Here is a 144,179-nt window from a genome sequence, read left to right on the forward strand (position 1 = left end):
ATGACTTACTCTGGATGAAGGTAGTTCACTTCAATCGATTTAATAATAGCTTTATTCGCATTATTAATATTGGAAAGGGAAGAAACTTCGACTGAGTGAATCTTCCCCAATTGCTGAAATGAAGTAAGGAGAAAAGTGTTGACTTGCTCTGGGATCGATAGATCTATTCTAAAATATAAAAAAAAAAAACCATAGAAAAATTATTAATGAAAAAGAAAACCATATCATGAAATATAAAATAGAGTAAGCCTAGATTTATCCCTATATTCATTCATATTATGAATATAAAATCAGTAATATTTATAGAAATATTATTACAGAAAATCCGAACGGTTTTGAGATTTACCAAGTTGATGTCGGATGACGAGGCTTTTTTTCACAAATAGAAATCAGAAATACGCAAGCAAGCAGCAAATATCTATTTAATTACAGTACAGTGCAGTAGTCTTAAATTGTAAATAGAGAACTCACTCCTAGATCTCACTTCAAAAAGAGAATTCTACTGGCAATTTCAATCATTTTTTAATTAATTCTTTTTCTTACTACTTAAATTCAAACTTTAAAAGCACTTAAATTACTGAGTTGTTTATTTTTATTTTTCCTATGCCTTTCAAAGATATATATCTGTAACTAAATGCTTGAATCTACATTGTTATATCATTTAAAAATTGCAAGTCTAAAATATTAATCCAGCTTTTTTAAGGTGGAAAGACTCCATAACATGTAAAAAAAGAAAGCGTTTTCAAGATCTTTTTTTCTGAATTTGATGTTGGTGATGGTATGTTATTGAAAAATCGTCTAAAAGAAACAGACTATTGCCTAATTATGAGGACAAAAAATAATGAAAGGATTGTTAAAAAAAATTCTCTTCTCAGCTGCTGATTAATAGCTACGCCTGTGAAATATCCAGTCAGCATATTTAAAAAAAAAGACTCCACTTGCACGCATGAAAGAACGCGCTCTAAGATATCTTTTCTATCTTTGGTGGTTAGTGGTGATAGTACGTTACTCAAATACCTCATTATGACTATCCAACAGAGTCCATAATCCTGAAAAATCGTCTAAAGGATAAAAATTGTTGCCTGATGGTGAAGTCAAAAAATAATGAAGAAATTGTTGACCGCAATTCTCTCCTGCGCTACTGATTAACAACTAGCATCGCATATTAACAAATTCCATGTATCCATTGTTTTGTAATTCCATGTATTCTCCATCTCTTAAAATCGATTATTTTCCTAATCGCTCATTTCAAATCTAAAAGGCGCTTGTATTTCAAATAATGAGTTGTACGGACTTCTAATTGTCCCTGTCTTTGCCAAGTTCTTACTTCTGAGGGTTTATCCATAATGCTAGCTCAGTTTTCTTGCGATTAAATCCCAACTTGAACATACAATACACTCCCGATTATCCGCGGAATTGGGTGGCGCGGCCGCCGCGGATAACAAAAATCGCGGATAATCCGAAAAAAGCTAAAAACGGGTATAGCAAAAGAGAAAACAGTCATTCCAACTTTGAAAAATCGTTTTATGTACAATAAAACGTAAAATAAACAGCAGGAAATGCTTAACTAACGCTTAATATTTTAGTATATCACTCAAAACTAACTTAAAATGCATTTTGTTAATGAAAACAGAAAAGTGCTTTGTACTTACGAGAGGCGTCAAGGATACACAGAAAAATTAATACATATGTACTGTTTTAATACTGTAATGTATTATGTAATTACAAAAGCATAACTGTAAAATTGCACCTTTTTGAAGAAATCAGTCATTTGTGTTTGCTTCTTGCTTTGGAAGCATTTTCCCTTTGCTTGGAAGCAAAAAAGAAAACTTAGTGCGGCAGGCGCGGATAATCCGCACCGCGGATAACCCGCCCGCGGATAATCGGGAGTCTACTGTATAAGCAATTCGGAAGTTTTTATTCTCTCTATTTTTTCTCTCATGGCAACGATACTGTGAGAATGACACTCCAATTCACAATCATGGCACGAACAAAGAAATTTAAATCGATTTCAAAGATGCAAAATTTAGGTCGATGAAACAGCTAAGTAATAAAACCGAGGTTAAAAGAAATTCTCTCTTCCCACTCTTACTTAAGTTTGGAGTGTAAAGTAAAGAGTAAGGAGTAACTAGCAAAAGAGATAAAAATAAATCATCCCCAGCAGTGCTAAATATATAATATATACTATATTGTATTTAGATAACAAAAGTATATATAATATACTTTCAGCATAGAATGTATATTTTTAAAATATACAGTAAAAGTATATACTTTATAGTAGACATAAAATATATATTATAGTATATAGTATGTACAGGGTGCAAAAAGTTCGTAAAAACTTTAAAAATTCATAAAACCAGAAAAAATAACCAAAATAAAAAACGGTTTGCAGGTTTAGCACTGATATGTCACGAGATTTTTTTCAAGAAAAACAAATTTAAAAAACTGCCTACAGATGGCGCTGGTATGAACGACTTAGGTTGGATGTATACTAATGAGACAGGCGAATATAGATACTTACGCTCTTGATCCAGAACCAGTCTTCCGTTGCATGCCATCATGTATATGAACAAGGATGCTGAGTGGAAAAGATACAGCTTTGCTCGCGAAGCTGTTTTACCTGAACCAGGAATCAGCGACCGTTGCATTGCATAAATTCTGACTTCAGAAAAATGAGAAGACTGGAAAAGGGCCTTTAACAGTGGCAGACCTCATAAAGCTTGTTCAGCGATTTGAGGTAACTGGATCGCTAAGGTCCGGACGACCAAGTCTAAGGCAGACGCGTTCATAGCGCGTTGCAGCCGAAATGGAAACATTAGAGTCAGAATCTAAATGTGAGAATGTCGCCTAAATTTGGAATACACATTGCTGTGATAAATGCTTTGTGACATTATTTTTGTTATTTGCCTGTCTTTTCTTTCACTTATGTATAAAACACTACCTATTGTTTTGTTTTTTTACCTTAAAAAAAAGTCCCGTGACTTATCGATGCGAACCGTTTTTTATTCTGCTTACTTTTCTGGGTTTTATAAATTTTTTACGTTTTTACGGATTTTTTGTCTATTCTGTGTAATATATATACTATAAACTATAGTATATTTCTAAAGAACTAGTTAATTTCATTGTTGAAAACAAATTAGTTCACAAAAAGCATAATATCTATATCTATAAAATAAAATGCTACAAGAATGTTGGAACATTTACTTCAAAGACAATTCTTTCTGTAATAGATTCTTTTCTCCGAACATAGTAAAACTTGTTTTCCTTTCTATTGTATTTGTAACATTGCCCTCGGTTTTTAAGAAAACAACTATTTGGTACTGATGCACTGAAAAGAAAATAATTCATTAATAAAATTATTATTAAAATATATTTATTTCTTCAATAAAACTGTAATTTTGATACGTGTAAACTATTTTTTAAATAATGCTTATTATATGAACATATCATTCAAAGAACTAATGCCATAAAATTCAATTGTTTTTTGAAACATACTCAAATTATATTTATAGTTTAAAAAGTAGAAATGTAGTAAAATAAAGTATTTGTGTAGTTAAAAGCAGAAACTATTTTATTAAATCAGAATCATAGATGCAAAAAAATTTTTTTTAAGAGTGTGAGATGTTGATAATAGCATTAAACAAATTGAAATTATAATCTCATTTATAATTCTGAGGTAAGTGCAAATTAATAATCAGGTTCTGAGATGATATAACTTTAAAAGTATGAATTACACTTTTCTTTGATCGCGGAAGTAGAAAGAAAGAGATTTCAAATTTTTTTTCGCACACGTTCCATTTCCTACATTCCCTTCCAATGCATCACAAAGCAGTAAAAATGAATTTTCTATGCCTCTCATGTCTCAAATGACAACAAACGAACATAAGGTCTCTGGAAGATGGAAAAGTTTCATCTCTTGTTTCAATTCAGAGCAACGAAAGATTCCGAAGAAAACATCTGACAAATGAAACAAGTTGTCAGAATATTCTGAGTTTAACAAAAGGTACTTTTGTAAGATGCACGAAAGTGTTTTGTAACAAAGAACAAATGTTTTACAAAATTCAGCAGATTATTCTATCACTAACTTACAGAAGTTAATATTTTTGGCAGTGGCGCATTGTTTGGAATATTTCTACCAAATTACATCTGAAAATTCACAGTATACAGTTGAAGAAACGGTTGTGGGATATTTGGAAGCCGAAAATTGCAAATTCGGCGTAATTATTTATTGGACACCACACCGATAGCAACAATCCTCAATGTCTCTTAGAAAAATTATACTATTCTATAAGAGATATAACTTGACGAATTACATCTAATACTTACAGCAATAAGGTCTTTCAGCTGCCACTTGCAAATAATATCTGCGTCTTGGCGGCGGTTTTGGTGTGGCAAACATTCCCATTACAGCACATTTATTTCCATCAGGACCGCAATTACATTTTCCTTGAACAAAATCACTCCAACTGGTGCATTCGACACCAACGTATAAGCAGTCCATCTGATTGAAGGAATAAATGAAAAATTCAAAGGCCCGCTGATGCCGACAATTGAATGAAGTCTCAACTGAAAAAGAAGACAAATTATAAACAGCTTATGTTCATAACTTAATTTATGTGTCTTTTCTTTGCAATATTTAATTAATCTCATGTAAATGTAATGCAACTTTTCTATAATTGTCTTTTTTTTTTCTTTTCTTTTTTTAACATTTTTGCTTCTTGACTTTTGAAATTAACCATCGATTCTTACTAATTGTTAATCATTGTTTTTTTTTTATTTCTTCGGTAAGCTTTTAATAAAAAACTATACAATAAGCCTGATCTAAGAATTCATTGAAAGTTGCCGACAGTATGATTCTTTCTTTAATTTCGAAGGAATACAGATATACAGAAAGAACTCGGAACCGCAGGATGGTGCTTATACTTATAGTCGCGATTTGGAAACATTGGTATTGTCACGAATCTGTGATGCGGCTTCCCAGCATAGTTGGTTCCATAGGAGGTCCCCAGAGCTTGGCGACGAATTTGGCGACTTTGGCGCCAAAATGGATTATACCCGAAACGTCGAGAATTTTCCCGATCCGTCCAGTAGGAACCGAGAACGTTCCTGATTGGTCGAGAGGCTTTTAGCCCCGCCTCCTAAGACCTATAAAAGTAGGCAGCCGCAGCTTCCAGAGGGGGGTAGTCGTAGTCGGAAGCGACAGAGAAAAGTAGTCGGAATCGACGGTGAAGAGTGGTCGGAATCGACGGTGGAGAGTAGTCGGAATCAACTGGCCTTCCAGAGATAAGCGGAGCAGCGACGGAGTCAAGCTAGTGCTGAACTAAGCTGTGCGCTACTGTCTGCAGTAGAGTCTTGTTGTATGCTGCCTCTGCTGAAGATAATCGTCTTCTGTGCTGTAAATAGTTGTCGTCTTTGTGCTGTCCTGTGTGTCTTCGTGTAAATAAACGTCGTTGTTTTTTTCTACTGCCGCCTGCTGATTGAGCGTTATCCACACCATATAACTTCCACTATCGAAACGAACCCGGAAATTTCGTAACAGTATTTAAAAATAGTAAAGATGACGCTTGTAAGGTGTAAACTAGTAACGCAATTTAGCTCGTTGTTATATAACAAGTAAAACTACATACCGTTACTATTGTTAATTTACCTGGTGCCATTTTATTCAAAATGTATGCAGGACAGAAGATTTATTTGCGACAGTGCGGTAAATATTTTTTATATTATATTTTATTTTATAAAATATGCTATATGACATATAACGTTTGATTATAAAAGCTAAAGAACAAATTTGGGAATATATTCAGCTTTTATTTGCTTAAATATAAACATAAATTGATAAAATTACATTTTTGATTTCAATGTTTCAAATTGCCAATTATTAGTTTAAATGCCTCTAATCCTTTTAATGCAGTAAAGTTTTGAGAAAATGGTATCTGTTTGGAATAATATAATAAATGAAAATTGGAAAAATCATTCTTACGGTTAAACGGAAACGGTTCGTCAAATAAGACTCTTAGAAGGCTGAGGGCACATCCTCGTTGTATCCCTCCATTTGGCCAGAAATTTATGTGGCCTCCGTCAACAAGAGTTCCTAAACCTAGAAAAAAGGAAAAACTGTAAGTGAAAAGCATTCTTGGATAGGTAATTTCTTGAAATTTTTCGATCTAGAACTTATCACATGAATAACTTAAGTTGGTCATTTACGATCCTTCATTTCAATGTTATGACATTGAAGTGTTTCTCAGCCCAACTTCTATTTCTTGGAACATCTATATAGGCCTTTTATTAAAATCAGACCGAAAGAATGGTGATACTCTACACCATTTCATTGCTTAGTTCGTCTATTTAGACCTATTATTCACAATGAGTTCAGTGCATGTTAATGGAGTGGTGATAATCCTCATCATTCATTTAAGCCACTCCATTTGAGCCGTTCCTTCACCATTGATTCATACCATACTATTAGAGTGTGATAATCTACGCCAATCAATTTCTATTTGAGTCGCTCATTTCTAATTAGTTTGTGCCATAACATTAGTGTGGTGGCATGTACACCACTCCATTTCTTATTCCATATCTTTAGGCTTATAATTCACAATTCCTCCACGCCATATCAACGCATATGTTATACTCCTCGTTGCTCATTATCTAGTTCTTCTATATAAAGCGCTCATTCATTATTAATTAGTCCATGTTATGTCAATGAAATAGTGATAATCAAAGCTATTCAATTTCTATCTCATCTATTTAAGCCACTCATTCCCAATTAGTTCGTGACATAAAATGGGAGTGGCGGCAGTCCACAATACTTCATTACATATTCCATCTCTTAAGGCGGATTATTTTGATTACTCCAAGCCATAGAAATGGAGTGGTTATATTTCACCCCATTCTCTTTTATAGCCCATCAATTTAGACCATTCATACTTATCTTCTCCATAAACATCTAGTCAAAATAATGTATGGTAAGCTTTCCACTCTCCCATTGAAGTACCTAAAGCCTCTTTCACTTCACCCGCATTCACTGAGTGTCCATTCAAAATGGCTCAGCCCAGATGCTTATGGAGATGAGGAGGGGTTGGTTACCCAACTTCCAGCTCATGGCATTTCATTTCTGTCCAGTTTTTAAAATATGTGAATGACAACTCCATTAGAATGGCTTAAAGTGATTGAGATATACGGCACTATTTATTCAACCAAATCTCCTTCCTTTTTTTCAAGTGTCCAAGCTTCTCCCTCGCTTTCATGTACCCAAAGACTTTCCATCAGCTCCAAGTAGGGATTGCAATACCGGGCCAAAATTTCAATACCGGTATTCGGTATTTTTTAGATCTTAATACCGGGATGCCGGTTTTAATACCGGTATTAGAAATTTTAGAAAAAGAAAGAAAACAAGGTGTTTCTTTGTTTTATTTGCCAGTTTTATAAGAGAGTGTAAATATCACAAAAAATAATATGTAACTTATAAATTATAACAGTATATAAAGAATCACAAAAAAGTAAAGGAGCATCTTATTTATTTAAATCACAAAAAAAGGATAAATATCACTATTCAGTCAGTGGTACTATTACAAATTTTTGAAATGTGATCTTAAAAAAAATAATGCATCAATCGCACTATCATTAAGCCTGTAAAGTAATTTTGGGTAAAAGTTACCAGCTGTCGAAAACACTCTTTCGATATCTACGCTAGTTGGTGATACTGTCAGCAATACGCGATATACTTTTTTCAAGTATTTACCTCTAAATCCCTCATCTTCAAATAAATCGATTTCTCGTCGGGGGGTTTTGGATTCAGCTGGTTTCTGTATTGTATTTTGGTTCGTTGATTTTTTTTTTTTATTTATTGCTAATTCTAATTTTTGTTCATGACACAATTCCTTTTCACTATCGACATTAGTGTCATCATAATCTTCGATAACTGAATCGATTTCTTCTGAATGTGGATAGGTTTGTGGGTAAAAAATTGTAAGAAAATTTACTATAAAAATCAGATTTGAATTGATTTTTTTTTCTTCTTTTTCCTTTTCATTTTTAAAATCATTATAATTATGTGAATACCGTAAGACATTTTCTATTTCGGTATGCCTTTCTTCTGTGCGATTTCTCAATGTAATATATAATTCTTCAGATAGTGATGTGTGCTGTTCTTTCATGATTGCAACATGAAATTTATTGTTGCTTTAGCTGTTAATAAATTAAAATCTCTCCGACATAATGCCTCAATAGTCAGTTTTATTGGAAGTAGAGCTGATATAGTTCTGGTAATTAAGTCAAATTCACTATCTGAAAAATTAATTTACAAGTTTATGTCGATTATTGCTTTTTGGATTGCATTTCTAAATTTCAAAAACCGTTCCATCATTAGGAATAAACTGTTCCGATGTGTCTTAGAATCTGTTATTAACATATATTCTGTTTTATTTTCAGTTAGTATATATTTTTGTAATATGGCATTTTTTGTAGGGGAAAGTTTAAATATCTTAACAATTTTTCGAACTTTATAAATTATAGGAAGCAATTCTTGATGGGTAAATATTTCATCCTAATTAGCAATATCTTCTTCCACAATTACATTGGCATTATCTTCATTGTCAATATCACTCTCACTCTCACTCTTACTCTTTTCAAAGTTGGAATCCGAAGTTTCTATATTCACAATATTTGGATTCTCCTGTTCTTTATTTTTTTGGTATAACACATCTATTACTCCTAATTGAATTCCATGTGCATAGCACAACTGCTGATTTGCACCAATCAACTTTCCAACTTTTTTCATAACTGTTGCTCCATCAGTCGTTATGGATACAATATCTTCTTTCAGGAATAATCCATGTTTCGCTAATTTAGATTTAAGCAATTAATTAGTTAATTAATTTCTCCCGTTAAGGAGACATGAAAACAAAAACGTATACTATTTACTATGTTGGCGATCCCTGAACATATAGTGGAGACAATTTAAAAAATTTCTAGTAAATACCGAAAAACCGGTATTTAAACGTGAATACCGGTATTACAAAATTGTAAAACGGCCCAAAATACCGGTATTCGGTATCCCGGTATACCGGTATTGCAATCCCTAGCTCCAAGTAACCCAAAATTCCCTTTTTCTCCGCGTACCCTAATACTTTCCTTTCCTAACTGCATTCATTGAGTTCCCATTAAAAATGAGAAAATGTAAATGTACTGAAGGAAATTAGGACGGATAGGGACTCTCAACTTTCTTTTTTTCCCTATGTCATTACTGACCAGTTATGTCATTACTGACCACTGATGATGAAATTTGTAATATCATCATTACATTTGGAATGACATGAAGTGATTGTCACCATCTTGCTTTTGGTTTAGAAACAACTACATTCGTAATAATTACATTCTACATTTCATTCCAATCCTAATAATTCCATTCTACATTCTTACATCGTAATTCGTAATAAGTTGAGAAAATATCAAATCACAGAAATTGCAAGGGTGAGTAGAAAGAACTTTTCTGATAAATCAATTATTATAAATTTAAATTTCCATACTTTTATCTTTTTCAGTATTATTTCCTGTAACAGGCTATTGAATATTATTTCATTTTTTCATCTATGAATCAAAATGATTGATGGTATAACATTCTAATTTCTCCTTTAAATGAATTCTACAACATCTAAGTTCTGAGGATTTTGATGGTGAAGCAGTAGTTCAGAAAAAAAATAATTAAACAAAAATAATTATTGGCAGAACAGAAAATGATTGTAAATATAACACGTTTTCATAAGCTCGCTTTCTTGTCAGTTCGATGCAGATGTTGCAATCGATTTTAAATTAGCTTCCCGATGACTTTAGAGATTTGGAACTTGAAACATAGTTTCAGAATTGGATGATCATACAATATTAATTCCCTTTACTTGTGTGTTTGCTTGTTCAATATATATTTTGCAATCAATTAAAAATCTCATTACCGACAGATGGCGCCATGCCATAGCTCATCGGAAATTTAGTTTAAAACCGATTGCAATATTTCGCACACGGAGATTAAAAGTAAAAAAAAAATACTGCTTTTATATTTTCTGTTTCATTTGTTTACGCTTCAGAGACCAAAGATTATAGACAAAGAGTATTACCCAACAGCAGGTTTGGTGCTGGATTTGAATGAATAACGTCCACAAATTTTGCGTCAGTTTCGTCCAACTGGACATTTCTAGGCACGTTTCTGTAGTAAGGACCTGCCGGATCAAGTCCTGAAAAAAAAAAGATATCATAGAATGTAGGCGTTACACTCCAAATTCAAATTCGTTTATAGGAAGAGATATTTTTTATATTTATTTACATATGTTTTCGTTTATAATATATATAAATAAATATAATGTATAACAATGTATATAGCTTAGTGTATGTGTGCGTATCTATGTGTTAGAGAATGTTTTGCAAGATGTATTATTATACTGTATAATATATTACTGTTGTATTTTATATTATTTATTCTTAATTATTAGTATTATAATTATTAATTATTAGTATTAATTAGTATTATTTATTCTTAAAAGAGTTAATATGCAACTCATGCAATTTTTTATATTCTTCAAAAATTAAAACTTTTTCCATCCTTATAAATTTTTCTATAATGCCTAAGGTTATTAATTAATCGCTGTATATCCATGTAGTGTATACTGAAAGTGCAAAATGTTTGAGAACAGGGTAAAAAAACATATACAAGGTTTAAAACATAAACTTATGTACATAAACAATATATATGTATATAAATACAGGTGTGTGTGTGTTGTGTGTGTGTGTGTGTGTGTGTGTGTGTGTGTGTGTGTGTGTGTGTGTGTGTGTGTGTGTGTGTGTGTGTGTGTGTGTGTGTGTGTGTGTGTGTGTGTGTGTGTGTGTGTGTGTGTGTTATAATTAACTTTTAGTGAAGGGGTTGTCATCCAGTTGGAGTTCCTAAATCTAATAATGAACCTCAAACATTACTATTAACAATACAGAACACGGACAAAAATAATAATAAAATTTTCATTATTGTTTCCAGTCCCTAGAAAGTAAATTGAATAGAAACTCTTTGATTCAGTTATTTAACGTATAAAATAATTAGTTTTAGATAAAAGTTTTTGAAAGTAAGGGCCCATAATAATTTATATCTATACCTTATCATGACATATACGCGTGATTGAATAAATGATTTTTTTTTTCTTAAATTTAACTCAGTTAACTGTTGCAACTTATTTACACTATTTTGCCTTATTGTGTTTCAAATTTTGAAAAGTAATATAGCTCGTACAAAAAGACGAAAATAGACATAGCAAATAAAATTAAAATATATTTCTTAAAAATTAATATCTAGAATCTATTGATTAATTTCACAAAAATTGCTATCGTTGGTGTAAAGTTTTAACCTATTATATGGAATCTTAAAAAGCTCAATTTTTCATTAGTTATTTGTCATATTGTAATTAAAGTATTGGTAAAAGTTTTTTAATCAAAGAAAAATATACAACTTCGATACTTTTCCGATACCTTTGACAGCATTATACAGAAAGTAAAAGAATTCATGTATAATATTTCTGAATGTTATTCAAACATAATCTTTCATTTAAATATTTTCTGGACGCACCTGTTATTCTCCCTATCCCTGGTACAAGTTCTCCAGCATGTCCGGCCGTGTGTGCTCCTAAACTGTGACCAATCACATGAACTTTATTCAAATCAACCCCCAATTTTTCCTAAGATGAGAAAAATAAAACATACATAAACTAACTAGTAATTAGAAAACCTATTCATAAACTAACATAAAACATTGAAGATAGAAAACAAAAGTTGTGATGTTATTACCTAATAATGTCATTAATGTAACCACACTACAATCATTACTGTTACTATAAATTTAGATATAAATACCGTTACTAATGATATATGTAACATATAGTGTTAGTTTCACTAGATGTCATTACTGTTAATATAACATTTGCTAGAAATTTTGCTTAATTATTAGAAAAATTCGTACATATTTTGATAAACTACGTAATCCTGAACACATATATAATTACAAACACATAATCATGAATGTCTTTTTATAAAAGTTCTTAGCTCTTTTATTTCTAGTAATGAATAGTAATGTCGGCGTCCTTGCATGGGGTAGCGCATCTTCCCAGTGATCTGGGCGTACCGGGTTCGAATCCCGGTTCGGGCACGGTTGTTCTTCATATGTGTTCTATCTGTGAGGTGTGTGAATGTCCCCCCCCCCCTGTATAAAGGGGTTGTGCCAGCGAATCTGTGAGTTTCATCTTTATATGAGCTGGAAGTCAGACCTCTGCTCTCGGGTGCTCAGGGGTCTTCACCCTCAGAAGCTACTGCACCCCCTTTCCGTGATAACGTGGACACGACATCATCACCAATAAACAATAATTCTAAAATCTTTTATTGCCAGTTAAAATCCACTTTCTAGAAACCAAAAAATAACAGATAATAAAAGAAGCATTTTTCCCGTAACAAATATGTTGTGGATTCATTTTTAAATTAACTTCGTTCTCACAGGGTAATTACATCTAATATTCCCTTTAAAATGTGGACTTAACGAATTAATTTAACCTCTTGATTAGATTAAAGAATTTGATATTTATTGCTAACTAAATCAATTTAAGAATGCAAAGGGTACCTGAGAAAATTTAGAGTATTCAGTTAATTTTTTTTCTATAATTCACATTAACAGAATTAAGAATGCAAAGGGCATGTGAGTTATCTAAATGCATTCAAATAATACTGCTTTATTATTTCAATCCATGTAAGAGTATAAAGCACATATCTGAAATAGTTAAGCTTGTTCAAGTAATTTTTGTCTAGTTATTTGAATTCATATGAAAATGTAACGGTTTGTTATGAGCGAGGATAGAACCTGGGACCTTGTGGTTCGCAACCGAGTAACAAGACCACAATACAAAAACAATTGTCCGTGTTTCATAGCTGTTATGTGGCTTATAAGCTTTCACCACAGGAATGTGTATTTAGGAGCTATTTTTTTTATTTAAAATTAATAACGTTAATGTATAATTTCTTTTATTTTTAATTAAGATTTAAAATAAACATTTTAAGCATATTTTATAATATATTTCAATGTGCAAGTGAAATTCAGATCATTTTCCTTGTTTCTACTACCATTTCATCATAACTATTTTTTTAAATTTTTGATAATTAAAGTATGAAGATTCAGCTTATTATTATTTTATTTATTTATTTCGTTTCTATCTAAAGTGCATTTTCCATAAAATTTTGTAATTTTGAAGTACTTACAATCAAGATTTAATTTCAGAACTAAGCCATTGTGAAAAATATTAAACGTGTGGCCATTTATAAACACTGTTAACCTTTCTTGTGATATAATTAAATGTAACAATATACAGAAAATATTAGGGGAATTGCTAATAGAATGAATAAATCGGCGCAAAGATTCCAAATTACATTCAAATTGTATCTGCAATTTCTACAGAATTTTCAAAAAATTGAAAAATTTTAAACACATTTTAGATAGAAACTTCAATGTAGAAAAATAAACCGTACTTTCCTATCATAATCATCAATCATGAAAGTAAAATCCAAGCTGAAACATTTCCGCAACAAAGAATGGAATTTGAATTTTCTTACAAAGATGAGAGTAATGCCATAAAATAAAATTAAAAGAACCTTTAAAATTAACTGAAGAAGTTGCACAAAAGAATAAGGGCAACTGAACTGACATCATTTAAAAAATTATTTTCTACTTTTAAAATCGTACCAAAAAAACAACATTTTTGAGCTATATTTTTGGAAGTTATAGCGCAAAAATGCCTTGAATATAAAAATATAATAAAGTAAGTTATTTTAATTTATTGGATAGTCACCTTGAGAAAAGTGACAACATTTGCTAACTGCACTCCAATCAATCTGGTATCTGCCACCGATTGTTGATACAGAATTCGAGGAGGTAGGTACGTCGTGGAATCATCTAGTATTATCACATTATCGTCTGCTAACCTTAGAATCTCGTCTTTGGCATTCTGAAACAGAAAACGACATCAGAAATAAAATTCCAAGTAGCTTCAAGTATTATGTCTCTAGAATTATGCTATGCATGATACATTTCCACTCAATGAATTTCCATTTAACGAAGTTTTCTATTTAACGAATTTTTCTACAAATCTTTGACTTTAAATGACATTTACATATTGTTAAATATTCATATTATGAAAGGTAATTTCTATTTAGCTGAGTTATTGTAATCTTCCTTTTTCGATTAGGTATGTCGAAGTGCCAAAAAAACTTTTATATCGACAACCGTAACTATATGTACCCTTGCTGCGTTTAAATTTGTAGAATGGTTTAGTTTTTTTCAAACGTTTATGGGTTACATGAAATGTGATGAGGGTACTACAGTGAATAATGGCAATGGTAATAAAGAGATTATTGAAAATTCCTTCATAAAATAGGCTAACAGTATTTAATTCAATAATGTGATTACTATTCTTCACTATTCTGTTCCGTTTGCTGTTCTAATGCCATATCTAATTCCTGTGTATCTCTGGTAGGTTGCATTTAAAACTGCATTCATATGTCAGAATTACTTTAGCCTTAGTAAACACAATTTTCAAGTAAATTATTGAATTGTTGTATTAAATCTCCACATTCGCACAAAAAGGTTTTGAGAATACCATCTTGATAAACATCTGCTTGTCATCCAGTTATCTATAAAAAAATCGAATTTAAGAATTTTTACATAGAAATGAATGTAAAACTGACAAATCTTAGAATTGGTAAGTGTATCAAAACCATGAGTCCTTACAGAAAGCAGAGTCACAGGCACCTGTTCCCAATAACGCAACTCAACTCAGCCTTACACATTTTGAGAAATATTAATTACTCTGCTTATTCAATTCATCAATTCTCTATCAACTGCTGAGTTTAAGAGCTTCTCGTCAATAGTTATTAAGAATTGCATTTAATATCCTCCTTTAAATTTTTCTACTGCTTGAAGAGCAACTTCATGCATCTGTACCATCGTTCTTCCACACTTTTTTCCCTTATTTGTAATAAGTTATACAAGTAATAGTTACATAATTATTACGAATTATTCCAGCCCAGGATAGCGTGGTTGGTAGGGCGTCTGACTCGCATCCCTTAGGATGGGAGTTCGAACCCCGCCGGTCGGAAAGTGTCCATGTGTATAGTGGCTAGAGTACGTATAAACCTGTCGTGGTCACAAAGTTCTCCATTACGAGAATGATACCTCTGGGGATATTGGTTCAGATGTAATCGTTCTTTAGTTTCGGTCTAAATAACGATCTGTGAATGAAGTCCACCCTGTAAAAAGGGATATGACGCATCTTGGCGCCTACTTGGCGCTACTGAAATAACAAGAGGTGCTTACGTCTTAAATTGCTGACAAAAAACTGACAACAACTAACACAGCAACGAAAAATTCCGATTTATTAGTAGAAAGGTAACTACTAAGTTAATCATTTTTCTTTCTATACACAAACACTTACGAAGTAGCTTCATTAACATGCCATTAACCTATTTACTTCTTATGTCTGGACGTTATGAACCTAGAGTTCAAAAACTCCGTGATATTCACCTCAAATTGGCAAATTACAAGAAATATTTAATTAATTATTACTAGTAACATTCATTTTTAATCCCTTTCCCTGATTATGAATGAAGTATTTTCCTATGCTATATGGTAAGTATTGTCTGCTTTGTTGCCTACTATGCTTTTCTTCTGTAAGTATAAGAATTCTTGAGCATCTTGCAAACAATTATAATTCAAAAAGAATTGCTTTTACATGAAAATAATTCAAATAATAAAACCATAGACTTACAAATAGCCAATTTGTACTGTAAGATCCATCCACATATCCATGTATTAGTATTCTTGTCCATGCAGTGGAATTGAATTCTGATTTAAGGATCAACTCAGGCTTTTCAGGCGGAAACACCACTGGGTTGTTCTTGTTCCTGCGGGTGAAGAGTAGGAAAATGGTCCTTATGACGTCTGGTGGAAGTGGAGGAAGGCTGAGTAAGCGAAAAGGAATTTGAAAGAAAGGTGGGCCCGTGTAGAAACAGCCTAGTCCATGATAACAGACTGTTTTGAAAAGACCTATTTAAAACAAACAAATTCTTCATATGCGAATTTTCATAGTGCCATTTGGCATTATGACGATATTTTTAGTGACATGAAATTTTAACAAATGACAGAAAACTATATTGGATTATATATTTTGGAAAACATTAGTAATTGGGTATTAATATGAAATAAATATTTGTTTAATATTATACAATATAAAATTTAAAGGTTTCATGCAGAGCAAGGAAATATATTCCATCTTATATAATTTTTTTTTATCCAGGCTATGAAAGATTTAACCAGCTGGAGCGGTCACCCCAAAACTTTCTCGCATATTCTCTGATAAACTAGTCTTGTGAGAGAACGAGTTCAATAGTTGCGAAAAATTAACTTTTGGCATGAGTATTACCCTTTTTACTGAATTTGTCGAATGATCCTTGACGAGATTTAGCGATTAATGCTTGGCATGCGTTAATAGCATCCATAATTCGAATTTCTGCTTTAGATGTGTTTCTATAAATCGATTGAAACAAAAATTCAACACAAAAATACACTTGTAGTCAGAAAATCACATAGCAAATTTGATAAATTTAGGTTACTGCGTTTTTGAATTATAGCATTTATGTGTTTCTGAAAGTGCAGGCAGGCAGTCAATTCTTTGTTAGATTTGATTCAAGTTTAGACAGGTGTCTACACTGTAGATGTTAAATCTGTGTACTGAATCTTATTTATCTAGCTCTCTCGTTTTGTAGTTATCATTTTAACTTATATTCGAACAAAACTTTCTTTTTACTCAAAATTTGACAAAAATCTGCAAATTTGGTGTAAAGACCGTATACCAAATTTTAAATGTCTGGCTCAAAGCGTCTTGAAGTTATCTTTGCCACAGACAGATAAGCAGAAAGAAGGGCATTTTTCAAAAATGTGTTTTTCGAACTTATTGATTTCTAAAATATGGAGATTCGTCAAAATTTCGAGTTCGAATTTTTGGCAATTACTATACTTTCTCTATATTACGAAAACAAGAAAGTAAAAATGCAGTTTGACTACTCTTCTCCTAGAATCAGAAATTAATTTGTATTGAGCATTTATTTAAGAAAAATATTAGAAAAAATGAAATTATTAATTTATAAAATTAATTATGTACATTTCTGAAATGCTTATGTCTTTTTATCCCTGGTCATTTTTATTCTGCGTCTCGTCACGGCCACAGGAACAAGGAATCCTTTGGCTCTTTAAAGGATTTCCCAAGATTGATACTTTACCGGAATTTGCATAATTATTTTTTAAATTTAAGGATGTGATATAAGAAAAATAAATATCCCGGGGCAAAATATGGTTTTTCGTTCCCCGCCATTCATAGCTTACTGGGGGTTGTGGGTTAGGCTTATCATGCACTCGAGGGTGATAGTCTGCATTCCAAGTAGCACAGCTTGTAGTACAATACTGAGTGATATCATATATAATTCTACATTCAACACTACTTTACATTGCTAATATTACAAGAGGTGTTCAAATGAAAAGGTACGAAATATCGTAACAATGTAATAGTTAACATATTTGCCTATGCCGCTAGGGGAAGACTTAGCAAGACATTTAGGGATGCGATTGGGGACATCTAGGGATGCGCAGAAGAGAACAGAGACTCTTATAAAGAGCACCGTCCAAATATGGCTAATTGTTGAATTCATCGAGCACAGAGGAACCATTAACTCCGATGTCTACTGTGGGACACTCCGAAGACTATGCAGGTCCATTAAGAACAAAAGACCGGGGCTACTCAAGGCGGGTGTCGATTTGCTCTATGATAACGCAAGTCCATACGTCTCCAGGGACACACACGCGGAACTGGCCAAGTTCAAGTGGGAGCAGCTGGACCATCTGTCCTACAGCCCGGACATGTCTCCCTGTAATTTTCATGTGTCTGGTCCCCTGAAAAAACATCTAAAAAGGAAACGCTTCAACACGGATGGCGAACTCAAGACGCAGTGAAGGACTGGGTCTAGTCACGGCCACAGGAATTCTGGGAACAAGGAATCCTTCGGCTCATTAATCGATGGAATCATTGTGCTCAGGCGAATGGTGTACACTTTGAATAAAGTCTTCATTTACACTCACAATGACGTTTCGTACCTTTTCGTTTGAACGCCCCTTCAGTTTAATATCATACAACATTGTTCAATATATGTATACTATTTGGAATCAAGTGGTTTGTCTCCAAAGCACCTCTAAAATCAGCACTCAAGTTTCTAGTTCTCCATCACATCCTTAACTTATGAGTGCTTATTGATACTACCGCATTTTTTTCAAATGGAATGTTTTTTTTTTAATTTTATTCGGTTGCTATAACATGCCGAACACAATCATCGAATGTCGCTAATCTGCCCTCTCTCCTCAATAAAGTAAGATAAAATCAATTATAGGATGCCAAAAGACGTATCTATCAATTGACTTAACCACTTGTCTTCAACTTAAATTTCTTACTTCAAAGAGAATTTCAATTTACTCTCACATGTGCTTTTTTTTTTTATGTGACAGACTTAAGAACTGTATAGCAAAGATATTAAAATTTGCAATAATAAGGTGTTTCCGTCATGTAATTCATTTTATATAATAAATACACAAACCAAAATCATAATACGAAGTGAAAAATATTGTAATACAATTTAACAAAATAGTGATAAGACAGCATAAAAAGATGAAATCAAAAATATGGGAATAGAATAAACCCGATAAATTAAAAAACAACTAAGTAATAAAACAAAGTAACAAAAAAGTAAGTATCCTATTTTCAATACATATTTATAAAAACACATGAAATATTTTAATTGTTATAATTTATAACCAAACATTAGCATAATTTTAAATAATTCTTAATGGATCATGGGACAAGTAATTCGAAATTTTGTAACAAAACAGACAGATATTCTAGGCTTCAGGAATTGCGTCAAACGTTCCTTTGATATTTTCTTAATTTATAAAATTTTTAAAATATTAATAATATTTTAGGCGAGAGCATTTATACATATTTATATTATTAATAAAAATTATTTGTGGTACATTATTAGACATATTTACTTTATTTTTAAAAATTGCTTTTAATTTTTTTAGTAGAAATAGAGAGTAGAAGAAAAAAATGTCTAATAAAAACAGCGCTGTAGCAACATGTATGGTTACAAATGCAGTAACTAAAACAAAAGAAATATCGTTATGAAATATAGTTGAAGCTACTTTTATGAATTAAAAATGCAATTTAAAATACAATGAAAATTTTACGGAACTATAACTGATATCACTGAAATGTTAGTTATTTTTAATTGTAAAAATAGCTTTAGTGTAAAACTATGCACTGAAGCTATTTGGAGAAATTTTTTGTTTCCGATTAAATTTTAACTAAAAATATAACTAAAATTTTGAAAAAATACTTTCTTAAATAGGTAGTTTTAGATCCAGTAGTTATCCCTGAATTTGACAGTTAATATTTTAATCACACATGTAACATTATCTAGTAATTTATAAATAACGTAGCAGCCTATAAACATAATTACATTTGGCGGCATACAATTTTATGTTTATGTTTTCTACATATCTTCTTGCTACTATTTTTTTTTAATAAAAAGGATCTATTGTAATGATTTTTATGAAACATTTTAATTGTTTTTTGTTTTTTTTGCAAATACCACTTTTTATGTGGAATTAAATTTAATTAAGATAATTATATTAATCGGTAAATATTTTATGGTAATTATATTATTACAGTATTATATTTATTCGTAAATATTTATTTTATTAATCATAATACTTTATTTTGTTACTTTATTATTGGTGAATATTTTATTTTAAAATATTTTATTACTCTCGGTATACACCAGTATGAAATATTTCATAATTCCATTAGATCAAGAAGTGGGAGAAAATTCGATTGCATTTTTATTAACTCGAAAAAAAATTAATAAAAGATGATGAAGAAAAAATTAAAATTTGTTACTTACCCAAACCTCTCCGCCTTCGTCTTAAAAGGTAAGTTCCATTATTTTCTAATACTACGAAATTAACGAATAATCCAAATACAAGCATAAGACGATAAAAATTTGAAAATCTCATCGTTGCCACAGAATGTAGTGAATATGATGAACTAATACTTAAATTAAAATTGTATTCATATATATAATCTTTTCTTTTTTTGTATCTACAAATAAATATTCAAAACATGCAAAATCTAAATAGATTTGCAAATATTTACATATTATGTTTTCCAGTCTTAGAATACAACAATAACTTTTTGATGTTTCTAAAAATCGAAAATTTTCACATATTTTGATTACAAGTTTCTGCAGCTGAAATAATGTTTTGAAAAGTATTCGATCAGAATGAAAAATCGTCTGCTACGCTTCAGTTCACAGTGGAATTCATTTACAACACCATTGGCCAGAAGCGTTTGCTGAAAATAATGTCCTTTGTAATTTTTTGATAATCAACTAATCCAACAAACTTTTTTGAAGTATAATGCTTTATAAGTTTTAAGGAAAACAGGGGTGAAATGTGTTTCCGTATTTGCGAACAAAATAATCCATATCAACTCTCGCTCTCATTCTCTCCATTTTTGTCCATTTCCTTGAAACACAGAATTATAATTTTTTGTATAAAAAATTACATTCGGAAGTAGTAATTTTTTACATCTTAAAAGAAGATTAATGATTACACTTCAGAAATGCAGTGTATTTCCTATATTTTCATGCATGGACATAAAAGGAAAGACCTGTTTGTAGATAAACTGCATAACATTTTGATCAGATGTGAAAAGTAATGTAACAATGTTTATGAACTAGCATACTATTTGTGACTTGCATCATGCGACATTCATGAAGATGAAGTCTCGTAAAATGTTTTATTTAATAGACTGGTTATAAAATGCCATAAAATTTTGCAGGTACTTACGTCTTAGGTAGTAGATTCTTCGCAATAGTAGGAATTTTTCCAATTTAAATTAGATTCTTAATCAGAAATGAGACGAAATTATTCCTTAATAACTTCGAAGCATATTATTGCCCGAAAATTATTTTTACACTACTTCAAAATTAAAAAATCAGCGTTGCAGTGACTTTACAATTTACTTTTCTTAATTCTAATAAATTCTAATTCTTTTCATTTTAATAAATCTTTTTAAGAATAATTACTTTTTTAGGAATTAGTCAATCTATCAGTTGAAAACTTTGAACAATACTTTTCATACGTTTAATAACTGCGTTTCTGCAATGATATTAAATTGCTTTTTTTTTATGTGCGTAAGATTTATTCTTGTTACAATTAAAGAGTGAATATTAAATCTAGTATAAATATAAACGAATTAATTCTAATTCATTATCAAGTTGATAACTAGATGGATGAAATTTGGTATATTATCTCAAATTCATAGATTTCTATAAGATTTTGCACGAAATACATTCGTAATCTCGTACAATTCGAAATCTGTTTGTCCTGCAAATCAAGATGCTATATCTTGCGAACGCCTTGTATTGGCGTACAGTAGTTACGAAATATTAATCTTCGGCGTTTTTACTGCATCTATCGCATGATCGTTGGCGAGTATTTTGGCGATTACGCTCTCCCATGCCTTTAATGGGCCACGGTGGCCTGGTGGTAAGGTCTCGGCTTCGGAACTGGATGGTTTCCGGTTCGTGACCCGATTCCACAGAAGAACCGTCGTGTAAGGGGGTCTGTTGCACGTTAAATTTGTCATGACCAAACGTCCTCCCGCTGGTGTGGCGTGATGTGGAGAGGGGGGTGCCAGCTCAGGTGTCGTCCTCGTCATCTGACCGCGGCTCAAAATTACGAGGTCAATCCCAAAATAGCCCTAGTGTTGCTTTAAACGAGACGTTAATATAACTAAACTAAAACTAAACCCATGCCGTTAATATCCAAAAATCGGACTCATTCTTCCCAACCGATTGAAAGAAAATCTGACATGAATCTACACTTAGTCACAAAATCACGTACAAATTTGATGTATTTAAGTCACTGCGTTTCTGTATTAATGTGTTTACGTGTTTCTGAAAGTACAGACCGACTGATAATCAACCCGTTGCTAGGATTTCGCTGGAAATTTGACAAATGTCTACACTATAGAAGTTAAATCTGTTAAATAATATAAGTTAATATAATAACTACAAAATGAAAAAAGTTTAGAATAATAAAATTTCGTACAGATTTGGCATTTAAACTGTAAATACGTATCAAGTTTGGAGCTAAATTCTTTAAGTAGTTAATCGTCTTTTAGTCTGTATTTATATAGGCATGCAAATGCGATGTCTTAATAACTTAAATATATAAAATTAGTTGTGTGAACTTGTGATTGCAGTTACAGTTTTGTATCAAATGTTGACGTCACTAGATCGAGAAAAAGTTCAAAATTTACATTCAATTTTCTGGTTCTTCTGTAATAATCGCTAAAGAATGCAATTAAAATAACATTTTAACATGTTCTTAAATTATTATCGTTTGGAAATACCGGACAATTAATAATACACAAATGCACTCACTAGAGTACTTGGGAAAATTTCGAGGGGGGGGGTTAATCTCACTAGTTTGTGTTAGATTTGAGCTCAAAGTCTTTTAATTTCTTTCACGTTAATACCATTTTAGAAATCTATATATATATGTGCATGTTAAAATATTGTTATAAGAAATATATTGTTTTTAACAGGCTTAAGTTTCTTTTATCAATCGCTGATAATATGCGCTACGAATAGGTTTTGTTATAATATATCAATGAGAAGGAATGAAATAAACATATCAAAAATCATAAAAAAAATTCAACATCATCATTGGTATCTAAAATTCTTTATTTTGACTAGAGACACAGTAGCTTGATAAAAACGTAGTAATTGTCTTGGATTTTTGTTCTTGAGTTGAAGATGGTCGACAGTATGTAACCTCAGAAATATTTCTTGGCCTAGAAAGGAAACCTTTAATCTTAATCACAGTTAGTGGAAATACGCATAAAATAGGAATTTAATAGATTTTAAGTTACGGATATTTTTAAATAACAACCTTGAATCAAATCCTGAAAAGGACAGATTCAGTAAATATAAACAGTAATCATTTTCTTATCAAAGTTTATATTTATGAATAACGTTCCAAAATAATAATATTATGTAGTATGTACCTTCAAAATGGACTTCAATTGTAAATAAATTAAATCTTGCTCACCTGAGCATATTTTTTAGAAAGGAAAAAATTGCAGTTGGTATTTTATTATTGATCAGAGAGTATTCAACCCAACTCAATTCTGATAGATATTTCGTGATTTGAAAGAACTTCAAAAATAGATTCTGTTAACTTAAGTTATCTGCTAAACAGTTATCTACAAGAAACAATTTTCTACCTCTGATGGACCATAAGAAAGGCAAAATTAGAAAAGCAATATGAGTATGTACAAGGGGTGTTGAAATGAAAAGGTACGAAACGTCGTAACAACGTAATCATTAACATACTTGCCTATGCCGCTAGGGGAGGACGTAGCGAGACATCTAGGGAAGCGATTGGGGACATCTAGGGATGCGCAGAAGAGAGCAGAGGCTCTTATAAAGAACGCCGTCCAAGTATGGCTACTTGTTGAATTCCTCGAGCACAGAAGAATCATTAACTCCGATGTATACTGTGAGACAATCCGAAGACTACGCAGGTCCATTAAGAACAAAAGACCGGGTTTACTCATGGAGCGTGTGGTTCTGCTCCGTGATAACACGCGTCCACACGTCTCCAGGGTCACACACGCGGAACTGACCAAGTTCAAGTAGAAGCAGCTCGACCATCCGCCGTACAGCTTGGACATGTCGCCCTGTGATTTTCATGTGTTTGGTCTCCTGATTAAACATCTGAAAAGGAAGCGCTTCAACTCGGACGGCGAACTCAAGGACGCTGTGAAGGACTGGGTCTCGTCACGGCCACAGAAATTCTGGAAACAAGGAATCCTTCGACTCGTTAATCAATGGGATCGTTGTGGTAAGGATTATGGTGTATACTTTGAATAAAATCGTCATTTATACCAAAGTGTCATTTCGCATCTTTTCGTTTGAACACCCCTTGTATCTTGTATGGAATTGGAGAACGATAGTTCCGAAATAAACATTAGACCTATTATAAATATTAGAACGATTGTTTTCTTGTATCGGATTTTTACCATGAAATTGACACTGAAATTCTACACAAAACCGCATTTGTAGTCACAAAATACCCACAGTGTCGTTTCGTACCTTTTTATTTGAACACCCCTTGTAAAAATATGGTTACTTTTCACCAAAATCGTCAAGAAGATTCGTGCATTTGTCGCATTTGCGAATCAGGTTTTCAATCCCCTCTCTGAAGAACTTTTCCACTAGTAACGGGAAATGGATATTAATACTCCTTTTAAGGTCCTGAATGAACTGTAAATTTTTACTTCTTAAATATTTCTTGAATTCAGGGAATAGATGAAAATCACTTACTCTATGTAGTAGAACAAAAATGGAAATTTATTTCCACAGAAGTTATATTTAATAAATTTACCACGTACCTCAAAAGAAATGAAGGATGCTGGTATATCAAGCAATGAGCTAGCTGACCAGAATATCAAAATTGCAACTTAAAAAAGTTTTTGAATTTTGACATTTTTTTGTTCTGTATTCTTTCCTGAACAGAAAACTCAAAAAACTTTCTAGCTAACAAATGCTTCAAAGAAACGCTAAGGCCCATCCCATATCATTGATGGCGACGTTCTTAGAGAGGGGTATCAGAAACCTAATTCACTGACGTAACAAATGCCTGAACATTTTCGACGTTTATGTTAAAACCGTCGTGAAGGTTTGTACATAAATTTTGGTGATAATTACATTTTGTTTCTGCCTTTGTTTTATGATCCATCGGAAGTTGAAGAAAAATGTCCTATGGCAATTATTAAGATATTTTTTTTGTTAAGCAGTTACAAAGATTAAATGTAGGGTGCCCATAAGTCTTTATCGCAAATCCATAAAACTTTTAAAAATGATTAGTCATGTTGTTCGATGTACTTAGTTGCTCTCAAAACTTATTGTCATATATCGTCACAGGTGCATTGAATGAACCATATTGGCTCAAAAATTATGGTCATATATCAAGTCATAGGTGCTTTGAATGAACCGTATTGACTCAAAAATTATGGTCATATATCAAGTCATAGGTGCTTTGAATGAACCATATTGGCTCAAATATTATATTCATATGTCAAGTCATAGGTGCTTTGAATGAACCATATTGGCTCAAATATTATATTCATATGTCAAGTCATAGGTGCTTTGAATGAACCGTATTGACTCAAAAATTATGGTCATATATCAAGTCATAGGTGCTTTGAATGAACCGTATTGACTCAAAAATTATGGTCATATGTCAAGTCATAGGTGCTTTGAATGAACCATATTGACTCAAAAATTATGGTCATATGTCAAGACACAGGTGCTTTGAATGCACCATATTGATCAAATATTATGGTCGTATGACTGATAAAAGCAGGTCAACTTTTTAAAAACGCATCTGCTTTCAAAGAAGCATACATAATAATAATGCAATACTGGTAAAAGCAAGTAAAAAAATATATGCGATTAAAAGATGATGAAAATTGCCATTTATGCTTTATTCATTGCTTACGCGATTTCGAACTTCAAAACCTCCTAACCGAAACAACATCATGTTCTCACATGATAATAAATCAATTACAATATCATCACTGATGTGGTGATTCAAAATGACCAGATCAAGGAAAAATTAGATATTAGTGATTCATAAAAATATGTTTAATGTAATATTATATCTAAATAGTTTTCTCGGAACTGAAAAAAAATTATCTTACATTGGATATAGGTAATTGATTTCTATGGCTTCCAAGGCTATCGTTGCTCTTTCATTACCTTCAGGAACAGAAACTTCAACAGAATGAATCCTCCCCACTGGTTGATAAGAAAAGACTAGAAATGTGTTGATCTGCTTCGATGCGGATAAATCAACGCTAAAATGAAAAAAAAAACTATCTGATATTAAAATGTTTATTCCAACGATAAAAGAAAATATCAGTCGGTGTGTTATAAAACAAAACGTATTAATTTAATGGTCAATGTTTATTGCATCTTCTTCCAAGTAACTGATTTTTCCCAGCTGTAATGCACCTTTGCTAAGGGTTTTTTTTTAATCCTCAAAATATGCTTTAAAAGATTTTCGTGAAACCTGTTTAGAGTTCGTAATGATTTTTTACTGCATCAATGCACTCAAAATAAAGACAATGAAGGCGCAGAATCAAGACCAGAAGAAGCAAAAAAAGTAAGAAAATGTCATATGGTACTATACCAAATGAATACGGATTTTGTGACGCCATATTTATTGAATTGTTGAGAAAATTCATGATTAGTGATGGCACTGAAAGAAAGCACATTATAGTGAGGCAAAATAGGTGAAATATCTCGTTGCAAAGCAGATAATTTTAGATTAGTAGATTTATGTAAATGATGCAAAATGATAGAATGATATTCATTTGATGGAAAAAAATTCGCAATATACAACTCCAAGATAATCACAGACAATAGACAAAGACGCCATGAATATGGAATGCCAAAATAGCATTTGTTTTTCTTTTAATGTTCATTTCCAAATTTAACATTTTTACACAATTACATTTTTTCTTAATAAGTATTCGCTTCAAAGCGACTTACAATAAATTTAACTGCTTTTGAAACAGAAATTGTAGTGAGAAGAAAATTTAATGCATGAGGTGACCAAAAAAGAACTTTCACTATTTTAAAGCATTGTACCAAATATTAACCAGCTGGAGTGGGCTTACAAAATTGCTCGCATATCCTCTATAAATATCGTTGCTTTTGTTGGCACTTATCATAGACAAACCCGTTGACTAACTGTTAGCGAATAAGCCGAAATTTTGAGCCTCTTACTTTTCAGTAGCGCCATCTAGGGCCAAGAGTGCGACTTTGGTACTCACTCGTCACATCCCTTTTTACGAGGCGGACTTCATTCATGCATTTCATTCATTCAACCACAGATCGTAATTTAGACCTGAACCAGAGAACGATCATCTCTGATCCAGTATCCCCAGTAATATTACTCTCTATATGGAGGACTTTGGGACCACGACAGATTCATACGTGCGCCAGCCACCACCACACACGGAGAGTCTTAGCTGGTGGGTTAGAACTCATAATCCAAGGGATGCGAATCCAACGCCCTACCAACAATGCTATCCCAACCTGTTGTAGATAAACTTTTGTATTACTAACCGTACGTTATTAGGGAACCAATAGATACGAAAGAGCCTATTAGAGTTCAATCTTTGGAGATTAATCGATGGAGTGGTTAATGCATAATTAACAGGAAGTCAAATCTTTATTTTGAGTACCTTTTTTTCTGGATGATTAATGCCAAAATTTGACAAAGAATTACAACATTAGTTACAAAATATCACATACCAAATTTTATAAACTTAAGTCACTAGGATTTTTTAAGTCATCGTGTTTACATGCTTCTAAAAGGATAGACCAACAAATGTTCATGCCCATGAGATATTCTAAATTTAATTAATCTAAATTTAATTGTATCTACACTAAAGATGATGAACCTTTGTTTCAAATTTTATCCATTTCACTCTCTTCGTTTTGCAATTGTAGTGTTAAAGTTTTTGGACAGTCGGACAGGCAAGCCTTTTCTCTGAATGGTTTACCTCTGCAGATTTACAAATGTGGTGCAAAGACCATACACCAAATTTCATTTCATTAGCTGTAAGAGTTTTAATTTATCAAATTCACAGATAGATAGATAGTCCGGCAAATATAATTCCATAAACATGTGTGTGTGTGTGTGTGTGTGTGTGTGTGTGTGTGTGTGTGTGTGTGTGTGTGTGTTTTACTCTTATGTTCGGGGCATCTGAAGATTCGTCAAAATCTCGAGTAGAAATTTTTTAATAGTTGCAATGCTCTCTTCTTGAATATACATATATGAGAAAGAAAAAAAAACTGAATTAAGCCATATTTCATATACAAGCTGTGAGAAAAAATAAATCTGTAATAAGAAGAAAAATACTAGAAACCACTGATAAAAGAGATTTTGTAGCTGCAAAGTACCGAAAATAAATCGATAATTACAATGAACACACGGAAATGTATTATACAAAATGTTGTTAATGCTCAAGTATTAAGAAATTATAAGCAGAAATGATTGACATATACAGTGCGCGAAAAAAGTATAAGGACAGCATATAATTGCATGAAAATATGCTTTATTCCCATTTCACCTAAATGAACTTTTTATATTTCTTACTTCTGCTGCATAATTTTGTGATAACAATTATACCACATAAAAAACATAATTTAGCTTCAAAATATTGATTTTACAAAATTTAACATTAAAGGAAATACGGAAAAAATTATAAGGACATGTTCTAAAATACTTAAAAAATGCTTCAATAATCAAGAAAACTACCTTTTTTTTCAATCACTTGAATAAGCCGAGAGGTCATAGATCCTGAAAGATCTTTTAAAATGTCCACAGATATTTTTTCCCAAGCGTCTTTGATAGCGACGACAAGATCTTGTGTACATTGATACTGTGTGCCGTTTTTTATAAACTTCTCGGGCTAGAAGTCCCCATAAGTTTTCGATTGGATTAAGATCGGGACTTCTCACCGGCCAATCAAGTAAATTTACAGAATTAGCTTCAAACCAGAGTTTTGCACTCGTAGAAACGTGTATCGAAGCATTATCCTGCTGAAAAATATAGTCCCCTGAAGTAATTAGTGGCGCTTCATGTATCAAACTTTCTCCTAACATATCAACATAGCTGTCCGAATTCATTTTACGGTTGATAAATACAATTGGAGTGGTTCCATTTGCCGCAAAAGCGTCCCATACAATAACCGAGCCACCACCATATTGACGCCTGGAAAACACTTCATTGGTCTTTCGCAGATCATACCAAAAATAACGAAAACCATTAGGTGCATCAAAATTAAACATTTTTGATCATCATTGAATTGAACATCAGCCCATTTTTGACCGAGAGACATGTATTTTTGGGCAAATTAAACTCTTCTTTTCTTATGATGATTTGTAAGAGGGGGGCGCGACATTAATTTCCAATAAGAAACTTGATGATGTTCACTCAAAACATTTTGAACAGTCCTTGTTGAGCATAGTAAACTCAAATTTTGTCTAACTTCATTTGCGGTTTCTCTTTTCTCGCAAGCTCTGGTTACAATCATTCTTTTTTGTCGATGAGTGAGAATTTCTGGTCTCCAAGTTCGCTTTTTCATACCATACATCCCAGGATTTTTTAGAAAATTATAAACCACTGTTTTAGAGCTCTTGATTCTTTTTGAAATTTCCCATCCACTTAATCCACATTCTCGAAAAGCAACAATTTTTCCTTTTTCAGAGTCAGAAAGTTGAGTTCCTTTGGGCATCGTTTAAAAATTCACATTGAAAGTCGCAGAGTGGGAAATTCTTTTCTCAAATGAATCTTTTAATTCGAAATTGTCATTTTATGCTTTCAAATATGCAAATTTTTAAATAATTACTGGAGAAAAAGCAATGTCCTTATACTTTTTTCCGTTTTCATTTAGGTTTAAAAATCAAAATTTAAATTTTAGCAGATTTAAAATTGAAAATTTTAATTACTTTACGCATAAAATATTTTAGTTTTACTTCTATTTTTGCTGCAAAAATTTGCATACGATTCTGTAAACAAAGCTTCTAGATTTGGCGATTTTTCGCGTGTCCTTATAATTTTTTCGGGCACTGTAGTATGTCATCCACAACAAATGATATTTTGTTAATCAACATCACGGTCCTCTTGGTCACGTGCAACATTTTATTAGAATTTTTCCTATGTGCGAGATATAGCTTACAGTGTATGTCAGTAACTATTTCTGCTCTTATACTGTCAATTTAAATGTTCGTAAAAACTTCTGTTTTCCATCATATAAGATAACTTTTCTTCGTCTGCTGGCTTTAACTTTTAGCGAATCCTTTTCCGGGAATTTTTTTAATTATAACTTTCAGCACTACACCAAATATGGAACCTTTATGTAATTCATGGAGCCTTTCAAATTAGCAGCATTTTACACTTTAAATTGTAAAATAGTTTTATGAATAACATACACTCATATAAATAGAATGTATCAACCTCAAACCACAGATCAATCAAAGAGCTATTTTCAAAATGTAAACTGCTGAATTTTGTAACTTAACAAATTAAAAATATTTCGTTATCGTGACTAGTGCTAAAATTGATTTCTTATCAAAACAAAAATCTTTGAAGAGCTCTACTTTTTTGACCTCTTATAAGGGCAAAAGTATCACTCTCATTTGATATGTAGTACTGATGGCGCATGAGTTTTACAAAGGGATTAATTAAACTGAAAGTGGAATTGGATCACGAAATAAGAGAATATTTTAGAATATATATATATATATATATATATATATATATATATATATATATATATATATATATATATATATATATATATATATATATATATATATATATATATATATATATATATATATATATATATATATATATATATATATATATATATATATATAGCTTTTTTCCATAAAAAGAACTTGAAAATAAAATTATTTTATGAAACAAGAAACTTACTTTAAAGACATCTTTTCCTGCAATAGATGGTATTCTCCAAAGGCAGTTACGTGTATAGAAGTTGTCAAAGACTTGGAGATATTACTCCTTGTTTCTATATATACAACTATTTGATACTGGTGAACTGTAAGTTAAAGAACAGCCAATCATTAAAGCATATCCCTCCTCAATGATTTATTATTTTTGTTTACAAAGAATTAAAATCGTCAGATAATTATAATAAAAGAGCCGTCTCAACGAATTTTCACAAAATAGAAACAAATGCCATTTCAAGAATTACGCGATTGTTATATCGTTACGAAAATTTCCGAAATCAGTTCATGTGTTGTATAGTGAAAATTCTAACAGGCTCAGCAACAAATAACAGCGCTTTATTATACACGAAAACACGAACAGCACTTGAAAAAATAACAAGACCCACGCCAGCATACAGGAAATAAATAACAACACCAACACTTTTATAACAATACTTTTTATTATTGTAATTTCATCATTTATACTCATCCGGGTCGAGACGATATTAAATATATCTTTTGTCTGCACGTTATCGTTAACATATAATTCAGAGTATACTTTGATTGTAAATTCGCGGATCATGATAAACTATATAGTAGCCAATGTACTACAACTCTTAGCTGCTGAAAGGGAACAAGTCATGCATAGAATTGATACTTTTATATATTTCGGTCAATTTTTTGTTTAGTTTAGTTATAATGTTCCGCTTTGAAGTAATACTATAGCCATGTCATCTCAATGAATTGCTACTAAAGAAAATGATCTGCCAATGTTAGCAAACTATTTTTGGAATGCCTAGAGTAAAATACCTATAGATTCATAAAAAGAGGATAGCAAAGAAACGCTTTTTGTGTAAATAACTGTCCAGAGTATAATATGCCATAGTGTTTTTACGTGTTTATTTTTTATATTTACGTGAAAAATATATTGGCAGTTACTAACTTTAAGCAGTAATGCATCATATGTACTACTGAACAGGAATATTTTTTACTCAGGAAAAGAGACATAAATGATGATTCTTTGGGTGAAGATTGTTCAGTTTAAAATTTAAAAAAAAATACTCAAATAAGTGGAGAAATGTGCGTGTATAACTCAAAGCGCAAGAGCAACAGAACAAGGACTAAAATTATATAATAGCAAGAATTGCAGAAATAATTTTAAAAAAAATCGTTAGACTTAGTCGTAGTTTTTCTATTAAATCTCAAACTAAATTTCAGCGCAGAAAATCATTTTCAGTAGTTTTGAAAAGAGAAGAATGCAGTTTCCTAGAAATTGCCCAGTGTTTCCAGAACCAAACATTGCCAAGCCTCACTCTCTAAGCAAGCATATGGTATCAGTATAACGAAAATTCGTCAGAATTGTTGCCGTGTCAAAATTTCTGCAATAGTATATTTTATGTTTCAACAATAATGCATCTCGGCTAATCAGAGGTTTTTAGTGTTTCTTTTTTTTATTGCCATACATCCTCTCTAAAATAAGCAAAACGTTGGTATTTGTTGAGATATGTATGATTTCATTTTATCTTTGCAATTTGAATATAAAAAGACTAACCGTAGTTAGTTAGTATTAATCATAACACTATTAGAAACACGCAATTTGGGTTCTGATAGTGAAATAATATAAAAGTGATTAGGAATTAAATATCACAAAAAAATGATACTCACGACAGAATGGTACATCTAGTGTCACTTGTAAATAATACCTCCGCCTCGGGGGTGGTTGAGGAGTAGCAAAAGCACCCATGAAAGAACATCTTTCTCCATTATCTCCGCAGTTGCATTTCCCTTGTAAAAAATCCTTCCAGCTTGTGCATTCGACGCCAACAAACATGCAGTTGCTTTGATTGAAAGAATGCATAAACATGTCCACTACTTTTTGATGCTTGCAAAAGATGACATGCATCACTAAAAAAATGACCAAGGATTATTTGCAAATTTATGATAGAAAAGAATGAATTCAGATTTGGAGTAAAACAGATTTATTTCATGTACTTAAAGTCTGTGTATTTTCTGTAGGTGGTTCAAGGTCACATTTTCTACCTCGTTATTGGTTGTCTGGTACCAGTAATGCGTACCAGTATAGTGCAAGTTAATTCTGATAATTAGAGTGAAACGTTCGTTTACTGGTATGATGAAAAATTAATTATAAAATCGCCCACTTTTGATTTCTCCAAGTCAACATGAACATCATGCCATGTCGAAAATTAAGATATTTAACTCTGAGCAACTCGTAAATTATTTAACTTTTTTAAATTCCACCATTCGATTCCAAATGGTATAGACCGTCTAAATAGTTTTGGAAGAAGAGAATGGGTTGTGACGTAGAGCTATATCTATTTAATTTTTTCATTAATTCTAATGGTTATGGAAGTAGTAAAGAGCAGTTATTAGTAGTTAAGAGGAAGTAGTTAAGAGCCTATGAGCATGGTCCTTTAAAGAGCAAACTATTTAGACAGATGAAATTTGATACAGGGTCTTCCACAACAAAATTATAGATCTTTATCAAATTGTATGCATATCTGAACAAAGGAAAATCCATCTTTATGCATATGAGTGCAATTATTTTAAAACGCAGTCAGCTAGCTGTATGATATTAACTATATGTTTTAATCACAAGAAATCTAAATGTGTATCAAATTTGATCAAATTCGTCAACTAATTGAACTCTCAGCCAATCTGTTTTAAGTACGATAGTGAAAGAGCAATAAATAAAATGCATTAAGTCCTTCCACACTTAAGATGCTGGCGCGTCTTCCCCCTGATCTGGGCGTCCTGGGTTCGAGTCCCGGTTTGGACATGGTTGTTCTTCCGTTATTCTATCTGTGAGATATGTATATGTGTTCTGTAAAAAGGGGTTGTGCAAGCGAATGAGTGATACGTGAGTAGCAAATTCGTACTCTTGGCCCTAGTTGGCACTCCTAAAAAAACAAGAGACGCTCCTCCACCTGCTTAAAATCGCTGTCTTCGTAACAGCGGGCTTGTTCATGGCAAGTGCCATAAGAAACAAAAGTTTGATTCTCTTCAATAAACGACAAAATCAAGCACAAAACAAGTCCATATTGCATTGAAAGCTTCACTTTGCATCCATATATATACAAATTGCGTCCTATATTATAGAAAAAAGAGAAAATATACGAGGACCGTTTTTTTTTTTTTTTCAAACTCCGATGAATCATAAGAAGTGTTAAGCATCGAGAACAAAAAAAAATTATAACCAAAAGTTATGTATAAGCATGCTTATTTTTCGATGTAATCACCATGAAGTTTCGAGCAATGGTCACATCTGTGGACAAGGTTTTCAGATCCCTTTTCTGAACAAAATTGCTTCTGGGATGTGAGATGATCAACCTTCCTTTCAAGATTTTCAATAATGTGCTGTTGTTGTTGTTGTCGTGTCTATGCATACAGTGCTAGTACAAAAGATTAGAGTCCTCCAAAAGCCTTGGTGACAAGATCTGCAAGTTCTGGAGCACGATGGCTATGGAGGATTTCGATTGGGGGTGCTCCAAGATGAAAGAGGGAACCGATAATGGCCTGGCAGTCAAAAACATGATCTGGAGTGAGTTGCGAATGGGTCAGTACTTGCAGATGGGTTAGGATTTTATATTGGTTCATGAGATCTTCATGCCTTTTTCAATAATGTAAAAACTGTTTTTAGTTTGCTTTCAAACAAAGCATACTATATAGAATCCCACGACAGTAGGTCAGCTCCTTACCTGGGATTCTAGCATCCTCCCTTCCATTCAAATGTCTTGATAGACTTGTTGAATAAAATCTTCAGAAGCGACATTTTTATTCTATTGTCCCCCTTTCATGGAGAATGCGGCTCAGTTTTGAATGATTTTCTTCCCTTCTATAAATTTAAGAACTAGATAGAGTCCTCAAGTAATAATTCCAAATTAATCAGGAGCTTCAAATAAATGTTAAGATCCACCTCAAATCACTGAATAACGTTTTTCGATGCTGGAATCAAATGCTTGTTCTGGGGTTATGACAAATCCCTGACCTTCAAGGCAATTATGCCGAAAAGTGATAAATCCTTTGACGATAAACTCATTTTATTTCCTACACTTGAAATTTCCATTTTTTCCTAGTTTGAGAAAAAAATACTCCACGCACCTTTGAAATTTCTTTTCTTATTTTAGAATCTTGGAAATCTGATAATGAAGCAGTTAATTTTCTTACATTTACTCTTTTTACTTTACTTCATTTTCTGCGAATAATAAACTCGTAACAAAAATAGATACTTGCTTACTTTTATGTCAAAATGCGATATATCTCAAAAAATGCAAGCTGCTTCCAACGTGGAGATTGGATAGTGGCAACTCAGAATCAAAGTACTGGTAAAAATCTGAAAATCACCAAGTAAATCAGAGAACGCAACCATGTTGATATCATCATCATAAACCATGGCAAATTCTTGACGTCTTATATATAATAAATCTTATGGATTTTTGAATAATCTGAAAATAATCAAGTAAATCCTTTATTCTAGTGTTTGTGGCGTAATTTAAAACTCGACAAGCAAACTATGGGCCATAAAAATAAACAAGTACCCTAGAATCATTTAACAATATCCAATACATAACAGAAAGTACATAGTGCGTTGGGGAAAATTCCGCTGAAAGTATGCCTCACAATAGGTAAAAGACACCCTCGTGGCTTTCCATTAGCTGGCCAAAAGTTTGTGTGTCCAATGTCTTGATCCGAGCCAAGTCCTAAAACCAAATGAAAACATACAGTTATTTCCAAAAAACAAAAAAACTCGGACATTACATCATAGAATAGAAGTTAATTAATTTCTTTTTAATTTTTGTTTATTTCTTTTTGTCTACCTCTTCAATTATAATATATTTTGTAATGTATCTTTTAGGTATTGTTCTTTGGCTTTTTTACAATACCAAGCAAAAGATATGCTATTTTAGAATTGTTTAAGCAAGGAAAACGTCAGTACGAAGTCGTTTATTTGCTTAATATGCCTCGGAAAATAGTGTCTGATTCATTCTATCGTTTCAAAGATCTTGGCAATGATGTTCAAAGTTCAGGAAGTGAACAAAAACGTATGATGAACAATTTCGTCGTTAGGTTATCAAAACGCGAGTACAATGAAATTCGAGGGTTTAAATGAGAAAGATTGCTCGTGCACTGGAAATAAGGGACCGATCAGTGCAATGAATGGCAAAAACAGAGCCTTACAAGTTCCAAAAATGTCAGCTTCTCATTAAAGAAAACAAACTCGTGCGGTTCCAAAGTCGCTGAAAACTTTTGAAACGGGCTGCAAGTCAGCGCTGAGAGAGAGATCCCTTTACACTCATGAGAAGCTCTTTAAAGTTCAAAAGCTCATAACTCCTAGAACTACAGGATATAGTCTGTAAAGCTCTAAGCATTTCAACAATTGTTGAACATCGCAGAAATCTAAAGTGGGTCATGGTCTGGGACGGAATTTGAGCAAGCGGCAAAACATCTCTGGTTTTTGTGGATTAGGGCGTTAAAATAAATCAAAAAGTGTACCAACGGGACATTCTAGAAGCTGTTGTATTTCCGTGGTCCAAAACGCACTTCGGCAACGTAAAGCGAGAGTTTCAACAAGACTCTGCCTCAGCTCACAAGGCTAAAAAGACAGAGGAGTGGGGCAAGGAACCTTTTCCTGACCTGGTATCATTTGGAGAATGGGCACAATACTCGCCGAATCTCAATCTCATGATTACAGTGTATAGTCAATTTTGGTGTCAAGGGCTTGTGCTAAACGACATAAAAGTTTGGACTCTCTGAATCAATGGCTTCGGCGGGAATGTGATAGATTAAAGGTAGAAGACTTGCGGCCCATTGCTGAAAATTTCAATAAGCGTTTGCGCCTCTGCATCGCTTCAAAAGGCAGCCACTTTGCCACAAATTAAATTTATTTATTATTAAAAGTCCACTCTTATTATTATTTGTTATATTTTTTAATTTATTTATTTTTATTCAAGTTATATTAAAAATTGTTTGTCCGGGTTTTTCTGCCGCAGTAAAACAGTATTGTATATGTGTTGGTATTTTACATATGTATATCACACCTTTAAAGCTATAACTATCAATTTTTGAGCATATATACTTTGAAAAATAGTAACATGTTCCTCTAGGTGATTTTTAAAAAAATTCATTAACATATTAATTAATTAAGAAAACATTAAGCAAACATTTGACATTGATTCAAAATTTAGTGATGAATCGGCTGGTTCGGTGGGAATATTATTTATATTATTACCAAATTAATCTCTTATATATAACTTAACTTGCCAACAATTAATTGCCTTAATTTTTTATTCATTAACATTTAAAAAAAAGAGTTCTTTTTGATATATTATCAAAGATATATATTTTAATCGCCTAAAGTATATATATCTGTGAAGAATTTCTTAGATCTAAGTTTAATGTTTTATCCAGTAGAAAGCCAACACATGCATAGCTTCATTTTATAATTATAAATACGTTAAATAATATAATATTATAGATATTGTAAACAACATAAGAGCTTAAATAATGCAAACACTGTTACCTAATAGGGTTATAGGCCCCGCATCCGTATGAATAGCATCCATGAATGTAGCATCCGAATCATCAATTTGGACTTTTCTATCTGTGTATCGGAATAAAGGACCAGCTGGCTCTAGAGCTTTAAAAATAGTATTAATAGAATCTCTTAATGATATAAAAATAACATTAATAAAATCTCTTAAAGAATTATTATGCAATGATGCCAATGTATGCTTTTGGCATATCATGACATTCATAAATCAAAGTAAGAAATGGGACATGACATCGCAGCACCAGTATAGTCATGTCTAATATATAAATTAATAATTTTGACCTTTAACAAGATAACTTTGATAAATTTTTTACCTTTTCGTCCAAACGATTTTTTTCTATTTTTATTCGTTACCGGAATTTAGATTTATAAATTGTATATTATACCGAACTTCTGAGTCACCTTGCATAAATACTATCATATGGTTACGAAAAATCATCTGGTAGATGTACGGCGCTAGAAGTTCAACAAAAAAAAATGACATTTTATTCCATGAAAAAATACAAAACACATATAATAAAATCATAGCCGAGATGTTCACAAAACACAGGACTTACAGAAATCAACAAGACACACAAACACCAAATCTTTAATTAAATTACATCTACAGCACAAGGAACAGCGCCCGGCGTCAGCAACTCGCAATTTGATCGCAAAAGGAAATTGACGCGTCGTGTGAGTACTTCATTTTTTATAATCTCCCAACAGAGAATGGAATTTTTCAAAAGGATTTTAAGATGCCCGCTCTATATTAGAGAAAATTCGCCAAATTACTCACCAAATCGCCAAAAAATCATCAAGTTTGTCACCATGGACGGAAATCACTTATCTGCCATCATCGAACAATTAGTGACAATCGTTGCAAATCTGTGTTTTAGAGATGATATTAACATTACAGGAAAGCAACATTATGTTAACATTATTATCAACAATATGTTAAGAAATCTACATCTAACGAAAAACTATGTTTTCTTTTGGATTTTCTATACACGAGGTGCTTCTGTATGGAGATTTGTGAAAAACGTAAATTTGCACGTAAATTTGTGAAAAATTTGAAAAGAACAATCGTACATACCAGTTATTCTTCCTAAATTTGATAATCTTTCTCCTGCATAGCCAGCAACTTCTGTTCCTAAACTGTGACCGACAATATGTACTTTCTTCAAATCAACTCCTAAATTTTTCTACACAAAAAAAATGTCCAATGTCAGTTTCACATGGAATTAACTTAAATATTTTCCATGCATCCCACCTGCAAATAGCAAGTCATGTATTACGAAATGCCAATTATGAGTAAATGAAAGAACAGACATGGCTATAATATGCATAAATTTATTCCTCCCAACAGGTCATATTACTGCAGTTAATGCGACTGGATTTTTTTTTCTTATCCTTTCACTAGCCGCCGATGTGGACAGATTTGTCAGAAAGTTTTTGTTAACACTTCAATTTATCCATTATTTATCATTTGTAATTAACTTGTAGGTATTCCATTCAGAAAGTACATGTTCCATCAGGTTAGCAAAAGGCCAAAGGACCGTGTGTCATGTAAGCAAATAGCTAAGGATTATGCTAGGAAATCTTTGGTTTATTCTTTTCGAATCGATCAAATTATTGCAGTTATAAAGTCTGAAAATGTTTTTTTATTTCTCTCTTCAAGAAAGGAATCCTACGAGAATAGATGTCTTAAAAGATATGAATTTCGATAAGAGCAAGCAAACAATGGGTTTAAACTACCCAACCGATAAAATTATTGCAGCTATAATGTTTAAATATGCTTCCTCTTATACTTTCTTCCGCCAATTACAAGGATAGTCTATCATAAACTTTGTGAATTTGGACCAGGTAACACAAGTAAATTCACACTCGACGACCGATCAAATTATTGCTGTTGTAGTGACTAATTATGTTTTCTAAGTATGTAAGTTTGTTTGTTTCTTATGGCACTTGCCACTGACAAGCCCGCTGTTACGAAGACAGCGATTTAAGCCTGAGGGGGACGTCTCTTATTTTTTATAGCAGCGCCAACTAGGGCCAAGAGTACGACTTTGCCACTCACGCATCATTCATTCGCTTGCACAACCCCTTTTTACAGGAGGTCACATTCACACATCTCACAGATAGAACAACAGAAGAACAACCATGCCCAAACCGGGACTCGAACCCGGGACGCCCAGATCACGGGGAAGACGCGCTGCCCCTATGCCAGGACGCCGGCAAGTATGTAAATAAACTGTTGGAGAGAGAAGAACTAAGTCTATAATGAATTTCCTGAATTTGTTCTAGTAATTATGAACAACCATTTAGCATTATTAAATATGCAGAGATCATCAAAATATCCATGATCAGCCGTCGCTGATTAATGATAACCAAACAGAGTTGATGAATCAGTATATTGTAAAGAGTTTAGTTTAGTTTAGTTATATTAACGCTCCATTGTAAAGCAACACTAGGGCTATTTTGGGACGGACCTCGTCATTTTGAACCGCGGTCAGATGACGAGGACGACACCTGAGCTGGCACCCCTCTCTCCACGCCACACCACACCAGCGGGAGGAAGTTTATATTGTAAAGAGCAGCCACAGCACACGCAAATCTCATTATTTTCACCTATAATGTCATTCCTGCATCCTTTTATATCATCTAACTTATCCGGCTTTCATTTTTGTCACACATGTCTGAATGATTCTGACTTTTTTATGAGCATTCTACGTCCCCTATCAATTTGTGAGTTGAATTTTGAATCATCCTGTAGAAAAATTTGAAACTGTATCTGTCTCAGCGGCTAATATTTTTCACTCTTATTTTCTTATTCTATAACCAATTACAAAAAACATTTCGTACAAAATTGGAGAAAAAGATTAGATTTTTAGACACATTTATCCATTTCGAAAATGGGATTGGAAATCCTAGAGTATATAAGATTCTACACAAGGGAACGAAGGATTAATTTATATAAACTGAAATGTTGAAAGATTTTCACAGAGATTTATGAGAAATTTTATTGAAACACTTACATGAAGAAACGTGATGAGGTTTGCTACTTGAGCTCCAATTACTCTTGTGTCTGTGGAAGCTTGGATGTATGAAACTCGATAAAGTAGAAAAAGAGAGAGAGAGCTGGAGTCTACAACTATCACATTATCATCAGCTGAACGCAAAAATTCATCTTTTAAATCCTAAAAAATGCATGTACAGTTTAGTATAATAAGTTACAGCCTATTATAATTTTATTAAAATATTTCGAAGAGAAGGTTAAAAGAATTTGTATTAATATTATTATTATTATTATGGTTCAAAAGTTGTGCAGATCGTACCACAAACAGTTGGCCGAATTTACTGCTCAAATCAAAAAGATTATTATCTCGAACTAAGGAATAGTCAAGAATTGAGTTACAGTCATCGATGATCCTATTACAATGATTAAAAGCAAATTAGCACAATAATGAGCCTTTAAAGATATCAAATATGATTTTAAAAAACTGTGTGGTTTTGTATCACAATTTTCAGTTAGTTTCATTGTAAGGAAAAGAGTATGTCAACCATTTAAATAGATTATAAATAGATATCACGTCAAAGACCCGACGTTGGCAAAAATCTTGACGAGAACTGTTGACTTGGCGATGAATTTGGCGCTTTTAGTGACAAAAACGAAGGTTATTGAAAGTACAGGAATTGTGACAGTATCTGTAATAGAATCCACGATGAGAACTATTTCTAGAAATTTCATATCCTTTCACGGAAGGTATATAAGCGGAGGAGCACATACGGAAAGTAGTAATTGACATTATCCTCTCTTCGGAAAATTGATCTCTAGAGAATTCTCTCTGGACTCTACGTACTATTGTTGTTTTTTATTAACGATTTGCTGCTTATCATTTTCCCGTTTACAACGTATAGAAGAAGTAAAATTTTGAATCGAGATTTTGACGTATCTTCAAGTTTCATACCTCCTTGTGTCCAAAAAATATATTTATAGCATTATATCTATCTGTCTCTTTGTCTGTCAACATGATATCTCAAAACCACTTTGAGTAAGACTAATGAAATTTGACAAATGGACTTACAACCAAATTTTTAGATATGTATTAAATTTTAGAAATCCCTTCACAAGAAGTCTACAAAACGCAAAAAAATGGGTATACAAGATTTTAAAAAAATACAAAGTATGCAATAAGAAGTATACGGTGAGGAAATATTGTAATCACCAAAAAAAGTTGATTCTCCTCAAGATTTTTTAAAATTAATTTATTCCAGAAGCTTCCTAAGTTTTAAAAAAAAACACACATTTTTGGTATAAACTCTCTAGCAGTGAAAATGAAAAATCAAAATTAGATGTATTAAATTTGGATATTAACATTAAAGCACATTTGTAGAATGTTTTCAAAATTTAAACAAAATCCATTCACAGGAAGTCCATCTTTCCTAGCCGGAACACAATAACCATAAAACCTAAAGAACTAAAAGAATAAATTTCGGCACACAGATTTAACATCTAAAATGTTCATTTTGTGTTCATATCAAAATATGAGACAATTCTCAACCAATTTTGTCAAACGAGTGATCTTCAGTTGGTCTGTAGTTTCGTATACATATAAACATAAGTAATAGTAATTCATAAACACACTGACTTAAATAATGAAACTATGTAAAATATGTTATTTTGTGACTACAAATGCGGTTTTGTGTAGAATTTCAGTGTCAATTGCCTGGTAAAAATCTGATACAAAAAAAAACCATCGTTCTAATATTTATAATAGGTCTAATGTTTATTTCGCAACAATCGTTCTCCAATTCCATACAAGATACAAGGGGTGCTCAAACGAAAAGGTACGAAACGACATTTTGGTATAAATGAAGACTTTATTCAAAGTATACACCATAGGCCTTACCAAAACGATCCCATTGATTAACGAGCCGAAGGATTCCTTATTCCCAGAATTCATATGGCCGTGACGATCCTTCACAGCATCCTTGAGTTCGCCGTCCAAGTTGAAGCGTTTCCTTTTTAGATGTTTTTCAGGGGACCAAACACATGAAAATTGCAGAGCGACATGTCCGAACTGTACGGCGGATGGTCTAGCTGCTCCCACTTGAACTTGGTCAGCTCCGCGTATGTGATCCTGGAGACGAGGGGACGCTCGTTATCATGGAGCAGAACCACACGCTCCGTCTTTTATTCAGTAGCTCCATTCTTTTATTCTTGATGAACTTGCGTAGCCTTCCGAGTGTCTCACAGTACACATCGGAGTTAATGTTTCTTCTGTGCTCGAGGAATTCCAGAATTAGCGGATCTTGGACAACTCAAGGACGCTGTCTAGTCATGGCCACAGAAATTCTGGGAACAAGGAATCCTTCGACTCGTTAATCAATGGGATCCTTGTGCTCAGGTCTATGGTGCATACTTTGAATAAAGTCTTCATTTATACCCACAGTGTTGTTTCGTACCTTCTCATTTGAACACCCCTTGTATTTGTATCTTCACTCGAACGCCACAATTTTATACCTGGTGAAGGGCTAAAAACTTTATTGGAGAAGATATTAAAAATGTTCAAAGGAACCATCCCCGCTATTGTGTTGTTGATTTTTGCAAATGCTGTTTTTGAATGCACTGTGGTTTCTTGCCTAGGTTTCTGTGTTTTCTTGTGGAATAATTCATTTTCCGTAACCGTATATTAGAATATGCATCAAGTGTTATAATCATAAAGTGCATAAAGTTTCATATTTGATTTTTATTCCATTTGAATGATGGAGTGAATTTAAGAGCCAAATCAAGTACTTTTAATTTAATTCTTCTTAGAGAAACAGATGGATTAATATGAGAATTCAATCTAATTCAGGAAAAAAACATATCTTAATTGTATTGAGAATATTATGATAAATAGAAAAAAAATTTACTGCCTTAAAATAAATTTCTTATAAAGTCAATTCCATTATTTTAAAAAGCAGCAAAAATTTAACAAAACTTCAGATGATCTAAAATCTGAAATCTCCGTTCTTAATAAGAAAATTATCTGGATATTCAGTACATACAAACATCCAGGTCACCGAGTATGATCCATCCAGGTAACCATGTATAATAATCCTAGTCCACGCCTCTGGATTCAGGTGTGACTTAAAAACAAATGCGGGCTTCTCGGGAGCAATTACCATTGGATTGTGCTTATTCTTACGTGTGAAATGTAAGAAGGTGGCCCTGATCATTTCTGGAGGGGATGGTGCCCGGTTGATGGGACGGTATGGAATTTGGAAAAAGGGTGGGCCAGTGTAAAAGCAACCGACATCAGGATAACAGACGGTTTTAAAAAGACCACCTGTAGAGAGAAAAAATATCAAAATATTAATAATAAAACTTTAAGTTTGTATTCATTTTCAAAGATTGAAAACAGAAAGCAATAATACGATAGTAGAATCTCAGCAATCCGGCACATATCAAAATAGGGGACTGTTGGATGAATGAAAGCATTGAATCACTAAATTCTATTAAAAAACATTTCATAGGAAATTTTTGTTTGTTGCACAAAAGGCAGAAAATTATCCAATCTTTATATCTTCAATAATATAGGAGAATATGTATTGGCGTTCTACAAGTCAAACAACAAATTTCCCATAAATATACTTTGAAAGGCAAAAAAGTGAGCTTGGAGCTCTTTTTTTTTAAGTTACATAGAATTTAAAATTTAAAATTAAGCGAGATTTTTGCAATTTTTCAAACTACTAAAAATATTGTTGCAAAAAATTTATTTTTCCACTATTTGAAAATTATATTTCATTCAAAAAAATTATGTTTTATTTTATTTTAATGTTATCACTTAATTTTTTTATTTTTTTTTTTTGAATTTGTGGCATTTTTTTTTTCTTTTCACATTTTTTCTTTTATTATTATTTTCTTTGCTTAGTTTCTAAAACAGATTTCCATGAAATTCAAACCTTTTTTCATTTGTTCATCAATTATGCGATTTTTTTTCATTGTTGTAAAAGAGCAAGAAATTAAGGTAGAAATGGTAAGAAATTAAGTAAGAAACCAAAATACTTCCTCAATTTTCATGAGAAGTCAGAAAGTGAAATCACATTACAACAAAGCACAACTTTCAGTTTGAATCAAGCTTGTAATGGCATTATGAAGAAATTTAAGCTTGTAATGGCATTATGGTGTCTTAGAACTTGACTGCATTAAGGATTTTTGCATAAATTGGATAAACACAAGAGATTTAAGACTAATTTAATGAGTAGTATTTATCAGTAACTTAAAACTGATTCTTTGTGAGAATCACTGACATCAAATAATAAATAAGAAATCAAACTGAAGCAGAATAAGTACTCAAGGAAAACCAACTGGTTGCCAAGACGATTATATAAGTACTAGTAATCTACTAGTAATGAAGATGAATGCGTATGTGCGTATGTGTAGCGATGTTTTTAAATTTTTATTTAAAATTTTAATTTATTAAAAATTAAATGGAATGACTGTGCTTTTAGGCAATAACTTGCGAAAATATAACGGTAGAAAAATAGTTTTTACGACATCGTAAAATTCAGAAAATTATCTTTTCAAGTATACTAGATTTTTTGGCCATATAATTTTTTTCTATTTTTAATTAGCTTTGTTAAATGTTTTAAGCATATTTTATAACAATGCATTTCATTGATAAAGTGGAACTCGAACCGTTCATATTATTGTCGCTAACATTTCATCTTGGCTTTTTATCCAATGTTGTGATCAAGATATGAAGATTCGACTTATTTTTCCATCAGTAGATATGATTTCAATAATTATTGCTTAAATTTAATGTGTGATTAGTTAAATTTTGTACTTAAACTAATAATTTATCTTCTACCTCAGATTGTACTTTTGCTGTATAGAATCTTAAAGGACCTCTCTTTTAAATTAACTACTGCTTTTTTCTGTGATGCAATCGGATGTAAAAAGACTTAGACAACTGAATTTTTTAGCAACTCAATAATCCCGATGAACTAAATGATCACCAACGATGGCTAATAGCAAAATATAAATCAAAATCCTATTGTTACATTAATCCAAAATCATGGAAGTCATACGATTATTTTTCCCTTTTAACATTTCCCACTCGTCTTTAGAAAACGATGAACTATAAGAGTCCAGACTAGCACAATGCCGGATTACAGACAACCTACTGCAATTAAAATTTCATGTTTTTAATTCATGCTTTTTATTAGTATTCTAAAAAGTAGAAAGTATTTTTATCAAATATAGAAAGGGAAAACAAATTTAAAAAGGTGATAGAGATACTCAACGTCAATTGATATTTTAATAATATATATAATAAATTTTTAACTTATATGACAGACATTGCTTGGTTTGCTCTTTTTTTTTTCAACATTTTAACTTTTACTATTTTGTTTTAACCTCCGTATTTATAATACAAAAGATTAAAGTTATTTTATTGACATAAATATAGACAGACTAGCAAAATGAATTACCGTTTATGGATTTCATCCAAAATTTTATGCATCCTCAATTTGGATTCAAATTTCATAACAAATTTCATTTGTCAAGCTCATTTTTTTACTTTCTTGTATACGTAATGCAGAGAAATGATAATAATCGCCAAAAAATTCGAACTCTAGCATTTGGCGAATCTCAACGCTTTACATCTTCCTGAGTTCGAAAAATACATTTTTGGAAAATGTCGCTCTGTCTGTCTGTGACAAAGCTAACTCAAAAATGCTTTGATCGAGACGGATGAAATTTGGTACATAGTCTTTATAATTGTTCGGTAAATATCATAATCTAAATCTGTTAATAGACATTTAGCAGACGATTCCTTTTCAGACATTTTATAACTGCTACCATTTTTATTTTGTTAAAATATTATTAAAAAGTAAAAGCAAACGATTTTTTCTTTGATAAGCCTATTTTGTTAATATTATTTCGTTTATTTTTAGTATAATAGGTGATAATCAATTGTAAACCTTCTGGAATCTGGCAATGTTTGTAAGATACGCTGTTATGTTGAAAGAATAAACAAGCCGATGGAATTCTAAATTTCTTGGAGTATTATTTTAGTTTTAAGAATTTAAGATGCTCTGCAAACTATAGTTTGAAGCTTAAGAAAACGGGTAGTTTTCTAGAAAGCATGCAAATAATAAATTGGTAAATTTCTATCAAATTTTCATCAAAATCCTCTCAGAAGACATCTGTCCATCCGGCTGTTTCAACACAATTTAAGACGATAGCTACAAACCGAAGACAGCAAAATAAATAAAATTCGATATGTTACCGTTAAAGTATGAAATCCGTTATTTTATAGAATACCTAGTTATTCCATGAAATAACTGATCGTGTCCGTTAAAGTGTAAAACTCTCTTGTATTTCATGGTTTAACTAGTTATTTCATAGAATAACGATCTGCAGCCCGTTAAAGTGTAAAATAATCTATATCATACTTTGACTGCAATGAATGTTTCTTCTCACCCTGATAATGAAAAAGTAGTTAAACAAACAGTATTAAATAATCCCATTACGAAAGTGTGTGTTGTCTGTTTAAAAGAATGCAGTGAAGATATAGTTTGTTTCAAATGTATGGAGCCTGTCCATATATCATGTTCGGAAGATTATGTTTCAGAAGATGAAGTTGAGCAGAAAATCTGCAAATTGTGTTTTAATGAACTTAATGTTCAAAGAGAAAGAGAAAAGTCTAAAAAATGTTTAGAAATTAAAGCGAAAAAGATGAAATTAATGTCGGATAAATCTCATTCTGATGCCTCTGTGGGTTTTACCGTCCTTATCCCAGTGCCTGAAGTTGACAGAGGAAAAGGTGATGCCAAATCTATTTTAGCTATCATCATAAAAATGACCGAAGAAGGACTTTTCCAATTGGGCACAAGAAACGGCTGCATAAAACAATTATATTCCCGATCCCAGTTCAGCGTCTGAGAACAAAAATTAATTGAAATCGAAGTACCACCGGATGTAGAAATATCGCTCCGGTCGGTTGCTACAGCTCAAAGTTTAGGTACTGGTCAGGGATTTAAAAAATGTTCATGTAAAACCCAGTGTGTCAACAAAAAAAATTTTTTGTTTTAGAAATAATGTTCTTTGTAATTCCAAGTGTCATTTTAGTAATCCTTGTTGTAACAAATGATTTTATGGCACGTTTCCATAAATACCATTTATACGCTGCATAAATTAGATAAATTGCTTCTTTTCCATTTTAATTGTCTATCATTAGTTTAATTTCATTTTAGATAAATTGTTTATTTTACATTCTAACTGTCTCTCATTAGTTCATTTATAGAATACCTAGTTATTTCATAGAATAACTAGTTAAAGTGTCAAATTAAAACCATATTACACACTTTAACGGACACGATCAGTTATTTCATGGAATAACTAGGTATTCTATGAAATAACTGCATTATATACTTTAACGATAATAGATACGCAGAATTACCATCGTTAGTCTATGCACATTTAAAATTTTGAGCCAAATCCAACAAGGGATTGCCCGTCTGTCGGTCTGTACTTTCAAAAGCATGAAAACATGTTAATTCTAGGACGCAATCACTTAAATATATCAAATCTGGAATTGAATTTTGTGACTACAGTTGTATTTCTGTGTCAAACTTTTATTTGAATCAATTGGGAAATTCATTCATTCAGTTCCCAAATCTGATTTTTAGATACTATTAAACACATGGGATTAATCGCTTAATGACTCGCTCAGGATTACACGATAGATACAGTAAAAACGCTGAATTCACGCCGAAGGTTAATATTCCGTAACTGTTGTGCGCCATTACCATGCAAGGCGTTCTTTGGAATAACACCTTTATTAGAGAGAATGCGAAGCAATTTTGGGAAGACACTCCAGCTGGTTTTTTTAATTATATTCAGAGACAAACGAACAGGAATAATTCAAAAACAGATTTTTTTAACTCAGGCCATCTTTAAAAATAAAATTTATATCAAAATCTTGAAATCGAATTCTTTGAAGATTATTATATTTTTTCTATGCATATGTTACCGTTAAAGTATATAATGCAGTTATTTCATAGAATACCTAGTTATTCCATGAAATAACTGATCGTGTCAGTTAAAGTGTGTAATATGTTATTAATTTGACACTTTAACTAGTTATTCTATGAAATAACTAGGTATTCTATAAATTAACTAATGAGAGACAGTTAAAATGTAAAATAAACAATTTATCTAAAATGAAATTAAACTAATGATAGACAATTAAAATGAAAATGAAGCAATTTATCTAATTTATGCAGCGTATAAATGGTATTTATGGAAACGTGCCATAAAATCATTTGTTACAACAAGGATTACTAAAATGACGCTTGGAATTACAAAGAACATTATTTCTAAAACAAACACATTTCTTATTTCTAAAACAAACAAACAAAAATATAAATGCAGTAGGGGTGGAAGGTAAATGTATTTGTCGTGCGAGATATATGATATAGATTATTTTACACTTTAACGGGCTGCAGATCGTTATTCTATGAAATAACTAGTTAAATCATGAAATACAAGAGAGTTTTACACTTTAACGGACACGATCAGTTATTTCATGGAATAACTAGATATTCTATAAAATAACGGATTTCATACTTTAACGGTAACACATACATGAAAATAGCGACAAGTCGAGACGCCTAAAGGTTCGCACTATGAAATAGTAGAATAAACACAAATACCAAATTAATATCGCAACATTTGCTTATTGATTTCCAATTTTTTTGTAAAAAAAAAATATGTCATTACCTGTCAATGTCAAGAACTCAGCAAGAATAGACAGAAGAAACAGAAGCAAAGTTCTCATTTTGAGGGTTTAAAGAAAATGAGTAGAAATCTTCACTGCTTCTTTATGTTAAGCCACACGAAAAATATTAACTTGATTTGTAACCAATCCAAGCTTATAAATTATGCATTTCTTTTTTTACTTCCTATTTATAAAAAAAAGGAAAATTTGAATGAACAAATTATTGATGAAAAGTAGAAGTACATTAAATGTTATTTTGCTTAGTACAAAACGAAACAGAACACTCAATAGGCGGAAAACTCGATACAAATAAATCGATACCTACAAAAAAAAAATGTAAATTCAAAAGTTAAAGAAAATAGTGATGAAATGATTTATGACTTTCGGCAACATTAAGGGTAAGAGCCATAGAAACCGCGTTTTCTTGTGGGAAATACTGAACAGAATCTTCGAAAAATTAATCCTTTATTTTCCTTGTCGATGTATGTGGAAGAAAAAAATTCTCAAGAAAATTGATACAGTAATACCGAAAAAAAAAATGATTTTCCCTCAGTATATGTTGAAGAATATCATCAAACCAGTAAATAGTGATTTTGTTGCCAGTAAAAAATGAAATATCTAGCTATTTGGAAGATTTATTGATGTTATTTGAAGTTCACGCACTTTAAAAATCATTAGTTATGGAAGACTTGTTTTCGTATATTAAAGATGAATGTGACATTATTTGTTCACATGTAACAGTACACAAAAAAAGGTGATTCTATCAATTTTTGGCATCAATCATTTTAAATTCTTTTTATTTGTAATATTTTAGTATTTTCTTTAACATTTTCGATGCTATTCCCAGAAACGCAATGTGCGTAAGGATGTGACATGGCTTAGAGAAATTAAGATAATAGATGTTCTTATAATACGTTTACTATATTCCTTTTTGATACATAATTGCTTCGGGCGAGCAAAGTTAGGGTTAAAAACATAAATTTGGATAAAAATTCACTTTTTGTTTTATAGTTTCAAAACGTAGATACGTTTCAATTCCCAGTGATATCTTTATTCTGTCTCTATTAGTCAATTTGAAGCCAAGTTATAGCAAACTATTGACGTATAAGTGATACTTATTTATAAGCATTTAAAAAGCTTTAAATGCCTTTTTTTTTTTGAAGAACGAGTTTTTTATAATCCTACTTCACGAGTATCGTCATATCTCAAAAAATAATCAAGATATCTTAATGAAATTTATAATTAGTGCTCGTTATGTTATGCAGATTGTATTGAACTATAGATTTGATGCTGAATGCTCTAGAAGTGGATTTATGATTGTATAAAGTAAATATTAATGAAAAAAATTCCAATATTTCGTAGATAATTTCATATAACACGCTCAAAAATTATATTTTTTGAATATAATTCTTATATAACAGTTAATTTCACTTCAAAATAATAATTAAATTTGTAATGTCACAAATAAAAATTGAATGTAACAATTTTTTCTTTAGAATAATTCTCAGTTTTTGTAAATAAATGCTAAAATTTATTCCAAAATAAGCTTTTTCTTCAAATGTTGCATATATATTTAAATAATTTCACTTTTATTCTTTATTTTATCCTTATATTAATAAAAAATATAATATAAACATTAAAATATTTGTGTATTTTTCTCCGAATCCAGTCGATGACCTTAAACATATTTGTTATTATTGGTGACAGCTGCATGAATATACCATGACTCCTTTTCCAACACTATGTTTTGCTTCGCTATTTTCAAGTACCAATGAATAAAGGTAATCTTTTAGTGAAAACATTTATGCAAAACTGAATATTTTGATATTCCGAACATAGAACAAAATACAAAAGTCAAATTCTAAGACTGAAACGAACTTTTAAAAAAAAACACCTTCTTTGCCACATGATATTCGAAACAAATCTCAGATGTATTTACTGCATTGCTTGTTTGTTGTTCGGCATTCCATAGAATACAAGAGAAATGAATGAAATTTTAATAGTTTCATAAATGACCAGCTTTTTTTTTTTTTTTTCATTTTGCAACAGCCAAGGTATCCTGTAGAATACCGGCTTTCATACACTGGCTGTAACACATATATAAGCGTTCACATATTGTTGAGACTCTACCTGAATTTCATTTCATTCAGTCGTTTCTCCGCTAATAAGATTCAAAAATGTGGGATCGTAATGTGAAATAATCCACTCGTTATTAATCTGACTCCATTTTATTATCTCTCTCTATCTATACTACAATCCTATTTACATGCTATATATATATATATATATATATATATTTAGTTGCTTGCATTTCATAGTTGCCATATACAAAAACATACATTGGTTTCGCGCGCAGTTAATTCTGATTTTAGAGTTCTAAAAATAAATTATAGCTCTAGTATGATTAAAGTTAAAATTAGTTTTTAGCCAAAGGCGCTCGTAACACATATATTATATGATGAATAATAGCAAAAAGATTGAAATATTAATCACAAAATATTTTCTTATGTATAGTAGGTTGTGGTTGGGCAAGAAAATTCTAAATTTATATTTAATAGTATAGCCATTTTTTACAGATTTTAAGGAACTAGAAAAAGAGTGCTGTAAATGACAGGAAACATCTAAAAAAATATTCAGGAAATAAATTCATAAGTCGACCATCTAACTCTCCGACCCGCCACGAAGTCACACGGATTTAAACCATAAAAACTGAATGACATGACCGCCGCAACAGCAACATTGACGGGAACTGTGCTTGAGTCCTAAGGGCCGTCACCGGCCACGGTACAACCCTCCCAGTAGGAAGTACGTCCTCTCATCGATGGGAGGAGTCAGATCCCCCACCTATTAGTGTACTCTCCAAGCTGGCGAGATCCAACCACCATGCCGGAAGCATCTCATCCTCATTTCGAGGTGCCCCCCCCGGGGGTTGAAATATATTCATAAATAAAATATCGAGTTTCTAAATAAAGATATTCAGGGGAAAAAAGGAGGTGGGCGTTTCTATAATGCTCATTATTTATATTATAAAGCATTCTTATTGTATTCGTAATACTTATAAAATAATTATAGTATAATCCTATTACAGTCGATGCCGCTTTATGTGAATGCGGTTAATGCTATCATTCGCTTACTATTGTCTAATGTCGGCGTCCTGGCATAGGGGTAGCGTCTTCCACGCGGTCTGAGCGCCCCGGGTTCGATTCCCGGTTTGGGCATGGCTGTTCTTCCGGTGTTATATCTGTGAGATGTGTGAATGTGCCCCCCCCCCCTTGTAAAAAGGGGTTGTGCAAGCGAATGAGTGATGAGTGAGTAGCAAAGTCATACTCTTGGCCCTAGTTGGCTCTACGATAAAAACAAGAGGCACTCCCTCTTAGGCTTAAATTGGCCGTCTTCGAACAGCGGGATTGTCCGTGGCGAGTGCCATAAGAAACAACAACAACTATTGTCTAATATTCTGATGCCAAGCTGGCGTATTCAAAATTCAAAGCATTCGTTTAATGTTCTCGCTTTGAAGCAAATAACATGCCGATTCTTTATTTTCACCTAACTTTAACAATCGATATTTGTGAAATTTTTCTTGTAAAGAAGCATCTGGGAACAATTTTCCCCTTCGAATAACATCCATTTAATATACAGAATACGAAGATAATACGATAAATAATAATACTATAATAATAATTATATTTATTCTAGGCGGAAAATACAATTTATTAGAATTCTAGGTACATAATTATCATCAAAACTTTAGCAATCAATATTTACAATATTAACAAATAATTATTCCAGATTAAAAATACAGTATCTGCTTCGTACTGAAATATGGAATCCAAAATGTAAGATGAAAGTTATAAGGCATAATCTTTCTCTTGTTTTATAAGCTTTTGGGATTTATATGCAATCATTGCAGTAATAATAAGTTGAAAATTTGGTGAGAAAATGGTGCCATTTTACATAACATCAGAGTAACATGCCAAATTTAATTGCGCTTGGGATTTTACATCTAACCTCACATTATGTCACACCGTACTGTGACTTGCATCTGCTAGACATAGAATGTATTCCTTTATTGAACAAGAAAATTAAATTACCACTAGTTGTTTTGTGTCATATGAATACGAATTGATATACTATAGAAAAGCAAATGAAATTATGATGTTTCAAAACATTACAGGCAAATGAAGAAAAATAAAATACAAAAAAAACACTAAATTTATTTTTATTGCTTCATTCTTTATTCCAATTACAATAATCTGATGAAAAAACCTGAAGTTTTCCCTGTTGCGTTGGAGAAGATGGACAAAATTTGACTTCTGAATCTCTTCTGGGCCTAAAGAAAATATAAAAAATTAACTAGGCCGTATCCAACAGTTTCATTTCATTTTTCGTATCTACTTTAAAAGAAATACCATAAATAAACATAATATACCTAACATGTGTGTGTGTGTCTGTTTGAAGCATCTTTACAAATTTTAAATTAAAAACAATTTCATTGGTCTTTTCTAATCATTTTTTTCCAAAATATCATCTATTTTTGAAAAATTTTAAATTTTTTAAGTAATACCGATATTAAGACCTTTTTTCATATTTTGATTAAATAGCATTCGTAATTCTATTGTATGCCTAAGTATTATATCCAATGCCTAGAGAAAGCATTTCATATATTGCCGGAAAACACTCGGAATTCAATAAAATACATAAACATTTTATATATTTGCAGCAACATAGGAAAAATAAGTCAAACAATTATGACTTAAAATCGTTTGACTTATTTTGAAGTATAAAAGCAGAAAACATTTATCTATAAATTGATCAGAAATATTAATATCAATTACAAAATACAAATTACAAAGATAATAAAAAAAGAATTCTTTTTCATCTTTAATTAAAGAAATGAAGAAAATAATAAGAAATCAACCAAGATATTTTTAAATAACTCTGCTGCGATCACAAAATTACTCTAATTGTAATTTAGCGTTTTAGTTTGTTTACGTGATATGCATTTTGCTGTCAAAGTGTTTGGGTTTTTCATATTTAAACTATTTATGACACATTTTTTTGTATCGTCTGTTATGTTTTGAAGAGTTAATACATACTTACTCAGGAAAGAGATAATTAACTTCTACTGCTTCTATGAAAGCTTTGCTTGAAATTACTATATCTTCGATTGAATCAACTTCGACTGAACGAATTCTTCCCAGTCTCTGAAGAGAAGTGGCGAAAAAAGTGTTGGTCTGCCTTGGTATCGATAAATCAATGCTGAAATCAATAAATAAAATATTAAAGGTAATTCGAATCTTTAATTTGAAACATCGCAGTATGATACTATTTTAGGTTTAATTCTACTTCCTTTATTCTATTTTTTTTTTCATTTATCGTTTATCTTCTTCATTTACATTCATCTATCTTTATTTATATTAAGTTTCCTCTTGCTGACTACTATTACTAAAACACTGTCAATGCTGAAAGGCTCTACACATCCATTCAACAAAACTGCGGCATGACCTCGAAAAGCCTGGAAATTACTAAACTTCTTATCCTTAAATATGAATGATTGAATACCCTAGGCGTGTGCTTTGTCCATTAGAGACGCTCATCCAGATGGATTTAGGAGAGTGGAAAGTTTTCTAAGAACTCTCTAAGGATGTCCGAATATAGATGTTTAATGTGCTTAAGCCATTAACTAAATGGAAGCTCTATTTTGTACATAGATTCCTTAAGAATACTAGATGCCATTTTTGAGGGCGAGTAAGGAATTTTTCTTATCTTTAGAAAAGAAACTCACCGTTTCAGAATTTTGGGGCATTTGAACTCGAATGATTTAAGGAATGAGGTAGTTAATTATATAGAAGCGATAACATTGATATTAATTAAAAAATATTCAAACACTTAAAAACACTTTGAAAAATTCACATATAATATGACAGCTTATAAGCACCAACATGTTATCATGTTAAGATTAATTATTAACTACAGTTGTTGTAATCAGGAAAGTAGCAAAAATAACTAAGGCAGAACAATTTTACAGATCATTTCATCATATTTGATCGTATGAAGGGAAAAAAATAGTTACACTTTTTGTCTCCTCAATGAATTCTCATTGGCAGAGAGAAAAATATCTATACTCCCAACAACTCGTCCCTCCATCGGTGATTTTTATAAACAAATTCCAAAAAAAGAACAAATAAATTTTGAAATTGTGATTTTCTATGTGCATTTATTGTGATAAAAAAGGAAAATTCTTCGATGTAACTAACTATTCCGATAAATAAGAAAGGCTAGCTACGACATATTACGAAATTGAGTTTTAGAGCGGCCTCAAAATTTCTGAGGGTCTTATGGAACAGACCATTTGTGTGTGGTGGAGGAGAGGGGTGTCTATTTTTTTTTCCTACTTTAAAAAAAATATCCAAAATCAAAAAAAAAAAAAAAAATTGTCCACAGGTCTGGAACGAAAAGATTCGACGAAATCTCGAGCCTGAATTTTTTGACAATTGCAATACTCTCCCTTTGTATACTTCACACACGAGAAAATAAAAAGCAAGCATAAATACAATTTCTGGATATTTATGCATATTTTTAATACACAATCGATAATTAATTTACAATGTGAGCAACAAAACAACAAAAAATTCTATTTAAACTAACAAAAAGGGCTTACTTTAAAGGCAGATCTTTCTGTAATAGCTGATTTTCTCCCAAAATAATAGTATGTATCAACGCTCTAACAGACTTCGTTACATTTCTGGCATTTTGAAGATATACTACAATTTGATATTGATGTACTGAAATGAAATGAAAAAAGTAGCATTTTCAGAGGCAAATACTAAATAATTAGGTGCTTAGTTCGCCTTCTTTTTGGATATGAAGTGAGACACCATTATAAGCCTAACCATTAGATATTTTAAAAACTACAGAACAAGAAATCCATGATTCAATAAGGGCCATTCCATTCGAATTTTTCTCTGGAAATTATCTTCCATTAACCAGTATGAAAAAATGTATGGAATGACTAGAGAATTTCGAGTTCTTTGTTTCTTCGATTGAGAAGTATATCTGAGTATAAATTAACGCCTTTAATGAAGAAAGATAAACTAACAAAGTAACTAAATATTGCATTTTTTGGCATATTTCGTACTATAACTCTATAACTATTTGTCATTGTAAACAACACTTTCTTCTGATATTTTACCATCATAGCAAATATTTTACTCCTAATTGGTCCTCCTGTATCGCTAGAAAGTACACGTACATTGTTTGGAAACTTATCCTGCTTTATAATAATTAATTATTTATTAAATGTATTTAAAACCAATATTTTCTATCCTTTTTATTATATTTTTTAGTCCATAATGTATTGTTTCCGTCGTGAAGTAAATAGAAAAATAGATACAAGATTGCGTAAATAGGTCGCATAATTATATCTGTCCAAAATAAATATTACGTTTAAAATAATATTAAGTGAATAACGGTTAATATTCTAATCTATAATTTTCATTTAAATTTTAGAAATTTGAAAAGTTAGAAAAAAAGTTCAAAAGTCTCGTAGAATCATTAAAATTTGCTGACTTAAGTAATAAAATAAAATTGTATTTGTATCACGTATTCCTTCATATTTTCTTGAATTTTTTTAGTATACGATAATATTATAATCTTTAAAAAAATCCGAATTCGAAATTTTGACGAATCTTTACATTTTAAAACTCTTTGAGTTCAAAATATGCGTTTTGGACATTATGTCTGAATGTGTGAAATAGGATAATTCGAAAACGCTTCGAACTAGGCATATGAAATTTGGTATATGATATTTAAGCCAAATTTATAGATTTCTATCAAACTTTTGAACGTACATAGGAAATTTGGTGTTGTACAATTATATTCTATGCCAGTTTCGGTTTCGTTCGATTGGAAATAACGTTCAAAATACAGATTATCAGTTAATATTAACCGCATACTAAAAATTAATCTTTAAAAAAATCACCAAGAAACACAAGATAGATTTAGTAAAAATGCTAAATTCACACCAAAATTCAGTATTTCATATTTATTGTTTCAGTGTCATGTAAGGTATTTCTGCCCTTACCCAAAATTCATAGTTTTGCGAAAGGGGCAGTGGTCTTTATTATAGAGTATTCTAGAAGGTTTTTTCGACAAGAATCTTGCTGGTTATCAAATAATGTGAAGCAGAAAAAAAATATTTTGTAAAACGTGATTTATAAATTTTCAATTATCTATACTTATAATAAAGCTCAATGTGTGTGTGTGTGTGTGTGTGTGTGTGTGTGTGTGTGTGTGTGTGTGTGTGTGTGTGTGTGTGTGTGTGTGTGTGTGTGTGTGTGTGTTGGCGCTCTACAGGTCAGGTCATTAGACATACAGCTATCAAATTTGGTACATGTATACCTTAGAGGTCGGGAATGTGCACCTGGGGTCCCTTTTTTGAAATTTTAATTAGAATTTTAATTATTAGTTAAAAACTAACTTTCCCGCCAAAAAAGTCTTCCATTTTCCCCACCGCCAACTTTCAGTTATTTTTTTCTCCCAACAGAATTGAGGCTAGGGTTAACATTTTTCGGTGGATTATTTCAAACGATTCTGTTTATTTTCTTAATGTTTTATGCATTTAAAATTAAACATTGTTAATTAATCCATGTTTCACATTCTTTCTGAAGTACTTTTGAATTAAAATAACACAGAATAAAGGAAATTAAAAATGTATAATCTGCATAGCGTTACCCCAACTGGCGTAGAAAAATTCACGCATTTGCGTTAACGTAACTGGCGAAGAAAATTCAGTAATGCGCATTGTTTTCTGACTGTTGACATGGCAACCAACGGATGATTTAAATTATTTTTAGGTTAGTTGCATGCTTTTTTAAGTAAATTGTATTTATGTTAGTTATATATTTTTTGTATATCCTTATAGTTTTAAGTACATCGTTTTTTAAGTAGTTTTTTTTAACCTATTTTCAATGATTTAAATTATTTTTAGGTTAATTGGATGCTTTTGTAATTAAATTGTATTTATGTTAGTTATATACTTTTGTGTATATGCTTATAGTTTTAAGTACATCGTTTTTTAAGTATTTTTTTAAACCTGTTTTCGACCGATTATTTTGAACGATTCATTTTATTTTTTTAGTGTTTGATGCATTTAAAATTAAACATTGTTAATGAATCGATTTGTTCATGATGAATCTGAGAAATTTTTGTTGACAAATTCTTGAGATATTACATAAATTAAGAAAGATATTCTTTAGTGCCCATAAAGTGTAAACGCTCAGTGACTCTATTATCAGTAATCATAGTATTAAAAAAATGCTTTGTTTCAGTAAAAAATATTATTATATTAATTGCATATTAATCATTTACAGTTTAATTTAAAGCATAATTTCTACGAGGGGTAACAGAAAATTAGAGAGATACATATCAGGCTATGACTGAAAATTAGTATTACTTATAATATTATGAGTGAATTATATGACTATCAAAATTTGAAGTTTTAAAATATTTTGCCGAAGAATCTATTAAAGTTGGAATTGCGTAAAATATTTAATGGTACGACCGGAGTTTACCTCCTGCTTGGAGCAATTTTTAAAAATCGCCAACAACGACCTTGCGAAATGTTCAAAAGCAAAGGAGCAGATGTTCAATTATAGTGCATAATAAAGATTGCCAGCTTTGGAGAGTTATCGCAACTTGGCGAAGAAGGGGGTTAAACTCCGGTTCAACCTATTTAATTATTAAAATTTAAACGAACATTAAGATTGGCGAACCGGCTGGTCGCCAAAGACGGCTAGTATTTTATAAAAATGTCTGCCATTTAACCTGTCATACTAAGCTTTAAGAAAATAACGAAAATTAATAATTGCATAAATTTGAATAGCATAATTATTGGATAGCTTGTTTATTTTCTTTTGGCATCCAATTCAATATAAATCACTTTTCTATTTCTTGCATCGCCTGTCGCATGGTAACACTTAAAGAATCTTTTTTAATTAATTTTTCAAAACCATCATCCATAAATTCTTCTTCTTTCTATTCTTTCCTATTTCCTCGTCATTTGACAGTGGTTCAAAATTACGAGGTCCGTCCCAAAATAGCCCTAATAGTCAAAAAACAGGACGTTAATATAACTAAACTAAACTAAACTTTCCTATTTCCTGAATTAACTAACAAATAAAAGTTTTCATAAACCAAAAACGTCATTTCTTTTTTTTAATACAATTATTTATAAATAGTTATCGTAACTATCTTTTGTCATCGAACGTTAGTTTAAGGAAATCATTTAACTACGAAAGAATGCTTAGTTAAGAAATACTGTAAATAGAATAGCGCATGAAAACAGACGACATAAACCTTCATTCGTATGCCAGGAAATTATTTCTTCTACCATTCATCATTACAAATCAGCCTGGAACAGTAAGCTTTTGAATTATTCATATGAAGATTAAATGTTAGTGATTGTTAGTTAAAGGAAACATAACAGTTTGGCAACTTATCAGATACAGCTCAATGATTTATTCTTAAGTCAACTTTCAACAAGGGAAAATGTGCGTCCTTTTTTTAAAGAAATAATAAAAGCTATGTTGAATTCATTACTAAAAAAAGGATTTGAAAAAACTATTCTACAGTATTCAGAAAATGGAATAAAAAAATGTGAGTACAGTTATAAATATTTAGAATAAGTTATAAATATTTTAGAGCTTATGATACCCTGTTTTTCTTTTTTAAATAGGACTGACATAAAAACCATTATTTTAGAAAAGACAAGAAAAAGGAATTCATAAATTATTTTTATTTAATAAAAAAATGTGTAGCTAAGTATTTAAATTATTATTTAATTATTACTTTAAATTACTACTTCAATTACGCTACGTTTCTTTCCTTTACTTCAAATATGCTTTACATTTTAAATTCATATAGAAAAAGATTAATTTTGAATCTTTAGATCTTCCTTCCTTTCTGCTTGCATTTAAAAAAATTTATATCTGGTTATTTTATCAGACATTATTTATATATTCTTACAGTAAATATAAGTTAATTGCTGGAGAAGTCAGATAAATTTTATTAATTTTATTAAATAAATTTATAATTATTTACCATTTGTTTTATTTTTACTAAGGAATATAAGGCGATACGATTTACAAGTTAGAACAAAATCAGAGAATTATACTGCTGTGCTTTCTTTCCTGGATAAATTCACTTAAAACTATCAGTTAAATAGTGTAAATAAAATATTTTTATTCCAGCAGTTTTTTCTAATTCTATAATTTGATTGTAATTAATAATCATTTTAAAAGGAATTAAAAATAGCTTGTTGAGAAATATTTATCGTTTGCAAATGTATTTAAATATTTATTTTATTTTATTGAGCACAATACGATTTTAATACTTATTATCATTATTATTTTCATATTTAAAAAAAATCGTTTGGTAAAAATCTTTTTATAGTTAATCGTAATTTCATCTTTTGACATTCTCATTGCTATGTAGAGCAACTTATATAATTTTATTAACAGCTTGTTTCATCGCATAAAAAATTAATTTAAATTCCTCTCTTTCTTAAGGATGAATTAATAAATTTTTTAGGGAGTTCCACTGGATTCTCATGAACGATCTTCTTGGTAGAATAGGACTAAAAAAATATTTTTTCGTTAATCTGTATTCAATTTTAGATACTCTAATTGCCGAAAGAATTACAGAAAATTGAAATCCGAAGATTATTTGCATATCTTGCCTGCAATAAAAATGTCTTATTTTAGAAAAAATAATCTGAATCATAACCTGTTGTTAATATCGCTAGTTAAAGAAAAAAAATCTAACCAATGAAGGTATTTATATATTTATATTTATATTAGTTATATAATTTATAAAAGCATTTATGTTTATATTTGTCTTTAAGGATAACATTCATGTTTCTACAAAAATTTGTTATTTTTTTTCTTCTCTCCTCCTGTTTCGTATTGAAATGGGTTATTTTTTTATTTTTAATTTTTCATGGTGCAGTTAATTTGCATAATTCCAGTGTCAATAACGTAAAAAATTGTATTAAAATTATTGATTATTTTCCTTAAGAATTTATCATGTATTTATAAAGCTTTCTGAATTCCTCAAATTTTATTATTCTTTGGCATTAGGGTTATTTTGCAATTAAATTTTAAATATTCCAAAAATTGATCATATCCAGTTTTATTTAAACGATGTCATGCAAATTCACAGATTCAAAGTTTAACTTTTAATAAGAAAAATATTATTACCGTTTATTTAACTGCAAATTGTAATAAATAATTATTTCACAGCCTCCTTTCTGTCAGTTAATTAAATATATATATATATTAATCAGATTTCATTATTTTGAAAGAATAAAGTAATAGATAATCAGATTATGCAGGTTATATAATCGATATTCGAATGTTTTTCTCGAAAAAAATATCCATATGCATTTAATTAAATGTCCCTGAATTTTCCATTTCTCATTTTTCAATAAACGTGGCATTTTAAAGATTTAAAATGTAACCTGGTGAGAAATTCTACTTCCTAATTTGTTCCATAAAGAATCTGATGACCTTAATACTATGGCCAACTAGATGGTATTAATGGGCCTGGGATATAAATATTTCATATCTTTGTGTAACTACTTTTAGATTTTTTTATATATTTTTTTTTACTACTTCCATATATTTTTTACTTCAGTGTGTTAACTTTTGTATAGAATGTGTTAACGTATGAAACCATTTTATGTTTGAAACGTTTTTAGTAAAAAATAGAATATCAGTGAAGCCAGACGATTTTAAAAAGACGCCAATAACTGATTTTTTTCCATGAGTTACTGGTATGTGATGTCTATGAGAAATTCGAATTTTATTTACAGGTACTAAAGTATATGAAAAGTTTCAATAAACGGATTTATGCAATTAATTGAATAATTAATTTATTAAAAGCTTACTTTTCGCTCATTCATGACATTTTGGCTTAATCTCTCACAACTTGAAACTGCTGGTACCATCAAACGTCTGTTTTATTTGCTCATAAAGACTTTATTTTCTTTGCTTTTGTTTAAATTTGAGCAATGAAGATGTGTTTTTTTTTAAATTTTATTATTAAATAGCTATTGAAAATTTCTTATTATTCTAAGTTTCAAAACACTCTTGTTTTCTTTACTAATATTTTTCTATTTTACAAAATTATAGTATTATTTATTTATTATTCCATAGAAGACGTAGGTGCACATAACTAGAATTAAATGATAATATTTTTTAATATAGTTAATTTAATTAAATTAATTTTAGTATTCTTTTGAAACCAATAGGAAGCGTTTCTAAAAGTATTTTTGAAAATAAAACATTATTATCAAAAAATAAAAATAGAATTGTTCCAATTTTCATCATTATGTTGCAACTGATAATCTATAAAATTTTATCTCAAAATCTTTTATACATTTCCATTATTTATTCAATTTTGAAAAACCTATAAAAATTAAAAGAAAAAACTTGTATGCGTATGAAATTGGTATCATTGAAAAGATGAAAAAAATTAATTGAATTTTCAGACGGCAGTAAAATATTAATTGTGAAATATTTTTTCCCAGCATTATTGTGTAAAATAGCAATGGTTTGATATTGATTTTTAATTAGTGAATATTTAATTGATTTTTGCACTTGTTGTTGAAAGTTGGCAATATTCTTTTTCTTGAGTTAAATAATAAGTGTGCTTAGTTGAATTAGACACATTTTGTTTAGGAGGGATGTGGAACATAAATACATAGATACAATCATTTATTTTGAAATGTGGATGAAACCTCCTAGCTGAAAAATTGATGAAAGCAATAGCAAAATATATTATAAATAGTTTTTATCTCTTTGTGGATTTTTTTAAAAATTTTAAATGCCAAATAATATTTTTGATTCTTTTACGATATTTACCATTAATCAGAAATTAAATTCTTAAATATATGAAAGAAAACATAATTTATCCTATAAATAATACTTACGGCAATACGGCCTCTCACGTGCAACTTGCAGATAATATCTCCGTTTTGGAGGTGGTTTTAAAGTGGCAAACATTCCCATAAAGGAACATCTTTCTCCATTAAGGCCACAATTGCATTGCCCCTGTAGGAAGTCACTCCAACTTGTGCATTCCACGCCAACAGGCAGACAGTTACTTTGATTGAAGGAATAAAGAAAGAATTCAGTAGCTCTCACGTGTGCCCAGTTGACTGGGTTTGCAAAGGCTAAATAGAATATATAGATGATCGATTATTACTTTTGTAAACTTATTATTCTGCATTTGATGATATATTTTTTAAGGAGGTAATAAAATCTTATTTCGTGAAGAACATCTTTATTATTATTTTGAAAAAATTTTCTATTCGGATTTTATCCCGGAATACATGAAAATATATAAGTCGTCTTATTTTGAAATCTTACAGCATCTGTAGAATTCCAACTCCAGAAACTGCAACACTGATAGATTATCTATAAAACTATTTATCATTGCATAAATACCTAAATGAATATTTGTCGCATCTCTCCATATAAATTATTATCTTTATTTTCATTAAATTTAATTCAACATCAGTCGTGGATGACTTTGAAAAGCTACTGCACCTGCCTAGAAATAGATTTGTTATCTTTTAATGTTGCATCAAATCATCAAACGATTTCGGCAATGCTATAGCATCTCTTTATATATTATTGTCTTTGTTTTAGGCAAATGTTATTTTCCAAAATGGCAATAAAAAAGTACGGTAATTGTAAAAGAAATCAGAGATGAAAAAGTCAGATGAAATAAAGAATTTAAGAAAATAATGACTGTTTGATCCTTTATGCCTTTAATGGATTAAAATGTCCTTTAATGGATTTAATCATAACAATGACTTAGAAATTAGCATACAATCTTCAAATATAAAAATTCCTTAAAGATAATTAATGTAATTAAACCTGTAAAATTAAAATTCAAAAAAATTAAAATCTGTATTTTATTATTTAATTAAAATCCTCTTCGAGACATAGTGTACAAATGTTTCATTAAAACTGAAATTCAAATATATTTATTTAAAAGACTTACATTCAGTTGGAAAGATTCCATTGGAAAACACTCTTAGAAGTGTTAAGAAGTACCCTCGTTGTATTCCACCTGAAGGCCAAAAATTTATGTGCCCTCTGTCTTCGTCAGTGCCAAATCCTAAAGCAGAATTTAAAAATTTAGGACATCCTCGCATTCAGTAGAATTAAAATAAATAGCACAGAAAATTAAAAGATCTATCTTAAAAGAAAAATTTTAATAATCACTATTCTCGAGTTAAAGTAAGCATAACCACATGATAAATTTAGAGATTTGTACCATTTCAGAATTTGAATTTTTTGCTTACAATGCAACTGCTGTAGCTATAATAAGAAATATATTTAATATATGTTTTCTTTTTTTAATACAATTTTAGTTCATACATTAGAAATTTGACTGTTTTTTCTTCGTTGATGATTTCATTAGTTTTATTAGAAGTAATTTAATCACTCTAAGCGATTAAATTTTTTTTTTAATTCTTTTAAATTTTGGAAGTCTTTTTCCATTTACTTTATGATCATCAGCATTCCCTACCATAATTTAAATTGTGTTAACTTTTTGAATGTATAATATGTTTAATTTTCTTTTACTTAAATTATTTGCTAGGTTATTTTTCTATTTTTTATTTCAGTAAATATGCACATTAATTTATTAGAAAAAAAAATTTAGGTCTAAAAAGTATACATCATATGATGTAGGTGTAAAAGGCTCTCTTCTAATTTTCAAATTCTGAACAAGCTTCTTCAATTTTGTATAGTAAATTTCTTTTTTATATATTTTGCAGCTAGAAATTGAACACTAATTAATTTTAGTCACATTGCTGGTTCATGAGCATTTTGTAGTGCAATATAATATTTAGCACATTATTTATTACACAGACACCCACGATAATTTATTATTTTGCATTCATTATCGCCTGTCCACCAAGGAAACACTGTGAGGATCACAATGGGAAAATTTAACGATTCAGTGATCAGTTACTGTTCTCAAAGTGGCGTAACGTAATAGAACACTAGTTATCAGTAAATATTCTCGATTACTAGATAATAGAATCCTATACCAGAAGAGTTGACTTTCTTTTAAGTGTAAAGAAGTCATAGAATCCTAACTTACGAGCCACTTACTTAATTCGGTCTTTCACTGTTTTTAGAGTGAGATCGAAATAAATCGAAAGTTTGCTTACATTTCCACTCTCCTTCACAAAGTAAAATATTTTTCATTTTCTTACCAAGCCTGTTTGGACTAGATTTCTATTTAGCCGCTATATCCAATTTCAACGATATATCGGAGTCTAGATACTGTCAGTCAATACTGACTGTTGAAATTTATACTTCAGGCATTACTGACAGACAAAATGTATATTGTCAGTCATACAAATTGACAAAAAAATGTGTTGTTATGTGTTGTTGAAAATTAATTATCGATGATTGGTGCGGTAATTAATGAGTAAAAAATCTTCCCTCATTGCTTCATTTTCTAAAAAATATATGACTGGATTTACCAAATAGTACAAATGGAGCTGGATTGGAATGTATTACATCAACGAATGTTGCATCTGTGTCATCTAATTCAACATTTTTTGGTACTTTTCGATACCAAGGTCCTGCAGGATCGAGTCCTGAAAGAAAAAAATAAAAGCAACCGACATGAATTATTTTCATAATCAAATACTAAAGAGTTGAAAAAATTACGCATTTTGAAAGAAATAATATAAAAAAATTATTAGGTAAAATAAGCATTATTTATTTACATAATAATAGCTGATATATTTTTCTGTAAAATAGTTATGTACTGTGTGATATATCATTAAACAATTTATTTCTGAGTCTAAAATCGAGCTTGGAAAAAGCAGGAATTTTCAGCTTATGTTAAACGCAATAAGAAGATTTTAATCTGAAATGATATTCGACCATTTTGTAAGCAATATGTATGTTCTTACTTTGCGTACATCGTTTTCCGTATATAATTTTTAAACAATCGATGTTTTTTTAACCTATATATAAATTATTACTTTTTTTCCGATTATCAACATATGTAAAGTAAGAAAGAAAAAAAGAACCAACTATAAGGAATAATTTGTCCAATTTTGTTAAATATTTATTCCATATGTATATAATTTAGGCTTGAAAGCTCCATCTGATTATCCTCCATTTACGATAAAAATCTCAGAAACGCTATTTCATTTTACATTCTCTACGAGAAAAAAAAACATGTTAGAGCTTTCAAGCATGAATTACTCTATCAATTTCGTCGATTTTCATGTTTTCTTTATCAATAGTCGTCTGGCACTCACCAGTCCTAGTTTGGAAAGAAATCTCAAAATCCTTATTTTATTAAATATTCTCAACAAGTGCAAATATCACGACACTTTTTCCAATTTCATTCTTTGTACCTATTTTGGCATTCTTTTTCATTTGAAAGCTCCTGACATCTAGATATTTTATAAATAAACGCTTGTCTTCGACCGCTTCTTATTTTCGAGAGAAATCGCAAAATCTTGAAAAAAAACCTCCAGCCTCAACATCTGAATCTTTTTCGCCAATTTATTTCTCCACTTTGAGTGCATAGCTAACAAGTGTAATTTAAAACAGTACGTCATTTGGAGAAATAGATCTAGCTCATCTAAGTTGGTTGACATTATTAAATTAATTCTATTGATATTTTGTATAAAAAGTTGGCCGCCAGAAAAGGTTAGTAATTCAAATATTAAAACGTTGTTTGGATGGGATTTTAAGACTGATTAATCATTTTCAAACTACCCTTAGATTTTTACGGATTTCCTTATTCTATATGAGATCAATAATTCTTAACTTTATTTTGATCACAGCAACTTATCTGGGAACCAGTTTTACCCGCTTTAAATTCACTTCAAAGTAAGAAGATTTGGCTCTTATCATTATATTAAGCACATCGGGGGGAGGGGATCAGGATTTCGAACTTCATAACACTCATTCCAAAAAAGTCAATACTGTCCCACATCGGTTCAAATTTGTTTATACATCAGTCATGGTGTTTTTTAAGCTTTCTTATTATTTTTATTCTAGTTTCCTTATTTTTATAATACCAGTCTTCCTTCTTTTCTCTTTAATAAAGATGTTTTTAATAATAAAACTCAAAAATGTGAATAAACTTAGGTTAATAAACTTTTCAAGCCCTAGAGAACATGGATAACTTTTTAAAAAATTGAGACTAAAGACACTCGTAGTATTCTGCTATTCAATTTAGATAAGATATAGACATTTAGTCCAAAACAAATGGAATGTAATATTTACATTTTAGTAGAAAAAAATACGAATTTTTTAATGAATCTCAGCATAGTAAAAATGGCGAACATGTTCTGTAATAAGCTGATAACTCAACATGAAATTTTGTAAACCTTCATGTTCGATTCTAATCAATACTTTTGAACAATTTTATAATGAAGTAAACGATTATATTTGGTAAGTGTTGCTGTAATAAACAATTCTATCCTTTTATCTTAACCACAACCTCTATACTAAGCTGAACTCCCAATTTTTGACTAAAGCGGTTTTAACCCTTTCTTTTCCATGCTGAAATCTATTCAATAGTCAACTGTTGTAATGATTTAATCATTGCTACTTCGACGTTTTTTGCTATTTATCCCTAAATATAAAATAGAATTGACCTTAAATTAATATGGAAAGATTAAATTATTAATTGTCTTTTCATGACACAAAAACCAATACCACTCAAGCTAATATAGAATGAAATCCTAGAAAAAGGCATACTAGCAAAGGTGTAATTGTTCCTACAAAGAGTATAAAACATGATAAGTTAAATCAAATTATGGGATTTACAATAATTTTTTTGCACATTTTCTCGAAATCGTCTTTTATTTAGGCTATAATGTGATCAATTCATGAAATCAAGCATAACGATGCATCAAGCGCTTCGTGCCAATTTAGAAAACAAAATGTGTCGCTTGTAGCTGTTCACGTGATAGCAGAGAACAACATGCAACTGCGTCACTTGCACTTAATGACAAACATGGGCGAAATAGCACAGTTATGCGAATTTATTCCATCATTTAGTAATTTTTAATTATTTAAATCATTTCGAAAGAGAATCCATTCGGTTGAACCATAATCACACAACGGGAAAACATGTCCTCTAACTGCAATTGTTTTTGCCTTTGATGTATTACGAGGTCCTATTCTTCTTCCTGTAAGATCATATTGAGCTCCGAAATTAAATTGATGAGATACATTTGGCGTAGATGATATCAACAAGTCTAATAAAGACAGTATCTATCTATTTACTGATTAGTGTTAAAAACGTATATGCCATTAATCCTTTGAAAATATTAATATGAAAAGCGGCAAGCGCCATCTTTAATTTTAAAACTATTAATTTATCAGTTGAATTTCTTGCTTTTGATCCATAGATCTACATTAACCAGTGTAAATGTTTCTCCCAAAACTTTCTCGCATACTCTCTCTAATAAAGGTGTTACACCAGATGTTAATGCTTTACATGGCACTGGGGTACAATAGTTACGAAATATTAACCTTTGGCGTGAATTAAGTATTTTTACTGAATTTATCATTTCATCCTTTTTTATTAAACTTTAAAGGTTTCATACAGAAAAAGGACATTTATTTCATTTTAGATAACATAATAACCATACTTAGAAAGCAAAATTTAAAGCATACTTAGAAACGCATCATAAATTTTACATTATTGATGCGCATTTCTGAAACATACATCAATTTCTCAGATCAACATTACTTATGAAAAGGATTTCCAGTCATATATACCACGATTTTTTGAGTATCTTCGAAAGTATGAAAGCGAAATAATACTATAGTTTTGAATTTATTTACAGTATCTGTTCAGTGCAATTATCACTATACGTGTAACCTATATGAACATATTAAAATAAAATAATAAATGTTACTCTGTGATTTTGAAAGTTTTTTTAATATTAAAAGTAATGCCTTGCCTTCCAAGCAAACGTTCCTTTCTTTTAATCGAGTGCTTTAGGGCATTGAATTTTGCTCATAGTTTTTCCGAAGAATTCATTCATTTTATCTTCATTGACTTATTTTCTTTATCCTTATTTTTTTTTTCTACTTTACTACTCAACCGCGAAATCTTTCTCGATATCGTGTTTTGAGAAATAAATATAGATAATCAAAACTGAAAAATAAATTAAAAGCAGTTATTTTATTTCCTAGGATTAAGAGAATAATACTTTTGCAGAAGGAAAATCAGATAAATATTTTTTTTTATTTATCCATAAGCTGAATGAAATTCAAAATATAATTCTCATTTGTTTGTTTGTTTTTTGTCTGTTTGTTTGTTTTAATTTTGATACAAATTCCTTTCAGTTGCAACTAATAAAAAATTTGTTTATTTAAAATTATTAAAAAATTTGTAATATATACTAACAAATTCAATTAAAAATTTGAATAAAAAAATGCCTTTTATCTAAAAAAAATTGCTTGAGCTATTTATAAACTGGTATATTTTAGAGTCGGTAGTTGAAATGCATTTCTGTCATTAAAATAAAGTCCTATGTTCCATGCAATACCAACGCTCATGCTGGCAATTCTCTAATATATCTGAACTTTTTCGATCTGAAACAAAAATATATTTTGATTCTGCAAAATATTGCTCCTCCGAACTTTAAAAACTGGTCAGAAATACTACCTCGTTGAAACTCAAACACATAGAATAAAAATTTAAGGTAAAGATTTTTTAACATTTTCCCAGTGGAAATGGAGAAAAAAAAATCAATTGCTTTTGTTTGGAAACCTCTGCTGATCCGATGGTAAAATAAGGTTTTAGAATCCATTAGCTAGAATTCTTATCTACTTCCTGAGCGATCTTTCTTTCTGTGATTCTCCTCTGTTAATTCGCTCTATTCATTTCTTGTTTGTGTTTTCTTATCATAATTCAAGATTATGGTGTTTACCTCTGGTCGCTATGGCACAGTGATGAGATTTTGGCTTTGAGACCGAAGGGCTCCAGATTCGATGTCAGATTCCATCAAAAATTCAAGATATTTCTAGTCCTGGTATACTCTATCGATACTACTTCTTTCTGTGATGCCGGGGTGGTCAGCTATACACTGGAAGAAGAAGTTACGGTATACGCTGAATCTTTCTAGAGTCAAATATACGTCTTTCCCCTGCTGCTGCAGTTAGAAGTGTGGAGAACGGATTCACTGCTCATAATAACTACTGAGTTCATAATTACAAAATCCGACTCAAAATAGCAATTGTGTTCGTGAACAGTGATATATGCATTTATGGTCCAACGGAGTTGTCTATGCACCGTCAGAGCAAAATATAATGCGAGAACTGATTATGGAGCATTGTGATTATGAAGAACATTTTCTGGAACATTGTTTGCGTAACAATTAAAGCTTTTAACACAACATTTTTCATTTCGTCAGTAATAAATTCATATGCCACTTCACGGTATATTGTCACAGGTAGCCAGGTCCGCGCAACATGGTAATTACGCAACTGGAGCTGTTAACGCAAGTGACATATAACCAGCCATCAAAAGATAATAAATATCATGATCAGTACCTGCGATGTATAGTTTCCTAATCATTTACATTAAGGCAAAGGATCTCGATGGTTTCATTTATATTTATATACCTCTTCTGATTATAGAAAAGTTTTAAGAAAATACTCTACTTTCGTTTCAAACCTAAAGATTAATTACATAGAACATTTGATTTCTTGATTTTGAAATAAAATATAATTCAAATTTTAAAAAATCCCACTGTTACATTCATAACTATTTAATATGAAGTAGTTAGTAGTTCATGAAACTTCGGGAAACTGATTACAGAATAATAAAATTACTCATGTGGCGAGTGATACTAGATTTTATCAGTAGTGTTGGTCAATATTTCTTAATATTTCAAGAAAGCAATTATATCTTTGGAGAAAAGTAATAAATACTGTATTCAAAGCATGCACTATCACATTTTGTTCATTTGTCTTCAAATAGTGAATGCATTCCTCGAAAAATTTACATTTGGGGATGGTCCAGTCAGCAATCTATTTTTCGACATCTTAATTTTTGAAGTGTTTCAGGAAAAGTATGAGATGCAGCGATGAAAACAAGTGATAGTCCGAAGGAGGCAGGTCTGTGAGTACGGCGATTGAGCTGAAAATTCCCAGTTATGTGTAGAAATAGTGCCTGAAGTCTTTTGCTGCTTGAGCTGCGACATTGCCTTGCTACAAAATCACTTTTCTATGTCTTGCAACCAAATCTAGCATCAAATAGTGCATAGCTTAAGTCGATCAGTGGTTGGCGATAGTGAACGATATTTATTGTTTCACCTGACATTAAAAGCCCATGGTACACCATACTTTTCTGTTCCTCTCAAATACAAATGTGTGGAATCTTCACTTTTTGATCTTTTAAATGAAAACACATATTCTTCTTTTGATTGAACAAGAAAAGCAGTACATGCAGCACATGCTCATTATTTTGTTTGAAACTAGACAGGTTTATCACTCTAACTTGAACTTGGCTGCACCTTTAGTGGTGTTTCAGCAGAAACTGTCCATGCAACAAACAGACTGTGAACCAACCGTTGCTCCCTGCGATTTCAAGCGAAACAATTAAGAATTGTTAGTAGGCACAATTAGTAATGTTTTATTATAAGAGTGCAAAATAAATAAGCAAAATTACTTGATTGGAAGTATTTTTTGTGTATTTTGCGATTCTATTTTATGACAATACGAAAAAATTATTTTCCTGAAAATGGTTTTACATACACGATGTGCAATTCCTTATTTTAATATAAGATTTTTGTCGATTTGAGGGATGTGCTATTGAATTCTTAAAATCTAAGTCCTTAACCTCCTGATTGAATAGTTGATAAAGTTACTAACAATGCAATGAGATTACTTAGCAAGTGGTCGTGTTTTATGAAGGTGAATATTTTTCATGCAGCAATAAATAAACTGATTATAACTAATATTTCATAAGTAGTTATAAGAATACAAAATAAATATACAAAATTATTTGCTTAGTAGAGTTTTAATATGCATGATGTATAATTATAGATTTCAATATTTGATTGTAAGAGTACAAAATAAATGATCAAAATTATCTGCCTGGAAATGTTTTTTTACGTACCAGTAATTCTACCTAATTTTGGCAATCTCTCTCCTGCGTAGCCGCCTATATGAGCTCCTAAACTGTGACCAATAATGTGGATCTTCCCCATGTCGACACCTAAATTTTCCTGCGCACGAAAACGCTTTATGAAACATTCTTCAATAAGAAATGATATGAAAATATTAAGGTCAATGAATTTTTATCAGTTTAGAACAGTAGCATGTGAAAATACAAAAAATTTAATTTTTTTTAGAGCGAAAGGCAGAATGCATTCGTCGTAGAATTTTACACATACACATTGTCTTGAAAAACTACATAAAGTGTTAAAATGGTGTGCAGCTTATTTACGTTGCCACAAAAGAAATATCGTGAATGACGCGTAATGTTACCTCGATTAATGTTATCATTTGCTTTATATTATCAAAATTCTCTAGTCCAGAACCGACATATTCAAATGCATACACAAATGTTTATCTAGTGTGATTTCTACATAGTTTAATGTTAACTGTTTGGAAGGAGATAATTAATCGATCCTTCATTTTTAACCAGCATTAACGATTGATTTTCTAGAAATTATTTGATTCTCTTTTAAACGGACAGTAAAGCTGTCAGATCTGGCTTTAAGGTGTACGTACACACTTGAAACTTCGAAAATCATTCAAAATATAGAATATTTTTTATTGCTTCAAAATGTTCTCTGATCCTTTATCTTTCAAACGATAACAAGATGTTGTCAATATTCGGAATATTTCTCGAGTTATAATTATTTTTCTTGAGATGATTTCATTAAAAACTCTAGTTACGGTGTTTTTAAAACTCATTTTATGAAGAATGATATTTTTCTACTATGTTGCTTCATTCAAACAATCATAACTCAACAAGAAATTAATCAAATAGAATTATTTATATATCAAAATAATCTGTATGAAACAACGGATGTTTTGTGCCAAAGTTATATTTATAGAAATAAATTTTTAATAGCTATTTAAAAGTTAAAATTACAGAAAAAAACATCGCTTTTTCTATTCATAGTTGATGAAAAAATTGGTAAAAAAAACTATATATTTTTATAACTTGATTGAGGCAGACAACATGAAAAATAATATTAGGCATCATTTCCAACTAGAATTGTGTGTCTGTAAAAATTAGAATTTAAGATATCATGATTCAAAAAATATGCTAATTAGCTCATTAAATCTTATTTAGTTAATTAATAATTAGAGTAATATGGTTTTCTTCTCAGTGAAATGAGTTTAAACATATATTAATGACCTACTGTAAAAAAACAGGATTTTTAAAGTTAAATTTTTTTTTAAAATTCTAGTGTGTACGTACACTTTAAATCCATTGTCTGCTACTGAAAACGGATAAAAAAAATGAGTGGTTTGAATTTCAGTTACAAAATTGATAAGGCTTTAATGACAAAATTGATTTGAAAGTTCACCTAAGATTAATTAGCTCAAAGCTGTTAGCTCACAGGTTCTTCTTGCAAAAATTTTAAAAAGTCGTGAGTTTCTTGTAAGAAAAATTAAAACGTCGCTCATTTATGATTCATTTCTGTTCATTGAATGTTATAAAACGGTTTTTAAAGTACCATAAGAATTCGATAATCCATCGTCTATTACAAATATCTAATACATCAGTTTTCCGTTATAAGCTCAAACAAAAAAAAAACTATATATATATTTTTTTCGCACAATTTAACAAGTCAAAGGGCGGGTTCTTATTATCCTAATCTTTATTCCAATCAGGTTTTACCGATCTTGTATGGACTGGTTAACAATACACTACAACCAGAATTCATGCATAGACGATCAATATCGTTATAAGTACATACGTGTAGAAATGTAATAAGCTGTGCGACTTGGACTCCTACAGCCCTCGAATCTGCTACTGTCTGGGGATATATGATTCTAGGAACTAGAAGAAGGGATAGAGAGCTGGTATCGACAACTATAACATTCTCATCAGCAGACAATAAAAACTGATCCTTTAAATCCTGAAATAAGATAAAAGTAATGAAATAAATTGATATTCAAGATTATGTACTATTCATATGCAAGATGTGTTCAGATAGTTAGACTGTTAAGTAATGTAATTTAAAATTATTTTTTACATGAAGTAATTTTTAAAGATTGGCGTTTAGAAGGAAGGAAATAATTGTTTGCAAATATTTATCAACAGATAGAATTTTGTTTGCAAGTAGTGACCAATTCAATTCTTTTTGCAAGACTCTTTTCCTTTTCAGATTAATTTCCTTTTTTCCAATACAAAACTTTTTTTCTGTATCTGATATTTTGAAATTTAATGTAATTTGATATATTTTTCAATATTACAACAGTGGTTTGTTTTTATTACCTAGTTTGGAATGGGGATTTTTTTTATTATTATTTTTATTTAATATAGTGAAGACAATATATTTACTAACTCGTTCAGTGATGAAATTGCTCCACTACCTAATCATGAAATAATTTTATACACTTACTTGCATTTACTGAGTATTTAATGTTAAATGTTTAAAATTTTAAATCTGATAGCTACCCCAATGATAAAATGCCAAGTTTCATTGAGGAAGTACTCATTTAGCTTGTTAGCTAGCTAATAAACTAGTAGCAATATTTCATAACGTTACTTTGAAAGCCATGATTATTTGGAGGCAAGGAGAATTTTTACTTTGTAATCAGCATCTCGTGCTTCAAATACATTTCTATGTATAAAATGTAAACATGGTGTACGTTAAATGTTTCGCTTAATGTTTTTCAAATATGCGTTAAATGTATTTTCAAAGACCGACACTTTATCACAAAAACTGTACATTAAATCAATAATATTCCAACATGGTAAGAACTCTTTATTTATAACTTTTATGCTACTAATCTTTGTCACAACATGCCTTTTTCAACTTACCTACAGCACACACTAAAGTCTTTTCCTGCTTCATTCATATTTTGAATGGTCAAAATCTTTAAACTTGCGCCACTTTTTGCATAATTGATAGAAAGAAAAATGTATAATCGACTTAACAAAACTTTTGCCTTGCCCACTAAGGCACTTCAGATACGACGATGAGAAATTTCTAGTATGTTGGTTAGTTCTCGCTTCCCTATTGGATACATTAAGGCTGTAAGGTCGAATTAATTACACTTACATGATAGGACATACTTCCAATGAAAAGGGTTGTACTAGGACCAGCGTTAATCATAAGGATTCAATCTTAGTTTCAATTATAATTACAAACATTCTGGAAAATAAAACAAATAAAAATCCAGAACTTACTAAGTTCCATGACATCGTGTATGTTCCATCTAAAAATCCATGCACTATTAGCCTCGTCCATAGTGACGAATTAAAATGAGACTTTAAAATTGGTTCAAGTTTCAGGGGAGTGAACACCACAGGATTGCGTCTGTTCTTGCGAGTGTAGAGTAAGAAAGTGGTTTCAATACCCTCTTGGTTTGAAGGTGGTGGACTGATTGGCCGAAAAGGAATTTGAAAGAAAGGTGGTCCAGTATAGAAGCAACCCACATCGGGATAACACACAGTTTTGAAGAGATTAGCTAGAATAAGAAAAGGAAGATTTTAGAATTATATTTTAAAATATGAAAACTATTTTGCATTTTTAAAAATACTAAAGAGAGTTTTTCTGTTTAGTATTTTTTGTAATTATTTTCAATGTTCAAAATTAAATAAATTTGTTACTATTAATTTAAAGGAGTTTCAAAATTTTCGCCCAAAGCAAGAAATTTAAGGAATGGGTCATATTATTTTTCGGTATTACGGAATACGGGGATGTTCTTAAGAAAACTTGGATTTCAACAAAAGATTGACTACTCGCTCATTTCATTTGTTAATACAAGAATCTCTTTCTTATCTTTCACAAAATTTGCTCACCCTCGTAAATGTAAGTAATAGCATTTCTATACTATAGTCTAAACTTAACGCATTTAAAGCAAAAACTAATTTCTTCCGTAACATTATTACTTTAAATTCTTTAAATTTTGATTTCTTCTATCCTATCGTTTCTATTTATCATTTATTTATTGTCAACCTTTTATTATTCTCTCTCTCTCTCTCTCTCTTTCTCTTTCTCTCTCTTTAATATATATATATATATATATATGTGTGTGTGTGTGTGTGTGTGTGTGTGAGAGAGAGAGAGTGAGAGTGTGTGTGTGAGTGAAAGTGTGATGGTGGTGTTGCTCTACAAGCTAGGCCATTTGATTAGCTAGGCGATTCTTTTTAAAATTTTAATTAATTAAAAATTAAATTTTTTCAGTTATATATTACACATATCCAAAAATAATTTTTAAGTCAACTTAAAATACAAAAATATTTTTCAATGATATAAATTTTTTAGCATATAAATTTTCTATTTTCAGTCAATTTTTTAAAAATATTTTAAACATATTTTCCAACAATTTATTTCACACAAAATAAAAATAAAATCTAACCTCCCCAATCATTTTATGCGTGCATGGGAAAAATCAATCTGTTGCTATTATCAATCTGTTGCTATTACATTCACAAAAGCTCAATTTAACTCTTATTGCTGATGTTTATGTATTAACCGCATTCCACTGATTAATAGAATTCGGAATATGATCTTTTAACTACAATTATCGTTTCGAATGAAATTTTGGGGATCCTAAACAAAATAAAACAAAAAGGCTCCTAAATTCCGCATTCGCACAATTAATTGTATAAGGCTTGTATAAGGCATTCGCGGTCTTATACAAGGTCTACAATCTTATACGGGGGGGGAGGGGATGAAACCTGTTGTGGAGAATATGAGAGAAAGTTTCGGAGAGAATTAAATATTTTTGATCTGGCGATTTAAGTACCATTTCAGGCTGATTTAAATATTGTAAATTAAAATATATTGAAATTGCTGTAGTACTTTGAAGAACTTATTGTTCTTATTCTTCTCATTAGTAGTATATCATTTAGCCTTGCTACCGCTTCATTTCTATTATAAAACTAGCTGCTTTTCGTAATATTTAATTGAACAATAAAAAAGATTTGGATTGCACAAGAAAAAAAAATGACTTGTTGTGAAAATTAAGCAAAAAATACTATTTCTTTAAAAAATTGTTAAGTTTTAGAAAAAAGTGAAAGAGAAATAAATTAGGATTAAGAAAATAATTGTTTTAAATTTTGGAGCGACATAAAAATTTAAAATTTTTGTGCAATAAATTTTTTTGAAGTCTCACAGAAAGTCTGCTTGGTTTTTAATTAATTAAAATATCAATAAAATTTCAAAACTAATTACTCCGAAGTGCAAAATCCCACTCTGAAAAATATATTTGAATTAAATTTAAAAGCTCTCATTCAAAGAGAACCAGCATAGAGCACCTGCAGAGCACCAATATACAGACATGAACATGTGCATTTAATGTGCAAGTTTGAAGAAAAGGAAAATAAGCATACAAAAATATGCAGATTCTTTTTATTAGATAATCAAGATAGAGATACCTGTTCACTAAAATAAGTATTTATACGAAATAATAATGAACATTAAAATAGGTCTTCTAAGCATCCAAATATTCAAAAAATCTGGGGTATTTTATATGTCTGAGAAGCGAATCATGCAACAAAACGCCATATTTTACAGAAAAAGAACATGAACATAAACTTAATATTTGAGAAAAGAAAAAAGTGCTATGTATTCATAAGATTCAATCTGTAATATAAAACTTATTTTTTGAGCGTTTCTTATTATATCAAAAATAGAAACACAGTTTTAAGAATTTTTAGTATACATATATACATATATATAGAGAGAGAGAGACACACAGAGAGAGAGCAAGTAATATACAAGCAAAAGAGAAAAAAAGTAAGAATAAAAATATAACAACAAAAATAATAAATAAAGTAAGAATCGAAGATAAATCAGAGTAAAGAGTAAAAAAAGGGGGGGAGAGAAGGATAGAAAATGTGCGAAATGCTGCAATTCAAGGAACGCCGTGGAAATAAATTACAAATTAATATTGAAATTGACAGCTGAATGTGAAACTCGCAACAACACATTAATACATTCGTCATTTCTTTCTAGCCCTGCCATATTTTGCAGTTACCATTGTATTTATATTATTACTTTCGTTTATTTGTATTGCAATTTTGTATCGCAGTTTTATTACTTACTATTTATATAATAGCATTTGGGGTAAAGATAGAATTCTTTCAGTTAATTTTTCAATATGGTCTGCAGAAAATATTATAATTCTTTTTGCAATTCACACAGTTTTCATACCCTGATGAGCAAATGAATGCTTTGTTTGCAAACTTCAGATTCCTTTTGCGCTTTTAATACTACTGTGTGTGTGTGTGTGTGTGTGTGTGTGTGTGTGTGTGTGTGTGTGTGTGTGTGTGTGTGTGTGTGTGTGTGTGTGTGTGTGTGTGTGTGTGTGTGTGTGTGTGTGTGTGTGTGTGTGTGTGTGTACATGAAGATCTACTGCTATTAAAGTTAACGTTGTTTAGGTTCACTCATGAAATTTTCTTTGTTTAATAGCATTTATAAGTTTTTTTATCCTACTCACGCAAGTACTGAATCTTTATGTTGTCTCTCTCAACATGGACCAAAAACCTATAAAAACTATTTAAAAATTTAATTATAGAGAAGACAAAAAATAAATTCATTATTTAAATTTTACATGACAAAAAAAGCAACAAAAAAAACTCGCAATACTCACCTAAACTTTCTTGCTGTTTCACAAGAAGAGAAGTTCTATTGCTCTTCATTGTTACTGAGTTAACGCAGAATGAAAATATAGGTATGAGCAAAAATATACCTGGAAAATTCATGTTGCAATCTACACAAAAATTAAAAAATTAAATAAAATTTTTTCTTGAAACATCAAATATATCCCATATCTAATATATAAACAGTAATTATTATCTCAAATTTTGTTTACGAATTTACTTTCATTCGAGAAATCAGTATTATTTCAACTTTAGCGTAACATGATTCAGCAATTATGATCTTTTATGAAACACAAATACGAAAATGACGAATAATCTTCGCACAAATTTTTGTAGGGAAAGAATTCTGATTTATAGAAAGTGATACGTTTATGGAATCGCTTCGTATTCCCGTTGAGGAAAGGATTATTCAATGTCCATTTATGATTTCCCGCTTTAAAAAATTATTAAGGAAAAAAATAAATAAAAACATGATATGATTAAATGATATTTAGCAATGTCTTGGGGGAAATTCCTATGAGAAAATATGGATTCGATAATAAATAAATATGCTTTGCTGATAAGCGCTGTCAAATTGTAGCGCAATGAAGTACGGTACATTTAAGCATCAAAATTTTTTCTTGTTTTTTTCTCTTATCTTATTTTTAATTTAAAAAGTATAATTCGTGAAAATAACAGTACTAAGGTTCAAAGGAAATTTAAACAAAGTCTTATTTTTCCTATTTACTTTTACAATCGTTTTAATCTAGATATAGATTTTGAAAATTCTTTCAGTAACGACACCATACATAAATCCACATAGGAAAACCAGCGGCAGTGGTTTCCCCAAAACTTTCTCGCATACTCTCTTATAAACTTGTCATGCCAGAGAACGCCTTGCATGGTACTGGTGTAGAACAGCTACGAAATAATAACTTTTGGCTTGAATTTACTGAGTATTTTTTCTGAATCTTTCGTGTGATTCTTAGTGAATGTTTGGTGATTATTTCCTGGCATGCTGTTAATAGTATCCGATAAGCGAATTTATGCTTTAGATACAGTTTTTTTCCCCCCACTCAATCGATTGAAACAAAGATTTAACATAAAACTGTACTTGTAGTCACAAACTCCTAAGTCAAAACATACCTAATTTGATATGTTTAAGTCATTACGTTAAATAAATTATAGCGTTTACATGTTTCTGAAAGTACAGTTGACCCATTGTTAGGTTTGGCTCATACTTTAACAGGTGTTTGCACTATAGATGTACCAAATTTTATCCAACTAACTCTCTTCGTTTTGTAGTTATCATGTTAATTTATATTCAAACAGTCGGACAGACGAACTTCCTCTGAATATATTTTACTTAAAATTTGATAGAAATCCGGAAATTTGGTATAAAGACCGTATGCCAAATGTCAGCCGTCTACCTCAAAGTAGTTTGGAGTTAACTTTGTCACAGACAGACATTTTCCAAAAATATATTTTTCGAACTCAAAAAAGTCTAAAATATGGGTATTTTTCAAAATTTCGAGTTCGAATTTTTTGACGATTACTATATTTCCTCTATACTACATATACGAGAAAGTAAAAATTAGGAATTCATCATAGTAGCTAAGAAAAGTTTTATGTCAACTCAATATATCTTTATTTTATCTTTAAAATGTAATTATATTGCAGTCATAATGTGTTCACAATAGATTTATTTAATATAGTTACTGTCGGTATCAAATTCAGTTGCAACAGAAATTAAAAGTATTTTAGTAAAATATATTTAAAAATGTTCGGTACAAAACTGACATCTCTATAAAAGACTTCCTAAATTTTAAGAACATAAAAATTATCCTTTAAGTGACAAAGTTTTTGAATTTTTTAAAGAACAATGTTAAAATAAATGATTTTTTAAATATAAAATCTAATTAAAATTTTTAAAAACCTTTCTTAGAGAGCATCTATTATTCAAAAAGTCATTAAATGCTTTGATAGCTCTATGGCCAACAATTTGTCTAGTAGAAGGTATTGAAAGATTTCTTTGTATATCGCAGTTTACAGATAGTATGCTAGCTTACTAGCTTATAAACATTATCATATTTATCATTTTCTAGCTTATAAACATTATCATATTTAAAAAGAAAAACATTTATTTATTAACAAAATCATTTTTAGTAATTTACAGATAAGTAGAAATTTTTCTGTTTTGCAATAGACAATTGAAACTTGCTCCAGTGAATTCAGAAAGCAATCATTATCTTTACAATGACGCACCACAATGAGAAATCGAAAAAATCGCTCCTACTTCAATGCATTTATATTTATTACAATCATATTATTTCTCCAACATTTCTTCCATTTCATACTTTTCTCCCCCACACAAAATGCACTCTTCTATTTGTAGTCGAAGGTCAGCCGACAACTCGTAGGAGCCATGCCTTCTTTAGTAAGAAAAATAAACACGTGTGGTGAAAACTGAACGAAAGGAAACTTTTCAGGACAAGGAAATTCATTAATCTTAATTCTTATGATCCTTGACAGGTGCGTTTCTCAATGTGAGAGATTTATCAAGTAATCATTTAAGGAGAACTCAAATTTCGAATGTGATACAACTGTAAACACTTTTATGGGAAATTAGTTTTTTATATTTTACATTAAATGTTTCTGACTGCCAAATCAAAATCTCGTTGAATATAAACTTGAAAATATTATGAATTCAAGTATTTAAAGCAAACTTTATTGTTTGTACATGTCTACAAAAAAATGTTGTGGACATTTTTTTTTCTTCTTGGAAACATTTTGGAATATTTATGTATCCAATCCAACAATTATTATGCAACCTTGTATTTTCAAGGCGTAACTGACATAATTTTGAGGAAATAAAACTGCGATGTTGTACATTAAAAATGAACCACATTAGTGTTCTGTTTAAAACATTATATTCCTGGTGGGATTGCATTTTAACTATATAACTTGCTTAATTTCTTTATTTTTAATATGCAATTATTGCAAAAATAATTATGGATTTTATATACCGATAATTTACCTGCCGTTTTGAGTGATTTCTGTTCGTCATACGAATGATTCATTTCAGTTAATATTAAGTATCTGATAAGTTACTTCTGACGCAGGTTGTGTATAATTTTATTTAAACTATTTGTCTTGTTGATTTTGATATATTACATAAATTAGGATAACTTTGCCAAATTTTTCTTCTTTTTCAACGGTTTTTGAAACTAGCAATATATGAAAATACTTCAATTCCATCATAAGTCATCAGTCCCAATCGATAGTTTTGCATTCTATAGAAGCATGTAGATTTAACTAGGTTTTTATAGGTTTAAAAAATACAAAACAATTTTGGGAAAAATTAGCCTGAAAAAGGAAAAAATTTTCCAAGTGTTTTAAAATCAGTCTAAAACTCTTAAAAACATAAGAAAAAAGATTTTTTCAAACTATGAAAACACTTCATTCATTAGTGTTAACTCTTCACTGTGAAGAACGATGTGTAAAAATATTCAAATTATAAAAATTGGAATCAAAGTCAAAAAAGTGTGTAGAATTTCATCAGAAAAGGTAACTTTTCAGCGATTTTCATTGTAAGGAGAATCAATTATATACGATATATCATACATTTAATAAAATTTGTTCGTGCTTATATTGGGAAGAAAATTTTTCCCTACTGCCATTCCTACGAAGATTTGATACTTCAATCTCTTCTTCTCTGTAAAATGGCGTGAGTTTATCGGAAAAATACAGGTCACTCTTTAACCCCAAGAATTTTAAGTTTTAATTTTGAAAAGCCATAACCCTCATTATCAAGCCAAAAGCCACATCAACTTTCAACATGTCCTCATATTCATCAGACGTTTCATGAAACGAAAATACAAAACCAGATTCTTATCTGTCTTTTTGGTTATTCCGCTGATTGTTTCTACGTTTACAAATCACCCATCCCCAATTTGATTTCTCGTAGAAACACTTGGAAGACATTGGTTTGTTTGTTTGTTTTCTCCTGTCAGTTAAGAAAACTTCTGCCTCTCTAAAGAATCTGAGAAATATTTCCCGAAGAGCATCAAAACGTATTTTTCTTCCAGAAAGAGCCATCTCATCTTCCTCATCATATCTCAATGCAATATAGTACCTTGGCTTTCTTTGAAGGAATCACTTCACTTTATTCTAAAAGGGCATTTGAGGAGTTTTATAACTTTCAAATGCCTTATCACAGGTCATTTCCCTATTAACAATCATAGAGAGAACAAATTGCAGCTTAGTATCAAGCTGCAGGTTCCCAACATGACCTTAATGCTCTTGGTAACTAGAATATTTATAGAAAAAAAAAACACGGTTTGAAAAAAAGTAAACAAAAATTTGAGAAAAAGGCAAATTTCTAGATTGGCAAAGTTGACCCATTTTTAATCAGATTTCTGATGCAATTTTGCCGAGTTATATGACTGAATCCAAATATAACATAACCTTTAATCTGAAAATGATTCGGAAACGCCGGCGTCCTGGCATAGGGGTAGCGCATCTTCCCCGTGATCTGGGCTTCTCAGGTTCGAGTCCCGGTTTGGGCATCGTTGTTCTTCCTGTTCCATCTGTGAGATGTGTGAATGTGCCTTCCTGTAAAAAGGGGTTGTGCAAGCGAATGAGTGATGTGTGAGTAGCAAAGTCGTACTCTTGGCCCTAGTAGGCTCTACGATAAAAACAAGAGGCGCTCTCTCTTAGGCTTAAATCGGCTGTCTGACTTCGAACAGCGGGCTTTTCCGTGGAAAGTGCCATAAGTAACAACAACAACATGATTCGGAAATGAAATTACATATTAATTTAAGAGAAACGAGCTAAATGAACGGGCTTTTTGAATCACTGAACTACCAAATTGACTTGTTCAAAATGAAAGCACTGATTTAAAATTGGAAACGTCGGCGTCCTGGCATAGAAGCCTGGACCAAAACCTGGCAAAATTGTCAGATTTCAGTAGTGCGGGTACAATAATTTTTGTCGTGTTTTACATTTTTATTTTCACAAAAAGAAGAAAGCAATTGATGTCAAATAGATACATGAAATGTATGGTGTTCATGATAATTGCTAGTGACTCAAAATTAACTTATCAACTTTCTTTTGCTTATTTTTCACTAAATTTGTAATTCGATAGTTAATATAAAAATAGCAGATTGAAGAAACGAATCGAGAATATGTAACATCAAGAAATTCTGTTTCAAGTAAATGCTATGGCTAAATTAAGACACTTCAATTTTAGACTTAAGTTATGAATTATATTTATTTAGTTGATATTGAAACAAGAAATGTATAAGAAAAGGATATGCTTCGAAACTATTTAAAACTTTCCCATTTATGACAGTCACTGTCAAAATTTTCTTTAATAAAGTCTTTTTGATAGGAGAAGTTTTATTGATTAAATAAAAGTTTTATAACTGATATACTTTTCGTTTTTTTCTGAAAACGGTTTGCATTTGAGTAGGGAGACAACTTTAACGTTATGGCAAACAATCCGTTTTCCTTCGCCATTTACTTACTCCATTATATTATATTATATTAAAGCACATGATCCCTAAATATGTCAACATAGTTGCATGCCCTTCTCTGTCCTCCATTTTTGAAGAAAATTGAAAAAACAAAACTTCGTAATGCGTTCTCTCTCTGTCTTGCGTCAAAGTTCGCCAGGACAAACCTCAGAACTAGGGATTGCAATACCGGGATACCGAATACCGTTATTTTGAGCCATTTGTACAATTTTGTAATACCGGTATTTACAAGTTTAAATACCTGTTTTTCGGTATTTACCAGAAATTTTTAAAATGGTCTCCACTATATGTTCAGGTATCGCGAACATAGCAATATAGTATATGTTTTTGTTTTTATGTCTCCCTAACGGACGAAATTAATTAGCTAATTAATGGATTAATTAATTGCTTAAATCTAAATTAGCGAAACATGGATTATCCCTGAAAGAAAATATTGTATCCATAACGACTGATGGAGCAACAATTATGAAAAAAGTTGGAAAGTTGATTGGTGCAAATCAGCAGTTGTGCTATGCACATGGAATTCAATTAGGAGTAATAGATGTATTATACCAAAAATATAAAGGACAGAAGAATCCAAATACTGTGGATATAGAAACTTCGGATTACAACTTTGAAAAGAGTGAGAGTGATATTGATAATGTAATTGTTGAAGAAGATATTGCTAACGAGGAGGAAATATTAACCTATCAAGAATTGCTTCCTATAATTTATAAAGTTCGAAAAATTGTTAAAATATTTAAACGTTCCCCTATAAAAAGGATATATTACTAAAATATATACTAACTGAAAATAAAACAGAATATATGTTAATATTAGATTCTAAAACACGTTGGAACAGTTTATTCCTAATGATGGAAAGATTTTTGAAACTGAGAAATCCAATCCAAAAAGCAATAATCGACTTAAACCTGTAAATTAATTTTTCAGATAGTGAATTCGACTTGTTTGTTTGTTTGTTTCTTATGGCACTTGCCACTGACAAGCCCGCTGTTACGAAGACAGCGATTTAAGCCTGAGGGGGAATGTCTCTTATTTTTTATAGCAGCGCCAACTAGGGCCAAGAGTACGACTTTGCCACTCACGCATCATTCATTCGCTTGCACAACCCCTTTTTACAGGAGGGCACATTCACACATCTCACAGATAGAACAACAGAAGAACAACCATGCCCAAACCGGGACTCGAACCCGGGACGCCCAGATCAAGGGGAAGACGCGCTACCCCTATGCCAGGACGCCGGCCAATTCGACTTAATATCCAGAACTATATCAGCTCTACTTCCAATAAAACTGACTATTGAAGCAGTATGTCGGAGAGATTCTAATTTATTAACAGCTAATGAACAATAAATTTCATGTTGCAGCCACTCAAAGAACAGCACACATTAGTATCTGAAGAATTATATATTACATTGAAAAATCGCACAGAAGAAAGGCATATCGAAATAGAAAATGTCTTATGGTATTTACATAATTCTAATGATTTTAAAATTGAAAATGAAAAGAAGAAAAGAAAATAACCAATTCAAATCTGATTAAGTTGGAGTAAAGTTTCTTAAATGTTTTTCCCACAAACCTATCCACATTCAGAATTCGGTTAAGATTATATCACTACTGTCGATAGTGAAAAGGAATTGTCTCTTGAACAAAAATTAGAATTAGCGATAAATAAAAAAAATTTCAACGAACCAAAATACAATACAGAAATCAGCTATATCCAAAACCATCCGACGAGCAATAGATTTACTTGAAGATGAGGAATTTAGAGGTAAATACTTGGAAAAAGTATATCGCGCCTTGCTAACAGTACCACCAACTAGCGTAGATGCCGAAAGAGCGTTTTCGACAGCTGGTCATTTTTGCACAAAATTACTTTTCAGGCTTAATGACAGTACAATGGATGCATTATGTTTTTTTAGATCACATTTCAAAAATTTGTAATAGTACCACAAACTAATTAGTGATATTTACACTTTTTTTGTGATTTAAATAAATAAGATGTTTCTTTACTTTTTTGATTATATACTGTTATAATTTATACGTTACAAATTATTTTTTGTGATATTTATACTCTCTAACAAAACTAGCAAATAAAAAAAAGAAACACCTGTGTTTTCTTTCTTTTTTCAAAATTTCTAATACCGGTATTAAAACCGGTATTCCGGTATTAAGATTTAAAAAATACCGAATACCGGTATTGAAATTTTGGTCCGGTATTGCAATCATATGAAAGCTCATAATTCCTAAATATGCCATCAAGTGTCGCCTGCACTCCCTCTACATTTTTGAGAGAAAGAAAATAAAAAAAAAACCTTCATAATGCATTCTTTATGGGGAAATTCTTTATTTTTTTAATAATGTAACGTCAATAAGTTTGGTATATAAACTACTGATATGATAAAACGTGTTCTTGAATTCTTTTTTCAATTAATGTACAACTCAACTTTATAACTTTTCTCAAATGACTTTCATTGTTAAAAGATAAAATTGACTCCTTTTATCATATCAACTGAAATATGACGATCCAAATTCGGTTTGAGCAATCTTTTGGTCATCATCAGCTTATCCATAACATATGGCCATCGATTACTGCTGATGCAATGCACATCGCAAATTTTTAATAAACTATGTACCTATTCTAACCGTGGTCTAAAGGCTGATTTCTAAAAAGTTAGAGACAGACATATACTTCCAAATGGAAAAAATGCTCTACATGAAAATATTATTTCATTTGTGTCAATAAATAAACTTCAGAAAAAACTAAGAAATCAATTTTTTGTGCAGCCTTTGGTCCTATTTGTCATAATTAATAAAATATATTTAATACAATAATATTTTAAATTTTAAAGAAATCCCATTCATTTATAATTAAATGTGATTAATAAGCTAATCACCATAACTGGATTTGATATTTCGCAAATTCAGTAGGACTTGATATCGATGCAAAATTCTGATACTGCACTTCGATTTTTATACTTAAAGTAAATTAGATAGAAATCACTGTATGTAATGATATTTTCTCGTGCTACTTATTTACTCTAAAGCTCCCAATGACTCCCTCAATGACAGCTTCCACTTAGTAGATTTTACGCATCAGTGGGTCAATGTCCAGCTGAGCGTAAAAATCTACAACAGATATTTCCACGAAGAAAAATTACTTCCAACGTCTTGAAAGGAAGAGATAAAACTGTATAGGTGGAAAATCTGAATTCGGTCTTGCGTGCAGAAGCTGCAGGATTACTGGAAGGATCAACATTTAATAAATGAATGCCCATTTGATTGAACTGCTTGTATTTGTGATATTTCCTGGCTCTCAAAAGAATGCGGGTGAACTGATAATATATAAATTAGATTGTTTTTCTTACTTTCTCATATGTGATGATAAAAAGAAAAACAGAAATAAATAAATGATGATGATGCCGTGTCCGCGTTACCACGGAAAGGGGATGCAGTAGCTTCTGAGGGTAAAGATCCCTGTGCAGCCGAGGGAAGAAGTCTGACTTCTAGTTCATATGAAGATGAAACTCACACATTCGCTTGCACAATCTCTTTTTACAAGGGGGGGGGGTGACATTCACTCACCTCATAGATAGAACACAGATGAAGAACAACCATGTCCGAACCCAGGACAGCCAGATCACGGGGAAGACACGCTACCCCTAAGCTAGGACGCCGGCGAAAAAAACAAATAAAGAAAATAAAATAATTCTCATAAGAGAATTATTTAAAAAATAAAAAAAAGAATAAATAAAAGATAATAAAGAGAAAGCATTACAAAGTCAAAAAGTTTGATCTCGAAAATTTGACGTAAGTCTGAAAAATATATTTTTTTGCCTTATCATATACGTAGTTAGAGAAAGTATAGAAATCGCCAAAAAATTTGAAGCCCAGAATTTGACGAATCTGAACGTTTCAGACACTCCTAAATTCGAAAAACGCATTTTTGGAAAATGTCCGTCTGTCTGTGACAAAGATAACTCAAAAACAATTTGATCTAGACTACTGAATTTGGTACAGAGTCTTTACACCATATTTGCAGATTTCTATCAGATATTGAGTAAAATCTGTTCAGAGGAAATCTGTCTGCCCGGCTGTTCGAATATAACACAACTACAAAACGAAAAGAGCTATGTAGATAAGATTTGGTACACTGATTTAACACCTATAGAATAGACATCTGACATATTTAGTGCCAAATCTACGGGTTGAATATATGTCGGTCTGTACATTCTGAAATAGTTAAACCCAATAATTCAAAAACACAAAGACTTAAATGTGTCAGTTTTGGTATGGGATTTTGTGACTAAAAGTGAAGTTTTGTATCAAATTTTTGTATCAATTGGTTGAGAAAAATCAGTCTAAAAACACAAATGCGATTTTCGGATACTATTAACTGCATGCCTAGGATTAATGGCCGAAAAACTAACCAAAATTCCACGATAGATTCAATAAAAATACTAAATTCACGCCAAGAATAATATTTCGTAACTACTGTACGCCAGTGCCATGTAAAACATTCTCTGGCATGACAAATTTATTAGAAAATATGCGAGAAAGTTTTCGGGAGACCACTTCCACTGATTTTCCTTTTTTGAAATTATGTCTATCCGTCGATCTGTGAATAGGATAACTCCAAAGCGATTTGAACTTGATTGATGAAATTTTGCATATGTCTTTACACCAAATCTGGATGTTTTTATCAAATTCTGTAAGAAATTCATTCAGTGCGTGTCTGTCTATCCAGCTTCCGAGAGCTAGTAAATCTAATAACGGCAAAACGGAAATAACCAGATAGGTAAAATTTCGTAAACAGATCTAACATCTAAATATAAATACTTATCAATCTTGAAACCAAATCCATCAAGGGGTGGACCATCTGTACTTTTATACTTTCGCATGCATCTAAGTATGATAATTAAGAAACGTAGCAATTTAAATATATGAAATGTGGTATATGACTTTTAACAGAAATAGCAGTTCTTTATCAAATTTTGGTTTTCAAAAAGTCGGAATAAAAGCATCAAAAATACCCATTCAGAGTTCTGGTTATTGTGTATTAATTGCATCCCAGCGATTAATCGCCAAAGATTGCAAGTGAATAGGCTCTTTCGTACCTATTGTTCACTAGTGACTAGTGGTTAATAATACAATTGTACATTTAATAGGGAAAATATATACATAAGGGAAAATTTCGGGGAAATCACTTCCACTGGTTGAATCATAAATGCAAAGTAAATGGAAGAGCTCCACGTATAAAAACAATTCTAAAGAACACAATAATTTTAATCATGATCCCTAAAACTCAATTTTTTTATTTTAATTATTTTTAAAATTAATAAATAATTAAATTAATAAAACAAATAAATTTGAGTTTGAAATCCACTTTTTCTCATATCCAGAACCGGGGAACAAAATGCATAATGTCATTAAATAAATCTATTAAATAATAATTAAATTTGTGAAAAATTATCAGTATTATATTGTCATTGAAAGCCCATAAGATTACAAAATTTTCAAATTAGCAGATCAGAAAGGGAGTGAAAAATGCATAAACATTTTTACAAACACAAAATTTGTTATTAAAAGTCTATAATAAAGATGTTTTAAGATAAAAAGATATTTTTCTTGGAAGTGAATAGTAATTTATAAAGAAAAAAACAATATATTAAAATAATTTATAATATTTTAATTTAAAATGAATGGAAAAGAGAGTATCAAAGACATCTTTGTACAAAAGGCTTATTATATTACAGTATGATGCAGTAAAAAAAAAATGAATATGTGCTTAGAAATAGTACTTAGGTTGTTGTGACTTATGGCACTTTACAAGTCCGCTAACAGATCTGTCTGGGATTTAAGCCGAGTGAGCGTCTCTTTTTTTTTTTTTTCCAATACTGCCAACTAGGGCGAAGAGTACGACTTAGCTACTTCATGCATCACATTCGCTTGCACAACCCTTTTTTACAGAGAGGGGGGGGGGGGCACATTCACACACCTCGCAGATGGAACACAAAAATAGAAAAACCATGCCCGAACTGGGATGCGAACCCGGGACGCCCAGATCACGGTGAAGACGTGCTACCCCTATGCCAGGACGCCTGCTAGTACTTAAGTGCAGATTTATTCAAAAATTTAATAAACATGTGCAATTTGAGTTCACAAATCACATGCGAAATTTCAGCTCTCCAGTTTGTTGAATGTTTGAGTTATCACAGATAGATCATGTTCGCAGACAAATTGATAAAATTCCTTTCTTCTTTCTAGTTAGATTGCAGCGGTCATGATTTTATTTGGTTTAATGGTACAAGAACCATTGGGGCCATACTGTGCTAAATGTTCACAGAGGTCATGAAACTGTGGAGGCTATAATACTTTCTCTATGTATATTAAGAATCTGAGAAAAAAATACATACATGTAATAAAAAATAAATATAAATAAATTTACTCCAAGAATTTTTTTTCTCAATCATATTCCAAAATTAGAATGATTAAATATTTTTTTTACGCTAAACCAAAATCTCGACTAATAATAAAAGATAATGTATTGGATATATGCTACTCTACAAGAAAAACCGCTTGACCTCAAGAAACCGGATTCGGACCAAATGCATTTTCGAAGATAGAAACATGCATCTAAGTACGATTTTTTAATCTTTAATTAAAATTCATTTTATAGAAAAATTAAGCAAGATTTCGGCCAGTTTTTTTTTTACCTCTAAATATAGATATTTAAAAATATATAAATTTTTTGTATTATTTTCAACAGTAGCTTTCATTGTTGCAATGAAATTCAAACTGTCTTCATTGTTTCGCCAAATATTTATCATTTTATCAAATATAAAGTTGAAGGTTCGAAAAAGAAGATTTTTCTTATTCTCTGAGCAATTTACACGAAGAATGAGGAAGTGAAATTACATTACTTCACAAGACAACATGCAACTTGGAATAGACTCTCGTTTTCAATGGCACTATGACATCATGGGACTCGACTTCATTACGTAAATTTCTCTTTTGAAAAGAATCATGAACATCAAATTATGCATAAGAGATTTAATTTAAGTTGAGCGTAATCCGTATTCAACTGCGAACCATCTGATCGCCAAAGGCGGGTAGTTTAAAATACAACGAGCCACAAGTAATACATTTCAAGTAATCTTTTATTCATTATCACAGTATGCATAGATTCATTACAAAATGCAATTTCTTCAATTTATATGAAATATGCAAAAATGAAATATCTCTTAAATGGTGGCAGAATATCCAGATTTCAACAAAGAATTGTCCTGTAAAATAATAAAAATAAATCAGAAATCTGTTCATTCATTTTTCATATATATACTGAACATTTATTTTGTATGAAAACGAATTCAATTTTTGCTATTTTTAAAATGCTTAATAATTTGAATAGCCATTTGCAACTTATAATTTCATTTCAAAAGAATTATCAATTCGATAAAGTATAATGAAAATTTCGTTAACAATTAAATTATGCACAGCATAATACAAATTTTAGATACTTAAATGGAATCTACATATAAGGATACGATAAAAAGATTGAGGATTCGTGAACCGTACTTTGTTTTCACTAAAAAGCAAAATCAAAAATCTGAAAAAATTACTATTATTAGTTACTTCTTTTGCAGAAAATTAGCATCCTGGACATAATGTGAGTTGTCTTTATACCCGATGCTTATTGGCCCTTTTTAAAATGAAAATTCAATTTTAAAAAATACAAATTTTTATTCTTGGCATAAAACTCAGTCCGAATCCACAGTAATATTGACTGACGAACTTGCTTGTAATTTTAAAATTGATTAAAGCACAAATACACAAAAAAAATCTTATACTATTTTAATTAATTAGCCTTAAATATTGAGACCGAGCATCAAAATAAAGGTTCAATTAACCCTAATTATATAGCCAAACTACATTTTCACTTATTCAATTTCAGCAGCGATTATTCCCGATTTTTTTTCTAAACTGTGCTCTTAATTACGACGTCTACCGTTGCCTGCCCAAAAGAATTCTATATTTTTTATACACTAGGACACAAAGCATTACTCTTGAGAAAGACAATACGCATCAAAACTAAGCTTTTAATCTTTCTTTGGGTGCCATGAGTTGTTGTAGAAACGTTTTTGTCGTCAAGCGCATGTTAAGCTAATCCATCATCTTTAAACCTATCCTTTAATACTAAATATAATGATTTTAAAAATCAAAACGGTAAACGATCTCAAAGTGAGTGACAGATAAAAAAAAAATCTCATTTAGGAAAAAAAATTGAGAATTGTTAACAATCTTGATTTTAATTAATTATTTTATATCCAACAATTATCAAATAAGACAAAAAAAATAAACTTCAGTTTTAGTACAAGACAGAAGCCAAATTCTTCAGAAATAAATTAATATGTTCGTTGATCACGGAATTCGAAATTCCTTCATTTTTCTGAATTTCCATTAGTCTTTTATTTGCTGTTGTTCACGAGTGACACATTTTTTAAATTCTTCATTTATTAACATAATACTATAGTCTAAAAATTCAAACACCATGCGGTTAGTATATGGTGAAAATATCCAACTGCAACGATCGGTTATTCTATGAAAACACGCGCAAAATACAACCGAGGCTATTCCAAGAACGAAATATGCAGTAGAAAGCAATATACAAACCAATAATATCTGTTAAATCACCTCAACAGTACAAAGCAAATAGAGAATTTGCAGGAGATCAATACTCTAAAGAGAAACTTAGCCCGACTGTTCAATTAAGTTCAACTCAGCTGAATACTCACAATTTTCGGATTTTATAGCCTGCATAACAGGATATCGAATGGTTTTGAACAAACTATGGAACTCCGTTTGAATGCAGCTATCGCAAAGATTCTCAGATATTCTGGGTCTTTCATTTTTGTCACCAAGTCGTTAAATGATTGACAAATTCGGGGGTCACTGACGAGGCATCCATAGAGCATTCTTTAGAGCTATCAGTAAAACTCTTTTCCGAATCCTTTTGTGAATTTGCACGAAAAAGAAGCATTATAAATTCGTTACAAGATTCTTTATAGTGCTATCCGTAAATTACCATATGTGTCAATAAAAAATTATTCAAAACACTCTACAAGATTGACCTTTGGACTAAGATCTAATTAGACACGTAATTATTTCTCGGGTTACTAGCTCGGTGGGAATTAACACAATCCAGGTTTAAAGTTCGGCCAACTGCTCCCTCATATCCGAGATTAAATTCACTCGTTAGATGATTATTTTTCTTTCTTTTCCATTTTGTTACATTTTAGGACTGCTTTCAAATTTCCTCGACGGAACCATAACTGTTTAATATTGCAAATATGTTTAAAGTCATTCAGCGATTAAAAAAAATACATCAGAAATCTTCTTAAACACAGTTTAGATAATCGCAGTTATAAATTTTGGTCTACTTAGAGGCAAAGTTGTTGTTTTTATGGTCATTTTTTGATATTTTATAGAGAAAAAAAATGCAGTGATTCTCGCTTTTGGGTTGACAAGCTGTCACTGCTCTCACATTTTAATCCTAGAATACATCACTTTTTTAATTTAAAAAAAACATACGTATTTTGAATAACTATATATAATTCAGGAAAATTGTTTTTAAGAAAATTATTATTATTTTCGTAAAATTTTATATAATTTAAAATGTGTCAAAGCTACATAATGAGTTAAACAATATGCCATGACACAAATAACATCATAAGAATTCTGTAATAAAAATAAAAGTCATTTTTTACGAATATATTTTTATAATGCAAAATAAATTGATATTATTTTTAATAGTAGAACTATTTATCTTGATATTTTCAATCATCTGGTATTTTCATCATTTTCAATCATCGTAATATTTTTTCTAAGGTTCCATTTTAAATTTTATTTTATTACCACTATTGCGATTAATCTGTCTTTTCTAGAAATTTTATCAAAAAGCCTTTAAAAAAGATTGTCAAACACTCATTGTTACTCTTTGGAACAATTATGAAAATCTTATAAATGGAATAAAAACCTGTAGCCAAATGACTACAAGTTTACATCGGAACTAATAATATATATTATATATCTGAGCTAACTGCTAATCACACAAGGACAAATGGATGTCTTTCAGCAACACTTTCCGTCAGTTGGCGCTATCAGTCAACACTAGTTCGTCATCAGATAGCATTACTAATTACTCAAATTACTCAAATTGCAGGCAAAGAACATATTAAAGTTACAATGCTGAAAACATTAGTCTACTTACCAGATTACTTTTAAAAGCTATTTTTAGAAGTTCCAGTATCTTTTTCTTGTACGCACTAAATTGTGAAGGATTCTTCAGTCCCAACCTCAGCAGATCTGCAACAGTAGCACCTGATGGGTGTTCTGCAGCTTTTAGATATCTGGATGGGTTGCTTGAAATATTAAGAAGATCCATGTGAACCTGAAAACACTACTTTTTAATACTAAAATAATAGAAATTATGTAAAACAACAGCTGATGAAATAATCTTTGAAATAAAAAGTAAAAAAAGAAGGATTTAGCTATTTTAAAGAAAGCAATTTCCATTCAAACAAATTTTTGTATAAAAACAGCAATAAAAAGAACAAAGAAATGGCATTCATTAAAAAAGTTATAATCCTCTGTGCGCGCGCGGCGGTTCTGCTGGTCAGAGCATTTGAACTACAATTACAAAATTTCACACACGTATACTTTAGATTTAATAGCCCTTGGTGAAACAAAATAATAATAATAATAATAATGTTAGATATAAAAGGAAATGCCGCTGAACTGGAGATTGAAATGATCTGGATCAGAGATCACCAGGGGTATATTGGAAATGAAACACAGATAAGTCCGAAATGTGGCAATTAGTCAAAATCTTCTTAAAGTAAAATGCATTAGACAAACTAACTGAAAGTACATTTTAAAAAATGTGAAAAATAATGATAATAATATACATGAGCATATAAACGTAACAAAGGTCTAACCATCACTCTTGTAATTTTTAATTGAAATGAAAGTAATTGATAAAAATACATTTTCTTACTTTTCTGCAATTCATATAACTTATTAATTATTCCTATTACAATAATTAAATTCTTATGACTTATTAATTATTCAGATTACTGCAGTTCATTAATTTACTTATAATGAATAATAATAATTACTTATAATAATAATTACTTAATGTATAATAATTACTTATAATGTATAAATGACCGTAATTAATGGGTTTGAATTATCCTTAAAACTTTAAACTGCTATTACACGAAAAGCCCCTTTGTCCGAATTAAACGGAATGCGGAAGATGGGATAAATATCAAAAATTGAATCAAAGACATCAACACACAACAACCTTCATTTTAATTCATGAAATTATGGTTAATAAACATAGGCTATAGAAAACTAAATATCAAAAGATTTACATAAAAATAATAACAACAGATTAAATCATGTTTAATTATAAGGTTTCATTACATACATATGCAGTTGCAAATTTAGGCAGAGTAGAATATGAGACCCTTTATTAACAAATCCAACTATTAATTTCACATTTTTAACTTGATCAGCATATTAATGTTTTATTGAAGGTTAAATTTTTATTTTAATAACTTTAACAGAATAAATTGAATATTTATTTACTAGCTAAACCCAGATATGTTTTTATGTTGCTAGAGTAAAGTATATTTATGGATTACTCGAACACAATTGAAAAATTTCATATTAATTATTATATTTAGTTAAAATTAGATATTTACGTATACTTTACTACTTTTGAATTTTGTATTACATAAATTATAATAACTGTTGTATTCAACTTTAATAAATGCACTCGAGTTTATCTCTACAATGCCCGGAAGTGTATCTTACCTCGTGAACTTCAATGAGAGAATAACTATCTCTGAGCGCCATCTACATTAAAATAATATTACTACTGATACCGATAAATTTGGATGCTTTTTCCTGACCAACTGAAGCCAAATTTTAGCACAACTACAATTGCAATCATAAAATCAGATACTAAATTTCTTACATTTCATATGTTTTTGAGCAATCTCCTTTACATGCCTTATGAAAACACAGACTGACAGACAGTCTATCCATTGTTGGATTATGGTTCAATATTTGACATATATCCACGTTTTAGATTTTAAATGTTTGTACCAAATTTAATCGATCTAGCTTATTATGCTTTGTAGTCATCGCGTTCACTTGCTCTCGAGTAACCGGGCAGACAGCATCAGAATGGATTTCATTCAAAATGTTATAGAAATCTACAAATTCAGTATAAAGACTATATTATCATGTTCAGACAAGTATACAATAAACAGACATACATAATTCCAAAAACGTTTCGGATTCATAAAAGTTTGAAACGCGGAGATTCGTTAAAATTTCGAGTTAAAATTTTTTGACAATTACGATATTTTCTCTTCATATAAATTCGTATACCAGAAAGTAATAACCTCCACTTCTGCTGAGCCTTAGTTCTAAGCAAATTTGCATATTTTTTTCATTACATAGGAGGAAGTCACGGCAGTATTGAAAGAATTAATTCAAATCATTTCATTTTAGGAAAGGAGGTATCAAGATCATTGATCGCCGTTCCATTATTATTTTCTAGTCTTGAAAATATATTCCTTTATCCATAACCTCCAAACATCTCAAAATCGATTCGGATGATTCCGATCTATAACCGTGTCGTAATATATCATTTTTGAAACAAATAAATGGAACTTACTGGTAAAGGAGGGCATTCACTGTTTGTAAAATGACCATCCCATACTGATACTTCAATACTTGCAGCTTCCTATAAAAAAAGAGAGACTTTGTTGCAAAAATGTTAAGAAAATATTTATTGAACATTTTCACAAACATTTTTCTACCCAATAGGAGCTATTTTAAAAACTTTTTTTTTCCCAAAAAAAAAGATGTTTTGGATAGTCTTTAGAAATTTTTTAAGAATTTGAGGAAGAAAATAAAGTAGTTTTCGTTCCCAACTTTAAAAACGTTAAATATTTGTCATCATGGCACCTTCTATTTTAGCAAGATATTACAAACCAAAACTTTAAGAGCCCTTCAATCTCAACAGATGGATCTTTGGCTAATTATGTCACTATTTTGTATGGAAAACGCCCTTAAACCCAAGTTGCAAATAAAATATTTCATTAAATTTATTAAATCCTATGAAATCTATTAAATTATTATTTTGTTGAAATCTATTAAAATTTGTTGAAATTAATCCTGACGAACAAGCTACTTATCACAGATGGTACATCAATCCAGAATATAAAACAATCTTTATATTTAAAAATAAATTTAGACATTTTGTGATTTAATTGAATCTTTTTGTACAAGTATTTTGAGATTAACACAAATAGATATTAATTGCAATAATTTTGCCGTCTATATGTTTATTCATAATTAATAATAATTAATTAATATGTTAACAAATATGTTTTCATTTTTAATTATAATTATAAAAGTCCAACATAAATGTAAACTGAAATAATGTACTCACAAACACTTTCACTTGACTCTTAAATTTCTTACATATATAATCCAAAGGAAGATAACTTAGTTTTTGAAGAATGTCATCGGGAGGTCTACCCTTCAAAAGAGGAATCTGGTGAATTCCGGCATACACTGCACCTCTGTAAAATAACAATGGAAATAACTACAAAAAGTAAATAATATAAAATTTCACTGTATTCATAAAAAAACAAGAAAAGGAAATTACAATATTTACAGGACAATAATATACATTTAATGTCGTCACAATTTACCTGGTTATAAATCGATAACTAAAATAACGATAAATAAAGCAATAAAATTTATTTTAAAATGTTCTTTGAAATTTATTAGCATTAAAGAAAATTTTATAAAAATAAAATTGACATCAAAGACATTTTTTTTTTAATTTTAAAACGGAACTAAAAAACGATTCTTTTCCACAAAAATTTCAAATAATTTTTATTTGAAAATATAATTGAAAATCTTTTTAATGAGCATTTATTACCCAAAAAGTGCTTTCGTGCCTAATTTAAAAGGTCTAGATCTAGTGGTCTATCTGTAGAGTGGTTTGAAGAATTTTTTAATCATACAGTTCGCGATACGCTATTTACAGAAAATCTGGCAACCTATAAGCATTATCATGCTGAAAACACGGCGGAAGGAAATATAAATAATTAGGTGCATTTATACTTCCTTTTTAATAAGCTTGCATATTTAGCATACTAATGTTAATAGAATGTTGTAAAGGGACGAGACTCTTTATAATTTCATTATGAGGTAGATGACTTCCCCGAGATCCGGGCGTCCCGGGTTCCATTTCCGGTTCGTGCATGGTTGTTCTTCATCTGTGTTTTATCTGTGAGGTGTGAGAATGCGCCCCCCTGTAAAAAGGGGTTGTGCAAGCGAATGTGTGAGATTCATCTTCATCTAGAAGTCAGACTTCTGCCCTTGGGTGCTCAGGGGTCTTTACCCCCAGAAGCTATTGCATCCTCCTTCCGTGGTAACGCGGACACGACATCATCATCATGAGGGAGATGAAAACAAAAGATGAATTTTAAGAACAGTTATTTAATTACAGTACACTCCCGATTATCCGCGGAATTGGGTGGCGCGGCCGCCGCGGATAACAAAAATCGCGGATAATCCGAAAAAAGCTAAAAACGGGTATAGCAAAAGAGAAAACAGCCATTCCAACTTTGAAAAATCGTTTTATGTAGAATAAAACGTAAAATAAACAGCAGGAAATGTTTAACTAACGCTTAATATTTTAGTATATCACTCAAAACTAAACTAAAATGCATTTTGTTAATGAAAACAGAAAAGTGCTTTGTACTTACGTGAGGCGTCAAGGATACACAGAAAAATTAATACAAATATACTGTTTTAATACTGTAATGTATTATGTAATTACAAAAGCATAACTGTAAAACTACACCTTTTTGAAGAAATCAGTCATTTGTGTTTGCTTCTTGCTTTGAAAGCATTTTTTCTTTGCTTGAAAGCAAAAAAAAAAAAAAAACTTAGTGCGGCAGGCGCGGATAACCTGCCCGCGGATAATCGGGAGTCTACTGCATTTTCTAAATTCCACATTTCACAAGGCAAAACAGACACGAACACGAAAAATACACGACACTCACTTGAATACAGTCTAATAATGACCCCCAAGGAGGATCATGGGAAATATACCTTGATGTTAATAAGATTTATAGTATCAAAAGGAAGGTATCAGAGTTAATGTAATTACTACACTACATATTATCAGTAAATTACGTAAAAAAAATTCAAAACAGAGCAAATCGTTGGACTGGAGCTATCAAATCTGACAGAAAGTTACTTCTTAAGTACTAAGTATTTACTCAAAAAAGTGTTTGTAAAGATTTAATTAGAAATTTTAATAATTATAAATCTCAATTGTATATTTTAAACTTTATCTAACTCTGTTAGATTTTAAGCATGTCAAAATTTATTTCTCTTGTTATTTCTCTTTCAGAATCTTTATATCCTTTGTATTATTTTAATTTTTACTATTTTACTTCAATTCCTTCACTTCATTGTGCCTTCTGCCCACATTCTTGCTAGTGTTCCCCTGCTGGAGCATTAAATGATGCTCTAAAGCCACAGGTTAAGCCGATTCTCTTAGTGTATATTATATATATATATATATATATATATATATATATATATATATATATATATATATACACTCATGTTCAAAATTAAGGTCACAAACATAAAATCTGAGAAAAATGAAAAACTATTCACTGTGTTGCCACGAAATTTGGCACAGAGGTACACTACAATGGAAGAAAGAACATAGACACATAACAACATGGAAAAGATTTTAATTAGGAATTAAAAAACAGGTTATATCAAAAAGTGTTACATTATGAATCAGAGATAAAGCATTTATCTCGGGAAAAGCCTGTCTAATATGGACCGTGCACTGCTATACAGGCTTCACAACAAACTTTCATACTGTTTTTGAAGGTGTCAATAAATGCTTGGGGCAACAAAAGCCCATTCTTCCAAAAGCGCGGCTTTTAACTCTTGGAGGGTATTAGGTGGGGGGGAGGGTTACGCCGCGCAATGGCTCTTCTGAGACCATCCCAAACATGTTCAATATGATTGTGATCAGGAGACCTCGAGAGCCAATCTATACGTCGAATATCCTCTTCCTCAGGAAAATCATCAACGATCTGGGCTCTGTGTGGATGCGCGTTATCGTCCATAAATATGAAGTCTGGGCTAAAAGCTCCGAGGAACAACCTCACATAGGCTTCAAGGATCTCATCTCTATAGAGAATTGCATTGACAGTACCCGCATCGAAGACGTGCAGTGGTATACGAATGCCCAACATTATGCCACCCCAGACAAGGATTCCTCTGCCATCAAATCTGTCTATTTCTTTTACGCAGGAGGGATGATAGCGAGCTCCTCGCTCTTTCCAGATGAAGATTCGACGAGTGTCACTTTGTGTGGTAAATCACTTGAAAGAACACGCCCCCATTCTTGCTGTGCCCAAGACTGCTGAGTTAGGCACCACAAGAACCGGGCTTTTCTGTTGGATGCAGTCAAAGGGACGCACTCAACTGGTCGCCGGGCATAAAGGGCCGTCTCTGTTAGACGTCTGTATACTTTTTGTCTGGAAATTATTATTCCAGACGCAGCAGCAAGGTCAAAAGCAAGCTGAGGAGCCGTTGTCAGCCTATGCCGTCTTGCGCTTAATGCTAAATTGCGATCCTGTGCAGGCGTCTTTGTTCTGTGATGGTCTTGGTCGGGCTTCCGGGTTACAGTACCACTTGTTTGGAATTGATTCCACAACCTGGATACCACTTTCGGTACCACTTGTAATCATCGAGCTACCTCCGCTTGAGACTGCCCAGCTTCAAGCCTGCAACGGCTCTCCATCTAATGAATCGTCTAAACGATTATGAGAACTCATTCTCACTGGAAACATGTAAATTCTTTTGTTTTAATTCAATATTCACAAAATTTCAGACAAAACTCCCAGATGCCTAAACGGTCAAATTTTAGTAGTTCCTCAAAAATTAATGCTAAACAACATTTTTTCCCACAACAAATGTTAATATCGTGTTGCCGGTCCTTCACAATACATAAAATATAATTTGTTTAAATTTTACTGCTAGCCATTTAGAATTACTTTGAAAAACATTTTTGTGACCTTAATTTTGGACATGAGTGTATATAAATTGATTCATTCTACAATTTTGTGATAAGATCCTTTTCCAAAATCCATTTATCTGTTATGAGACAAAATCGTATATATATTTTTTTTAATCTTAAACATAATATTGTTACAAATCTGTAATCTTGCTACCCGTCACGAATAGTGTCAACGTGGGAAAAATTGTTGCAAGATCTGTCCTGTGCGTGCTGAGCGGGTGCCGCGTCAATGACCTCAGAGCTTGGCGACAAATTTGGCGTGTTTGGCGACTAAATGGATAATACTGGAAAGTTCGAGAACTTTCACGATCCATCCACTAAGACCCGAGATAAACCCAGGTACGCCCTGATTGGTCTGGAAGATTCTAACCCCGCCTCCCGGAACTATAAAAGACAGGCACTCTGAAGCTGCGGTGAAGTGGTGTGTGAGAGTAGTCTGAGTCGCCGACAAGTAAAAGAACTGGAGGATTAGACAGCAAGCAAGTTGCTGAATTAGCGATTAAATACGATGCGTTATTACAATTGATTGGCGGTATTTGTAGAAGAAAAATTTTGTAACAATAAAGAAACATTCTTATGTCATTCTGGAACATAAATGTATTCTATCTTGATCTAAAGATCATCATCAATCATCAAGAATCATTAATTGATTCAAATTATGGTATCTACTACTCACTTGTCGAAGCAATGCATAGCTGACCAAGCTATTGCTTGTTGTAAATTGAATCTAGGCTCTCTACCTTCTCTGTCGAGTAACCTTTGGTTGGCAGAATCATAACGGGGTCTTAGACCATACAAAGAAACCAAAATGAAGGCTCTGTCGTCATATTCTGGCTTGACATTCTAAAAAGTAATTAAAAAATAAAAGTTTACTCATAAGGAACTACTAAAAAAATAAGGTTCAACGATTTCAATTTTAAATCAAAGCATTATAAAGTGATAATTTTTAAACACTTAATTTATATATCTCTATATTATTTTCTATATTTTTTAATCTTACTTATAACGAAATAAGATGCGTACAAAAAAATGAATTTAATATCGTAGCAATACACTTATCTATAAACGCGATAATTTAACAATGAAAAGTATTGTTATAAAATATACTTAAAAAATATTTTTTTAAATTTACTTTAATTAAAGGAAGAAACTGTAAAAATAAATAAACATCATTGAAAAGTTAATGTTTCAAAATCTAAAAGGTTAAATAATAAATTTTGTTTAATAGTATGCTCCAAAGTCATTGAGCAAAAATATTAAAATTCTAATTAATTTTCTATTAAAAAATTTCCTGTTTAAAGAACTCAACTACTCAAGAAGTTATTAAATATCAAATTTGTTATTTCTAGATCCATCGGCCAGCCCTTGTGAATATTTTGCACTATTTTTAACCACGCACGTCAAATGCAATGTATGCCAGGCTAGAAATAATTTCTTGCGAATATGAAACAAAAATAACATGTAAATAATTCTATTCGAACTCGGAATTTTAATGAATCACCACGTTAATGAATCTCGAAAAACACATTTTTGTCATGTTGCTGTTGTTTCTCACTCACTGCTCTATACCACCTCCATGAAACCAAAGATCTCTAAAAAGTCCAAAAACAATAGCGGATCCCTTAAAATCTCAAAAATCGTAAAATTGAAACATTTAAGAATGTGATTGGGGGAAGGCTTGATCTGCCTTGCACCAAGGACATTCAGCAAAGATCCTCCGTCCGTGTTGGAAGATAAGGGATTTGGTGTGTCCACTCAAAAACGAGAGAGAGCCGTTTGCTGTTTTCTAGAGATATTTATGCGGTGACACCAACCAGGACTCTTACCAAAGTACCAAGGGTGAGCAGGTGGGACTCTCCAAATTGCACTCGACTCCATCTTTTTGATAGAGGAGATTTCAAAATAAGTTAGTGTTGCATCACCATGAAGTATGTCAGCTGAGGCAGTCTTAGCTAAGCTATCCACTATCTCATTACCATTTAAACCAACATGTGAGGTGACCCACTGAAAGTGTATAGACTGTTCAGCGGAGAGCCTGGAAATAAGGTCTAAAATATTCATGCTAATCTTGACCCCCACTTTCTTCCAATGAGAAAGGTGCTTATAGAGGCACAACTGTCCGTTAAAATCCAAATGTCTCCAAAGACAATTTCAGAGGACATGTCGATATATTGATATCCCTTATAGATTGCAATAAGTTCGGACCTGAATACAGAACAGTTGACAGGATTACTAAGCAAAATATCAGTAGTTCCTTCAGGGGTCTCAGTGTGCACACCACTACCAGAAACGCCACCATCTCCTTTACTGCCATCAGTATACATTTTCAGAGCCGAAGATGGAATGCTGTGACTTGTTTCCAGAGACATTTGTCTAATAAATTCAGGTAACTCTGACTTTTTGTTAATCTTGGCCAAGAGATCAGTATGGAAACATTTGACATTGTCTGTTTGATTGTTGTAAACACAACTCAAAAACGTAATGACCTAAATGTATGAAATTTGGTATGTGATTTTGTGACTACAGTTGTAGTTCTGTGTAAAAAAATTTTTCAATCGACTGGGAAAAATGCGTCTAAAGCACAAATTCGCTTTTCGGATTAATTGCCAAAAAAAAAAAAAAACCCTCGCCAAGGATCACACGATAGATTTAGTAAAAATGCTAAATTCTAGCCAAATGTTCACATTTCGTAATTATTATATACCTATAAGAGCCTATGCCTTGCAAGACGTTCACTACCTTACCCAAGATACGCAATTTTACGCGGTGTGTATGTGGGGGGGGGATAATAATTTTTTTACAGAATATGCTAGAAAACTTTCGGAAACCATTCCTACTATCTTTGTCCTCTCATCGTAATTTGAAAAATAAGCAGAAATGCACTAATATTGTGTCTCTTTAACATCCTTTAAGAGGGGCACCAAGACATGTGACCTTTCTCTGCCTGAAAAAAATGAAAATGACAAAACTGAGGATAATAAATTATATTTCAATTTGGTTTAATGTGTTATGATTTTAAGAAAAGTAAGGTGCATGGAAAAACACTATCGGATGCTGCTGTTTTGAAGATTTTGTTAAAGCTTAAATAATACTTCGTACTGATTTTTAACTTACCGTAGGTTGATCTGACCAGTCAGGTGCTCTCTGGGAACTGGACAGTTCTAACTCATTCGTAACAAAACTTATAACTTGAGACTTGCCATCTCCCATTTTTGTGTCCTCTCCAGGAAATACTTGGGCAAGGCACTGCAAATATCTTCCCTCCAGAAATACTACAAGAAAAAAAAATCTTTTTATCCCATTTTTCTATACATAGCAAAACCATTAAGACACAAGCACAAATTTTCATCTTTAATTACTATTTAAAATTATTATCATTTAGTTAATTGTAAATGATTATCTCGCCAATGGTATAGCGAGGATAAATAGTGGCAAGTTGTTTTTGCTTAGTTGGATTAAGTGCTGTTTTTTAAAGCAACACTAGAGCTATTTTGAGACGCACCTCACAAATCTAGTACTACAGTTCAGATGACAAGGGTGACACATGAGCTAGCATCCTCTCTCCAAATCTCCGTATCTTACCAGAAGGAGGGCATTTGGGCCCGAAGGATTTAATATATCCACTGACAGGGAGGTTCTTCGGTGGAGTCGGTGTCGAACCTTTCGATACCGAAGACCTTGCGTGGCATAATATGAATTTTTTCGCCCCCATTTGTCAATAGTGGTTTAGAAATTGTCAACAGCATCAGAGGCATGGCATTTTTTTTCCATTTCCTCAAGATATTTCACTTTAAAAAGGGGTATGAAAGCATTCATGTTTTTTTTCTCCCGGACGATCCCGAGACTTGCGACAGAGACATCTATACTTCCTTCCCCCCTCCCGGTCGCTACAACATTGTATATTTCTATTTTATAATCAATTTAATATGAAAATAGAGTTACTGAACAACTTTAAAGAACCTTACGACTTTTTATAGATTCATATAAAAATGAATTAAGACTTTAAAAGTTTTTAAAGGAATTTCGATTAATCAAAAGAGAGAATTTTCTATCTGGCTAGCAAGATCAAAATTTTGTCTTCATATTATGAAATTTATATATATTTCTAAGCTCTCTTTAAAAGGTGAATGACTTTCAACCTCCAACAGACGAGTACTTTTGTAAGAGGGATGGAAAGTACGAAACAGTACATTGCGGAGAAATAACGGTTTTATAATAAATTATAACTTCATTGATGTTCTATATATTATTAATACAAACTGTGATAATATCTGATGCTCCATAATTATTATATCACAGCCGCTTACTCGTGATGTGTAAATAACAACATTCACAAATATAAATATTGTCGGTTATCCTGGAATAGGGAAAGACTGGTGCTGGAATTTTTTGAGAAATTCGCTCCCTCTATAACAAGAACAGGTGCAAGTGTACGATTATTAATGGGAATTATGACGACTGAGTTTGCGCTGAAAAACGAGGAAGTAATCATATTGTCGCGTAGGTTCTTTAGTGTGGAACTCAATGACACACTCAAGAAGTAGAGCTAAACCAATTTATTAACTCAACTCTGAACTAAGAACACAGTGACTGACAGATCTTCTGCTTTTATACTAGCAGGGAAAGTTCCAGAATACTTTTATGGAGAAAGTAATCTGGAACAGTAAGAAAAGTCCAGAACACTTGTCTGGGAAACTAAAGAAATGTCCAGAATCTTCTGGAACATGAAATAAAGGAAAACATAAAATCAAAGAATTAAATATTTACACATACTGTGAATCGCATTGTCTCTAGCGGGATTCGAACTTACAATCTCTTGATTAAGAGACCAGTGCTATGACCATTCGGCCATGGAGAGTCGACAACCTCTTTTCAATGTGGCAATATACTCAATCAATGAAACTGAAATTTTGTCAATTATTAATTTATAGTTTTATGACAGGAATCAGTAGAAGAGTCAAGAGAAGTAGTCAGTTGAGTTGAACTCAATCGAATAGTTGAGCGAAATTTCTCTTTGGAGTATCGATCACTTGCGAGTTCTCTCAGAGTGCGTCGTATTGTTACAGTTGTTCATTATCGATTCACTGCTTATGTACTATTATTTACTGCAAGTGTTGTCTTGTATATGTTGCAGCTGTGTTTTGATATTATGTTTTAGTGTTTTTGCATAGAATAAAGCGTCGTTATTTGTTACTGAGCCTTTTGGACTTTTTCACAGAAGATCTTGAATCCCACAGAAGAATTTGGATTATTTTGTGCAATAGTATCAAACTAAATATAAAATCATTCATGTTTTAAATAATGAGTTAACATGCAATCAATAATAGTTTAAAATATAATCAGCAAAAGTAATCAGTTAATAATAAAAGAAATGTAAGTAAAACTAACATGGTAATCCAGCTGCTTTATCAACAAGTACCATCATGCCATGTTGCTTATTACTGTAATGTACATATCGTTGATAAGGGAAATCCTCCACATCAGAGCCTTCCTTAGGAAACTGCTGTTGGATCAGTTGTTTCAAAGTAGGGTCATTTGCTGAAGCTGATATAGTAAAAAGAAGTTTACAAGGTAAAATGCAAGCATCAAAGAGCAATAAAAATGCAAAATAAAGAACCTCACAAACATAATATGAATGGGAACCATAGAAATAAGTAAATAGTCCAAGGTATGAACTCCTGATCGTAATATTCATTTGAGAAAAATTGTAAAGTTAAATATTATTTTTAAAATCAAATTTTATAAAAGATTTCGAATTGATAATCTATATCATTTTGGAAAATAGTAAAATGTTAAAAGGTTGATTTGTAAAAAAATTATACTCATATTAGACTAACTACTTTCGGTGGCCAGTTATTTGATCCACTTTTATTAATAGTAATAATACAGATAAATGCATAAATTTAAAATGTCTTCATTGCCTGAAGTAATTCACATTATTTTATGAGTTATTTATAAATGGAGACATTTAACAAATTAATTTTAAATTGCAATTGTTAAATCAAACAGACTGTTCTGGTTTAGAGATGAAACAGAAGATAAAATCAATTAGCAGTGTAATATATACTAACCCAGTGGTGGTGTGGCTATACAGCGGACACATAAGATTTCGTGGTCAGAGCGGACACTCCGAAACTAATCTTGGTAGAGCGGACACATTTTCCCCCCATCTTAGAACAGATAAAGAGTGCGGATAAATAAGTAAATAAATACTTTTAAAAATCACAAATATAATTTAAAACCGTATTTTAAGTGACAAACCCCTTTCACGTGGGATAACGTTTTTTTTTTTTTTTTTTTTTTACCGAAGTTTTCTGTTTTTGCACTCGATTATCGAATTACAAGGATAAATACATTTTTGCGAATCAAATTTAATTATTTATATTATATTATAGTGCGAATGCATTTTAAACATAGCGAAATGTAATAAAAATAAAAACTTTCAGAAAAATATTTAAAAATTAATAGTAAGTAACAGTATAATGAAGGGTATGACAGAATTTCAGGGATTTTGTGGAAAACTGTATTTTAGAGTCAAATAAATATTAGAACAGGTACAATTGCCATAAAATTAATTAGTTTCATTAATGTAAGTAAAAATAAATACTAGAAGTAAAATATATAAAACAGATACAAGTAAATAAAAGAAAAATAATCACAAGTAAATAAATATTAACTAACTTTTATTATAAAGGCATAAATATCATTTATCATAGAATTTAGTCCAACCTAGTTACAAAACTTAAAGATTTTAGACATTTTTTCTAAATTGTTTGATGTTTCGAATTCTTTTAGGATGTTTTCAATTCTTTCATCCAATTTTACATATGCTTTTTTTCCTTTTTATTCCAGGGTCGGCTAACTCTCTGGATTTCAAATTAAAAGACACTTTTTGTGTTTCTTCTTTCAGTATTTTAACTAATAAGTGGACATTAGGCTGGTTTCTGCTAGTGATTGCATTTAATTTGGAATTCCACCCTTCAACAGAAGTATTTGTCCTATGACGTTGTCCATATACATTCCATACTTTAATGGGCATATTTGGAGAAAGGCCTTCTCTCTGAAAAATATCGGCTTATCTCTACAGCCGGTGCAAAGCTCGAAACTACACAATAGATGACATATGACTGATTAGGGAAGCAACACAACAGGTGCAAAAATGTCCGCTCTGCCCACCCAGCTCCTCTCGCGTGTCCGCTGTAGCCACTGTCCGCTCTGGCCACGTAACCAACCCAGTAGCACACGTATATTGTATAATATGGTATGATATTAAATTATATTTGCAATATTGTATTGTATTACATTATATGATATAGCACAATATTGTGTAACATGTTGTGCTACCTGGAAAGTAGAGCGTGAGGTTTTCTATTACAATTTCCATTAATTAATCTGTGACAATCATATTCAAGATATTGTGAACAGGATAATAGCTCTGTTGTGTTCGTGCATCAACAAAAATAAAATGCAGACAAACGTACTATAAAACTAAATATTACATATAGATAATATTATCAAATTTACATCAACTTATTTTCATTCAACATTCTAGCACCGTTTTTAAACAACAAGTTCCAAAAGTATCACTGTTGCCAATCTGAATTTTACAACTATTTACAAAATAAAATTTATAATTATTAAAATAATCGTTAGCTACTTTTAAATAAAATATTTACGATTTATGCCGCAACAGCTCCTTTAGACAGGCATATCTTCTAGTTTCCTTCTTTCTTTGTTTTATATATATAATCCAATAAAGTACATTTAATTTTCACTTTCCTTTTTAATCACAGACTTTTGATTTCAAGATATTTCTCAATTATTATAATTCAGGTTCCAAGGTCAGGTTACGGTAATAGGTATACGTATAAGTATAGGTATATAAAGTACCTTGATATAAAATAACCTGAATTATTACTTTAGTGATAAAAGACATACCTTGTCCAATCAGTAACAAGGCCTTATCTCTCACTGTCACAGCAATATCATCAGACTCTAGATAATGCTTATAAAGTCTATTCTCAGATTCATTTGGTCTCGCAAGCTCCGATCGGTAGCAGTTGGTTTCATACTCTGAAGCAGGAACAGGATCCTAAAAAGAAAACATTCATTACAATGCAGGTAATTTAAATACTACATGAAACTAAGAAAATAATGCTCCCTCTGAGTAACTTCAAATATATGATTTGCTCTTTTCCTAAATCAAACGCTCAAATAATCCAGGAATTCGTTATTTACTTGCGGTAGTCTCCATATAACAGAGTTTTCAGCAGAACTTTGACTTTGAACAATATTGAATGTTAGTTATACTCTTAAGATACTTTACGAGCCCGCTGACGAACTGTCAGCGATTTAAGCCAAGTATGCAGTAACTTCTGAGGGTACAGGTCCCTAAACACCCGAGGGCAGAAGTCTGACTTCTAGCTCATATGAAATTGACACACACATTCGCTTGAACAACTCCCTTTTCACAGGGAGGGGGCTCTTTCACACACCTCACAGATAGAACACAGGGTAGAGAATAACCATGTCTGAACCAGGACTCGAACCCGAATCGCCCAGATCACAGGGAAGACGCGCTACCCCTAGGCCAGGTCGGATTTTCATTTATTGAAGCCCTAAAAAAAAACTCAATATTCGTAAGTTCTCATATGCCGAAATAAATTTAAAAAAAAAAAAAAAACACCTCGAAGTTCATTTGACCTAGAGCCACGAAATTTGGCACGTTGGCGCTACAAAAATTAGTAGGTGAAAATGAGAGTAATTTTTAATTAAAATTTAAACGAAATTTTGGTGTTCCACTGCGATAACTTTGAAAACTTTTGCTGAACAAAAATCTTAATTACATCATCAAAACATTATATTTTCAGAGAGACCAATTTTTTTTTTAATTTTAAATCAATTTTTATAAAATATTTTAAGAGTATTTTACAATTTTGAAAGTGAAAGTGAAACTCAAATCGCTTTTATTGTTGCTACTAATATTTCATCTTTTTTTATTATCATTATTGATGATCAGTATATGAGTAATCTGTTTATTTTTCCATTTTGAATAAATTTTTAATATAAAGTATGCATTTAATAAAAAAATTTGAAATATTTTTGCGCTTACAATTAAAATTTAAATTCAGAATCAAGCAGTGATGGAAAATCTCTAAAATGCGTCCGTTTTTTTTTTTAAAACAATGCAGCTCTTTTCTATGATATATTTGGATGTATAAAAATACAGACAGAAAAATTGGAAAAATTATAGCACAGTAAACTAATGGCGTAAGGCTTTTAAAATAGAATGGGTTATATGCTTATAACCCATTCTATTATACGCTATTATCATATGCTATATGTCTATTAAAATGTGAAAATATTTTGAGGAAACTATTAAGGCCAAAATATTTATTTAAAATTTTCAACGATCCTTAATACTGACGAACCACCTAGTCGCCAAAGGCGGCTTGTAAATTAATAAATTCTGGCCTAAACTTTTGCTAGATTCTTTTGATCAACTAAATGCTATAGAGTGGAATTCATTTACAGAGTATAAATTTAATAAAACGTTTTGTAAAAATACATATTCTTTACACTTTTATAAATAAACTGAAAAGGTGGGGTTTTTTAATTTTAAATATTGTTTACTTTTTAGTCGGTATTCTAAACATTATGATATGATGATACCATTTTTTCCCATATTCCATTCCTCCACATATATGGGACCAAAATTAAATTATATGAATTGATTACTAAATGATAGATAAATTCTAAAAATATTAAAATAGCGTATTTTTATCAAAGTTACAAAAATATCAGGGAAGTGATTGAAAAATAAAGTTTAAAAGTTCATCTTCATTCACTCATGAAACAAATCTAGTTAAATGAAAGTGCATAAAATATGTCACATGGCTAGCATCTAATGTTTTTAATAATCATATACATAAAATACCTTTGAGTGAGGAAGAACTCGAACAAGTATTGTCAAACCAGGTATGATTGGATTATCATCCATATGCGATGCCAGCATGTGTTCAACATCAAAATCAGGGTCAGGTATTCCATGTCTAACACGTATTTGATGTCCACCTACACGCAAAGTGGCCTGCTGCTTAAAAAAAAAGTAAAAATTTTAAAATAATTTCATAAAATTTTACAGATAAAAAAGTATGGCACAAAAATTAAAAATCGTAAAATTTTTGAGTGAAAAATTAAAATAGCAAAAAACATGTACCTAAAGCATTTTTATAAGGATTACATAAGCATCAGAAGTTATTAAATTACCACTATCAACCATTCATTTAATAGATAGGCGTTGTTGTTGTTTCTTATGGCACTTGCCATGGACAAGCCCGCTGTTACGAAGACAGCGATTTTAAGCCGGAGGAGGAGCGTCTCTTGTTTTTTTAGTGGCGCCATCTAGGGCCAAGAAAACGACTTAGCTACACATACGTCACAACCCTTTTTGTTGGGCGGACTTCATTCACGCATTTCATTCACTCATCCACAGATCGTAATTAAGACCTGAATCAGAGAACGATCACCCCTGATCCAGTACCCCCAGTGGCATTACTTTCGACATGGAGGACTTCGTGATCACGACACATTTATCAGCCACCAATCACGCGGGGAATCTTCGGCCGGCTTGGTTCGAACTCGCAACCTAAGGGACGCGAATTCAACGCTCTATCTCTACCAACTAGGCTATCCCGGCCTGGAATAATTCGTAATAATTATATAACTATTACTTGTATAACTTATTAATTCTAGATAGGCGTATAAATTCTGGTTGTCACTTTCACATAGATTCGAATAGACAAACTAATTATTAAACGGATCTAGCTTGCATTTTGTTACATATGTACACTGCTGCTGTAAACATTATATGCTACATTCTATCTATATAGTGTATTATTATTTAGGGTTAGGGGGGTATCACGTTCATGTGTTTATAGATAGGTGTCTATACGTGAAATTTGCTGCTGTACGTTGCTGTAAAAACCAGATACGACATTTTCTCTATCTAATTTATTATGTTTTTAATTTATTTTAATAATTTCATATTTGCAGACGATAGGGCAGATGATTTCTTCAAACTGGGACCTTCTAGAACCTGGGACCTTGTGGTCCGCAGCCCAGTAACATGACCACAATACAAAAGTAATTGCCGGTGTAGCGTAGCTGTTAACTGGCTTATAAGTTCTCCACCACAGTACTCTCCCTCCAGTGAGACGAACGACATGGCTGTCGAAGTGGTGATGTATGATTCTGTTCTGAGCTGTTGATTCTAATGCGCATGTACCCTATTCAGTTGCACCAAGCGCTATGGCGTGAGTAGTTGCTGTTGCATCAAGTGAATCTGACGACTTTGATTGCGGGTAGACGGCGCCACAACAGCTATATGAAGGTTCATCGTCCGAGGTCACCAATGTGGCGAATTGTTATGAGCGAGGATAGAACCTGGGACCTTGTGGTTCGCAGCCGGGTAACAAGATCACTATACAAAGCAATCGCCCGTGTAGCTGTTAACTGGCTTATAAGCTCTTCGCCACAAAGTCGAAGTAAAACCGGCGTGGAGTGAGCGTGAATGACTGTCCAAAATGAATGGGCTAAAAATTGCAATGTCGTTATCCTTGGCAAGGTATACACTGATTGCGAATGACAGCTTTAAAAAAGTTTTCTTTCCACAATTCATCGTTTTTTTTTTTTCCCTGTTTGTCTTAACATATGAGAGTCGATTTGTTATCATAAATTATAAATCTGTTTAAAGTTACAGATGAAACAAACAGACATTTTGATTTTACATCACCATTACGGTTGCTTAGACTTTTGATACCTCAATTGTTACAAAATTCGGTATTTCATAAATTAAATTATGATTATTTAAACTTTTAAAATAAAATTAAAAATTTATTTCATAACGGATTCTGAAAACATATTAAAAATACAATGGGAGGCATAGGAGCTACATTTTATGCGGACTTTAACATTTCGTGTTGTTAAAACAAGATATGATTAATTTTTTCTGCGCTGAAAATATTCGTTAAATATTCATTTTTTTGGAGTAATTATTTAACCTACTATTTTATAATCGATTTTACGAATTTCATTTGTTTAAACTATTATAAAATAACTGAAATAATTTCTATTATTTTATAATACCTTAGATTATGATGTTTCATGCCAAATTTTACCTTTTTTTTTAAATTTTCATTTTCATTTATTTTAAAAATTGCGAAATTCATATTTATAATTTAGCTTTTTTGTCAGCAATTTTCTAATATTGTTCCATAAAATTAGAATTGGAAATGTATGCCAACTTAAGTTTTCAACTCATGAAATTTTAGCTAATAAGCTCATGAAAATTTATTAACAGTTTGAAACATAATGCAGAAAGATATATCACCATTCATAATTCATAATGCTCGCAATTTTGGAGAGCCCCGAGGTTTTAATATTTTCAGTATTTCAGTATTTCCAAGCTAATTTAATTTTCTGCTTTCATTTAATCTAAGAAGGCATGTGATCGCAAGTATCCAACTTGAAATAAATAGTTTACATTTATTACAATAATAGTTTACATTTTACTAAAATGTTATGTTCTTAGGGTTTTATTTTTTATTTTATTTTATTAAAATTTCTTGGTTTTTGAGTTCACTTACAAATCAGTGAAGTCTTTATAATAACTATTATTATTTGCAATTGATTGACTAACTTACAAATCGCCAATCTTAACAAATGAATCTGCATTTGACAATTCAGAACATGTCGTAAAAATTTAATTCTCTAATTGATTTGTTTAACATTTGATGAAACATTCTTTTTATAAGCTAGATACGGAAACCAGTTATCTTAAAGTTGATCAAAAATTAAAAATTTTACTTCGATTTATCGTAATATTTATTATTTAAAAATTGATTGAATAGGTATTAAAACAACACACACACACATATATATATATATTATTTATATATTATATTATTAATATTATATATATATATATATATACAGTGGTGGCCAAAAGTGTGGACATTTTTTGAAAGTTTCATGTTTTTCAACTTTGCGTGCGTGTAGAATATATTAATTTTCACTTAAATACAAATGTTTATATATCAAATTGAAGGTAATTTAATGAAAAATTTAATAACAAAAACAGTACTACAATATCTGTATTACAAAAAAAGTTACGCTCATTTTAGTAAGATCCATTTCAGATTTGCATTTTTTTAAAGTGATACTTACACAATCAATACTTAGTAGGATAATACTTATTTTTTAAGACAGCTTCACAGCGTCTTTTCATCGAGTGAACGAGTGTTTGGTGTTCATCTTTCGTAATCACATGGTGTCAAGAATCAATTATAGATTCAATAAGTTGTCTTTTATTGGAGGGACGTTTTTTTCGTATAAGAATTTTCAAACGTCGCCGCAAATTTTCAATTGGATTGAGATCAGGACTGTTTCCTGGCCATGGTAATACATCTATGCCTTTATTTTGAAACCATGCTTTGCATACTTTTGCTGTGTGGCATGGAGCTGAATTCTGCTGAAAAATAAATGGTGATTTGTTGGGGAAGAAATCCCTGATGGAAAGTATCAATTTTGGTTCCAGGACAGTTTCGATGTATTTTTTGGCATTCAGGATGCCATCAATCACTTGAATTCGGCCCACACTATCTGCAGACATACATGCCCAAATCATGGCATTTTTTGTAGTTTTTATAGTTGCTTCAATGCAATCAGGATGAAGCCCTCCACCTACTCTACGTCTCACATATTTTCTACCATCACTACCAAAGAGCGATATTTCAGTCTCATCGCTCCAGATTACTTACTTTCATTGATTTTCTGGCCATTTAATGTGTTCTTTTCACTTAACTCGTTTTTCGCGTTGCTTTTGATTTAAATATGGTTTTTTCCTTGGAATTCTAGCTTGTAGTCTGAATCCTGATAACCTTCTTCTTATTGTTCTTGAACTTACTGCAATACCCGCTGCATTCATTTCACATCTAATGGCATCTGATGAAATTTTTCTATCTTGAAGGCATAGCCGTTTAATTTTTCTATCGGCAGTAGCACTTATGCACTTTTTTCGGCCTAATTTGGCCTTATTTTCCACTGATTTCGTTTTTTCATAACGTAAACAGAACTTTCGTACACCAGAACAAGTCACTGAACCACCAACTTGTCTTGCAATTTTAGCATAAGAGAGGACATTTTCTCTCAATATGACAATTCGGCTTCTTTTTGTAGATGTCCAATCAGTTCTTCTTGTTGGTGACATTGTTTAAAATTAGTTTAATTAGAAAAAAGGACTTAAAATATTCAAAAACAGCAATACTCTATTTAATTGTATTTGTTTGCATCATTCCGCAAAATATTTCCACAACAATAACTATTTTACATACCAAATAACCTAAACTATAGTTACAGACATTTGATGGGGTCCTCAGAACAGTGTTTGTGATTGGCTAGTACGCTTTTATTGCAAAACACGTCATTATTCAAAACGATTTGTGTTTGTTTGTTCTACTAAAATGAGCGTAACTTTTTTTGTAATACAGATATTGTAATACTGTTTTTGTTATTAAATTCTACAATAAGTTACCTTCAATTTGATATATAAACATTTGTATTTAAGGAAAAATTAATATATTCTACAAGCACGCAAACTTGAAAAACATGAAACTTTCAAAAAATGTCCACACTTTTGGCCACCACTGTATATATATATATATATAATATTTTTCGAATCCTGCCGGCTAAATAATATGTAACATTATTTTTGGTTGCAGCAGAAGGCAGGTTTGAAGACATCGAAGACGCTTTGGATTTTTAATTTCGCTTTATTCTCTCTCTACCACCATCCAGGAAAGCATAATTATTTACAAGAAGGCGCAGCGCGACACAAAAGGAGAAGTAAGAAAAGGGAAGAAGGGACGAACAAATGATCACTAGTCTTATATAAGAGTGAATTTCTGGCCACACGCGAATAAAATACACGTGGTGACCTTTGACACCTTTTCAATGGCACCGAAGATATCACTTTCATTTAATACGTAGAAGTGATTGCGCATTATTTTTACAGAGGAATTAATTAAATCGAAAGTGGAATTGGATCACGAAATAAGAATATTTTTAGAATGAAGTTACTATGAACTAAATTAAGATAAAGCTTCGGAAATTAATTTTTATTAAATTAAGAGTTTAAAATGTCATTACACACACACACACACACACACACACACACACACACACACACACACACACACACACACACACACACACACACACACACACACACACATATATATATATATCTGTTTTTTAGAAGTTCGAATGGGGAAATAAATAATCCGAAAATTACATTGCTTAAGAACTTCTACTGGGTTTAATCCAGCCCAGTCATTAAATGCAAAGTCGCCAATGTCATAAAGAAAGATAGTATAAATTGGCGATATAAATGAGTACCAGCTGGGTACCAGTAGGTTTAAACCATATTTAATTTTTGATACACGACCTTTTGCGACGATATTAAACAACGAAATATATAAGACCAGAATTCAAAACTATGAAAAGCACTCACTTTGCCATGCTTGTTTGAAAAGGGACCAAACAGACAAGAACCCAAAACACTAACACTTTTGGAGTGATGTTCCACCGTGTATACTCTGAGCATGATCACTACATCAGGATTCATGGGAATACTTTCAAGATTGATGGCTTGCTTGAAAGCGTATTTCGGATACCGACAAAAAGAATCAAGTTCAGGATACGCCTGGAACTTAATTGATTTCGCTTTCTGGCCTAAATACATGTTCAAAACTTTTCCAGTAACCTATGAAAAATATAAAACAGTTAAAATCAAGAAAAAACAATGACGACATTATAATTTAATTAACTGTTAATATTTCATACTTTTGCTTTATAAATTTTTATCGCATTCGGCGGTAGCAAAATAGTTATATTAATAGATTTACTTTCAATCTATGCAAAAAAAATGAGAAATTTAGAGTTAATTAATAATAAACTAATGCATTATGCGATAAAGGTGTTATCTCAAAGAACGCCTTGTATAGCACGGGCGTAGAATAATAATTACGAAATATTAACTTAGCGTGAATATAGCATTTTTACAGAATCTATCGTCTCATCCTTGACGAGTAAAATTGCAATTAATCCTTGGCACACAATTAATAGAATATAGAAATTCAATTGGTGTTCTTTTTGGCAAAAGACTTTTCACACGTTTTTCAAAACAAAAATTTGACACAAAACCACAATTGTAGTCACAAAATTTGAAGAACATAGCCGCTAGAACTACCGAAGAGCTCGCGCAGCTACATTCTGTGTCAAAGCAAAAAGCTACTCGGGAAATTTGGTTAGGAAAGGAAGAAATAATAGAAGCAACAGAACAATAACTTTCAAATGAAATAATGCAGATGCTGAAAGCATGGGAAATTAGTGCATCATATTTTGAGAAATGTCACTCTGACATTGCAGTAGCTATGCAGGCTACATACTCATTTAACAATAATGTAGAGTCTCATTTTTGTCACATTTTGAAAAATAGCCAAAGGCAAGCATTTTTAAAGAATTTTCTTATAAAAATAAAGCATACATTATAAATAGAAAATTATATTTTTATAAATTTGGGTATTTTTTTCGAATGGAACTCTTTTTTCTATTAATAGAAATCCTATCCTATGAAAAAAATTGTTTCACATTATGAACAACATTCGTGAACGAATTATACTCATTAACGAGGTTCTTCTGTCGATACTTAAGGTCGTAGTTGTTTCCCTAAAAAGCATCAACTCTCACTAATTTCTGGCGAATGCAACTCGCCTTTGTCAGTATATTCAAAAAAGCTCATCATGAGCTAAATTTGTCATTTCAGTTCAAGAGTTTTATAACTAGTCCTGTTTAGCAACCAACCAGGAACAGGAACTCCAGATTCACAAGGAACGCTGGTTACATTTCATTTTAATAAAATCTCTTATGTATATCTTGATATTCATGATTCCTTCAGCAAAATACTTTTAAACTTCAAATTATACCAAACATTAATGTTATTTTAATAATCTTATAATATTTTATTAATTTTGAGCATGGACCATCCTAACAGAATCAAGTCCCATGAATTACTATGCCAATAAAAATTTAAGTATTTAGATGATCGATTTCAAACTGTGCATTATCTTTAGTGATAATGTAATTTCACTTTTTGATTCTTCAAGTAAACTGCATAGATAAACAACACAGTCTATCTTCCTTAGCTTTCTATAATCGAAGTAAACCATGCGATTAAATATTTGATGAAACAAGAAAAATGAATTGAAATTTTATTTCAAAAATGAAATCTATTGTTGAAAATTATGTTAAAAAAATATATGGTTAAAAAATTTCGAAAATTCCAGAAAATTTTGCATGGAAACTCAACTGGTATCATTAAATAGATTTTTTAAACTTATTATTACTATTTTAAGACTGTCTCAAATTTATGCAGTAATATTTTAATGTATGTAAGAAAAGTATCAAAATTCTGGTGAACTTTTAATTAATTAAAAAAAAATTGCTTTAAGGCATACATTTTCCCTTTCTAAAATATATACATGCTGAATTTGATAGCTTTAAGTTCTAATGGTCTGAAAAATGAAAAACACAAACACTTCCTTTTAAAAGTACAAATTACTTAGCGATTACACTGTGTCGAGGCAATGAAAAAAGATACATACGGCATAAAATAAGCATATAAAGTTCAGTGACAAATGAATTAATGGTGTAACAGTTGCAACAGTAAATATACAAGGAAATTAAACGAGATTCAAACCTCTGATCTGAAACATTTTACCATTCTAGGGTTCAAGATTAGTATATCCTTGCTTTAAATTTCAAATTTAATTACAGAGTAGAGATAATATAAATACAAAACATTTATTAATGATGTCACAATGCAGATATATATAAATATATCCACTAAAAGTAATAAACAACACTATTGAAAAAAAATATTTTTAAGTTTGTTAAATTTAGAAGGAAAAAAATGCACTGAAATAAAATTGATATCATTAATATATTTTGTCTAAAAATAAATAATACATTTCTAGTTTTTTTTTAATTTAATTTTATATTTTTATGAATATACATTTTTTAGTATATTGTCAGCAAATTAATTCCTAATTGTTTTTTTAATATTAAAAATGTAATGCACTGTTTTTAGTATGAAAATGAAAAATCATCTATATCTGTATACCTAAATTTTATTAAATCAAATATTTTCCAAGAAAAATCTAACTGTATGCATGTAAATACAAATATAGACATTTTGAGCATTCATGTGCTAAATATGATAGATATCAAAAGATCATATTCCAAAAAAAAAAAAAAAAAAATATCTTTGATTGACAATCATTTTTATTTATTCCATATAATTTTGGTTTTAGGTTGTTGTTGTTGTTTTTACAATTAATTGTTTATTTTAAAAATAATAAAATATGAGAATATTTGCTACTTTTGATTAAAACTTTACTTGCTAATAAACTATATTTTGCATTGTCAATAAATTTATTAAGTAACTATAGCAAGCAATAAATATTATTTTCTTTGAATTCAATGTTGCACAATATTTTACAGAAAAATGATCGATTTATTTTATTTAATTTTGTTTTTCTGAGATTTTGAAAAAATACATTTGCTTAAATTACAAAGTGACTATAAATGAAAAAGAAAATCATTTCATAAATATACTACAACAATTAAAATTTCCCCCAAAAATGCCTAAATTTTTTCGGAGAAAAAAAGCATTTTTTTTAAGAGAGATTTTATTAAAGTAAAATTTTAAAACTGTATGAAATAAAAAAAAGAAATATGTTTAACAAAAAACAAAGCAAATCAAACAAGGCAAGTTTAGTTTTTTTATTCAAATTAAAATAAATAACAATAAAAACAATAATCCATTTTTAACAAACTTCATACATAAATTATAAAAGCTTTGAAAAAATAAATATTCGAACAGCAAGATTTCCCTTAAAATATATTTATAAATATAAAAAAAAAATTATGAATAACAGAAATTATACATCAGTGCGGATAAAAATCAGAATTTTTATGTTCAATATGTTTATGAAAAATTGATCATCATATACAATATTTATAAAATATACATAATATAAGATCACTATAATCTTTTTAAAATTCATCACAATAAAAACCAATTTCATTTAAAAATACAAATATATTGCACTCAAAATTTTAAGAATGTATAAGTAAAAAGATAAAAGTAAAATGTATTCCTCCATTTCTTTCCCTCCAGCAGAGCTCCAAAATTAAAATGCTAAAAGCAAAAGGCTCTACTTGTATTTAAATTTTTGGTATTTTTCTATGGATTGATCTAAGACAAAGACAGTTAAATCTTTGGAGATAATTTACCAAATTTTAAATGAGCACTTTCTTAAAGATAAATGCTAATACCAAAATGAAATAGCACTAGCATTTTAGCTTAAAGCTGTTAACAAAATTAAATATATTTTTTTAAAATTCCTTTTTTTTAAAATCTGATTAATGCCAGTTCCTAATATTGCTTATTGCCATCTAATTTCAAAATTGATATATTACTTTCACAATTCTAGACATATTCTTAACTTGCAACCGCCACGTTACTTCAATTTCATACATTCAACTTTGTTCATTAGTTGCATTTTCAGAAAATATTTTATTTTACCATGTGTTTATGTTTCTTTTTTTTTTTTAAAAAATATTTTTGTAATATAATGTTTGTACGCTGAAATACTATATGTAAATAACAAAATGTGTGAAAAATAATTTACAATATTCTATAGAATTAGACCATTAAACATGGAACTAAGAAAAAAAAATCTTTTTTAAAAAATTAAATTGGATTTTTAATTTAAAAATTAATGTAAATTCTAACATTTTCCTCTATAACTTCAAAGTAAAAATGGCTTTATGGCATTAAAAAAAAAGCATTCTTACATCAATTGAAAATTCAAAAATTTAAACTTTTCAGAGAAATTTTTGTGTTTTTCTTTCACATATTAATAAATTTGTCAAACTATCAAAGAATATTTTAAAATAATACTTTCATTGTTTTAGTTACAGGAATTACACTTTGTCATTGCCATACACAATATAATGATAACAAATGCATCTTTTGTATGCATGTTATAGCTACTACGTAATCAGGAACGTTCAAATTTTATCACATTTTATCTTTTTATCTCAGGGGAGAGCTGTAACAATATAAACTTAGTAATAATAAGGTCCATTCAATTTATTAATAACATCAAAACAGTATAATCAACAATTTTTCTATTCATTTCATTCTATGTTAGGATAAAACATTAAGCAAGCAAATAACAATAATGCAACTATTTTGAGAAAAGAAAAAAAAAGCAAATTTCCTAGTACAATAAAAGGTAGATTTAAATAAATGGAAATAATAAATTTTAAAAAGCAAACTCACTTTTATAATTGTCCCATTATCGGGCACAAATCGAACAGAATCAATATAAAAATCAAATGGCAAATCAACTTTGCTTTTAACTGAACTTATTTCTTTCATTTTTTCTTTGTTGTAAGGAACCCATGGTATGAGCTTTGGAGCAATCTTCACAGGTTTTGGAGGTGGTTCTGGTAGCTTTGGAGGAACAACAGGGATTGGTACAGGAGGTGCAACGGGAATTACACGCTTAGGACTAGGAGGTTTTGGTGGCAATGGTGGTGGTGGTGGAGGAGGAGGTGGAGGCACAGCAACAGGTTCTTGAGTGTATTTTACATTCCTGTTCATTGGTGGGACATCAAGAAAGTTGCCTCTTTTTTGAATATGAGATAAAGCATTACGAACATCTAAGAAGTATAAAAAGCCAGGTTCATCAAGAAACACCTGGAAAAAATAAAATGACATATTTTAATTATTTAGAAAATTTCATTTATAAAAATTTATCATTCATTTTAAGAAATCAATTGAAGCAAATCAATTACAAGCAACCACAGAGTAAAGAATATATATATAAAAAAATTGATTAGAAATAAAATATCCTTATTCAGAATATAGCAAAAAAAAAAAAAAAAAAAACTAATGCCCATATGATGGTTGCAACTTGACTATAAAAAGTAGGGAAACATTCAAAAAAAAAAAAAACAAGAAAAATTATAGTGAAGAAAACATATAGCCCACAAAAAAAAAAAAATAATAATAATAATTTAATTATACTTCAAATATACATTAATTACAAACTGTAAGTAGTACAAATATTTACAGTTTGGTACATGGATGCATTTGGTACATGAAAGAAGATTATTTGATATCCAGTTATACTTCAAAATTACAGTGCAGGCAGTCCCATGGTATGGCAATTAGATCATCAAAATTCAGATTAAGAGCCATGCAATAGCTAGTTGTGAAACTAAATAGCATTTGAAAGCATAAGTTTCATTAGAAAAGTATCTGAAAGAATTAAAAAAAGAATAATTCCTCAAAATTATATAATCTTCACAACATACTCTCCTTCATTTACTTGCCTGTTCAGTTTATCATCAATATAACTATTCAATTCAATTATGCTATTTTAGAATAAAAATTCAAAGAATTTGATTTCATACTAAAAAATTCTGAATTACCTTCAGAATATCATTTTGATTCTTTGCAGCCATGAACCAAGGTTTCAGAAGTCCCAGTAAAGCTAAAGAGATGTCTTGGAAGATTTTATTCTCCCACTTGTGGTAAAATAGTTGATCCCAAATAAAAAATAACAAGTTAGGTTTCAATACAGCAACAAATGCCTGAAAAGTAATACATAAAATATATACAAGATAAATAAACAGCAGAAAATAATAAAACAAAAACATTTTACAGAAAATATTTATAAGATATAATAATATATTAAAAATAATAATCCAAGAATCCAAGCAAATTTTCAATGTTGAATCAAATGAAGGAAGACGTGAATCATTCTACGAAAATTACAAAGATGCAATCCAAAGCACATAAAAAAAAATATTCTTGATACAATAAAAAAAAATGTAAATGTAAATTCATAATATTATTAAATTTATTGGGAATTGGAAATCAATGACCTTTAAGTGTCAGTTATATGGTGAGTTGAGAAAATCACAAAATAATTTTTAAAGGGTTTTATAACATTCACAAAACTTTTTTTTTTTTTCATTTTTTTAGAATATGATACTTTTATAGATGATACAGACATCTTTTCTAAGAAAGTTTATGGCGTATATGAGTTAGCTGCAAATTAAATCATCCATAATCTAAACATAAAAGTTTTTTTATTTCTCTACCAGGACTTATTAAACATTATTTTTAATTAGCAAATGAACAAACTAAGAGAATAAACTACTTATAGAAAGTGAACCCTTGAGGGAAGATGAACAAGCCTGTAGATGTTGCTAAATCTTATAACTAAATAACTCATGGGAGTCATGTAAGAAAACTATGTAGATTTTAGCTTATTAAGAGTCTTATTAGTCATTGATAGCCAATAGTAATCCTGTAATTCATGCCGAACCAAAGACCAAAAAACAAATTTGAGTAAAAATTCTGTATCTATATATAAATAGACAGTAAGGCAAGTATACACAGTATACATAATTTGTATCTTAAATTATATTATTATATTTTTAAAAACAGAAAGACAAGAAAATGGAGAAATCATAAAAAAATTTCTGAATGGTGAAAATTTTATATTTTCAAAAATTAACTCCTTATCATGCTTATAAATCATAATATTGCTGCTCAAACTTGTAAGCTAAAATTAATTATTCATTCAATATATTCAATACAAAAATCACACAACTATACAAACACAATAAATATTACAGATTTTAAATTAAAACAATAAGGAGTATTTCTGAAACATCATCTAATTCATTATCAGAAAAAAAAAGTTAAGTTAAATTCATTACTGAGTAACTTTTTCGACAGCTTTTAAAACTGTAAGCAATTATTAACATTTAGTAATTAGCAAAGTTAGTGAAAATATAATATAGTAACTTACAGTAGAAATCCATTTGTTTAAATAAAAATCAATATTTTCTGCTTTCCCTGCATGGAATTGGTCTTCCTTGTAATCCTAAATGATAATTTTATAAATTATATGTTTTAAATATATGAATAGATAGTTTTAAGATATAAAGTTGTATAGAAGCTTTTATGTTATTAAACAAATAGTATCTCTTTTGATAACAAAAATATAATTAAACTGAAACTAATTTCTAAACAAGATTATTTTTTTAAACATATAGACTTAGACAGGCAAATTAGAATATAGGTAGAGACAAAAACTCAAACATTACACAAAGAACATAAAAAATTCCATAATCTTTCATCTAAAAAAAAAAAAAAAAAAAAATTCAGAAATATACTCACTTTAGTCTAAAATTAATTTTATTATTATTATTGCTGAAATAGAAATATTTCAACTGAATCTTCAAACAATATACAATAAAGCAACCTTTACTTGTCTTTTAAGGATTTAATGTAAAATGTAAAAATTGTAAAGTGAAATTTTAGCAAACAACTTTGATTATTACAAATTTAATATTACTTACTCAAATTCATTTAGAAATAATTCATTTAATTTTTTTTAAAGATAATACTAGTACAATAATGTATAATATTGAAAACAAAGAATTTTTAAATTAAAAATATCATAAAAAATAAGAAAAATCATATTTTTATGAGTATGAATTACACATTTTTTTAAAATTATGTGATTGCATCTTTATATTCAATTAATTATGTCCTCTGAATATGATAAAAATTAAGTTCACTGAATTTTTATTAGTTTTTTTAAACAAAATAATGAAGTCCCTTGCTTTCCTAAACAAAAATGAAAAAACTCTTAACATTTTCCTTTGCCTTTACTCCAATTAGCATTATATAATTTGTCTTCAATTCATTAAACGTGAATAATTCCACAGTTCACACTCCTCAAAAGTAATCTCAGTTTTTAGAAGATTCTTCATCCAGGATCATATTAGATCAAGATTTATTTGGAACTGGCAAGAGAAAAATGAAATTATACCTCTTTAAAAAAAAATTTCTAGAAAAAATGTTTCCTTTAATAGGAATTGTTAAATAAAGAATGGGCCAGAAAATCTATAACTTATGAAAAAAAAAAAAAAAAAAGCAAAAACATAAATTGGAAGCTTTCTGTCAGATAAATGAAAGAATTTATCATTACTTCATTTATATGACATAGTGATATGAATAAATCAGGATTGTGATGAAACTGCATATAAATGAAAATGAGGAATAAATGACAAATGTATAAATAATGCTTTATTACATATTAAAATATTCCATCTTGCATAATCTAGATTTTTCAAAAGAAAAAAAATTGTAGGCTTATAGCATATAAGGAATCAATAATAATGGATAAAGATAATAAATGGATATAGATCATAGGTTTTCTTTTAATCAAAGTTGATTCTTCATAAAAAAATAAAAAACATTTACTAACTACATTTATTAATTATTTTGAGAATGAATTAGCATTTTAAAAAACAATGATAAAACCAATATTCAACTGTGTAATTCTAACTGTCAATTAATAATTCATAATTCTAACTGTCAAAACTTTTTTTATTCAAATGCAATACAACAAAAAACTATTTTAACATTATGATTAATGAGCATCAAAATGAAAAGAAAAAAAAAGAATTTAATTTACTTTTTGGTCTTTGGGCTTCATAAGTAGTTTTTCTTTAATATGGGCATCCAACTGTTTGTCCATATCCAACAATATTTCAGAAACTTTTTTTGCAATTTTAGTACATCGATTGGAGTTAGGAGCACAAGTACGTAAAATCTGTTCCAAGAAAAAAGCAGCATATCCATAATTTTGATCTAAATAGTAGGAAAAAAAAATTGTTTGTTATCTTGATTCAAATTAATTGAAACATTAAAACTAATTTTAAAAATTGTATATAATTAAATTCTCCACATTTAATAAGAAATAACAGCATTTTATTCAAAAATTAAAATAGAAAGAAAATTTTATAATTATTATTTTAAAATTAGAATTTATAATATTATATATATTGCACAAAACACAACAAATAAAAAAAATTGATAAAATTCCATCATATAATTCAGAAAAAAAAATCACACGAATTATCCAAAAGAAATGGAGATTATGATTTTACGAAGCATATGGAATATGCTTTATTATATTATTTTAAAATGCCACAAAAAGTTTGAAATTTGTAAAAAAAAAAATTGAAAAAATAGAAATTTTTAAAAAGGGCATTTAAAAATTTCTTAGATTTTAGTTTGGCAATCAATAGTGATGAAAAGTTAGCTTTTTTAGGTTCAAAAAGAATTTTTAAAAATTCCGGTTGCACTACAACAATATTTCAAGGTGCCACAAAGAGCTTAAAGTTTGTTTAAAAAATTGAAAAATTATAAACTTTGATAAAATATTTTTATGAATTTTTCGTTCATATAATGTTACAAAAGATGATTTTAAATACATATATAAACATTACAATCGGGAAAAATATTTTTTATGCCCAATTTTGCATCTCCTACTTCTGTATCCTTAATAATTACATATGTTACAGCTGCAAAATGTTTGTTTCTACTTCATTGCCACATTAAACAGTTTCTTTAAATTTAATTTTTGCATATTCACACATGAGTCAATTTTTGCTCTTGTGTATAATTCTCTTGCAACTGAACCAAAGAACATTTTGAGCTGATTCAGCCAACAGTCTGACAGCTATTTCCACTGTTTGCATGAGACAAGGTAGCTGGAAAAAGGCGATAGCCGAGCCCCCTATACTATTTGGTTCAGCTTTGGATTCTTTCTGTATAAAGTTTTTACTTAATATTAAACCACACAGGCATTTGGTAGTTTTATCGCTTCTTGTCTATTTGATGGATCTGGTTGGCTTACCTCTTTTTGCAAAGAACTCAAAAGTTCTTCAGCGTTGTCATTGTCGCCAGTAATCGTTTCTGATGCACTAGTATTTTTTGCCTGTTCTTGATTAAACTTAACTATTCTCTGTAGTTCTTTTCTCTTTCTTCCTTAAAGCGTTTGTGGTAGCAGTATCAATATTACCAATAATCTTTTTGCTGTTAGAGCATTGATAGTTTAGAACATTTTAATTTCATAACTGGCACTTTTTTTTTCTTTTATAAAAGTCAGCAATATCAAATAAACATCTAGCTTCTTCTCTAAATTCTGTAAGGTTGAAATTAAACTTATCTGAACATTTTCTGCTTTTAGATTTTAATAAATTCCTGTATCTAGCATGATAAGCTTTTATCATTTGTGAAACTCTTTTGCTAGAAGCAATGGTAATAGAAGCTCTTGACCATATTTGTTCTATTATGGGAACTAAAGTGTCACATATTTCGATTACAGAAGGATCCTTCTCTGAAGCAATTTTGAGGTTATATCTAATATAACAGTAGCACTAGATTCGTCAATAGTGTGTTCATTTTCAAGCAAATCACTAAATTTCCCAAAAATAGAACACTCCGATATTTGTTTTGTCTTCACTAATTTAGACTGAGTCATTTTTACTCACAGCAAAGCGCACAAGCACAAACTAACAAACCAATTAGGTTAATCAGTTGCACAATAGATGGAGGGAAGATGCCAACTCAACTGAACTCGGCAAACTGATTTGAAACCAGCTCTGTCCTTGTCATCGGAATCAGACAAACATTCGCTTTATCTCAATAATAACCGCTACAGCGACGACTCAATGCCATGCCAGTGCAATAGTAAAACGGTTTTTGTACTTTTATTCCTATGACAATGAATAATAAAAGCTTTTTATTTCATAATCGTAGATTAAAAAGTCTGGCTTGTAAAATGCCCAAACATGTACACACATTCATTCATCTTAATTATAAGCAGAGATATGAATTCCAGATTTTTATTAACATATAACTGTGCGCATCTTTACAATAAATTAGAATTATAAAGGGACTAATTTTCCCTAAAAAATCCAATATTTTTTTTAAAAAATAAGATTTTATTTATTTTTTTAATAATAATATCCTTCCATGATCTTACAGAAGAGTTTGGATTTAATGCAATACAGATATACTGCAGTTACAAATTCACAAAATTTGTAGGAGAAAATTATAAGTCTGTGGAATACTAGCAGTAAACATTTCAAAATATGGCGTAGCAACATACATATTCAAATAAATATTTTTTTAAAAACATCTAATAAAAAAGATTGTTTATTAGTGTCACTGTTGTGTTGCAAGAATATGTTTTGTGACACCAAATAAAAAATTAAAAAATTGCTCAATTCCATTGGCTATTACAGATTATTGACTATAGGAGTTGGAGATGTAGAAAATGATAACTATCAAGGAAAATTCTAAATGTTTTGAGTTTACATTCCTTATTACAATCATATATTTCTGATTCTTAATTATATTATTGAAAATACATCTGCAAAAAGATTATGGTGTGAATATTAATTTACTTTTTTATACTTCAGAGGATCCAATTTATCAATGTATTTCAAATACTTTTATTTTAAATTTTAAATACAAATTGAATTCTTAAATATCAGCCTGATAGCACACTACTTACTTTCAAACAAAAGTTCATTTCCTTTGTCAAGGGGAAAAAAACCCAACTGTGTTACCAATGAATCAAATATTTCAAATAAATTCTAGCAACACATAATATAAAAAAAAAATCAAAACGTATGCATAAGTGAAATCTTACCATAAGCTTTCTGTTTATCTTTCAAAAACTGATGTTGAACCACAATTGCAAAATACACAAACTGAAATTGAAATTTCCTGCCATATATATCACATAATTTAAGGATGACTGCAGAGAGCTTAATATTTTCTTCAGATTTTAAAGATTCTAGGCACTTGGATTCCACAAATACCTGTAAAAAAATTATTAAATCTTAGTCATTGTGAAAAACATTCTGGAAAGTATTTGGAAAGCAAATATTAGAATTAAGAATACCTTATTAACAGCTGGAATAATATTTTTGTTATCTTCACTGACATCAGATTTTCTATACAGCTGAGTAAATTTGTTCTGTACTTTTTCAAAATTCCTAAAATTAATAAACATAAAATACTTGTAAAATTAAAATAAATTTTAAAAAAATGATTGTGTAGCCAATGGTGGATTTAATCACTTTGTGGCCCCAAGCAGTGCAAGTACACGATAGCCACCCCTCCCCATTTAATTCTTTTAGTAACTTTGTGAAAATATGTGTTTTTACTTATTTATTTTTCATATATAAATCATGTTAAAAACTGAATTGTGAAGATAAAATTTTTGAAAAAGTAATTATAATTATTAATATCTGATTTCTTTGCCCAAAATAAAAGCATATAAATGTTATGAATGAAAACATAATTATTTTTCAACAGACAAATATAGTATAAAAATTATTTTTCAGCAGACAAATATAATATAAAAATTATTTTTCAACAGACAAATATAATATAAAAATTATTTTTCAGGACCTCTAATGTAAAATACTATAATACCATATGTAAAATACTATAATACTATAATTATTCATACTAAGTAAGATAAATGAATAATTAATATTACAATATACTGTAAATAAATAATTCATTATTTTTATTTAATAATGACTTTATTAGTACAAGTAAAAACACATTGTATTACTAAAGTCATTACCAAAATGCCTTAGAGGCTATAATTTAATAAAAATGCAATTTTGCAGAAAAGTATAAATGAAATTTATCCCTACTTGTTGTCTACATTTTATACAACCATTTAAGATGTTGTGATCCACTATAATTTCTTTTTGTACAATTGATTTGTACTTTTATATTATCAACATTATTTTCAATCAACCTGTTTGAAATATAAATTGAAACACAATCAACATACTTTTTGATTTTGGATTTTTCTTTTGTTGCACTACAGACAGGCCAAATCAGTTGGCGTAGATTGTCAGATAAAACAACAAGTTGACTGCCCATTTTTGGTATCAAATCTTCTATGACATTCATTTCACTTGCTAAGAGACCAGCCAAATACTTCTCATGTATATCTGTTTTTGCTTTCTTCTTTGATTTTGTCTATGGAGAAAAAAAAATTACAATTAGAGACTCTATTTCTTAATATAAAGTATGGTATTAATTTTAAATTCAAGTTTTAAAATCCTTATATCCTAACAAGACCTAAAGAAAACCTTGAATCATTTTAAATATAGCTTACTGAAAAACATTTTATACTCAAATTTTATTTTAATTTTGAATTTAATAACTTTCATTTTAAATTTATCAAATATAAATTGACCTATTACAAGACAAGAATTCATATTAATTTAATCATAATTAATTTTAACACAAATTTATTATACTTTGCATGACATTTAATTGTTACAAATAAAAGAATACCATTAAATTTTGAAACTGCAGTATTCTAAATAAACTAATAAAAAAAATTTAAACAACTAAATTGCAAGTCTCTATTGATAATTTTCTTTTATTCTCTTAAATACTAACAGGACTTTTTTTTTTTTAATACTAATATTTACTGCCAAAAATGCATTTCACAGCAACTTCAAGCAAATAATGTATCAGAGTGCTAATTAAGAAAATGTTTAAAGAAAAGCAGACACACTTGCATACGGGGAAAAAAAAAAAAAATCTTTCGTTTCTTTCAACTGTCATTTTTTACCTATTCTTTTGCTGATAGTTAGAGTTAAGATGAAATCATATTGAATATGAATTTCTAAAACTACTACCAATATGAATATATTTAACTATGACCTATAAATCCAAGGAAACAAATTAAAATAAAGATTAGTTTAGATTAATGAGATTTAGTAAATTTCTGTTTTAAACCTAAAAATATACTGAATAATTTATTTTACTAAACACAACTATGTTTGATTTCTTTTGCATGTGGCTGCTTTGTTGTAGAAAAATGCAGTTGAGTCTTCATTCAAACAATAAGTTTACAATAAATAAAATTTCATATTTAAAAAAAATAGAAATTTTACTTAACATTGGTTTAGAATAATCTTTATGTCTTACTTACTCTCTATATTACAAAAGATAGTTTTTCTATAAAAAAAAAAAATTCTAGCAAGTTTTTTTTTTTTTTTTTTTTTTTTTTTTGCAACATTTAGCAATATTTTATCTATTAACATTCGCACAAAATTAATCAAAATAATTGCCATAAAAAAAAAGCAGCATCCAAAAAAAATGCAAGCTACCTAGTTCTCTAATTGTAGATGAAGATATCCAATAAAACATGAAATCCTGCAAATGCTGTTAAGTATAATAAAATAATGCAAGCTGCAGAAAAAAAGAGTGAAGCTACATAGTTCTTTACTTCCTCATGAAGATATCTTACAAAGTATAAGATATTCTATACTGCTGTTAAATATATTAAATGTAATAAAAATACTACAGAGAATGATAAAAATCATAATGAAGAAACTGTTTTTTAAAAAAAATTCACAAGAACAAATGCTAGCAACAACTTACATAATATGATGGTAATTTCAGTTTCAAGAAAATGTTACGGATAATGTACTCAATCTTTACAAACGTGTGAAAACATTTTATGAAAATTTTTCATATATTTCATTTTTAGTCTTTTATTAAAAGTTGTACCTAGCAGAATTATAGAGCTTTTAACGTTTAGGATATATATTAAAATCAATAAGGTGAATAAGTAAATTTAATTTTTTTTTCTTTTGTCTTTCCAAACATTAATTTACAAAGAATATTAACAGATATTCTTTAAAATGAAGTTTTAAAATAGAACAGAGGCTTTGCAAATTAGAAACTCAACTTACTTCCAAAATTCAAAATTTAAGTTCCTCGAAAAAAGAAAGAAGCAAAAACTTAGAAATAAATTTAGAATTTAATTTATTGTTTTACATAAATGTTTATAACACCATTTGAATTTATAATGAAAAAAATACATTTAAAAAAAATAATTTTAATGGATTAAGGAAATGTTGTTAAACGAGAATTCAACAATATATGAAAAAATTAATGATACCAACAAGTAACACTAAATCGATAATTAAAAAGTCAAAAAAAAAGAACATAAAATGTGCTAACTTCAGCTACTTCTTCTTGTATATCACTTTCAACAACATTTTGAAGATCTTGAGAGAAAGCAGAAAGGTCAGACTGGACCTTAGAATCACTTTTAGGCCCATTTTTCTGTAATGCATTGGCAATTACAGATGAAACATAAGTTTTCATTTCAACAAATTTCCTTTCCTTTTCATCATGGCGGATGGTATCCTAGATATTTTTAAAAATAGGTTAAACTTTCACATTCTAGATATTTATCAAAATAGATAAAATTAAAATACAACATAAAAACTTACATAAAAACAATGAAGAAACAGTATTGAGTAGCATGGAAATCTCATATGCTCAAATATATCTACATGAATTTCTAATTCTGGTCATTTGTTATGAGAAAGATATTAATTTTTACTTTCAATTAAAAAAAATAGATATTTATATTAAATATGAAATTAATTACTCGTTTTAACTCTGGGACCTGAGAATAGTCCATTCATCAAAAAACCATATTTTTCAACCAATATGTTAAAATTAAATCTATATAACAGACATTATAATTGGATATGTCAATCATTTGGAATTCATAAACATCAAATCTTCCATTAACTCTTAAATGAATGAATATGATAATATGATTCCAAAGTAGCATACATCATCTAATTAGATAGTAAAAAAAGGAAAGAAAACCCTACACAATTCAGGACATTTTCCCCTCTAATTATTCGAAGTTTAAAAAAAACTATAATTTTTTTACCACACTTCAAAAAGAAAATGTATTTTTAAGAAGTTCGTCTAGAAAATACGTTCATAAGAAGAGAATAAAAATGTGAAGACAAATGTTTTGAGAAGTCATTAAAATGTTCACAATCTAAAAAAATTTGAGAAAAGCAAAGTATTCAAAGAAATTCAAAGTAGAAAAGCAATAGGATTCAAAACAGTTTTTAAGAAATTATATTTTATACTTTAATATTTTGTACAAGATATAAAAGATATATGTATAAGGGTCTTTTTTATTCGATATTTTCAAATATTTTAGCACATAATTATATTTGAAATCAAAATTATAAAAAAAATATGTCCAAAATTAGAGAAATATACTGACAAAATATTTTATATTAGAAAATTTGGTTGCATGTAAAATAGAAAAATATCTGTTAAAAAAACTAGATAAGAAGATTTTTTTTAAAAAAATAGATAAAGATAGGTATAAAGATTATGCAGTAGATACAGAAATATAATAGACATCAAAAAGATTTTTTTTAAAAAAATTCTAATCAATCTAGTTAATGATACTTTAAAGCTGGCTGATCAAAATCATTCAGATTGCATTAATTTAGTTTAAAGATATTCCATCATCACATTCATTATTAATACACCCAGGACTAAAATTTTTGTTTTAAAATAAAGGCAAAGGTAAGAAATTTTAGCTATAAAAACTATTAAAAAAAATCGCTTTTTTTAAATAACTATTTTTATTTTAAAAAATATTGCAATATAAGCCATTAGTATAATATTTGTTTTTTGATTCCACAGATCCATATCTATAGTTAAATATGTATCTAATGTTATCTATAGTTAAATATGGATATAATGTTATGAATACAGACCATACAAAAGCAGGCATTTTAAAGCAGGTATAATAATTCATATTAATGAATAAATGGACAAAATAAAAATAATAATCTCACCAATACAGCTGGGCTATTTGTATAACTTGAAAAATATTTATTTACAAAATCATCACCCAAAATCTGAAATAGTATTTGCCGATTTACTGGATCCATTAACTTTTTTTCAACATTTTGCTTGAGAATCTGGCTTATCTTTGCTTCAACCTAAAATAATAAAAATATTGGTCTTTTTATTAAATGAGCATCTTAAAATATTTAGCAATTCTTAATATACTTTGATTAATAATTAAAACTAGAATGATTACAAATTATAAGCAAAAATTTGAAATTTATATATTTACTCACATTCCAAATTTATCATAAGTTGTAAAGGGAAACTTGTGCATTGTAGTCATGGCTAAACTGTAACTTATATTGCGTAGCGATGTCTTTCAGTACCAATTAAGATTGAGTTTTCTAATCAATTTTTTAACTATTTAACTACAGCAATAAACTAAATTAATTTTAAATAAATTTAATTTTTTTACTTGACATAAACAAAAATAAAAATTAATTTTTAATTAATTTTCATCAAAAATAAAATCTAAAAAAATGTATTTTGATTATTTATATATTTATTTGCACTCCTTACTTTTATTTATAAAGATTTACTCAGCTATTAATAAAAATCATGAAAATTAAATAAATTGATAAAATAAATACACATGTAAGGACATTACATTCATGTTTATATTTGAAGAAATTTAATACACCATTTTTAATTAATTTTTATTTATATTCAAATTTTAAATCCACAAAAGTATTTTCTGTCCTAGAAGAACCTTAAAAAACTCCACTTTGAATCACATCAACATCAAATTTTTATTTTGCTGCACCAGAATTTTTATGTAATTTAATTATTTAAGAAAAACACACAATTAATGACAAAGCACAAAACATTATTTAGTTTCATCATAATATTTAAAATCAAGTATTTGTAACTTAAAAAAATTAACTAATTAAGTCAAACAGAATATTATCAGTCTGAAATGGGAAAAATGCGTACCAAATATACCACTTTTCTATAAATGTAAATTGCTAAAAGCTACACTAAAACGCTAATTATACAACATTTTATCATTAAATAAACCCCATTAAAAAGTTTTAAGTATCCAATTTCCATATATCAATATAGCAGTTTTTTTAATCTGTTTATAAATATTGTGATAAAATCCTACATCAAATTTCATTTTAACATTTAGTTTCACATTTAAACAGAAATGTTTAAACGTAAAAGAAAAATTCAGCTTACTGAAAAGCCTAAAAAGAAGGTGAAAATTAAAAATGTAGGAGGAAGGAAATTCCAAGTATAGTATCAACAATTTTAAAAACTATGATTCTTTTTTTCTTTTTTTTTAAATTTTATCAATGACTTTTCAGAAAGTGTTAAAGGAGATCGAAAATTATTTCCTTAAAATTTTACAAGATCAGTTAAAGCAATATGAAGTAAGAGCAAGCATGTAAGCCTTCATTAAATATAAAGCAAATATGTTCTAAATGTAGGGAAAATAAAAACTTTTCAATATGTACTTTGCTGCACCAAAAATTTTTACATAATCTTTCTTAGGGGTGTTTTCAAGCCTGATACATTGAGATTCAACTACATTTAATAGCAAGCATGCTAAGGAAATTAAAGAAAAGTGACATCTCAAATCTATTTATGCTTTATGGTAAATACAATCAGATTAACAAAAAAGTTCCAATTAAACAAATATGTCAATTACCTTTCTCCATGAGCTAAAGGTTACAGACTGATCCACATAACTATTGAGCCAATCTCTTTTATCATCAGCAGCATCATTCATGGCTCTCAGAAGTCAAAATTCTTATGCAAAAGCAATCAGTAAATTTTCAAAATATTAAAAATATACTCAGCTATACCCATAAATATATTAAAGTAGATAAATGCTGGAAATTATTCCACAATAATATGGAATAATGAATGTCCAAACTGGCAGTGAAGCTGTATTATTTACAAATTGTTCATTATTTTTGAAAAATGCTAAGATGTTCCTAGTTGAGCTGCTGGTGGTGATTCCCCGTAGCAATGTTTTGCTTTAGGATCTGTGTATGAATTTTCATGTTGAACACTCTGCAACATAAGATAAATTTTAAAATTATTTTCTGAAAATTTATAAATTAAAGTAATGAAACATATTAAAGATAATAGGGGAAAATGTATGAAAAGGAAGTACTAATTAAAGATAACTGTTTACAAATTTTGCTTATTGTTTAATTAGATATTTGTTTACAAAATCTCAAAATGATACACAAACATATACAAGTCAGACACACAGTTAAATTTTAAAATACTAAATGAATTAAGAAACTTTAGAATGCTTCTACATAATTTTCACAGAAAAATTTAAATGTAATAATATATATAACAATAATAAAAATAATATTTAAAGAAAAAAAATTATATAAATTTTCTACAGTACTTTTAGCAAAGTAAATAACATCTGAAATATTACCTTAGCTACCATTTGAAAATATAATTTTTTACAAAAAAAAAAGGGTAATTTTTATTATAAGTTAGTATAAAGGGGGAAAATCTGTAGTATCAGTTTTATTTTCTCTTTTTCTAATTGAAATTCCAATTGCTGAAATGTAGCATTTGAAATATTTTCCATGTCATTCCTTCTTCAGCCTTCAGGCATTTAGCTGCATGCAATGATCTGATTCAAAAATGCAATGTGGTTTTCTCTTATTTATCTTTTCGAATTTGAAAATATAATTTATACAATAATATAATTTTTTACAAAAAAAAAGGGTAATTTTTATTATAAGTTAGTATAAAGGGGGAAAATCTGTAGTATCAGTTTTATTTTCTCTTTTTCTAATTGAAATTCCAATTGCTGAAATGTAGCATTTGAAATATTTTCCATGTCATTCCTTCTTCAGCCTTCAAGCATTTAGCTGCATGCAATGATCTGATTCAAAAATGCAATGTGGTTTTCTCTTATTTATCTTTTCGATATTTATATGAGTAACAAAAATATTTGAGAAGCAGGCTTAAAATTTAAATGAAAAATAACAATGTGATCAAATTTGTTAGCAAGTGAAACCACAAAAAAAAAAAAAAAAAAAAAAAAAACTGACTATAATCTAATTCACATATTTCTCTCCCCTTTGTTACCATAAAATTAAAAACCAGAAATAAGAAAATTGATATAGTATAAGAATTTTAATTTAGAAAAATGCAATCTATTTATCACTGCAACTGTCACTATTAATTAAGATTAATAATAGCAAAGAAAAAGATTTTTAGAATTGCCATGAATTTTGTATCATCAAATAATGGACACTCATAACTCTAATTCAATTTTTAATATTTGTTTTAAATCATGAAAAAAAATATGCATCAGCAATATTTTATCAAAACTTACTTGGGAAGATGTTCTACATTTAGTAAGACAAAGTTCAAAATGATCAGTGATAGATGCAAACAAAATGTTAAAAGTTTCTGATGCTTTGCCAAGTATTTTCATTAGAAGTGCTCTCTGAAACAAATAATATATTATTTCAATTTTCAAAAGTTTTTTTTTTTCCTAAATAAAAAAGACAGCAAAAAATTAATTAAAAGTCTTCATTTTAAATACTTGCAACATTTTTTTTAAAATTCAAATCTCATTTTTATTCCTGGTACAATTATTCTAAAGCATCCAGAAAACTAATACATAAATTTTTTATTGCTCTAAAATTAATTAAAATTTAATCTGTCAAATAAATATTTTTGTATGTTATCTAAAAAATGTATACTTTTAGTCACACTGTCATTTAAATTACAAATTCTTTTGATTCAACAAATCTTTCATTAAATTAAACTACATAATAAATTCAATTTCATCCTATTAAACAAGATAGCAAAATCTGTTTTAAAAATTTGGCTAAAGACTTAGATCATCTAAGCAAAAAACATTAGAGAAAAAAAAGGGGGTTAAGTAAATGAACATTAAAAAATATTCTAAAAGTTTAATTATAATTTCTATATTTTAATTTTGAAATATTGCGAAAAAAAAAAGTTTCAAATTTATTATTGAAAAAATAATAATTACTTTTTCTGGTTGTAAACAACAAGAAATGCAATATTCATATATACTACAACATCCATTATCATGGCAGGATTCACAACTGTAACGACTAGTAGAAGGAGAATCTATATTGCAGCACCCATTTGATAATACATCTTGTCTAGGGCAAACAAAACCTGTGAATATACAAAAAAAAAAAAATGTTATTGCTAAAATTTAGTAATAAATTTATTTGGAAAGTTTAAATATATAAACAAAGTAAATTTGTAAAAATGGAATGATAGAAATTAAAATACTTCCAAATGTCAGCAATTATGAAGGGTAAATACTATTGAATTTTCCAGTGTGATGGAACGTAGGGAAAATCCATAATCGCATAGATACCAAACAAAATAAACTGAGATATAAACAAAAGGTTGTGTAAATAGTAACTATAGCAACAGTAAAATTATAGAAAAAAAAATTTCAAACTAATAAATGGAAAAGATATCACAGTGCTTTTACAGCAACAAGAGAAAAAATTGTAGGTAGTTTTATCTAGTGAAAAAAAGCTCTTATTTAAGATATTCTTTATCCACATTTCTATTTAGTAAATATCTAAATTAATTGATTAATTGCATTAAAATTATTTGGAATAAGATAAAAGAATTCAAATGAAATTCTATCTAACAAAATAGAAGTAATATCAAACCATTGCATTTTACAGTTTTGAGGACAATAATTATTTTTCCATAAGATTGCCAATAACTTTTAAAAAATATTATATCACATCTGAGAACATAATACAGTTAAATGAAAAATTTGAGATACTAGTAACTAGTTATTTTATGTCCAATTATATATCTTGACCAATGCATACATATTTAAGAAAATTGTTTTTAAGAATTTTTCTATGAATTGAAAATAATTTTAATCATAAGAATTTATGGAAAAAAAATTGATAAAAAAATTCTTTTTTAAAAATTATTAAAATTTATTGAAATTTATTTTTAATCAATTATAATTTAAACTGAAATTCTATTTAAATTTTGAAAATTGCTTTATCAAAATTTAAACTGATAAAGCAATTTTCTTTTTCAATCATGTGTGAAATCAAGTATCCGGAAGGTCAAAAATAGTTATGCGTTCAAATTCTCTTTCCAGATTATTTCCTTATTTATCTTATTCAGGACTAACCAGAAATAATAAATTTAAAAGATTCAAATGCTTGAAAAACAGTAAACAAGTATATTGAAATTTGAATAGTTTAGTGTAGGTAAAAGTAATATGTACTTTAATTCATAAGCACAACTATTGTATACTCAAATTCTTATTATTAAATCCTTCTTATCACTATTAGTAGTATCCTATAGAATCTTTAGACTCGCATTACAAAAATCCTTATTATGGTAAGTTATAAACAAAAAATTTTTTAAAAAATGTCAATTTCTAAAAACAAACAAATGACCAGTGGCTACGTGAAGATGTTTAACACTCATAACTCATATTTTTGACCAAAAGATAAATAGTACGGATAAACATTGAATTTTTTTAAATCTTCATTACATTTTACTTTAAAAAGTTGGATAAACACACATATTTTGTCATCATGATTCCTCCCAAGAGCATCTATACTTTTTATTACTACCATTATCATATATCCTACTGTGAATGACGTAAAAACTTATAAGAAAATATAAGCAGGTTATATGTTTTTAAAATGCAACAATGTTATAAAAAAAATTAGGCATCAAAATTATAAAGTGGAAAAAAGGACAAAAATATTCTGATACCTTTATCATCAGCTATAAGTATCTTGCCTTGTACAGAATTCCGACAAGAAGTTATTTTAGAATTGCTGTGATTTGTTTTGTCCCAGGATGTGTGCCATTTAAAAGATTGAGATGGTAAATTTAGAGGCTGCACCATATTATCATCAGACATCAGTTCTTCATTCTAATCATTTGATGCAAAAAATAAAGAAAATATTTTCTTTTAATAAAACACACTCTGTTATTTAAAGATATTATATATTTTTATGATTGAAAAAAATATTCATTAAAACTTCTGTATAAATTAATATTAATTGCAATTATAAAACATTAAGTTATATTTGTAGAATAGTTAACATGGTATTTCTTAATTTCATGCAATACATTTCTTCCTTCTAAGCAACAAAGATCATTGTATATTTCATTTAACTACTTAAAAAATAAAAATTAACTTAAATTTAAATAATAAATATTTAATACGTACTTCCGGCAACCAGTGGATCAAACAGTAACAAAATGATAATGTAAACAAAGCAGCAAGAACTATCTTTTTCCGAAGAAATCTAAATATTCTGTTAGTAAACATTTTTAACAGTTTACAATTCAACTAAATATAAAAAAATTATATAAAGAATAAGTTGATAAAAATTATTAAATGAAATTGCGGTTATGTTCTGGTAAACATAAATAATCTGTTTTCATGTACCAAGTTTTTCCCAGACATACACTCAGATTACAACTCCAAAATCTACTATCTTAAAAGTTGTAACTCTTTAGTGAAATTCTTTCGTATGCACCCATTAAAGCCATAATTTTATTAGATAAAAACAGTTCAAAACTTTGTTAACTTTTGATGGCTTGTCTACGATAAAACAGCTGATTGTTACACATATCAATCGATATTGAGAAAAGGACAGTAAAAGTTGAACCATTGGTTTTTTTTTTTTTTTTTTTTTTTTTTTCTAATAATGAAAAATAAAATAACCGATTCATTTTTGAAAATATTTATTAAAATCTAACTAACATTATTTCACATGGCAAACAATTATGAAAATTTAACATCGAAAGATCATCTTGGAAAACTTCTAGAGGAAAATTAAAATGAACTGAAATAAATTGATGTATTTGTTTGCATTTTGCGCTGTGTGCGAATTGTTATTAAGCAGCCAGTAAAGTGAAATTTACTAACTTTCAAAGTCAGAAAATTATTAAAGGTGACAATGTCTATTGAAATTGAATCAGCTGAGTAAGCAACTTTTTTTCTACTTATAGTTTAGCATTTTGTAAAGGGCTTTTATTATTATCATTGAAAAATTTTTACTGTGATTACAAATAGTTCTGCTTCTTCTTGATGAAATCGTTAACTTGTAGAATTATAAGAAACATGGAATTTTACAATTTTTGTTGCCTTAATCAAAATTAAATAGAAGTTCAATTTTTCTTTACTATTTTGTTAACGATTATATACATTAAATACTAACGCTGTGTTGTATTAGTAATAGCCGTGTATTAAAGTTAAGTTCAAAAATAAAAACATTGCGACACTTAATTTTAAAATGTCCGCCTTTCTTTTCATTATTTGGAACATTTTTTTTAAAGGGATGCCTATATTGTTAATTTAGGATTAATTAGGATATTAATACTGTACTTTGTTATTATCCCAAATGTTATTATTGCCAAAAGGTAGCGAGTTAGGATAGGATTGCATTGGTGCATTTTCGCGAGCGTTGACGGGATAATTCCAATATACCATTAATATCTTGTTCTAAAAATATTGTGGAGGGTTTTTTTTTTTTTTTTGCTTCCCCTTTGCCCCAAGTTTCTGTATTTTTTTTAATGCTAGGTTTTTTTTAATGCTATCTTCCATTCAGTAGCAATTAAATTAAAAATATTTGTTAATATTAAGGTACTAGGAGGAAACAAGAAGCTTTCCAAGCTTAAAAAGATGGCCATGCCATAGATTTAGCTCGTACACCCAGTGATTGCCAAAATACCACTGACAACTGATGCCTCTAATATTGCCTTTTGGTTAACAGCTATTTTACACCAAATTGTGAACAAAAAAAAAAATTAAGTTTTGTTTCCAAAATTTTGCAACACAAAGAAAATATAGTATCTATGATAGAGAACTATTACCATTACACAGAAGTGAAACATCTTAAATAAATCTTGGATTGACAATCTTTTAGAACATATAAGGATGACCAAACAATAACATTTGCCTTTCAACAAGATTTGGATTTTACAGCAAGTTAGATAACTATCATATATTGATGTTGTAGCTGATTGTTATGGGTGAGGATAGAACCTCCAACCTTGTGGTTCGCAGCCGAGTAACATGACCACAATACAAAAGCAATTGTTTGTGTAGCCTAGCTGTTAACTGGCTTATAAGCTTTCCCCACAGACTCTCCCTCCAGTGAGTCGGAGGCGAGACGAACAATATGGCTGTTGAGTGGTGATGTAGTAGCTGTTGATTCTAATGCGCCCATACCCATTTGAGTATCGCCAAACGTTATGGTGAGCGGGAGTGAGTGGTTGCTGTTGCTGCGTCAAGTGAGTCTGACGACTTTACGTTGCTATGGCCTTTTTGTGTTGCTCGTCAAGTGAGCCTGACGACTTTGCGTTGCTGTGACCTTTTAGTGTTGCTACGTCAAGTGAGTCTGACGACTTTGGTTTGCTGTGGATAGATGGCACCACAACAGCTGTACGAAGGTTGAGGGTTCATTGTCCGAGGTCACCAATGTGGAGAATTGTTACATACAGGTACCATTTGCAGTAGACTTGCAAACTCTCAAGAAAAAGAAGATTTGGAGATACTGAGAAGTAACACAAATTTAAAAATCTTATAAAATCCTATGCCAGACAGCAACAAAAAAATCTCCTGCAAAACTTCTACAAATTATAATCATCAATGTATACCTGCTGAATTTTGGCAGAAATATTTTTATCAATTGATAATGCATCTCATCTTGAAATAAAATCTGCAATGAAACTGATAACAAAACATTTTGTATAGCCCAGTATGAATAAAGACTGTCAGCTATGAACTTGAACATGTTTATCACACCAATTATCTAAAGTTCATAGGCGTATGTAGTCAGTTCTGGGAGATTTTGAAATACCTCCACACAGATTCCAGGATTTAAAAATCAGGATTTTGGATCTTTAGTTTTCTACTTTTTTAATATAAAGAAATTTTAGAAATTTATCACATGATATAGAATTTTTGCTGTAGAGAGAAAGAAAAAATGCATTTCCTTCCACATTCTATCTTGCAAAACTGTCAAATTACAGAGAAATGTCCATCTGTAGTTTAGATAACTTTTTCTGTATATTAACTATTTAATTCATACTTTTTGCATGTTTTTTCTTCATTTATTGTTTTGTGTCACATTTCCTCTTTCTTACCTCTTGAACAATCACATCCCTGAGAAATAAATTTGGTTGATCCATTACCTATTTGCAAAGGATTCAAATTTCTACTTCCTATCTTTGATTATTATATTTGATAGATTGAAGCAGTGCTGTTAGAAGATCAGTCAACAGTATCAACCACTAAAACTTTGGTTTACTTCTGTTTTTCATGTCTGCATATTATTACTATGTGTCATCTGCAGGCAAATGGCATGCTTACTTGGCTTTAAAATTAAGTCCAAAACATCCTTTACTGGAATCTCAATCATGTATGAAAGCCTTGTTTTTTTGTTCTTTCAAGCATAAGATCTGCCATCAAAGGGTTGCTCATCTGCCGAAATTATATACAGAACTGCTTTAGCATTCCCTACGTTAATTCATTCTTAGCATTTGAACAATCTCTCAAATTAAACAGTCTGAATTTTCTCTAAACCTTCAGATATATGAAGTTAAAATCTACCAAAACCTATAAAAATGTGAATCTTTAATTCTAAAGCTGTTTTGAACTGTTCTGACATTTTCTCATATAACAATATCAACAATTCTTCATTATG

General features: G+C 30.1%; 5 protein-coding genes across 6 annotated transcripts in view; 1 reads left to right on the forward strand and 4 right to left on the reverse strand.

Annotated features, from left to right (window-relative positions):
- Positions 1–3,200: 3,200 nt before the first annotated feature.
- Positions 3,201–17,538, reverse strand: LOC129975393 (pancreatic triacylglycerol lipase-like). The gene is made up of 9 exons (XM_056088455.1): positions 17,447–17,538; positions 16,488–16,591; positions 15,834–16,111; positions 13,860–14,015; positions 11,600–11,708; positions 10,110–10,226; positions 5,981–6,097; positions 4,327–4,566; positions 3,201–3,328 (listed from the first exon to the last, which is right to left on the reverse strand). Exons 1-9 carry the CDS (start codon positions 17,536–17,538, stop codon positions 3,201–3,203), a joined length of 1,341 nt encoding a protein of 446 aa, XP_055944430.1.
- Positions 17,539–25,939: 8,401 nt separating this feature from the next.
- Positions 25,940–79,012, reverse strand: LOC129975394 (uncharacterized). Its single transcript, XM_056088456.1, has 18 exons — positions 78,960–79,012; positions 75,547–75,827; positions 74,108–74,269; positions 72,289–72,397; positions 65,660–65,776; positions 64,162–64,278; positions 63,083–63,325; positions 55,754–55,877; positions 54,193–54,351; positions 53,340–53,422; positions 43,373–43,653; positions 42,307–42,462; positions 40,357–40,518; positions 38,415–38,523; positions 37,310–37,426; positions 32,437–32,676; positions 30,758–30,881; positions 25,940–26,099 (listed from the first exon to the last, which is right to left on the reverse strand). The coding sequence occupies exons 1-18, from the start codon at positions 79,006–79,008 to the stop codon at positions 25,940–25,942; spliced, it is 2,793 nt and encodes a 930-aa protein (XP_055944431.1). The 5' UTR covers positions 79,009–79,012.
- Positions 79,013–91,661: 12,649 nt separating this feature from the next.
- On the reverse strand, positions 91,662–136,285 carry LOC129976012 (uncharacterized). Of its 2 annotated transcripts, none has more exons than XM_056089342.1 (20): positions 136,148–136,285; positions 134,442–134,588; positions 132,778–132,966; positions 130,583–130,773; positions 129,674–129,767; positions 129,419–129,590; positions 126,389–126,564; positions 124,712–124,786; positions 123,321–123,482; positions 122,164–122,583; positions 117,265–117,516; positions 111,631–111,789; positions 109,632–109,785; positions 107,082–107,237; positions 104,808–104,965; positions 102,370–102,536; positions 98,016–98,148; positions 97,236–97,304; positions 94,755–94,934; positions 91,662–91,770 (listed from the first exon to the last, which is right to left on the reverse strand). In XM_056089342.1, the coding sequence occupies exons 1-20, from the start codon at positions 136,226–136,228 to the stop codon at positions 91,729–91,731; spliced, it is 3,177 nt and encodes a 1,058-aa protein (XP_055945317.1). In that variant the 5' UTR covers positions 136,229–136,285; the 3' UTR covers positions 91,662–91,728. The 2 variants fall into 2 exon arrangements, with proteins under 2 accessions (XP_055945317.1, XP_055945318.1); XM_056089343.1 differs by having other exon boundaries at positions 91,663–91,770; positions 111,631–111,786.
- Positions 136,286–136,374: 89 nt separating this feature from the next.
- LOC129976013 (SREBP regulating gene protein-like) lies at positions 136,375–141,089 on the reverse strand. Its single transcript, XM_056089345.1, has 5 exons — positions 140,693–141,089; positions 140,230–140,392; positions 138,482–138,633; positions 137,813–137,926; positions 136,375–136,515 (listed from the first exon to the last, which is right to left on the reverse strand). The coding sequence occupies exons 1-5, from the start codon at positions 140,792–140,794 to the stop codon at positions 136,426–136,428; spliced, it is 621 nt and encodes a 206-aa protein (XP_055945320.1). The 5' UTR covers positions 140,795–141,089; the 3' UTR covers positions 136,375–136,425.
- A 225-nt stretch (positions 141,090–141,314) lies between these two features.
- LOC129975661 (WD40 repeat-containing protein SMU1) overlaps positions 141,315–144,179 on the forward strand; it is a 16,816-nt gene continuing 13,951 nt past the window's right edge. Inside the window, exon 1 of the mRNA XM_056088769.1 lies at positions 141,315–141,454. Coding sequence (XP_055944744.1) covers positions 141,429–141,454 — 26 coding nt within the window. The 5' untranslated portion in view covers positions 141,315–141,428. The remainder of the gene's footprint in view (positions 141,455–144,179) is intronic.

The sequence above is a fragment of the Argiope bruennichi genome, chromosome 7 (genome assembly GCF_947563725.1).
Source record: "Argiope bruennichi chromosome 7, qqArgBrue1.1, whole genome shotgun sequence".
Taxonomy (NCBI): domain Eukaryota; kingdom Metazoa; phylum Arthropoda; class Arachnida; order Araneae; family Araneidae; genus Argiope; species Argiope bruennichi.

Excerpts from the sequence above, each read along its gene's own strand:
- LOC129975394 (XM_056088456.1), bottom strand. The coding sequence starts at position 79,008 with ATGAAGAGCAATAGAACTTCTCTTCTTGTGAAACAGCAAGAAAGTTTA. Across the intron at positions 63,326-64,161 it reads TGGAATCTTTCCAACTGAAT|CCTTTGCAAACCCAGTCAAC; the intron begins GTAAGTCTTTTA and ends TATTCTATTTAG. Across the intron at positions 55,878-63,082 it reads ACGTGAGAGGCCGTATTGCC|TACATCAATATCAAATTGTA; the intron begins GTAAGTATTATT and ends ATTTCATTTCAG.
- LOC129975393 (XM_056088455.1), bottom strand. The coding sequence starts at position 17,538 with ATGATATCACTCAGTATTGTACTACAAGCTGTGCTACTTGGAATGCAG. Across the intron at positions 14,016-15,833 it reads ACAGTACAAATTGGCTATTT|AATGCCAAAGACGAGATTCT; the intron begins GTAAGTCTATGG and ends TTTCTGTTTCAG. Across the intron at positions 4,567-5,980 it reads CGAACCGTTTCCGTTTAACC|TTGAGACTTCATTCAATTGT; the intron begins GTAAGAATGATT and ends CTTCTTTTTCAG.
- LOC129976013 (XM_056089345.1), bottom strand. The coding sequence starts at position 140,794 with ATGTTTACTAACAGAATATTTAGATTTCTTCGGAAAAAGATAGTTCTT. Across the intron at positions 138,634-140,229 it reads ACTTATAGCTGATGATAAAG|GTTTTGTTTGCCCTAGACAA; the intron begins GTATCAGAATAT and ends GTATATTCACAG. Across the intron at positions 136,516-137,812 it reads AATGTAGAACATCTTCCCAA|AGTGTTCAACATGAAAATTC; the intron begins GTAAGTTTTGAT and ends CTTATGTTGCAG.
- LOC129976012 (XM_056089342.1), bottom strand. The coding sequence starts at position 136,228 with ATGAATGATGCTGCTGATGATAAAAGAGATTGGCTCAATAGTTATGTG. Across the intron at positions 123,483-124,711 it reads TAAACAAATGGATTTCTACT|GCATTTGTTGCTGTATTGAA; the intron begins GTAAGTTACTAT and ends ATTACTTTTCAG. Across the intron at positions 94,935-97,235 it reads GTGAATGCCCTCCTTTACCA|GTTCACATGGATCTTCTTAA; the intron begins GTAAGTTCCATT and ends TAGTGTTTTCAG.